General features: G+C 38.4%; 7 protein-coding genes across 8 annotated transcripts; 5 read left to right on the top strand and 2 right to left on the bottom strand.

The window, feature by feature from the left end:
• Window positions 1–4,669: 4,669 nt before the first annotated feature.
• On the bottom strand, window positions 4,670–11,446 carry LOC149820609 (uncharacterized). Its single transcript, XM_089981834.1, has 12 exons — window positions 11,165–11,446; window positions 8,936–9,064; window positions 8,642–8,739; window positions 8,429–8,537; window positions 8,033–8,369; window positions 7,698–7,843; window positions 6,599–7,287; window positions 5,485–5,569; window positions 5,358–5,409; window positions 5,223–5,272; window positions 5,082–5,129; window positions 4,670–4,705 (listed from the first exon to the last, which is right to left on the bottom strand). Exons 1-12 carry the CDS (start codon window positions 11,444–11,446, stop codon window positions 4,670–4,672), a joined length of 2,061 nt encoding a protein of 686 aa, XP_089837960.1.
• Window positions 11,447–32,909: 21,463 nt separating this feature from the next.
• LOC149820608 (thiamine pyrophosphokinase 1-like) lies at window positions 32,910–38,498 on the top strand. Its single transcript, XM_089981995.1, has 6 exons — window positions 32,910–33,075; window positions 33,470–33,566; window positions 36,823–36,895; window positions 37,143–37,244; window positions 37,454–37,703; window positions 38,210–38,498. Exons 1-6 carry the CDS (start codon window positions 32,943–32,945, stop codon window positions 38,329–38,331), a joined length of 777 nt encoding a protein of 258 aa, XP_089838121.1. The 5' UTR covers window positions 32,910–32,942; the 3' UTR covers window positions 38,332–38,498.
• A 3,602-nt stretch (window positions 38,499–42,100) lies between these two features.
• LOC149820607 (T-box protein) lies at window positions 42,101–46,843 on the top strand. Its single transcript, XM_089982630.1, has 7 exons — window positions 42,101–42,655; window positions 44,000–44,077; window positions 44,187–44,329; window positions 44,638–44,708; window positions 44,797–44,898; window positions 45,362–45,454; window positions 46,666–46,843. The coding sequence occupies exons 1-7, from the start codon at window positions 42,128–42,130 to the stop codon at window positions 46,746–46,748; spliced, it is 1,098 nt and encodes a 365-aa protein (XP_089838756.1). The 5' UTR covers window positions 42,101–42,127; the 3' UTR covers window positions 46,749–46,843.
• Window positions 46,844–50,110: 3,267 nt separating this feature from the next.
• LOC149820606 (F-actin-capping protein subunit alpha-like) lies at window positions 50,111–58,251 on the bottom strand. Its single transcript, XM_089982416.1, has 10 exons — window positions 58,066–58,251; window positions 57,810–57,925; window positions 56,829–56,918; window positions 54,599–54,663; window positions 53,103–53,264; window positions 52,433–52,511; window positions 51,328–51,405; window positions 51,128–51,202; window positions 51,008–51,043; window positions 50,111–50,445 (listed from the first exon to the last, which is right to left on the bottom strand). The coding sequence occupies exons 1-10, from the start codon at window positions 58,187–58,189 to the stop codon at window positions 50,338–50,340; spliced, it is 933 nt and encodes a 310-aa protein (XP_089838542.1). The 5' UTR covers window positions 58,190–58,251; the 3' UTR covers window positions 50,111–50,337.
• Window positions 58,252–61,208: 2,957 nt separating this feature from the next.
• Window positions 61,209–94,021, top strand: LOC149820605 (WD repeat-containing protein GTS1-like). 2 transcript variants are annotated; one of them, XM_089983701.1, is made up of 8 exons: window positions 61,209–61,345; window positions 64,009–64,216; window positions 64,885–64,980; window positions 65,873–65,947; window positions 66,452–66,562; window positions 67,347–67,438; window positions 92,617–92,701; window positions 93,446–94,021. In XM_089983701.1, the coding sequence occupies exons 1-8, from the start codon at window positions 61,227–61,229 to the stop codon at window positions 93,815–93,817; spliced, it is 1,158 nt and encodes a 385-aa protein (XP_089839827.1). In that variant the 5' UTR covers window positions 61,209–61,226; the 3' UTR covers window positions 93,818–94,021. The 2 variants fall into 2 exon arrangements, with proteins under 2 accessions (XP_089839827.1, XP_089839828.1); XM_089983702.1 differs by having other exon boundaries at window positions 61,222–61,345; window positions 64,071–64,216.
• Window positions 94,022–100,472: 6,451 nt separating this feature from the next.
• Window positions 100,473–104,976, top strand: LOC149820604 (uncharacterized protein OsI_027940-like). The gene is made up of 6 exons (XM_089983700.1): window positions 100,473–100,570; window positions 103,300–103,486; window positions 103,590–103,746; window positions 103,832–103,866; window positions 103,961–104,027; window positions 104,510–104,976. The coding sequence occupies exons 1-6, from the start codon at window positions 100,566–100,568 to the stop codon at window positions 104,599–104,601; spliced, it is 543 nt and encodes a 180-aa protein (XP_089839826.1). The 5' UTR covers window positions 100,473–100,565; the 3' UTR covers window positions 104,602–104,976.
• Window positions 104,977–111,830: 6,854 nt separating this feature from the next.
• LOC149820603 (BRCA1-associated RING domain protein 1-like) lies at window positions 111,831–122,459 on the top strand. The gene is made up of 12 exons (XM_089981833.1): window positions 111,831–111,919; window positions 113,685–113,738; window positions 113,863–113,933; window positions 116,770–116,877; window positions 116,967–117,841; window positions 118,454–118,554; window positions 118,865–119,051; window positions 119,150–119,229; window positions 120,436–120,559; window positions 121,115–121,280; window positions 121,383–121,501; window positions 122,095–122,459. Exons 1-12 carry the CDS (start codon window positions 111,831–111,833, stop codon window positions 122,446–122,448), a joined length of 2,328 nt encoding a protein of 775 aa, XP_089837959.1. The 3' UTR covers window positions 122,449–122,459.
• The last annotated feature ends 21,720 nt before the right edge of the window (window positions 122,460–144,179 follow it).

Here is a 144,179-nt window from a genome sequence, read left to right as displayed (position 1 = left end):
TAGAAACCACCCTACATCCTTGTCAATTTCTCATTATGACCGGGCTATGTCTGAAACAGGTTGCTTGTAGTGAACTCCCTGCACCCTTGCTTACTTCTCACTACAGTCAGGTTTAGAAAAGGTGCGTTACCTGCTGGAAACACCCTAGCATAAAACAGACTTCTCTTACAACTTATATTCATAGGATGTGGCTAGAGTTTTAAGGTGGTTTCTAGCTGATTCCAATCCTCCTCCTTTATCCAGGACTGACTAATGATTGGATTAATGAAGTCCAATATTGTTTTTGTCTCCTTACACAGATAATATTAACAAAAACTATAATAAAAAAAATCAACAATGGAAGTGAACGGTGAACACCACCACCTAAAACAAAAAAAAAACAGAGAAAGAAAGAAAGAAAGAAGAATGGTAGGAGCTAAGCACGTCAAAAAAACAGGAAGCAACCTTCCATTAAGAGCATCAATGCTGTTGCAAATTTGGGTGCTTCTTGGGCCCATGGTGGGGCACAAGAATGGGACTCAGCAGCTTCTTCACAGCCTTAGAGAAACCCCATCTTCTTGGTCGAGCTGCTTCTGGGAGGGATACTGAGTGCAGGCACGATGATGGCTGGGGTGGTGTGTCCAAGAACCGAGTTGGGTTCGGCATGGAGTAGCTCCTCCCCATTATGGCTTGGTTCAGTTGGACTTCGAAGGAGACTAGTTCGAACCGATCGAGCAGCGAGCTTTCACCCTCACTAAACCTCACCACAAAACGTTGGTTTGCTGCCTCTTCCATACCAAGAAGAGAAGCAAAGGAATTCTTTCTGGCATTTGGATGCATTCTCTCTCTCTCTCTGCACAAACAAGAAGCAAACAAATTCTTTCATCAAAAGTTTGAACTCTCTCCCTCTTGATGGTGATCAGATCCTAATTCGAGAAGCCTAACTCATTAAAGTTACCAAAACAGTCTTTCCTTTGTACAAGATCTCTCTCTCCACCAACAAGAGGAAGCAAACAAATTCTTTCATCAAAAGTTTGAACTCTCTCTCTCTCTCTCTCTCTCTCTCTCTCTCTCTCTCTCTCTCTCTCTCTCTCTTGATCGTGATCAGATCCTAATTCGAGTACCCCCAACTCATTAAAGTTACCAAAACAGCCTTTCCTTGTGCAAGGTCTCTCTCTCATATTATCATATATGGGATTCTGGGTCATATCAAGGGACAATTTTGCCATGATACTTTGGTAAAAGGCAATATAATAGATCTCATTTCTATATAAGACAATAACTACCAACAAAAGCAGCATCTCTTCCCTCTGCAGGACTCATTTTCGTCTGTGTTGTCTTCGTTTTGGGAAATGTTGAAATTAAAACTGGTTAATATTCAAACCGGATAGTTGGGGAAGTTTGGGAAGTTTGAAAAGTGTGGTGTGACCAATCCTTTGTTTGAATTTTAAGAGAGAATCGAGCCTTTGCTTCACCCGAGGGCTTTAGTTTTTAGCAGGGAATCAAGCCTTTGCTTCCCCAGGGTTAAGGTCAGGGGCGTAGCTAGGATTCATGTGTGTGTGTGGTGGTGGGGGGGGGGGGGTAACAGGTGTAGCAAAAAAAAAAATTGGTGTGATAGTCGGGGTTCGGAGGCAGCTCCAAAAAAAAAAAATTTTTTGAGATAAAATAAAAAATGGCTACAATTATTAATAAAAATCTATTTCATATGAACAAATCAAACTATCTGCTGCAGTCTTTCTCAACCTCAATCGAAAGTTCTTAAACATTATCTAATGGCAATATATACCAAGTGAGCTCAACTAGGGTCGGTAAACGAGCCAAACTAGCTAAGCTTAAAGTGTTCAAATTTGGCTCATTTTTGTGGAGTCTATTCAAGTTGGAGTTTATAACCAACATGAGCTAAATAGACCACGCTTGAACTAGCTTATTTATAGAAAAAAATACACCTGAAAATAATAGGTCCGCATAAAAAATGACATTGTTTCGTAGTTGAAAGCAATAAGATTTTATCTCTAAACCTATTGCTTATGGTTAGGCCAACCATAAGGAGTTTTGTGCAATGGGATGAGGCCTAGGCTACTAGGCAGGCAGGTTAAGATCTCATGGGTGTCACTCTTTGTGCAAGCTTAAGCAAGGCGACGAGGAGTAAGCCATAGAGTTTTACGCTATCAGGACAACACCATGTAATAATTTGAAAAAAAATATGGCTCGACACTTCAGGATTCAAAACATTTAAAGAAAATAATTCATATTTTTTCAAAAATAGAACAGAAGCTGCTTGTATTGCAATATTACCTGTTGGAACGACTCTCTATCTATTGTTCATGTTTTGGATTTAGATCTGGTCTAGCATGATCCAATCCGAATCTTACCCCTACTCGATAGGGATATCAATGGGTTGGGTTTACCCAGACCCAACCGGTACCAAACCCTATAGAGTTCAAGTATGGTGATAAATAAGAAGATCCGATTAAGACTCAGATCCGGACCCAAAAGTATGATTAGAACATGGATTCAGGTATAGTTTGTGAAATTTTATACCAAATCCAGTGCTGACACGAATTTCGATTAAGGCTTGCAATTTTTCAATGTGAAAATGATAAAAATAGTATTTTACCGAGTTTGGTTCATGTAGTTCTTATCAGGTCCAGGTATGGTTTCTCTTGTGGTGAATCTGATTAGACCCGAGTTCAAAGTCGGTACCATACCCCAAAATCAGAGTCAGGTCTGGTTCCACCGGTGTACAAATCAAACCCGACCCATTGACACACCGATAAAAGAAAAAAACATTAAGAGAGAAAAATGCAAATCCGAGTTCTCCCAACCCTTCACACACATCCACACACCGCTCAAATCTGAACCCTCATACGCACACCAACACACGGTGGCACCGATTCCCCCAATCATAGTGCGGGCATCGACCCGCACGGAAGTACAGACCCACATGTGTGCCAGACCAAAGCCAGAACAGGGCTGGTCTAGGACTGGGCTTTTAAAAATAAAATAAAATTTAACTGTGCCGGGAGGCAGGTGCCCCCCCCCCCCCCCCCAAGCTCTGCCTTTGGTTAAGGTATATGCTATTTTGGGCTTTGGGCTTCATCCGGTTTAATTATACTCTACTGCTGATAATTAAGCCTGAATTTAACAAGGATCAGTTGAACATAGTGTGGTTTTAGTAGCTGCACAATTGGCTGGTTTAGGAGGGTGGATCCCAGTTGCCTGAAGCAACCACATGGGATCAGTTTTACATCAAAGCAATGTTATCAGTATTGATATCGGCCATGTATCCTTTGGCCAACTGTTCAGGTGAATCGGCCGATACCGATACTCAAGTGAATTCTTCTGAATCGGCCAAAAATAATTAAAAAATATTACATGTCAATCAGAAGGTGGCATGTGTTAAAGCCATTAAAATAATATTACAAAATAATTTTAACTATTTTTTAAATTTATTAAAAAACAGCCGATTTGAGTGCCATGTATCAATTTTCTGCCTATACCGTATCGGCTGATACAGGCCGATACTGACAACACTGCTTGAAAGTGACATCCCAGTCCAGATTGAGCCAAGCGGTTCAATCAGGTATCTGGCTAAATAGTTTTGAATCCAATCCAAGTGAATTTGTGCATTATCATGAAATGACAGCTCTCAAGGCTTGGGTTCAAAACAGTGCAACTCTCATGCAAAGATGGTTCATTTGCCTACCACACCAGAGTCATCTTTCTAATCTTCTACTTTTCAAACTAGAAACCTTGCGAACTTGATGAAACAGGAAAAAAAATTTAATTTTACTTTGTACTTGATGCAGTGATCCAATCTGTCATTAATATCATTGAGTTTGCTGAAGTAGACATGCATTCAACTGGTGGAAGAAGAACTTGATCAGCCCTTCAAAATTTAAGATTGCTTTGACGGTAATAGCAATATGAATTTGCACTCTTAACCAGAAAACCTTTGAACAATGTTGTTAACATTGGTTCACTAGGTGAATCGGTTTCTTAAAAAAAAATGAATTGAATCGAGCTGAATCGATCAACTTTTTACCATCAGATGAAACATGTCATTAAACACACACACAGATATATATATATATATATAGTTTTTAACCCCCTAAAAATATTTAAAAAATGAATTGAATCGGCCTCTTCTGAATTGTCTTTGGGCCGATTCCTTCTGAATTGGTAGAGTCAGACCGAATTTAACAACATTGCCTTTGAACCATAGTAGCAAATATAGGTATTGGCTATATCTCAGCAATGCCATTTCTCGTGATATTATGTATTATATATATATATAATAAGTAAGAAAATATCATGTTTAGATAATAAAATACATATAATAAAAATAAGTAAAAATGCAAAATAAAGAAGAAAAACACATTTAAGATGTAGAAAATAAATAAATACAGTAATAATAATTGATAATATCATGATATTATCAAATTGGAAATATTTAAAAAATATCATGATATTTTACCTATAATATTGTTTGCTGAAAATACAACAATAATATCGCGATATTTTGAAAATATCGCCGATATCTGTGACTATGCTTTGAACAGGCTTCACATGTACAAGAATATAAAAAGGAAAGACAAATAAAATGAAAAATGAGTTGGATTCCAAAAAGAGAAACACGAAGGAAAACCAATTAGAATTCCTATTAAGAAAATACAACAGATAGAGAGAATCAAACCATAACTTCTCTTTTTGATGGACAAATCAGCTGGAAAGAAAAAGTGGTATACAAATAGCCAAAGTTAATGGTGTTATATTTCATTCATAAAAAAATGATGGAACATAACAACTGCATTTAAGGCGTTCAGCTTGTTTAAAATTACTAATAAAACCCTTAACTCATATCCCACTTTCAATTTGATCAAGTGGCAGGAAGAGATGCAACTTTCAAATCAGGTTACTCAGACCAATTTACGGACTCAATTGATTGAACTTGTCTCAATTTCAAGATCAACATGACTAAATCCATAAATGATACACAAAGTAGCCCGAGTATTTTCATAACTTGAGTAAATGTAAACTGTCCATCAAGACAGGTAATAGCAGGATACAAACCAGATCAACCCTCTCACAAATTATTTTACCTGATATCGAGCTGTAACCTTTTCCCTAGAATCCACATATAGATGGCCCTGCAAAATGGGGAATATAAAGTGAAAATGTTTAGAGAAACAGAAGCAGCAGCAGGAGCTAACTGGTTAGCTACCATAGAAATAAGTGCTAACCTTTCTGAAGGGATCTGATGTTTCTGCCTTGCGCCGATGAAGAAATAATCCTGAAATGCAGAAAGCCTGTTATTATAAAATTAATAACCCAAAAAAACAAAACAAAACTTGGACTTGAAGGAACTTGTTGCATACCAAGCGTACAGCGTCCTTGAGGCTCTTCATCACTAAATGCCTGACCACTAACCTGTTCCGAAAAACAAGGAGAAGAATTATATCTGTAAGGAAATCTCAGGATATGCAAATCCATTTTATATACTACCTTCCACAATGAACCAGCATAAAATACTTCAGGTGAGTGCTTCACTTGCCCATCAGCAAGTCTATGGACATCTTCAAATTCCACTCTACTGAAGATAGTCAACTTCTGATCAGAATGCAAGCACTGAAAATGCCTACTAAAAAAAAGAAATATGCACGAAAACTATGGACCCTATGTCAAACGAAATGGAAACAGGACAAGGTATATTGCTATTTATATAGTCCATTAAGAATTCTATGTATAGGGACATCATGTAGCTTAAGAATGGAGTATCCATGTGACAAGATCCTGCAATGTGATACCCAATAAAGCAAGTGAACTTTTTACTAGCATAGTAGCATATTCACAGATTGCCTCTGAATGTACTTGCCTAAAAAACAATAAGGTGCGTTGCCTGAGTCAGAATGAAAGAAATATAATTTACCCATAGCTGGCATGAACAGTGACATTAGTTCAGTAAGCACATGAAAAATTTTCAAGCCAAAATCAACCCAAGTTTTCTCAGTGTAAATTAATAAAAATGACAGAAGACATCCAGCCAGATCCACAATTAAAAGAGGAGACATGTAGAAGATATTTAAATATTCAAAAGATGAGATAATGATTTGAATCACATGGCTATTACAATTTGCAACTACAAAATTCATCAAAACAACACATTTTCACACAAAAAGAGAGATTATTTGTTTCATTTTCTCTTGTAATACAATGATTTCTGACAAGCATGCAGTACACTGAAGAATCAAATGGCCTGGGAACACTCTTGTTAGTAAAAGCTGAAGCATAGAGTAGACATGGCTGCAGCAAGAATATCAAGGACAAAGTTGGAGACCAATTGATTCCTCAGCAATTTATTATGATATACATACTTCCCAATCCCATGTCGCAGACCTAAAAAACTAAATCTATTAAATAAACTAAAGAATAAGAGTCACCAACAAATTGCCCTGTAACACTAAGGACTTCTGAGAAATTGCAGAACAAAAAAAGATCATAAGACGTATCATCAAACGAATGAATTTTCAACTTTCTAGTCACAGCCTATCTAAGACATGTAAAACTGCAAAGGAGGGAAAGTTCTGTATCACAAGCAACAAAATTTTATATAACCTACCCAAATCGAAAAGGAGGGAAATTTCGCAATGGGGTCTTCAGATCCAAAGACATAGAGCAACCATCAGAAGTTTCCCAATCGATTCCAGTTGTGTGCTCCTGTGGTTCTAGAATCTGCATAGGAATGCCTGCAGTACATGGCACAACAGCAGCCACTCCAGAAAATCTGCTTTGTAGATCTGGTTCATATACGTGGTCTAATTGTTCTGTGTGAATGGGCATGCCATTGCTCCCCTGGCTAAGCCCAACCAGAGTTGTCAGTCCATCCCCTGATAAATCTCCACCAGTTAGGTCAACTCTACCATCTTCATCAACAGCAAGTGACTGCTGGCAATTTCTATTACCCAAACCAAAGGGAACACGAGAAAATACAAAATGTGTTGCAGGCCAAGCTGGAGCAGAAAGAAAAGTTGTACCTCGTCCTATACCAGCAAGACCATCCATGGGACCTTGTACATGCACACGTACAGGCCTAAGTAGTCCATTTCCTTCACTTTGAGCATCAGCAAGATATACATCACCCATATTGTGATGTGTGCTATTTTGATCATGGTCCTGCCTGTAATATCGAGGGGAGCTAACACCCTGAGAGTACCTACATGACTGCTGACATGTGCAAGCCATGCTGCTAAAACTACATATTTTGCAAGTATCAATACCAATTTCTTGGACTCTTTGACTTGGAAGCACCTGCATGAAAAGCAAATGGATCTTAGCATTTGCATTTCTGTGTTTGATTCTAATTAGTAGCAATCTAGGAGAGCATCTAATGGCAATAATTTTGATGAAAGATGCTTCACTCAATTCAAACCTGGCAGGTTGATTAGTGATCAAGTGTCTCCACCCATTCAATATATAATACACTAATCAAATACAGATCACTTACAGTTGGAAGTCATCCCACCTGTATGTGGCCCAGCTAACTTAGCCAGCCACTCGCACACACACGTGCAAGTGAGCACACATGGTATCACTCTCTTGTCAAACCAATCCCCATTGTCTATCTTGTAGTCACAATCAAGGATGAGTATTTTGGGCAATAGATTCTCCAAGACTCCAAATAAGGATTTATGAGATGGAGATGGACGCAGACTGCACACCTGAAGCCAGAGACCATCACAAACATCCTTGCAAGGAAAACCCAGTTCCTCAAATTGTTTCCTCGCATTAAGCAGCCCCTCAAACGACATGTTACAGTACATAAGAGTCACCCCCTCGAAAATGCTCATAAATGCATCATAGTCTTCTTAACGTATGCCACAGAACTCATTGATAGAAGTTTTTATCTGCTGTCTCCCTACTATCGGACCACCCCATGAAGGGGCCTGAGATAGACTGCTTTTTCCCCACTCATTGGATATAACCCCATTGCAAGGTGACAATACAGAAGAATAGCTCTTTGATTGATCCCTGGAAAATCATACATTGTGATCACCAAGGAAAGCTGCATTATCTTGCTGAGAAGGCATTTCTGCAGCAGCAGCAGCATTTTTGCCTGTTCTATTTGGATTCATATTATTCTTGATGTCAATGTAAGCACCACAGCTAATGACTGGTTCTGTTCTTGGTGAGTTACTTGAAGAAGCAGGCTCTTCCATCTTGCAAGCATAAGTGGATGCTAGAATCGGTTGTGAACTCGACTCATATTGAAAGTTTACAAGTTTGGCATCAGTAGTAACAATGCAATAATCCACCACGCAATCAGCAAGCTCACAAATAATATTATCAGAAATTTTGTTTCCTTCAAGTTTTTTTCGCAAGCTGAGGCCGCCCTTTTCACCATTAGTTGCTTAGTAGTTTTGCTATCCATCAAGTTCTTTCCCTTCACTACCAATGGATCCATTGCAGAATTTGATCCCATCTGAGGACTTTCTTGCACAGGGTGTTCAACCTTTTGAAAAGCACCTTTGGCTACTAGGGCATAGAGTGCCAATTCAAACCTTCAGGATTCCCAAGAAAAAAAGTGAGTCCACTTGAACGGGACCCAGTCCAGAGTTATGAAATCAAAGTACTAAATTCTGACCTACAGAGCACAAAAACTCACATTGCACAGTGACCAAGCAAGTGGTGCTGACCTGGTAAGATAAAGTTTGCTGTCCACAATTCAGATATGATAAAGTCTGTGCAAATGGCACATAGGTCCTGCACATAGAAGTCAAGACAAAAGGTCAATATAAAAAGTACCTTCATGAACACAAATCTGTTATGTGATTGTTCAACACAAGTTCTAGCAGCAAAGTAAATACTAAAAAGGATTAATCCTGAGATCAACTTATAGGAAAAATAAATCCAAAAGGTCCACGTAAAGAACAGTAACAGCAAAATTTGATGAGTTCACCTGCAGGTCAAGAAATGATGCAGCTGCAAGAACACGAAAAGAATTACTATCATTAAGCTTTGGATTATGGCCATAGAGGTAAGCCAAGGACATGGCCACAGCTTCAGCATTGACATTGTTATCATTAATCTGCGGTATCACCACAGGTGCATTTGCCTATTTCCAGGGACCTTGAAGCATGTTCGTGCCACTCAAGTTTCTCAGCAATCAACATCACTATAACATTAACTAAATTAACCACTAACTAACCACCTTGAGTTAACCAAAAACATCCTCAAGCACAAATGCACAACTATAGATTCAGCACACAGGCAGAAGAACATTAATTTTCAGTAGCAAACAGTGTGATGTGAAGAGGCATATGTAGAAATGAAGGCGGAGATCTTAAGCAGTTAGGACCTAGGAAATGCATAGAGCAGAGTTATCATTCTTATTATGAGGATCATTAGACAAAGTTGCATCCCCAAGCAATTGAAAACACAAAGAAAAAAATAAAACAAGGGAACTTATAACTTTATAAGGCTGTAACCACTATATACAATGACACGAAATATGCGATAATTGATCAAGAATTGTACCATTTCCTCCTGCTATACCCATAAAGAAAGAAAAAGAATATCACTCGAATTTCTCAACTCAACGTGTTCTAAGCGTGAACCAACTTATGAAGTAATGAAGATATTTTCCATGACATTCTCCCCTAAAAATTGGAGACCAAAAAAAAAAAAAAAAATGGAGTGACACCCATGAAAAACGGCGATAAATATTTTTGTGGGTAACCCCTCAAACAAGAAAACCACAATAAAATTGCAATTCGCACCATAAACACATTGTGATTGAAAGAATTCTAAAAAAATGCATAGCAAAAGAAACTACATGAAAACAGAGCATACCACGTGAGTTCAAGAGCAAAGTGAATAAATCATTTCATTACAGCTATTTCTCTTTTATAGTTTTTACAGAGGAGATTAACCATTACACTCTTAACAAACAATTAAATGAGAACCATACAATAATAACCAATTCTGTTATTACAGATGGAATAGAGAGCTCTGAAAGTCTTCAGAAGGCTCTCGAGTTCACTAGAAGATCTCTCAAGCTTAACACTCCCCCTCAAACTGGTGCATGCAAGTCTTGTATGCCTAGTTTGGATTTTAGAAACAGAAACTGTTCTCTGCATATAGCTTTAGTAAACATGTCTACTATCTGATTCTTTGTTGAGACCTGAAATGTTTGAATCACTCCTGATTTAATGAGATCACAAACAAGATGGCAATCAATTTTTATGTGCCTCATGCGCTCATGGAAAACCAGATTTACAGGGATGTATAAGGCAGCTTCATTATCACAATACAACTCTGCCGGAGAGAGGTGATGAATCTGTAACTCCTTCAGCAGAGATTTCAACCAGACTATTTCACAAGTTGTATTCGCCATTGCACAATACTCAGCTTCAGCTGTAGATCTTGAGATTGTTTGTTGTTTCTTTGTTTTCAAAGGTACTAGATTTCGACCAATGAACACACAATAACCTGTCACTGATCTTCTGGTTTCTCGACATGCAGCCCAATCAGCATCACAGAACACTTTAATGTGTAGTATATTTTCTACATATAGCATGATGCCCTGCCCTGGATTTTGTTTCAAATATCTACACACTTTCATTACAGCTTCAAGATGACATGTGTGTGGATCCTGCATGAACCGACTAAGAACATTGATGGCAAACAGTATATCAGGCCGAGTTATGGTCAGGTAGATTAGCCGCCCAACAAGACGTCTATACACAGTTGGATCTTTAAGTGGTGTGCCACCTGTACTTGATAAAAATAATCCCTGCTCCATTGGAACGTCAGCTGGTTTAGCATTCAAGTATCCGACATCCTCAAGAATATCCAAAGAATATTTTCTTTGGGATAGAAAAATCCCATGCCTCGACCTGGTTAGTTCTATACCGAAAAAAATATTTCAGAGTTCCTAGGTCCTTCATATGAAACGTGTTATTGAGATAGATTTTAAACTTATCAATATGCTGCTCACTGTTTCCTGCAATGATCAAATCATCCACATATACTAGAACTCTGATGACAACTTGATTCTTATGTAGGATAAAGAAAGAATAATCTGATCTTGATTGTGTAAATCCATAGGAGATCAAGGCCTGTAAAAATTTAGAAAACCAGTTTCGTGGAGCCTGCTTAAGACCATATAAAGACTTGTTTAACAAACATACTCTTGTCTCCCCTTACTTCCATATCCATGTGGAAGTGTCATGTATGCCTCCTCATGAAGATCACCATGCAAGAATGCGTTATACACATCCATTTGCTGAAGTATCCAATTGAACTTTGCAACGATGGTTAGTAAGCATCTAACAGTAACCATCTTGGCAACGGGAGCAAATGTCTCGTGATAGTCGAGACCTTCCACTTGAGAATAACCCTTCACCACTAACCTCACTTTATGCCTTTCAATGGAGTCATCTGATCTATACTTATGTGATAAACCCATTTGCATCCAATGGGTGTAGCTCCATGAGGCAATGCAGTGAGAGTCCAGGTATTGTTAGCTTCCAATGCTTTGATTTCTGCTGACATAGCATGTTGCCAACAAGAAAATTGCACTGCTTGACCGAAGGAGGTGGGTTCTGATTCTTGAGAAATGGCTAAAAGAAATGATTTATGGGAGGTAGAAAAATTGTTGAAAGAGACAGTTAGTTAATGGATACCTTGTTGCAGACAGAGTCTTTGATGACGATTGCAAAGGTGATTGTTGAATGCAAGCTATTCCACAGTAGAAATCCTAAAGAAAAATAGATTGTTTCTTTTGTCTAACTGATCGACGAAGAGGTTGAGGTTCAACTTCAGATGGCTGAGTTGAGGGAATTGATTGATCAGTCCAGGTTTGAGATGGAAAAATAGAATTTGGATCATTTTGAAGCTGAACTGTATGATTTAATGGAGTAAAGAGAGACTTGTTTCCTGTATTCTGTGAAATGGAGTTGTTTTCAAGTACATGATCTGTAATAGGCAAAGGAATAACAGTTGTAGAGTTTTGATTTTGAAAGTTTTGAAAGGGAAACAATTTTTCATGAAATGTCACGTCTCTACTAGAGAAAATTTTATGATTTTCCAAATCATATGCCAAATAAGCTTTTTGACCAAAGGGGTAGCCTAAGAATATACATCGGCGTGCCAGTTGATCAAACTTAGATTTTGGTGTTAAGTTTGTAGCATAGCAGAGGCAACCAAAAACACACAGATGCAAATAGGGGGGCTTCTTATTTAGTAACACTTCATAAGGTGTTTTGCCATGAAGAACAGAAGTAGGAGTGTGATTAATTAAGTATGTTGCAGTAAGAATGCATTCTTCTCAGAATTTTAAGGGCAAGGTTGCTTGAAATCGTAAAGCTCTGGCCACATTCAAGATGTGCCTATGCTTTCTTTCCACAACATCATTTTGTTGTGGTGTGTGGGCACAACTATGTTCATGTTGCACACCTCTTTGTGAGAAAAAATCAATCATATCAACAGAAAAGAATTCAGCTCCATTGTCAATGCGAATTCTCATGACTAATACATTAAATTGATTTTGAACTAGTGAAAACAAATGTTGCAACAAATGTTTAGTTTCATGTTTGTGCCTCATTAGATAACACCAAGCAGCTCGAGAGTAGTCATCGACTATGCTCAGGAAGTAATGAGCTCCTGTGAAAGAAGCATGTGAATAGGGTCCCCAAATGTCACAGTGAATTAGCTCAAATATCCGTTTATTGGTGATTGAAGTTAAAGAAAACGAAAGTCTTGTTTGCTTAGAAATGAAACAGATATCACAAGTATAATTTGACAATTCAATACACGAATCATATACTGAAAACATCTTATTTCTAGAATTTGAAGGATGACCAAGTCTCCAATTCCAGATGTCAAATTCAGAACTGAACATAGCCATTGTTGTAGATGTAGTGGATAAGAGAGAATTTCTAAAGTAGTATAACCCATTCTTCAAGTCACCCACTCCAATTGTCATCTTAGATATCTGGTCCTGTAGAGTGCATTTATTAGAGTTAAACACAATAGAATTTGAAGATTTTATTAGATGACTAACAGACAAGAGATTAAACTTGAATTCAGGTATAAAAAAGACATGTTTGAGTGTCAATGAAGAAGAAATATAATTGACATCTCCTTGATGAGTGGCATAAACCACTTTGTTATCAGGTAAACGATTTGGAAAAGTCACTTTCAATTTTGTTAGTTCAGAAAAGAATGACAGAAATGAAGCCATGTGATCCCTAGCTCCGTTGTCTATGATCCATGCATTATTGTTAAACAGAGACATACTGCAAAATGAACCAGAGAAGAAGACGATTTGTCTTTAAGAAGAAGTATGAGCTGACGGTATTCCTCTATTGTCAATGCAAGAGCCATTTCCTTATTGGTTTCATTTGAATGTGCAGCAGAATTCACTTTAGCAAAATCATTATGATGACTTTCTTCAGAATTTGAAGAAGCACTTGCACGTGTTCGCTCCTGTTTGTATCTTTGTCCCTTGTAATTTTATGGATAACCATGCAATTTGTAGCATCTGTCACGAGTGTGACCATTGTCTTGACAGTAAGTACATACTAGTTGTTGTCTTTTTGTATTTTTACTTTGAGTATTTGACTTATAACATCTGATTTCTATATTGATTGCAGCAAGGCTTGAATGAGGAGCAGTGGATAAGAGACGAGCCTCCCTATGTTTCTCCTCTTGAAGAATCAGAGAGTACACCTTTTCGATTTACGGCAAAGGATCAATTAGAAGAATTTGTCCTCTAATAGTCTTGTAGGATTCGTTTAGACCCATAAGAAATTGGATAACATGTTCTTCTTGTTGTTTTTCAACCATTTTCCTCATTGCTCCAAAAGTACAGGTGGGCAATGGATCATATGATGCCAACTGATGAAGAAAATTGCAGTTTTGATCTGAAATTTCCTAGGTGTTGTGATTTGAGTGAATCGATCACTCAAGTCAATCCAGACTTCACGAGCAGTAGATACATAGATTACACTATCAACTTGATCACGGGACAAAGAGTTTATGATCCAGGAGAGTACCATGTTATTGCAGCGATGCCAGAACATATACTCTATAGAAGTTGCTTCAGACTGAGAAAGAGATTCATCAATAAATGACAATTTATTCTTTGCAGCCAACGCCATGAGCATAGATCGACTCCAGGTGACATAATTGTCGCCTGTAAGTTGCTGAGAAACAAGAATTGCTCCAGGATTATCCGAATGATGTAAGAAGTATGGATTTACAAATTCTGCATTTAGACTTGCAGAAGAATCTGATCCTGTGAAGCAGTATCTGAAGATTCATGCCCAGTTGAAGTCATAGAGCTAACCTAGCTCTGAAACCATGAAAGAATTCTAAAGAAATGCAGAGCAAAAGAAACTACATGAAAATAGAGCATAACACGTGAGTTCAAGAGCAAAGTGAATAAATCATTTCATTACATCTCTTTCTCTTTTATAGTTTTTATAGAGGAGATTAACCATTACACTCTTAACAAACAATTAAATGAACTCTGAAAGTCTTCAGAAGGCTCTCGAGTTCACTAGAAGATCTCTCAAGCTTAACAGTGATTTCGTGAAGAAATGGCTAGAAGAGCGAAGAATCAATGAAAACAATCACAAAGTTACAGAAAAATCCATGACGGGTATATTGCCTGAAGTAGGAGCTACGAGAGAGGATGAGGCGGTGAAGGCGGTATGTCGACCCCATGGCCTGAAGGACGATGTCCGAGAACTCTCCGGAGTTGAAATCCTCCACCTGGATGTGGTCACAGAAGAAGGTGAGGTTGCAGTCGAGGGCTCACAGCTCCCCGTTGCTTTGATCGTTATCGAGTGAGAGGGTAGAGTTGGTACTGGTCACCATCTTCATATTGTTGAAGGATCAGTGCTGGCTGAATTGCTTATCCATCCATCCTCTTGTTGGATTTGGGTCCCCTCCATGTGGAGGACCCGATCCAAGGAAGTGTAGAGACGCACTTCACCTTGCATCTTAAAGAAAGAAAAAGGAGAAAAGAGGGCACGATGGCTCATATGCTTGGTGGAGTCCTTTTGAGTTTTGCTCTTTAAAGAAAAGTGAGAAAGAAAGAGAGGGAAGAGGGTTTCTTCCTCATGTTTTGTGTGTAGCTTCCACAAGATTGTGAGAAAGAGAGGGGGAGAGAAGGAAGAAAAGCTTTGGTTGTTGGTGTTCTTCATCTTTTTTATTATCCCCTTTTTGTTTTATAAAGATTATGGCAAGAGAAAGAGGGTTTTTGTTGTGGAAAGGTCATCATTATTGATTAGGTGATATTCTTTCACTTTCATCTTTTTATTTGCTTTGTTGTTTCTCTATTGTGGGCTTATTGTGGGTAGGCATTGTGTATTCCCCTTTGTAGTCATTCTTTATATCACATAGTAGAGTGGTTGTTGGGTTGCTCTCAACCCCGTGGTTTTTACCTCTCATTTTGAGAGGATTTTTCACGTTAAAATTGGTGTGTGCCTCTTTCTTATTGTGTTTTTTATTTTCTTTATTATCCTTCGATCTTGTGAATCGAAGTATATATATATATATATATTGTAGTATCCCTTGGATGATAAGGGTTTTATTTTGAAGCTCGGGTGGAAGGAGTTATTCTATGTGTTATGTGCAAGGCATAGAAGTGTTCTTCTTCTAGGTACTTTGTTGTCATCACCTTCATTAAAGAAGTGATTGCATTTGGTTTGTGCTTCTTTTTTCCAACAATAGTGGTATTAGAGCCTCAGGTTCAAGAATGAATACAAGAACAAGTCGGATGATTAGTTTAAATGACACAAATTATAATTTATGGAAGAACAAGATGAAAGATATTTTGTTTGTTAAGGCTATGCATCTTTTGGTGTTTGCTACTCAAAAACTTGAATCTAAAAGTGATGAAGAATAGGAATTTGAGCATGAGAAAGTGTGTGGTTTTATTCAGCAATTTGTTGATGAGAATGTCTACAATCATATTCAACATGAGAATCATGCAAGGACATTGTAGACTAAGCTTAAAAATTTGTATGCTTCAAAGACCGGCAACAACAAATTGTATTTGCTTAGACGGGTGATGCAACTCAAGCATAAAGAAGGAAGCTCTATAGCCGACCACTTAAATAAGTTTCAAGGGCTTATTAATCAATTGTCTGGCATGGGTATTAAATTTGAAGATGAAGTTGTAGGGCTTGGATGCTTGCTACTCTACCGGATTCATGAGAGACATTTGAGGTCTCACTCACAACTTCGCTCCTAATGGTGTTGTTTTTATGAAGCTTGTTAAAGCCAGTGTCCTCAATGAAGAGATGAAAAGAAAATCTCAAGGCTATTCTCCACAGTTAGAGACATTTGTCACTGAGAATAGGGGGAGAAGTAAATTTAAGGGTGAGAAGGGTAGAGATAAAAGCTGAAGCAAATCAAGATCAAGATATAAGAATATGGAGTGTCATCATTGTGGGAAAAAGGGGCACATTAAGAAATATTGTCAGTTGAAGAGAGAGAACAAGAATTGAAAAGAGCAAGAAAAGAAGAATAATGAGAATGGTGATTGTATCACCATGACTACTTCGACTGAGTTAGTTGTTGTCTATGATGATGATATGGTGAACTTGACTAGTCATGATACTAGTTGGGTGATAAACAGTGGTACCTCTCTCCATGTTACTTCAAATAGGGAGTTCTTTGCTACTTATACTCCAGGTGACTTTGGAGTGTTGAGAATGAACAGTGATAGTTTGTCTAAAGTTGTTGGTATTGGTGATATAAATTTGCAAACCATCAATAGAACTATGTTGATGCTTAAAGATGTTAGGCATGTGCCAGATGTTCGCTTGAATTTAATTTCAGCGGGAAAGCTTGATGATGAAGGTTTTTGTAGTACATTGAATGATGGACAGTGGAAGCTCACTAGAGGCTCATTGGTTATGACTCGTGAAAAGAAGTGCAACCGTTTGTATATTTTGCAAGCATCAATTTCAAAGGATGTTGTGAATGTGACTGAAAATGAAAAGTCAGTTGAATTGTGGCACAAGAGGTTGAGTCATATGAGCGAAAATGGCATTGAATGTTTGATAAAGAAGAATCTACTTCTTAGAGTGAAGAAAGAGAAGTTGAAAATATGTACTCATTGCTTAGTTAAGAAGCAAATGAGATCAAGAGTCATCCTCCATCAAGAAAGAAGAAAGTTTTAGAATTGGTACACTCAAATGTATGTGGTCCTTTGAAAGAGAGTTCGCTTGGAGGTGCAATTTATTTTGTGACTTTCATTGATGATTATTCAAGAAAGTTGTGGGTATATACTTTGAAGAGAAAATATCAAGTGTTTGATGCTTTTAAGCAATTTCATGCTCTTGTTGAGAGACAGACAAAGAAGAAGTTGAAGTGCATTCGAACTGACAATGAAGGTGAATATTTGGAACCATTTGATGAGTATTGTAAGATGCATGGTATAAGGCATCAAAAGACTCCTCAGTTAAATGATGTAGTTGAGAGAATGAATAGAACTCTTGTTGAAGGAGTTAGATGTTTGTTGTCAAAGACAAAGTTGTCAAGACCTTTTTGAGGTGAAGCATTGTGCACAGTGGCTCATGTTATTAACTTGTCTCATCATGTTCCTTTAGATGGTGATGTTTTTGACAGAATTTGATTTAGAAAGAATGTTTTCTATGACCATTTGCATGTTTTTGGGTGCAAAGCTTTTGTGCATGTTCTTAAGGATGAAAGGACAAAGTTGGAAGCAAAGACACGACAATGTATATTCTTGGGATATGGTTAGGATGAGTTTAGGTACAGGTTGTATGATCCTATTAAGAAGAAGCTTGTCAGAAGCAAAGATGTTGTCTTTGTTAAAGACCAAACCATTGAAGACATTGATAAAATGGTAAATGAAAAATCTCAAAGCAATGACAACTTGGTTGATATGGATCATGTTCCTTTATCATCTTTCTCAAATTCAGTTGAAGATGACACACATAAAGATGCTGAAGATTCACAACAGAATGTTGACAGGTTAGATATGTCTGATGGTGATGATGTTGAGCAGCATGAGACAGGTTCCTCTTCAGCTGCAGAGCCACTTCCCAGATCTACTAGAGAGAGACAACCATTCACTAGATATCTTGCACATGAGTATGTCTTATTGACTGATGGTGGAGAACCTGAGAGCTATGATAAAGTTATGCAAGATGTGCAGAAAGAGAAGTGGATTGAAGTAATGAAAGATGAGATGTAATCTCTTTATGACAACCATACTTTTGAGCATGTACAGTTGCCTAAAGGCAAAATGACTTTAAAGAATCATTGGGTTTTTAGAGTAAAGCGAGATGAGAACTCGTCACACCCACGATATAAAGCTAGGTTGGTTGTAAAAGGTTTTAGTCAGAAGAAAGGTATTGACTTTGAAGAGATCTTCTCGCCAGTTGTTAAAATATCTTTTATCAGAGTTGTTTTGATCTTGGCAGCAAGTTTTGATTTGAAAGTTGAGCAAATGGATGTGAAAATAGCCTTTCTTCATGGTGATCATGATGAAGAGATATACATGGTGCAACCTGAAGGGTTTAATAGGAAAGGAAAAGAAGACTATGTCTGCAGATTGAGAAAAAACTTGTATGATTTGAAACAAGCTCCCAGACAGTGGTATAATAAGTTTTAGTCTTTTATTGGGGAGTATGGCTACAAGAAGACTACTTCAGACCATTGTATTTTTGTAAAGAAATTTTCAAATGATGATTTTGTCATTTTGTTGCTCTATGTTGATGACATGCTCATTGTGGGCAAAAACACTTCGAGAATTGCTAACTTGAAGAAAAAGTTGGGCAAATCATTTGCCATGAAGGACTTTGGAGCCGTAAGTCAGATTTTGGGCATTAAGATTGTTCGTCTTAGAAAGGTAAAGAAGTTATGGCTATCACAAGAGAAGTACATTGAAAAAGTACTTCAAAGATTCAACATGGACAAGGCAAAGGCAATAAACACCCCACTTGGAGCACAGTTCAAGTTAAGTGTGAAGCACAGTCCTTCTACAGATAAAGAGAAAGAGGATATGCAAAAGTTACCCTATGCTTCAGCAATTGACAGTTTGATGCATGCAATGGTGTGTACGAGGCCAGCTATAGTGCATGCAGTTGAGGTTGTTAGCAGATTTCTCTCAAATTTTGGTAGAGAGCATTGGAATGTTGTGAAATAGTTTTTAAGATATCTTCGAGGTACAAGCAATTTGTGTCTTTGTTTTGGTGAGCATAAACCTACTTTAGTAGGTTATACAGATTTAGATATGGCAGGTGATGTTGATTCTAGAAAGTCTATATCTTGATATTTGATTACTTCAGCAGGTGGTGCAGTGTCTTGGCAGTCGAGACTTTAGAAATGTGTGGCACTATCGACTACAGATGCAGAGTTCATTGCAGTGACAGAGGTCAGTAAAGAGTTATTGTGGATGAAGAAATTTATGCAAGAACTTGGTTTTACTCAAAAAAAGTATGTTTTGTATTGTGACAGTCAGAGTGTGATTCATCTTGGCAAAAAATCTACTTTTTATGTAAGGTCGAAGCACATTGATGTGAGGTATCATTGGATGCATGATGTGTTAGATGCAAAGCTACTTGAGCTTGAGAAGATTCATACAGATGATAATGGTGCAGATATGATGACCAAGGAGTTGCCTTGTGGTAAGCTTGAAGTATGTTGCTCTATCGTCGGATTGGCAAAGTCCTCCACATAGTCGGTGAGAGGGGGATGTGTTGGATTTGGGTCCCCTCCATGTGGAGGACCCGATCCAAGGAAGGTGAAGAGATGCACTTCACCTTGCATCTTTATTAAAGCTTGAAAATGAGCAAAATAACAAGAAGTGAGGGACTAAAATTAAAAAAAAGTGAAAAGAAAGAAAAAGGGAGAAAAGAGGGCACGATGGCCCGTATACTTGGTAGAGTCCTTTTTGGTTTTCCTCTTTGAAGAAAAGTAAGAAAGAAAGAGAGGGAAGAGGGTTTCTTCCTCTTGTTTTGTGTGGGACTTCCACAAGATTGTGAGAAAGAGAATGGGAGAGAAAGAGGAAGAAGGAAGAAAATCTTTGGTTGTTGGTGTTTTTCATCTTCTTTATTATCCCCTTCTTGTTTTGTAAAGATCAGGGCAAGAGAAAGAGGGCTTTTGTTATGAGAAGGTCATCATTATTGATTAGGTGATATTCTTTCACTTTCATATCTTTATTTTCTTTGTTGTTTCTCTATTATGGTGATTTGTGGGCTTATTGTGGGTAGACATTGTTAAAATATAGTTTATATTTGCGTATGGATCTGGATCCAGATCCATACACATGTTAATTGAAACGCATGCTCAATACAGCTTCATTAATGGCAGTCTTGTAATATCTCTGATATTACAAGACTCATTGTATATTTGTTTATTTTATAAACCTTAGGGTTTGGAGGTCGAGCCTGTGCTTGTCACCCCAGCCGATTGTGCATCTCCTCCTCTCTCTCTCTTTATTTTCCTGTGCACGTTGAACCACACATACATCCATACAAAATCTCATATGGTATCAGAGCTCAGGGTTGCGGAATCCTATTAAAGACATGTTCAACGAGATCTGAAGAAACAGGTTTTGGCTCGTCTTCCCCCTTTTTTATTCTCCTCTCTCTTTTCCTTCTATGCAACTCGTCTTTTCCCCCCTTTTCTGCTAGATCTGAAGAAACAGGTTTTGCAACTCGTCTTCCCCCTTTTTTCTGCTAGTTCTCGTTCATCATCTGTCCAGATTCTTAACGTGATACCAATCCCATCGTTCATCAACGACAGTCCCAGAACTAAACAGGTTCGTCTGCTACTTATTTCTTTTGATTCTCGTTCATCAACGACTGTCAGTCTTTCCTCAACATCAACGACTGCAGCCACATTGCTGCAGCCATCGACGACTGTCAGTCATCGTTTCTTGATTCATCCACTCTTAACGTCTGTCAGTTTTTCCTCAACTGTTCTCCTCTCTGATTAGAAGGAGAGTCACCATTTTTATTCATTCTTTAATTGCAAACAGTTTTTTTTTCTTTCTCTTTGATTCCAGAATTTTTTCCTTTCCTTTATTGATATCTTTGTGTTCCCTGTGCAATGCCTATAGGCAGATTATAACAGTTTACAATCTCGATTCTGAATCTGTGAAAAAAAAAGGAATATTTCAAGATATTGGTAGCACAGGTACATGTCTTGTTGAAGTTCTCCTGATTGATTAAGGGATCTCAAACCTGTTTGTTTCTTTCCATTCATTTTGTTTGCTTATTCATTATCCCATTGATATGGATTACTCATCGTCATCCGGTCCCTTTGCAAATTTCTTGAGTCAGCTCATTACAGAAAAACTTACTCATTCTAATTTTTTGACTTGGAAGAGGCAAATCCTTCCTTTTATACGGAGTCAGGATCTCGATGAACATCTGGATGTTTTAGTTCCTATACCACCATGGCTTATTTTGCAGAAAACCAAGGATGAGAAGGGTGACACAATTACCATTTCTATTAAGAATCCAGAGTATACAGCTTGGAGGAAGCGGGATCAGTCTTTGGTTGCTTATATTATGTCAACACTCTCTCAAAAAGTGTTGGTTACTCTTTCAGATGATTGCACTGCGGCGGATCTGTGGAGTAAGTTGTCTTATACATACTCTCAGATATCAGAAGCTCGAGTTATGTACTTAAAAAATGAATTTTAAAGTTTGAAAAAAGGCTCCATGACAGTCATGGAATACATAGGCCGCTTCAAGAGTATTACTGATCAATTTGCGGTTATTGGAAGTGCTATTGCAGATAAAGATAAAGTTCAAAAACTTCTCAATGGTTTGGGTCCTGATTTTGACATGTTTACCACAACTTTATCATGCCTTCCTCACTTGCCCACTTTTGACGACCTTCAAGCAAAACTTCTCCAGCATGAGATGATTATGAAACAAAGGGCAGAAGGAAATGAATCAGCTCGTCCTCATTCAGTTTTGGCCATGGACACTTCTGTAGGTTTTGGACGAGGGAATGGAGGGCATCAAGGAGGCAGAGGCCGCATACGTTTTGGGCAGGGAGGACGTGGTATCTTGCCTACACCTAATATTTCAGAGGCTTTTAATACAGGGAATCAGAGGAGAGTGCCCACTTGTTTCTTATGTAACAAAAGAGGACATGTGAAAGCTGATTGTTGGTTCAATCTACAGAATAGAGAAAAAATAAACAAAATTGAGAATAAATCAGCTACTACTATGGACACAAAAGTGTCATTCACAGATATGCAACAACTTTTGTTATCAGCATTGTCACAGATGACGATCAAGCAAAATGAACAAGGCAAATGCTATGTTGATTCAGGTGCCGCCACACATGTTACGGGTAATGCGGGTAAGTTATCTCACTTATTGCCTTATTTTGAAAAAGGTAGTATAGTTACGGGAGATAAAACTTATCACTCTATTAGTCATACTGGCAGTGCACGTATCCCTATGTCAAAGTCCTCACTTCACTTGTCCAATGTCCTTCTTGCTTCTAATATTAAAAAGAACATTGTTTCTGTAGCTTAACTTGTTGACGATATGAATTCTTTCATCGAATTTACTCCCTCTTCTGTTTATGTTAAGGATCTACGAACGAAGGAGACGTTCGCTAAAGGGGAACGACAAGGAAACATGTACGTCTTCAAGGAGATTCCTTCAGTGTCTTCGCCTTCAGTCCCAGTCCTCCAATTGAAGTCGTTCGAGCATTCTTCAATGTCTTCGCCTTCAGAGTCTTGGTTTTTCCCTTCATTGGAAGTTTTTGATTCATCTCATTGTAATAAGCCAGATATTTGGCATAGTCATTTGGGACATTGTAGTCGGGGTTTTGTTGAAAATCTTGTATCTAATGGTCTCCTTCCAGAGTCTAGTTTATGTTCATTTTTTTATAATAATAATAAATGTTCTTCATGCGAACTCTGTAAAAGTCATGTTCTTCCTTTTCATATTATAAATAAAAGAGCTTCAAAGCCATTTGAGATTATTTGTTCCGATGTTTGGGGACCCGCACCTATTCCTTCTCTTTCTGGCAGTTGTTACTATGTTGTCTTTATTGATTCTTATTTCCGTTATACTTGGATATATTTCTTAAAACACAAGCATAAAGTTTTTCAAATATTTTGGGAATTCCATTCGATGGTCAAAACAAAGTTTGCTTGTGATATTGTGCATTTACAATGTGATGGTGGAGGAGAGTATTCATCGAACGAGTTTATTGCCTTTCTTCGGGATAAAGGAATAAGTCGATAGGTTTCTTGCCCTCATACTCCTCAACAAAATGGGGTTGCGGAGAGGAAACACAGGCATATTGTCGAGAGCGCGATGAGCATGTCACATGATAGCAATGTACTTGTTAGTCTCTGGACAGAAGTTTTTCAACTATCTGTTCATATCATAAATCGTCTTCCTATGGTACTTTTGGATCGGAAATCTCCCTATTATATTTTATTTGGGCAACATCCTTCTTACGATGAGCTGCGTGTTTTTGGTTGTGTATGTTATGTACATATTGATTCATTTCTGCAAAATAAGTTTCAGGATAAGGCTGTCAAGTGCAGATTTGTTGGGTATGCAGATGAATACAAAGGTTATCAATGCTAAGACCCTACTACAAAACGTATTAGGACCTCCAGAAATGTTGTTTTTGACGAACGAAATTTTTAGGTCAATGACTCTGCAGCGTTGCCATCTCGAGAATTAGAAGTATATAATCCATGGATGAGCGCAGATCTTTTAGCTAATACAGGAGAAACATGTCAAACAAATTGTCCTTCCTTCGGCTTGAGTGGGGAGTTGAATGACTCATAGATGCATGTTGAATTATCTCCAGTTGAGTCTCCAGTTGAGCCACCCCCAGTAGAACGCTTCTCTGGACAGATATACACTAGACGGGACAAAAATACAGAGCCGAGGAATATGGAAAGCATCGCCAATGATCTAGCTCAAATGTCGTCACGCATTAAGCATCCTATTCAACGATGGGTGAGTTATGAGGCCTTCTCCCTTGATTTTCAGTTGTTTATGTCTCAGCTCACAAAACATGATGAACACACTTGTTTTAATCAAGCTCTTCAATCATGTCATTGGACTGAAGCTATGAATGAAGAAATGAAAGCTCTTCATGAATGTCAGACTTGGGAAATAGTCCCTTGGCCAGAAGGAAAGAATGTAGTTGGCTCAAAATGGGTTTATAAAACAAAGTATAAGCCAGAAAGAAGTATTGACAGATATAAGGCGCGACTTGTTGCTCGAGGATTCACACAACAATATGGTGAAGACTACGATGAAACTTTAAGTTCGGTAGTCAAAATGGGTACTATTCGTGTCATCATATCCCTAGCAGTCGATCGGGGTTGGAGCCTTAGCCAGATGGATGTTAAAAATGCATTTTTGCATGAAACTTTAAAGGAAGAAGTGTATATGAAGCAACCTCCTGGTTATGCTGAGAAGGATCCTACTGCCTGGGTGTGCAAACTAAGAAAATCTCTGTATGGGTTGAAACAGGTGTCCTGTTCCTGGTTTGAAAGTTTCTCTATGCAAATTTAGAGTTATGGTTTTAGAAGATGCTCTCTGAATCACTCACTCTATTTACCAAAAGGCAGACATTGTTATACTTCTTCTTATATATGTTGATGACATTGTGATCACTGGGAGCTCAGATAATCATGTGCAAGACGTGAAGCAGTTTTTAATGAAAACTTTCAAGATGAAATATTTAGGGGAGTTGTGGTACTTTCTTGGTGTGGAAGTTGACAGACAACAAGACACATTGACACTTATGCAACAAAAATACACTCTTGACCTTCTGGAAAGAGCCGGGATGACAAATTGCAAACCAGTCAGCACTCCTAGTGTATTACATCAAAGGCTGAGCTCTGAAGATGGTCATCTTTGTGTCAACCCTACAACATATAGAAGTCTCGTGGGGATGTTACAGTACTTGACCTTTACCATATCTGATATAGTTTATGTTGTCAATCAGGTATCCCAGTTTATGCATGCTCCAACGGAGGGTCATATGGAAGCTGTGAAGCACATTCTACGCTATTTAAAAGGAATTATAGGAGACGGACTTGTTTATCACAAGAACGATAATCTGCATAGAGGACATGAACTCATCACTTATACAGACGCAGATTGGGCAGGGGATCCAGATGAGAGACGATCTCTCTCTGGATATTGTGTATATATTGGACACAATTTAGTGTTCTGGAGCAGCAGAAAACAAAAGGCAGTGGCACGATCGAGTACAGAGGCTGAATACAGATCGATGGTTGCAGGCACGACAGAAGCCACATGGATTAGAAACTTATTAAGTGATCTTGGGGAGACAATTATTCGATCATTTTTTTTATGTGACAATCAAAGCGCAATAAACATTGCATGTAATCCTATCCAGCATAGCAGAACGAAGCACATTGAGATTGATCAACATTTTATACGGCAGAAAGTCGAGATGAAGGAGATAGAACTATGTCATGTTCAAACAGAAGATCAAGTGGCAGACTTGTTTACCAAAGGGTTAACAGGACGTCAATTTTGGCTATTGAAAAGCAAATTGTACATGCTCCAAAATCACGTACAACTTGAGGGAGGGTGTTAAAATATAGTTTATATTTGTGTATGGATCTGGATCCAGATCCATACGCATGTTAATTGAAACACATGCTCAATACAACTTCATTAATGGCAGTCTTGTAATATATCTGATATTACAAGGCTCATTGTATATTTGTTTATTTTATAAAACTTAGGATTTGGAGGTTGAGCCTGTGCTTGCCGCCCCAGCCAATTGTGCATCTCCTCCTCTCTCTCTCTCTACTTTCCTGTGCAAGCTGAACCACGCATACATCCATACGAAATCTCATCGGCATTGTGTATGCCCTTTTGTAGCCATTCTTTATATCACATAGTGGAGTTGTTGTTGGATTGCTCTCAACCCCATAGTTTTACCTCTCATTTTGAGAGGGTTTTCCACGTTAAAATTGGTGTGTGTCTCTTTCTTATTGTGTTCTTTATTTTCTTTAATATCCTTTGCTCTTGTGAATCAAAGTATATATATATTTTGTGGTATCCCTTGGATGATAAGGGTTTTATTTTGGAGCTCGGGTGAAAGGAGTTATTCTATGTGTTATGTGCAAGGCATAGAAGTATTCTTCTTCTAAGTACTTTGTTGCCATCACCTCCATTAAAAAAGTGGTTGCATTCGGTTTACGCTTTTTTTTTCAACACCTTTGCCATTCTTTCTCTCCCCAACTCCTCTCTTCTCCTTCTCACAGTGAATCACAGGGTACCCCAAGAGAGAGAGAGAGAGAGAGAGAGAGAGAGACTTAGAAATCACAGACCACAAGTTGGAAGACATCTATTAAAGGAAGGTGGGTGAAGAGTACCATATACCAGAAGAGAGAGAGAGGGAGAGTTGCTTGGTCTACTTGGCACCAAATTGCTTTGTAGGGACCACTGGTTCAGTTGGCTCATTGGTCATGAACAAAAAGGATAATCAGCCAAACTGCCATTCTATTCATGGGGCCCGCAGACCTATAATTAGGGCCCTGGGTCTGGCTGGGCTCCCTCATTGGGTCACCGCAGACCATGTTTTGTAAGAAGAGCCTTTGGAGCGTAGCTCATCCAATGGTGGCCTACTTCGAGGAAGGAGATTTTTCATAATTCATATCATGGACTTATTGGAGCATCCAAGGAACCACAAGCCTGGTTGTTCTTGGAATAGGGATGTCAATGAACCGGATTTTATCCGGTTCTTGCTAGGCTCCATTTGCGATCTGGTTCCTGCTAGGCTCCATTTGCGAGTCGGTGTGTGAAGGGATGCGAGAGGGGCGACATGCATCAACATTTGCAGATTCAACAACAACATCCTCGAGTGGACGTAATCGAAATCCACGGATTTTAATATAAATGCCCCTCCGATCTCTCTTTCCAAATCGACGACGCCAAGCGGCGGAGACCACCGGGATTTTGTTTGGGCTCCCAAACAGAGCCTTAGTTGCATTTGGTAAGCCAAAGTTAAATCAGATTATAATAGGATGAAGATATGGTTTTGATTTGTTGCTACCAAATCCATAAAAATTCTAATTTGAAGGATATCCAAATCTATTTACATGTAAAAAAGATGATCTGATATGAGCTTTTCGCCATCCAAATTCGAATCCATTTTAGCCAACATGAGATTAGTTGAATATGGTATTGGTCACATTCAACCGTTTGCATACATCCCTACCTTGAAAGTCTAGACTTTTTAAGTATCACTAGGAGTGTTGGGATTTGGGAGGGAGGGGGATACAAGGATAGAGTCTCTGGTTTTTGAATTTTATAATTTGTGGTAGAAACCATGGTGACAAACATATTAGGCCTTTTTTTAACAAGGGAAACCCAGTTCATGTGTTCATAAGGGCTCAACTCATCCAATATAGATGACTTGTGAACATCAACAAGGGTGAAGGGATGTCAAAAGTTTGAGACCTATGGTTGTGCATCTCTTGTTGTAAGTAGAGGTGTCAACCGGTCGGGACCTGACCAGACCAAACCCTATAAGGTCCGGGTATAGTGAAAAATAATAAGACCTGATTAAGACCCGGGTTCAAACCCGAAGGTCCGATTAATATATTGACCCGATTATAGTTAGTAAAATTTTATACTAGACCTGGGCCCAACCCGAGTTACGAATAAGACCCACAAATTTTCAATCTAAAAATGATAAAAAAATATTATTTTACCGGGTATGGTCTAAGTCTGGTTCATGTAGTTCTTATCTGGTCCGGGTATGGTTTCTCTTATAATAGATCCAATTAGACCTAAGTCCAAACCCGATACCATACACAAAAATTTGGTCCAAGTCTGATTCCACTGAGTCCAAACCGAACCCGACCCATTGACACCCCTAGTCGCAAGGCAAAAATCAAGGTGGGTGTACTTCCTGGTGGGGAAGAGGGGTCTAAAGTTTTTATACCAATAAGATGGTGAGTGAGTTAGATAGCTTTTCTTATTATTAAAGAAAGAAAAAAAAAACCTTGGTTTAGTAGAGCCTAAGAGAGAATGATGGCCCGTGGAATGGCCCAGTCCAAACAATTAAAAAGCCCCCAGCCACCCCTCACAGGCCCATTAGGGAGCCTGACAGTTTGGAACATTAGTACTATTTGAAAAATGCCAGCAAAATGGCTGCTTTCTTGGGGTTTAAAATTTAACAATTTATATCATTTTTCTTGTTCAGCTCCTTACTTTACATATTTTTTCAGAACATTTTAATTTTTAAAAGATTCTAACATTTTTTTGAGATTTTTATGAAAATGACTTTTTTTTATTTCCCTAGAAGAACTCTTATCAACATTTTTTGAGATCTACATGCTTATTGTACAATTTTGATAATTGAGAAGCAGCAATAAAGTTGATAAAAAAATGTTGTGATAATCATATGATAAATTTGCTTATCAGCAATATTACAAGAAAATTCCTTGCTTGATCCTTGCTTTACCTATTTTATGGTTCAATTCTTTTTAATATTCTTAATAAGTTCAGCTGTATTTGTTTGAGATTTTTCCCATGAAATCCAAGAAAGATGTAAAGATTGAAAATCTTGCAAAAGATTCATGGCCATGCATTTTTAACTTTTGTTGCCATGTTATTACAATGCTTGTTAGGGTAAGGGTTGAGACAATGAAACAATGGACCCAGGCCATTAAACGTAAGACACGGTACAGTTAAATAAAAAAAACCAAGAAGAGACAATGATCAAATCTCATGGGCGTGGCCTTGCCCAAGCCAAAGCATGGTGACTCCTTGGGGGCAAAGGGTAAGCACACAAAGTTTTACGCTGTCAGGACAATGACCGTAAGTACAACAGGCAGAGCCAGCGCTAGGGATGCACAATGAGCCGAGCTAGCTCGGGCTCAACCCGTTTAAGTTCAGCTCGAACTCTTTACAATAAATAAATAAACCAAGCTTAAACATAAAATCCAGCTGGAATAAGCTTGGTAAGCCAGATTAAGCTCAGCTTAAATAGTTATAAAAAGACAGATTTATATATGTATGTATTTTGTTCATAATGTTAACATAAAGAAAGATATTACCCTAATGGATAAGTCATTGGTCATCTTTGGAAATGGCATGGGATCATATCCCATGGTTTTCCTATTTTAAAAAAACATTTTACACAATTTTCAAAAAGTTTAAAAATATTTTTTAAATAAAGGTTTTCATCTCAAGCTGGAATCGAATCGATCCCGAGCCAACAACCAATTTTTATTCACGAGTCGAGCCATGCTAACCTTGGCTGGCTAGGTCTCTGATTAAAATCTGGATTGACCCGAAGGATCTGATTAGTATATAGAGTTGGGTATGGTTTATGAAATTTCATACCAGACTTAGCTTTGACTCAAGTTCTAATTAAGATCCATGATTTTTCAATCTAAAAACATTAAAATTTATTATTTTACCGTGTATTTCCATGTAATCCTTATATGACCCAGGTATTGTTTTTTCTTATGAATAGACCTGAGTGAACCCGGATTCGATCTGGTACTAGCACCTCAAAGTCAGATCCGGGTTTGAACCTACTAGAGTCGAAACCTGATCCGACTCGTTGACACCCCTAATTATAAGTTTAGGTGAGGTTTGAGCTTAGCATCCTGAGTTAACAAGGCACAATTGGGCTTGACATGTAGAGTTTATAGAATGGGCCTACGTTTAGTGTTTAGGGTGCATAGTTGATATGGTAGTTTGAACTTTGAATCACATGTTTGCTGGCTTGTTATTGAGACTCATAAATAGAATATATATATATTTTTTTGATAACTGGACGAAATCATCTCACTTGCTCGCAAGCTCATTGGTGTAAAAACCCCAAGTCCACATTGTCTACAAAGAAGTACACCTAGCTTTGGCCTTGAAGCAAGGAGCACCTGCCAGTGGGCTTCGAAGTTGTAACATCCTTTCAGCTTGATGACTTTCGCAAGTCGCCCCTACTAGATGAGCCAAGACCTGGTGGGCAGATAGATTATTATTTTGATTAAGAATGTAATCAGCAATATTTTGGGGGCATTTTGATTATGCAAGTAGTTATATTGTCGCTTTAAAATTGAAAAACAAGCTAACAAGTGATTGCCCCACATTACAAATTTGTTTTTTTTTTTACAGAGAAAGCTGGGGTTTAGGCAGACCCTACCAATTATGCAACCATACCATTGGGATTCGAACTTGCAACTCCCGGCACAAGGTGATGTGCACTAAGTACTGCTCTGCCACCACCACCACCACCCAGCGGTTTATTGTGTGAATAAAATAAACCTGCACTTGTGGTGGAAACCAATGAGTCATTTTAAAATGCAACAAATGTGGGCATTTGATCTTTTCTTGTACAAAATTATGATAAAAAATTTAGTCCAGGCTCTTAATTGCACTTTTATACTTTCTTAAGTTATTTTTTTTAATCATCGAAGGCTCAGCTTGTCTGGTAGGAGCAGTTAGTGCACTTCACCTTGTGTTGGGACATTACAAGTTCAAATCCCAATGGTATGGTTGTATAACTGGTAGGGGTTTGCCTAACCCCAGCCTTTCAAAGATTTTCTAAAGGCACAGTGATGCATTCCTACAAAATATAACCAAAGGATGATCCTCGGATCATTTCAAGGTGTCAGCCTCAATGTCTTTTGTGGCATAAAAGTTTAAAATACTAAAAAGATCTTAAATATTAACTCTTTTACCATAATCATGATAGAAATGCTAAGAATTTATATCCTTTCTACCAAACACTATTATTAGAATTTTCCTTTTTTTATTTACTTCCTCATAATAGTTAGTGCATTGTAGTTGTATGGCCTAATTTCCTACAAATGCGAGTTACCAATGCTTAGAAGAATTATCTATTTAAATATAGTGTAAACTTAATTTTTATTTTAACCTTAACTTCTAAATTTTATTTTTATCTTTTCAAATGTGTACTCACAATAAATCTCTAAAGTAAGAGTGCCAATGGGTCGAGTTTGACCCCATACTAAACCCTATATGGTCAGGGTTTTGTGGCAAATAAGAAGGCCAAATTAGAATACAGGTCATACCCTAAGGGTTCGACTAACATACGGAGCCGGGTATGGTTAGTGAAATTTCATACCTTACTTGTGTCTGACCCAAGTTTGGACTAAGATCTGCAATTTTTCAATGTAAACAAGATTAAAAAAAGTATTATTTTATTGGGTATGATCCAAGTCTGGTTCATATAATCCTTATAAGATCAGGGTATGATTTATCTTATGATGGGTCCGATTGGAACCGGGTCCAGACCCGATACCAGCATCACAAATCTGGTATGGGTCTGGTTCCACCTGGGTTCAAACCATACCCCACCCGTTGACACCCTACTCTAAAGCCTCAACCGTTGCGTCGAGACAAAGCTTAATTAAAATGACTCCAACTAATGTCCTAGCAAACTTAGATTTCTTCTTAGTACTTTGTTAACTCCACTTGTTTTCTTTAATAAATCACATAACATATTAGAAAACCTTGTCAACTAGCATTCAATGAAATGAAACCTACCTAATAGTCAAGGGAGGCATTTCAAAGGTTGGACAATCTCCAAAAGGAGGCACTAAATGCAAATACCTTCCTACGATCTTAAAAACCCTAAAAACCAGGGGCTTTTTTGTTATAAAATAAATAAATTAGTCATTTTGTAAGGTCAAGTCATTGAGAAAAAAAAAACTTTAAATGTGATTTAAAATCTCATGAAAATAAAAGATGAATCTCATTGGCACAACTAACCAAACATGTGATTTGGAATCTCATTGAATCTTATGCAAATGAGAGAATGAATCTCATTTGCTAAGATAACCAAACATGTGATTTGGAATCTCATTGAATCTTATGCAAATGAGAGAATGAATCTCATTTGCTAAGATAACCAAACATGTGATTTGAAATCTCATGCAAATAAGCAAAGGAATGTGATTTAGGGTGCGTGTGGTTGTATTTTTGAAAAGTGAAAATTAAAAGAGATTCATCATCAAAATCTCGTGATATTTCAAATTTTATGAAATCTCATGAGAAAGTGAATCTCTTACATTTCACTTTTTAAATCTCGGTTCTCTATCATTACAAGTTTTATGATTAGTTGCTTTTATGCTGTCGTTGAAATGCGATTCACTTTATAGATCTCAAACCACGCAACCAAACATACCTTTGAAATCCAACTCTCATGTGATTCCAAATAACATGGTAGAATACGTGATTTGAAATCATATGACCAAATCACATTTGATTTTATCTCACGCAATTCCAAATCACAAGCGATGCAACCAAACATACCCAAAATATATGATTCTTTTTCTATACCAAATGAGAAAACCAACCCAAGAATCAGAGACCTGATCACACTGGCTGCTTTGCCAACAAACACGAGAACTTGAACTTGGAATAAGGGATCCCTATCACGGAGCCTGAGATCAGTGTAACAAATATCGTGATATTTATGATAAATAATGAAAATATCACAAGAAATTACCTAAAATTTTAAACCGCAATTTCTTGTAATATTTTCAAAATATCATGTTTTTTTGTAAAAACATAATCTTTTAACACGATATTTATGTTTTCAACGACTATTTGTCATGAAAAAATAACCTTTTTTTAATATATTTTATTGTGTTTATTCATAAAAATATTTTTAAAATTTTTCTTTAGCATTGCCAATATTTTGCCGATAAAATGCAATTTTATTTTCTATTTCTCGCGAGTTGTCGGCTGCCGATATTTTGCCATTTAAAAATTTGTTGTCACCATGGTGAGGCCACGTCGGCAACCCCTTAGGTCCATGTGATCATCATCTTGACGTTGACAAAGGGAAAAAGGAAGGAACCGTTATTATCGTCGTCATTATTTATACTTAAACCAGAGATAAGAAGTAAGCTTGTTGCAGAAGAGAGAGAGAGAGAGAGAGAAAGAATGGGGACGGTAATGAAGCACGCCTCCACTTTCCTTCTCCCTTCTCTTCCCGACGATAACCCCAATACGAACTTCGCCCTCGTCGTTCTCAATCACCAACTTCCCGTCTTCACCCCTCTTCTTTGGAAGCACGGTAAAAAAACCACCTTCTCTTTTGCTTTTTCCTGCTATTTCTTCCGTTTTCTTTGAATTCTGGCTTATGGGTATCCCTCCTTTTGTGTTCTCGGATTGTGTTTCTTCTTGGGAGTTTGAGAATTGAGTGTTGAATCAATCGTATCATTGATTCTATGGTCGTCTTTTCCTTTTTTCTCTATTTGTTTTCTCTTCTTGGTTACGGAGTTTTGGTTCTGAATTTGCTACTGTTCCTTGGGAATTGAGTTTTACCTCCGAATGATGAGAACTGGGTGCCAAACTGCAAAATTAGAACCTTTTGCTATGTTTTTAGGTGGAACCATGTTTTAGTTTCCTTGATTTTTGGTTGAATTTTGCGCTTGCATAACGTGAGGGGTGTTGGGGTTGTAGAGCAGCACAGTTGAGAGTGTGCGCGGATGGAGGAGCTAATCGTGTCTACGATGAGTTGCCTAAACTATTGTCTCACGAGGATCCCTTGGATGTGCGTACAAGGTAAAGAAACTGCCCAGTAGCTCAATCTCTTATTTTCAATGTAGAATATATATATATATATATATATATATATATATATATATATATATATATATATATATATATATATATATATATATATATATATATATATATATATATATATATATATATTTGCTGCTAGTGAAGGTAAGGAACTAATGAGTAGAAATCACTTTTTTCTTCAAAAATTTCCAATTTTTGTAGATCAAATGTTACTATGTGATCTACATGGTTTGTTTAGTAGGGAACTTGTTTTGAATCATGTGATTATGACAAGTAATTAGGTTTTTAAAGGGGTAAAAGAACCAACGACCCACAATGTGCCAAAATTTCATAACTTAAAAGATCACATTTTTACATCAGAAAAGCACGATAAAAAACTTTATCCTTTGCAAAAAAAACATGCTGAACACATCTATGTGGTTAGATTGAGTCGACACAACTTGCACCTATTATTTCTAACACATTAGTTCCTTACCTTCATTAGTAGTGAATATTTTCCCTATATTATATATAAAGGAATTTGTTTGTTATGACCCTACAAGAAAACCACACTTGCATGTATTTTCACTTAATCTAAATCTATGGATGTGTTTTTCATCATAGTTTAGTCAACAGAAAACATGTATTAGATTAAGTATTTTTTTCATCCCATTCATATTGAACCAAAATTTGTTGGTAAAAGATTCAAATTTTTTCATTAAACCAATTCAATCTAAACCATGTAAAATAAGCAACAACAAACACCTCTACAGGTGTTCAGATTTAGCAAAAAAATACCTGCAACTTTGTGATTGCAACGTATAAGCAATCTTGTCAAGAGCTTCAAAAATCAACAGCTTACAATTTATTAAATTTTCATTACTTAAAAATCATATTTTTATGTGAGAAAAACATGGTCCAAGGTGCAACCCCTAACCGGAAACAGAAAAGTGCTGAACACATCTATGAGGACAGATTGAGTTGATACAACTATGATTTCCCAACTAGATTGTGCATAAAAAAAATTCAAATGCATAATGTTTCAAAAAAAAAATGTTACTAATTAGTAAACACCAAGCAAAGAAGGTCAAAAGTCTTTCATTTGCTCCAATTGAACTCGGGCAGATTTCATTTTCAATTACACATAGGAGAGTTGCCACTTGGTGTGGTTCAGCCATCGGGGCCTTGATTTGTGAAGAATGCACCAATGACTAAAAAAATAATGGAGTGAAATTCCCCCATAAAACTCACACACAATAGATACCCATACATTCAAAGGAGAAGAATCCTAGAGAGAGAGAGAGATGTGAGCCATGGAGAATGCATCAATGACAAAAAAACAAAAAGAAGAAGAAGAAGTCCTGCCATGTAACAAACAAAATAGATAACCATACATGCAAAAGTGAAATTTTTCTGATGATGGAGAAAGAGACAGTATAAACAAGAAAAAAAAACACTACATATGAAAAATACATACAAGCCACAAAAATTTGGTAAATGACAATAAAACCTAAACAACCACCCAGTCATTTTGTAAAAAGTTGCATCCGGGATATTTTTATAAAAATGAAAATGATAGACAATTTCATTAATGATATTCAACCCTCAATGATTCCTTTGTCAATACTAAAATGTTAGAATGGGAGAATTTTTTTGCTCCACCGATGGCCCTAATCGCTACTTTATAAGTATACACATATACATATACATATGTATATATATAAGAGAGAGAGAGAGAGACGAAATACTCTGGAACATCATTTGACATCTTTACCATTTATGTACACAATGAACATGTGCTCTTCTTTCTTTAATTTAGTTATTTGAATAGGACATTTGTGAACTATAAAAAAAATCATGGTTTTTTAAGAGTTGTTATTTTACATGAAGTTTAAAAAAGTGAATGGAGCTCTTTTATTTCATCTGCTTGCTTAGTTGTCAAGGAAAGGAGGAGTTCACATCTTATGTGAGCTTGTTGAATGTCTTTCTACTATTGGTTTGACCATAGTTACCAAAAGCTTCTTGCTAGACAGGGGTGCTCGCTTCGGAAGTGGGAAACTCCTCGCTTCCCTGAAAGGAGCGGAAGCCTTGAGAAATCCGCTTCCAAAATATGGGAAGCCCTCTTTCTCCTCATTTCCCAAATCGATTCCCTTTCTCTTTCTTAATGTTTCTCACTTCTTGTCACTTCTTTCTCACTTTCTATGTTTTTGTATTAGAAAAATAAATATTTTTTTAACAAGCTTGCATGTTGGTTTTATATCTATTTATTATTTGTTTACGTCATTTATTTTTTGCTTCTACCCCCACTTCATACTACTTATGTGTTTCCTTTTCACTTTTCATGCACTTCCATAATCGCTTCACAATTGTATCTCGCTTCCCGCATCATACTACTTTTTAGCACTCGCTTCCCTGCTTCTGCTTCACGCATCGCTGCATTGATGTTAGTTCCTTTTCTTCTATTTTGCAAAGGAGGATATGGAATATTTGTTGTTGGTTTGGATTGGTGAAATTAGGGTCCTATTATATAAGCACAGGATTGTTCCACATATATGTGTGCAGCATAACAATATGGGTGGATTGAGATTACAAAGAACTTTCAATGTCTAGCTTATATATCATGAATAATATGTTTGTCAATGACAATATGAACACGACCATCATGATAACACAGGATCAATTTTCTGGAAGGTGCATTTGTATGGAGCACCTCAAAAGATAACTTGAGGATGGAAGTTGGAACTGTATTTTATAGTAGTATACTGATGATGAAAAGATAAATCTTTAACCATAAGAGATCCCCTTCATATAACATGGAATATGTACAATGAGGTATTATATGCTAATTGCAACTAATGGTCCCCTTTGAGGTTCCCTATAGGAAAACAGCTAACCTGCTTCAAACATATCGTGATAAATCAATTGATTTATTAGAAAGTATAATAACAAAAATATCAGAGAAGCTAATATGATAATATGAACTTGACAATGTTCAACTATCTCCTGTTATCCTTGATTTCTTCAGTATCACCAAAAGTTATTCAGTTGCGCAGTTAGCAGATCCATTTTCTTCTGTGTATTGGAGAACCGAGTTCTTCAATTTTTGGTTTCATTTTTCTTGCGACGTTGTGAAGTTATGTCAAGCCCCTCTCTTGTGATATAATTTCAACAATAGAATGCTTTTGTGCTGAATTTCCTTGTTTATTTTCTTAGCTGCAGATGAATATCCATTTTTTTTGTTTTTTCTTATCAGATACAAGCCAGATATGATAAAGGGTGACATGGACTCAATTAGGGCAGAAGTACAAAAGTTTTATTCTGATTTGGTACTTCATCCCAATCCTGTTAAAGGTCTTCCTTTTCATTATTTCTGCACCAACTAAAAACATCCTTCAGAATTGTCAAGTTAGAAAAAATTTAGCATTTCGTTGTTTAGGAAATTATGCTGTGGACAATTCTAGAAGAACAAAATCATTAATGTATAGAGCAATGAAGCATGAAAAACTGAACTGGGTTTATCAACTCTTTTGCTGCATACATTTTCATACCAGCTAACTTGAATGCGGATTACAGGGGGCAGAAATAGTGGATGAGTCATATGATCAGGATACCACGGATTTGCACAAATGTGTATCATTTATCAAAGGTTTCACAACAAACCTGGAGAAGTCAAACGTAAGTGATATCTAGAATTTTTGATTAATTGTAGATCACAACCTACTTTTTGCAAAAGACTGGTCACTGGAGATTTCTAACACGAAAAATGTGGTTTAAAGACTTTTGTAATTACTTTGATAGAGTTTGAAATCTTTTCCAATGTTTTTTAACGTTTTTATTTTTATTTTGAATTCCTATATCTCTGTGTTTTCTCCATGCAAATGCAGTTGAGCATTCTTGTTGCTGGAGCTCTGGGAGGCAGATTTGACCATGAGGTTGGAAACATCAATGTCCTCCATAGATTTTCAGACACCCGGATAATTCTTTTATCCGATGATAGCATAGTGTATCTTCTTCCAAAGACACACCAGCATGAGATCCATATTCAGTCTTCTGTTGAGGGCCCACATTGTGGTCTCTTTCCCATTGGCACACCATCCACAAGCACCACCACCACTGGCCTACAGTGGGATATCAGTAAGTACATCTTTCCTTTTCCCTGCATTCATCTTCTGTAGCTTTTATCTTCCTCAAAAAAAAAAATCTTCTGTAGATTTCATCCACACTGATGATTATCAAATATATACACGCACCCCATTGACATTATCTGAATTTCAAAATGTAGCACAAGTTCCCTATTTTTAGGCTGCATTTATTATTTCTAGGATTATGAAGGGTGAAAGTTGGCACGAGATGTGCTGCTGATTTCAACATAATGGAATCACACGCTCAAGTTGTCTCCCATAATGCCATAAAAGTTGATGAAAGCTAAAAGCTATTGATTGCTTGCTTAAAATTGTCAATAAATTGTTTACCTTGTTTAAAATAAGCGGTTACTTCTTTAAGATATTAAAACCCCCACCATGCACGCGTTGCATACTTAAAGCGAGAAACAGTTTTCATTAAAGATTACATGAGACATAAATTTATTTCTGTGCACAATGTGAAACATTGATGTTTTATCTTGTGATGGTGTGTTTTAGTTGAGTCAGAAATGAGATTTGGTGGTCTCATAAGCACTTCAAATATAGTTCGAGAAGAGAAGATCACGGTGCGCTCTGATTCGGATCTGTTATGGACTATATCCATTCGGAAGCAAAATTGAAACCATTTCTGTCTTGCATTATTTTTGTTGGAGAAGAATATAAAGTTTAAGCTGTTTTCTTGATCGTTCTGCAATTGTTTTTCTCTACATATCAAGTTGTGATTGTCCTCTTATGTAGCAACTGGTCAAAACTGGTTGGATTTAAATAATTGATTGTTTTTCCTTATGTCTATAATTGTGATCGTTTTTTCCTTCAAGAATAATTGTGATCCTTTTCATATATAAATAACAGCTCATTGACCATCCAAGCTTACAGAAGTTCCATTATTGCAATCATCAATAATGCTATTAACAGGCCAGTCATGGATAATTGCATTATTGGCATCATCAATAATATGACTATACGGGGAGTGGAAGCAAGAAGCGAGACATTTTAAAATTTATATGAAACGAAAAAAGCGAGAAATCAATTTGAAAGTGAAACTAGAATTAAAAAAGAAGTGATATGGAAAATTAAATGATAAACAAATAAAAACCAAAATAAAATTAGGTATTCTTAAATATTATAACTTTTTATATTAAAATTTATTTTTTGTCAAAATCTAAAAATGATGGTTACTAATTTGAAAAAAGCACATTAGATGTGAGTGAGAAGTGTAAGAGGAGAAGCACATAGAAAACATGAAAAAAAGCTTGAAAGAAGCATAGGGAAAACATGGGAGAATCTAAATTCTTATCAAATTTTAGGAGAGGGAAATATCGTGTTTTTGAAATGAGTTTTTAGGAAGTGCACTTTTCACCTATCTAATAAGCTTCCGATAATTCTGCTATCAACAGGGTAGACATGGAGAAAAAGATAATAATGATATCATTTCTATATTTATAGTAGAAATTACATTTTTTTTTTGTATTGGATAAATATGGGCTAGACTTTTCAGGCAGTTGGACCTTTGCAAATGTTTCCTGTGTGTATGTTGTTGAAATCTTTCAACTTATTCAAAGGAAGTTTATGAATTTGGAAAAGTGAAAGCTGTCGATACCTGGACTTGGCAGCAACCACCTGTAGGATGTGGTAGTTATCAATTCCAGTTTTCAATGCGACAAAGAGTTATCAATTTCAGTTCTCAATGCAAATGCAAAGAAGTAATTGTGTTTTCTACTACAAGTAATTCCAGTATTCAAGTTACTGATTCTTGCCCCAAGGGGGTTGGCATAGTGGGGCGAGGCCTTGGCTGCTAGATGGGCAGTTAAGGTTGGATTCTCGTGGGTGTTGCTCCTCTATACAAGCCAATGCATAGCATAGGCCCTGAGGGCAGGGGTCTTAGTCTCGGAGTTTTATGAAGTTGACACAATGACTAGGTATGGCAGGCTGAGCCAGGGTAACCAGGTTTTTGTGCCAGGTGCGGTTTCTTCAGGTTATAAATCCAAAAAAAAAAAAAAAGTTACCGATTCTTCCTTTTTCACTATTTTGTTTGGAAGAATAGGAAGGAAATGGGCAATTCATTTAATTATAGTGAAATGTATAGATGAAAATAGTTAGATCTCTACAAGAGAAACAAAATCTTTAATTGGAAATAGAATTTGCAATCGTCTCCTCCATGTGAAGGAATCCACAAAAAGACAAATTAAAAAAAAAATCAATGAATGCGAATTTCATGCCCTTTTTATCTTTTAATTTCTCTGTGCCAAATAACCAAAAATGATTGAAAAAAAAAAATCAATCCTAGAAATCATTTGAACTCCCTTCGGATTATTTGCAATGTTTGCTTTCAAACAGATTAAGGGTGGTATTCGCCAATTGGAACAATTCTGCTTTTGAATACACATGTAAAGAAGAAAGGTTGTCTAACTACCTCCCTCACCCTTCAATTGTTGATTGATCCCAAACAGGGTAAGAGATATGAAACATTTTTTTTGAAAAGCAAGCTGGGGTAAGGCAGACCCCTACAAGTTATACAACGATGCCATTGGGATTTGAACTTGCAACGTCCCAATACAAGGTGAAGTGCACTAGCTGCTCCGAGTGAAGCCCACTCGAACTCAATAAAAGCTTTTGCCTACTTCCAATGAACCCGTACCTCTGCATTTAAGATGGTTTTTGTTTTTTTGGATGAGAGACCTTGGTCGAAAACTGGGTTACTTAATGGGCCCACCCCTGTAAGGTAAACTCCAGATAGGGTCACCAACACCCAAGCCTTTACCGAGTCCACCAGTTAAAAGCAGGTGCACACTCGGTCGTAGTTGAACCTAGGAAGAAGGGGTCAGCACTTTCTTCCCAAATGACTTGTTTTTTTAATCCCATTGGCTCAAACTCAAGACCTCTGAGTTCCCGTAACGTGACTTAAATTTCTAACTGTCTTAGTCGACGTGAACTTGAGTGATCTATCCATGATTATGAGATGAAGCTCAGTGGAAGTCCAAACCAACTAATGTTGAAAAATCAGTGGATGAGTTGTGGTAAATGTCACTTTAAGGTCGATGATCCTAAAACTCAACAATTGATTGGACATCTAAGGGTAAAGGCTAAAAGCAATCATTTTATTCTTATAAAACATGGCACTAATGGCAACGTCATTTTTATGTTGGACGTTGCAAGTTCTAATCCGTATGGTATAGTTGTATAACTGGTAGGGGTCTACCTAACCCCAACTCTCTGTCTAAAAAAACCATACCACTAGCTGTTCCTATTGGATTTTTAATAAATGCTTGAAAAATAGTAAAAAAAAAAGTTATAAAATTTGAATATTCATATCATATAGATAAGCATGGGATGTACTAGGGGTGGCAAAATCTGACCCGACCCACCAACCCGCTTCTTAGCCGGGTTAGAGTTTGGCTTAAACGGGTTCTTATCGTAAACGGGTTGACCCGCCTAACCCGTTTATTAAATGGGTCATGTTCGTGTTAGGGGTATGCCAACCCGCCAACCTGTTTGACCCGTTTAATAAATGGGTTAGGCAGGCAGGTCAACTCGTTTACATGAACCCATCAACACGCAACCCGTTTATATATATATTAACTTATCTAACCCTAACTCCTGCTTGACCAATAGTCCAAACCAAAGCAAATCGTAAACAAAAATGTCTATGTTATCGGGTCGACCCATTTAATAAACGGGTCGCTGTGTCATGTAATCGTGTTGTGTCAACCCGATCCATTTATTAAACGGGTTAACCATGTCATGTCAGGTTACCCGTTTAATAAATAGGGTGTGTTCGTGTTTGTCACACTCGACCCGTTTAATAAACAGGTCGTGTTCATGTTGAGGTATTCTGACCCGCCAATCAGCCGACCCGACCCGATTGCCACCCCTAGGGTGTACCTTATATGGCAAATTTTATCATTATTTTCCCACCTCCTTAGGTAGAGAAATTTTTTCATATGTACGACTGTGAATCATACATTATTATTAATTTTTTCTCCCAATTGGGAAGTACATGTTTTTCACATTTTCTCCATTTTATCCAATACTTTTTTTCTTGCACCTTGTCAACTAGATGCAAACAATAGACCCAAATCTGAATCTGGGTTGGATTTTTATTTGGATCAATTTTAGATCTGACTTAAAATACTAAGCCAAATCCGACCTTGAATCTGAAAGTAATTTGATCCGAATGCACCTTCGGATCTTGTTTGAAGGATCCAAATCCGAATATAACATGTTGGGCTGGAATCGGATATCCGATCATATTCGATCCATTTGCAGCCCTATTCTCAACAGACTGACAGAGAGGGCCGAAAAGAGATCAACATTACTTAAAAATGAAACTAACAAAGCGTTGAGTCCCACAAGCACAAATACAACAGCACTACATGAAAACACCATTTACACACTAACAGAGAGAGAGAGAGAGAGATGGGATCCTTCCCTCTCCTGAGAGTAGCGTTTGCAATTTCCCTCTCGCTCTCCCTCTCTCAATCCCTCTTCGTCATCCCCTCGTCTTTCCTCCCTCCCCACCACCCAAACCACCATCCTTCGTGGAGAAACCGAGGCCTCTTCCTCTCACTCGCAGCACCCAAGCGCCCCAACCCTGCGGCCGTCGCCGCCGACCTCATCTCCGTTCTGGGCAGCAAGGAGGAGGCCTCCAGAGTGGACGCAGGGGTCCGCAGAGAGCTCAGGTCGTGCCTCATATTCCTCGCACCAATTTCCGCAAAAACCCATCTTTCCGAATTCCCCCATCTCGATGGTTTCCCCTTCCGGTGGAGGAGGAGATGCGAGGAAGATGAACCATGGTGGCGGCGGGACCGTTACCGAATGAACGAGGCCATCGACGAGCTCGTCCGGTGGCCGCCGTCTCCGGTGATGGAGCTTGCCCGCCTTGCCGTTGATTCCGGCGGGGACCCAGCGGCGATTCAGGGGTGCCTGGACCCAACCATGCATCCGGTGAGTTTTTGATCTTCAACCCATTGGCAATCGTCAAAGTGTCTTCTTTCTTTTGTTGCGGATTCGATGTTTTGATTCATGCTTTCGTATTTTTAGATATGGATGATCAACATTCTCCAAAATTATGAGTTTTGATTTTCTCCCATCGATTTATTTCAAGAAATTTGATAGATTTTAGGCATTGAAGCAAATCCTATAGGATTTTTGGAAGCTCCATTTCATGTTTTTTTGCAATTTCTTTTTCCGTGAAAAGATTTGTTTATGTATTTACAAACCATGATATGTGAACTAAACCGGTAGAGAAATCCTTAATCGGATTTCTTAAGCAATTTCTCTTTACTTTCTTGTTAAATGTCAACAATATTTGCAAAGATACGATAGTTGGCTAGATAAATAAACATGCTCAAGAGGTCACTACCAAGGAATAATTTCTTAGCATGATATCCTAAAAATGCAAGATAAATCAATGGAAACTTAGAAGAAAAGGAGTCAATACACAAATTTTGATAAATGCAAACCAGCGGTTTGGCACTCTAAGAAAGTTCATAAGGATGCATTTGAAGATCCGTCTAGCTTTGATAAGTGGATACATTGATAATAAATAGACCTTATAAATCAAAAGATTGATTTGTAACTACGTTTCTTTAAAATGTTTTTTAAAGTTTAATCTTTTTAGATATGCCCACTTTCTATGTCACACGGACACTCCATTTTTTCCTTAGTACCGGTGTCGACACGCCAGTCCCCGTGTCTACACATGGACACTCCATTTTTACCCTCCGTACATACAAGTTTGTATTCAATTTATAATTGTATTTTTCAGTTTTAACTTTACATTTTCAGTATATAATATATAGTTTAGATATAACATATATATTTAGATTATATTCATTTTATTTTGAATTTATTTTCTATTTATGTGATATTATATATATAGTCGTGTCCCCTTACCCGCTTGTAACCCTCACCCGCACCCATGTGACATAGCCACTTGGTTATAGAAGATTAATTGGAAATTTCTGCATTCCTCCTAAATGAATAGTATCTCTAATGAAATTATTATTAGGATATCCATCATATCCTGTCGCCCTATGTACACCAACAGGGGATATTTGGAGTAGCAGAAAATCTGGACATTTTCAGGAGAAAACATACAGGTTGTCAAAATATCATTTTGCTTGTTATTACTACCATGATCATCATGCTATTATCATCATAGTCATAATCGCCACTACCGCTGCTGCTATTACTCATACCGCTATTATTAATCAATGCAATGGCTTTTCTAGTTTCAGTTTCATAGGACATGCCTATAATTTCACTGAAATTTTTCTGTAGTAACAGGTCCCAAATGTTGAAGAATGCAAGGAAGACAGATGCCAGCTCACGAGGACTACTTATGGAAGACGGTTTATAAACAAGGTTGTTTTGGATGAATAACCCCATTAGACGGATTCTTTTGTTCCACAATAATCACATCTTTTCCCTTGAGGATTCATCTACTCATATTTCAACTTGGGATTATAAACAGGAATTGAACCTGTATATTGCTTTCTTATTTGAGGTAATCATTGCTCGCAGTCCATCAATTGGCTTTAATGTATCATTGAGTAGATACGACTTGTTCCATGGACATCTTTTTCTTGCAACCAATTCTGGAAGACTTGGTATACTGTGAGTGTAACAAATTCTTTTCTTGTGCCTATTACATTCCATTTGGTATTTTGCATGAATTTTCTCTTGTTTCTGTAATTTCTTGATCCAGATGAGTGTACTGTTTGTTTGAGATATTTGCTTCTATCTTTGATGTTTCCAGCTCATTCAACCCCATTGCCCAAAAACTATTTAATTTTGGACATTACTTTTTTCTTTACATCATAGTGGTTATCGATGTAACCTTCATATTATAGAATATTGCAATAGTCACTTAATAGGATTTGTTCTACGTTATTGATTTTCGTTAATTTTGGTGAATGCTGTAGGTTCCATGCTAGGGAATATCCTGCATATGAGAAGAAAATGTTCCCTTATCATATGGGGTATTGCCAAAAAGGTGGCAATTTATACATGCCATGATTTTGTTTGGTCATCTATATCTACTTTCTTTATTTTTTTCATCTCCTTTCTTATCTCTTTTTCAGGATCCAATGTGAGATATGATGACTCAATGAACTTCCGAAACATTCTTTGGTTGGCACCACTGCCTGGTGAAAGCAAATCTTCTTCTCCATGGGTTGCCCCAGGTACTGCGTGACTTCAGATAATTGCATTGAAACCTGTTTGCATATGGAGAAACTATATGTTTCTCTTGGTATATTACTTTGTTCCTTGTCAATTATTTCAAAGGAGATCAGCAGAAAAAAAGGGAAAAAAAATCAAAGTAGGAAAATCTGTTTAAATGGCTATTAGTGTATGTTTAGAAAGTTTCAACATTAATACCAACTTAGCTGACGCTGCATTGCTGCCATTTCCTGATTGATCAGCAGAGCAGAAATTTTTTTCTGTTTGTTTTCTTTCTGTTTCTCGGGTTTCCAACATTAAATGATGGTGCTAATGGTATCCTGGCATTGACTAATCTGAGTCGGTTGTTCATTGGCATTGTTTGAAATGAAAAATTGCTCTTTGCAGTTCTAAATCTTACTGACTTTATTTTCTGCACATCTTATTGTATGTTTGAATATGACTGTAGCTCTACTCTGTGTATAGGAGTCCTGGTGGTCCTTGATGCTCGCCCTGGAGGCATTGTTTATAGAGAGCTTGTACCAGACTATGTTGATTATGTCAGGACCATCTATGAAGGTTAGGACGTTTATTTCTTTTGGCTGTTCTTCTGGCATTTGAACTTCTTAAATCACATTCCTGCATGAAGTAGACTAGGGATTGAGTGTTCGCCAAGCCATGTGAAAATATCCAGTCCATCGTGGTCTACTTAAAACAGTCTTAGATCAACTGAAGACTCGAGACCTGGTATGTGAGATGAGTGAATCATCCATATCTATGCTGCCTCATCCAAGTCATCTGAGTCTATGTTGCCTTGGGCAAATCCAAGGTTGCTAGACTAGGAAGCGAAAGCGGAAAATATAACAGAAATCCCTCACTCGATATGAGAAGCAGAAGCGAGAAGTAAGGTATCAATCTGAAAGTGAAACGGGTATAAAAAAGGAAAAACGTGGGAACTGAATAGGAATTGGACAAGAAACAAATAAAAACTAAACTAAAACTGAGTATTCTTATATTTCAGGATTTTTTAGTGTAAGAATTTATCTTTTTGTTAAAATCTAACAATGATGGTTGCCAATTTAAAGAAAGCACATAAGAAGTGCGAAAGCGTGAAAGGAAAAACATGAAAAAGAAGCTATGAAAAACATATAGGAAGTATGTAGGAAAGCATGAACAATGCTTGTTGGAGCATAGGAGAAGCGTGGGAGAATCGAGATTCCCATGAAGTTTTGGAAGCGAGTATCGTACTTCCCAAGCGAGTTTCTGGGAACCACGCTTCCCACCTACCTAAGAAGCTTCTGGTAACTCTGGGCAAATCTACGTGAGATGGTTTCTTGACCAACTCTCTATGACTCCGTAAGTCCTTATGAGTTGAGTAAAAATTTTCCTAGATACAGAACTTGGCTGACTAGCAACTTTGTTGTCAACACTGGATAAGTCTATACAAGGTCCAACTGAGACACCTGAGTCTTGATGATCAACTTCCGAGTCCTAAACCTCAGATATTAGCCCAGCTGAAGAGATAAAGAAACATGTTGACCAGTGTGTCTTCACTGGGTCTCGTAATTAAGACTGCACAAGTTGATGATAATACTCGGTGGAGATGGCTGTGCCAGTTCCCAACATCAGAAAGAAAATCACGAATTGTACTTATAACATGGTTGAACTCGCCATTTTTGCCAAGTTCCAAGTTGTGAGAACTCCTAGTCTTGGCATTGTATCTTAAGTACTTGAATGATTTAGACAATTGGAAGGACTGATCACTAATCTAAGATCCCTTTGTCCCACAGGTGACTTTGGGGATGTTGTGGTTGATGTCAACTACCTGAATGTGGAAAATGCAGTGGCAGAAGCCAAAATATTCATTTGCTGATAATGCTGGTGTTGCCACTTTGGTTACACCTCTCTCTCACACACACACATATTTTGGTAGAGTTATTGTTAAAATTATTATTTCTGTTCTGTAAATGGTAAGCTCTGTTCTTCCAAATTAAGTCCTAATTTCATCTTCACAAACCAAGGGAATAGTGCATATCTTGTTTTTCTCTATTACAATGACCGGTGGGTTAATGCTAGGGTTTTTTTCAAATTGATCCCCGCCTTATAACCGATTTGCAGAATAGTCCCTGCCTTATCAGGTTTTGCAAATTCGTCCTTCTGTCAACGGACATTAGTTTAATTGTTGTCAAACACTAACCATGGTTAACTGGTGACCAGAACATCTCTCTCTCTCTCTCTCTCTCTCTCTCTCTCTCTCTCTCTCTCTCTCTCTCTCTCTCTCACACACACACACACACACAGTTGATGGGTCACCCCTGGTAAACAACTCCCGGCGACTGTCCAACCCATGACAAATTGAGGGACAGGACCCCTGGAGAAATGGGTATATGGCTGACAGGTTTGTTCGGTTATTATGTTTCAGATTATCTTCTGCTATTTGTTGGTGTTGGAAGATTAAGGATGCTGTCTCATGGATTTGATAAAGCTACACATGTAGGGCTTTGTGGGCATGTGTTGACACATAGATGGTATTTATTCTTTTAGAGTCCAAAAAATCTAGGCCGCTTTCTACCTTCTGATAAAATTCTAATGGAGAAGCAGCTGCAGCAAAACTAAGTCGAATTTCTGCTTAGGGGAGGCAACAGCTTTGAATTGACCAAAAAAAAGAAGGGGATCTGGTTATTTGGTGTGATGTGTTCTCTTTTTGCTATAATCTCTCTAGATGGATGTTCCAATTGGTAACAAGGGGTTAAATGAAGGAGAGAAGAAAAACAAAGTATAAGGGTGTTGTTTTGAGTTTTGTTGGCTCATTTCCATGTTAGGACCATAGTGCGATATGGTCCTAACAAGGTAATTCGGATAAGGCTGGAACTAATTTGCAAATTGGTTATAAGTCGGGGACCAATTTTCAGAAAACCCTTAATGCTATATTGACACCTTTGAATTTCATGAATTGCTTAATTTGAGGAAAGAAGAAGAATGAATAGTTCTCCTCTCCATGTGTTCATGAAATTCAGAACTTCATGCTGTTGCACATAAGCATCTCTTTGGGTTGGATTTTGTTTATTTATTTCCATAGTGTTCGCACATGAATTTCATGCTTCGGTGATTCACAAGAAGCATATTGAAACAAACAGGATGGTCCAAGAACAAGCAAAACTTTTGTGGTAGCTCTGCCCTTCAACTTTTAATAATGTCCCAAGGTTGAGCCAGCTTGGCTAGGTGTCTGCGCCTGGAGCGGTTTCTCCAATTAAAAAAAAAAGAATTAATGTCTCAAGGTTGTTAAACGAGAAAATTTAGTTTAATTTTAATGCTTTGCAAAAAGCCTGATGGTTTTGGGCCTTGCTTGGCTCTTATTCATTGTTTATTCTAAATGAAAATAGAAAAATTTACAAAAACTTGCCTACTTTTGGCCTATTTACAAGCACCCGCTTGACTTTTGAGACATTACCAATACATGCTTGTTACCAAAGCAATTCTTAAAAATTAGGCGTGTATTTGTAATATTTTAAAAGTTAGGCATGTTTTTGTAAATTTTTCATGAAAATGTTTATGGAATTGTCTCTTTAATTGGTATTATTGTTGCTTCTGTGAAATGGTTTTTTGACCCAGTGCTTATTACAAAATAACTTCTTGGCCACTGTCTGTTGCCACATGGTAAGACAGGGAAAGTGTTCCCCTAAAAAAATCCTTTACTCTTTTAAGGTAAATTCCATTTGGGTGTCAACCTTTTGCCTCTAATTCCAAAAAATGGGCCTCATGTTTCTGAGTTGCTGATGCTGGCCTTTTGATTTCTTGGAAACTGCCAAACAAAGGCCTACGTTTGTTATTATCTATTAATTCATGTTAAATTATGTCAAATTATAATAATGACTTTCATAACCAAATGTTAAAAATATTTATCTTTTTCTTTCTTACGAAGAGGAATACTTTTTTAAATTCCAAAGGACAATAGCAAGAACAAAAAAAATCATATTTCTCCAGATGATGGATGCTAACCTGAGGTCCCTATTTGATAGTTTTTCTGAAACCGGTAACTCATCAGGAATTTCAGAAAAGTGAGGCCCATTTTTTAGAGGGGGGCGCAAAAAGGTTGGACCCCAAATGAAAAATTCCCTTTTTTTTCAACTCCAATGCATACCCTGATTCAACCAGCAGCATTATAAATGAGAATTTGCTTTCTGAGCTCCATGATTCTCCATCCTGTGACATATGATGCACAATGTACAAGAATGTGGACGGCCAGGATGCATTCTCTCACGCTTGCAGTGTTGTAGGTGTTGTATCTCAGTGTTTTCCAACACAATCATCCTAGGCTCTATATCACACAGACACTTCATTTTGGCCTGCGTATCATTTTTTCTTTGTATACTAGTCATATTGAAAACTTCATAAAATGGGCGTATTCTAGTGTCCATGTGACATAACTCAGGCTTCAAGTTTGTGCATCCCATGATATTAACCAAAGAAGACACACAACCCCCTATCAAGTCCAACTGCATTATAGGATGCTTTCTGAATATTCAGCAATCCATGAACTTTACACCTTTAGGGTGCGTTTGATGACCTTGGACCTAAGATCCGAGGATTACTAGTTAGAAACGCTGTCCTGGCAGCATTGTCTCTGTCTGCCATACTTACAATCACTGTCCTGGCAGCGTAAAACTCTGTGTGCTTACCCCCTTGGCCTCAGGGAGTCACCACGCTTGAAAACTATGTGAAATCCATGGTTTTGGGGGGGAAAGGGGTGTGGGAGTTTGGCCTAAAACGAGGTTTTGAGATCCTCAATTTGCATGGAGGTGGGATCAAAGCGTGAGCTCCAGACCTCGATCCACGAAACCTTGGTTCTCTTCTTAGAGATCCAAGGTAATCAAGTCTCTGTCCTGGCAGCGTAAAACTCCGTGGGCTTCCCCTTGCCATAAGGAGTCGCCATGCTTTGGCTTGTGCAAGGGGTGACGCCCATGGGATTTGAACCTAGACCACTTGCCTAGCAGCCTAGGTCCCATCCCACTACGCCAAACCCCTTTGGGGCATTTCACATTACTCTTTGCAAACAGTATTCCTGTAAAAACTGTACGAGGAAAACAGGAATTCCCGTCCTCAAATTTTCCATCTCCTAATGGCTCTAAAAGAATCATAAGGTGTGCAAGCTCCCAATCACGCGCCACATTTAATGAAGAACCACGGTCCACGGATTTTGCCTCTATACACAAGGAAAACAGTGAAAGTACAATATTCAACCGGAGAACATCCAGTGAAGCAATGAATCAAGATCAAGAGCTCTCAAACTTCAAATAAATACAACAAGGTAACAATGTTGGGATGGGTTTGGTGAAAGGAAGGGGAGAGGTTTGTGGGGAAGAAAATAATGAAAGGCAACTGATTTAACCAACCAAAAAAAGAGAACGTAAAACAGTGAACATGCACCTTGTTTACTGTCATGGATCACCAGTTAACTATGCTTATTTTCCAATGCTGAGCTCCTTTGTGAGGTCTTTAGTCAGGTTAAATTGCAAGGTGTTGTGCCATGGAAACAAGGTGCGTGTCACTGGCAATTTCCTTCGGAGATCCTGGAAACAACAACTTGAAGTCAGCATCTGCATAAGAGCTCTCTCTCTCTCTCTCTCTCTCTCTCTCTCTGCATTAGAAAATTTGCAAATTACTAGTATTTGGTACTTTAAATTTCAAGAAATTATCACATCCCTAAAACAGAATAATCAAGGCCTATGAAGAGATTGTTCCATTCCGTGAGCAAGGAGCACTGATCAGCATGGAACACTAGATGGGTGCGGGTTGTGCTTCAATGGGAAAGGTCCTTCATCAGCGAATCAGTCGGGTTCTTCAGTGTATTGTCCACATTGTATGCCAACCAAACTCCCCCACAAAAACTTACATATTTTTCTGGCATGTGAATATACAACATAATCTATTCTTCTTTGGGCGATACTAGGATTCCTAGGAAGGGAGTTTAAGTAGCTACTGCTTTGGTAGTTTCACATGGAAAAGACTTTTATGACAGTTTTCACAGGTTCAAAGCTATTCTGGTTAAAATCCAAGACTGCTATTATCATTTTTATAAACTTGGACAGGTACCAAGCATGTACGTATTAACCAGTTGCATCAGAAATATACCTTAAATGTGCTGTCCGGCAGATTTGAGTATGAACCCTGCAAAATAATTCAACATTAGAATACAGCAATGTTTTACTATTATGCACACTGTGGACCATGGTTAACACTAACAGTAACTACCTCAAGAGATGCCAAGTATTCAGATTCATGGTGCCGAACCATACTTATCAATTGTAACGCACATTCATCAGGAGACTGGAAAATAAATAGCATTAGCAAGTAAACTGAAGAACAGCATAGGGAGGTTTCCTGTGGAAACAATGAAGAGAGAGAGAGAGACCCAATATGTAAGACAATGAATGGTTAGTATTTGAAGCAACCTGCATCATCATTGAGTCCTTGCATTCATGATTAGAATCCATCTGCACATTTCCTTCTTCAAAATAGTGAGACGCAACCTGAGAATTTACAAAATAAAACAAATGCTTGGCAGAAATTCCATATTGATTGGGAATGCATCGGCATCAAGATTCAAGTAATGTAATGGAATTATATCTATTAAGAAAGCAACACTTTGGATGCAAAAAGCACAAACATACAAAATAATTAGGAAAAGGTCAGAGTGGAATCGGAAAGCAATTGAAAGAAAAAATGAAGAGTAAAAACTTCAAAATGTTTTAGTAGAAAATTGAATAATATAGGAAATCACTTTTTAATGCCACAGATGATTGTAACAGAAAAGAACTTATGGATTTTAATGCAAATGAAAGATTAATCAGAGTATATACGACACAACATCCAAGAAACAAGATTTTGACACACCGAAAAAGTTTTCATTTTTTCTAGAGCAAAAAGATACTTGTAGAAACATGTAAGAACAAAGTACACTTCAGAGAGAGGGCACTTAATTGATAGCACTTCAGCTATGAAGTTTCCCTCTGATGCAATTACATGAAGTTTAAAAACAAGAACAGTAAGTCAGCACAAAAGGATAAGGTTTATGTTGAAACTGCTTGGGATAATTCCTGCATAAAATAACAAAACAATGCTTACACGAAATAAAATCTCTCTTCAGACAGTGAGAAAAGTCCAAATTGTTTTAAGAACGAGTTCAAAAGGTTTCAAGATTTCTATCGACAAGATTAAGGCTTATGAGTATTGCCAACTTGCAATCTCATGTGAGGTCATGGCATGCAAGAGTACTAAAGAACCTGTCAAAAATGACTAACATAAGACTTGCATTATTCAAATTATCCAAAGATAGCATGTGCAAGTAAAAGAATAAACAAAAGGTGTCCAATTACCATCCAAATACACTATAAGACAAGCAAAGAATAGCCAACACAAAAACAAATTCAAGTAACTCAAATGTCAATTACTAGGAGATGGGAACAAAATTACTCCAAACAGTATCTGAAGGAGTTTCTATCTTTTTAACTTTTCCATTTTTTCATCATGCACAAGGCAATCAACATAAAAGCAAACCTCAATCCTGCCTGATAATTCCACTACTTGCTGCTCATCCCTGAACTTGATATTCCATATCGAGCGCCAACTTCCATTGCTAGAAAGATCAATACAAAAAATAGTTAAGAGTGCTTCAATCTAGAGTAAAATAGTGTAGTATTTCGCTAAACAAATAAGTATTTTATCGTCATTATATCAACTTAAATATGGCAGGGAAATCCCTCGAACACATATTATGTAGGTATGCCAACATTAACAAAAACAGAACACTGGAAGCTTGCATTCATTTAGATCAATCACAACAAGTACAGATGATACTGCATGCAGAAAAAATAGAAATAAATTCGGAAGCTACATACGGAACAATAACTCCATATTCACAAATTACATTTTCCACCGCTCTGTAACAGAACTACAGCAGATGTGTGCCAAAATCTTGTCTAAGATATAATATCCACAAGGAAACTTTCTGTATATAAAATAGCATTAAAAAAATTCTACATTTTCCATAATAGGCCAAACACATCCATAAAACAAGATGAAATGAAGTTGCACATAGTAAGTTATACTTCTCTAGAAGTATGCAGGACATGACAAATGGATGTCTGCTTGATGAAATTTCAAATGCATTCCTTAAGATGAACAAAGCAAAATTTCCAGAGACTTGTATCCTCCAAACTGCACACACCAGAAGTTTTGTGGACTGAATCTTGCAGCAGATATAACAGCTGCAAGTTCAAAGTCAGAACCCTCCCCTTCAACATCTTTCCCACTGATGCAATAAACTGAACAGCTTCCTTTTGGATACGCGTCGCTAACATATTTGACAAGTTCAGCATCAAGCGAACTTCTGTAAGAAGTAAGAATCATAGAAGTAGTTTAAAACTTTAAATAAAACAAATGCAGGCGTCCAAATTTGTAAGATCAACTAAAGCATAGTTTATGTCCAATATAAATAGTTGTAACGATAAAACCTTAACAATGTAGCAAAGATAAAACATGAATAGCACATAAACTGTGGAACCATTCCCAAGTTCATGTTGAGATCAAGCAATTTGCCAATGAAAAGTAGAACTAGTGTCTTTGTAAATAAAGTAAGTAACGTGAAGATTTGGGAATGTATTAAAGGCCATACAACATGGTATTTATGTGAAACTAAGAATGTATAGCCCATGCTTCTCCCAAAGAAAAATATTCTTGCTTGCATTAGAGAAACAAAAGAAGAAGATGAATTCATATTACATTCAATAGAGACCAGATACAAGTACAGGCACACATAATGATGATTATATCTTTAACAAATAAAGACCGGAGGCATAGTGCAATAAGCATAAATTGATTGAGCAGCAGCAAATGTTTAAGTATATACGTTTTAAAAAGCAAATAATTCGCTATCTATGACTTTAAAAAGAAAAAAATAGCTATAAGTTAAAGTGAATGAACACGTCCTTAAATGACAACGCAAACATCCAACTTCATAAATTTTACTGTACCATCCTTTTATACCCATGACATAGTAGAACCAGGTACAGCTTAGACCACCTAAAACAAACAACAAAGACACATTGTCCCATGATTACAAGTCCATTATCTGTCATTTTTGCCTTCTTTGAGTATAAACTATGGCAGAAAGAAGCTTCCTTTCAAACGTGAAAGAACAGTACCCTGGTAAGTTGTTCCCCTGAAGCTTACCCTTCTTGATCTTGAACTGCTGTGTTCCCAAAAGTATGAGGTTTAGCCACTATGAAAGCTTTTCCTTATCAAAGTTTCATGTTGCACCACTTCTCCAATTGTAATAAAAACAAGTTATGTGTTATTCTTTTATTTTTCCATGTAAAGAATGGTTTTATTACATTAGCCAAAGTGCCAACATGATTTATATGGCAAAACATTTGCAGAAGTATGCATATTTTAACTGTATACAGAAGGAAGATGAAGTTTATTATCAAAAAAATATTGCACCTTAAATACAGGGATTCTGTCCTCGGCTCTGAGAAAAAAACTAAAGAAAAGTTTGCAATTATGCACAACTTAATGACATACAGAAGGATGATGGAGAAGCTAATTCTAAAAAAGAAAAAGGAAACTCAACTTCAATTCAGGGGACTCTGTTCTCAGCAACAAAATCTATGAAAAGTTTTTTTTTTATGTAAACATGGAGAAATTAAGAACGCATCATCTTACCGAAAGTCTTCAACATATGCTGATGGAAGCTCGTCATCATCAGCAGGCCTCACCTTTGTACATACCTGAAGACATATGAAACAGAAAACATGCACATGAAAGAGCGCAGAGAAGCGATGGAAATATGTGTTCTTTAACAGTTATCTTTAGGCTTTATCACAAGAAATAGCAAGGCTCATTCATGACCATAGATAAAATATAAAATTGAAGATAACAAAAAACCAAAGAATTAAAAAGAGAATAAACAAACTTCCTTTGTCAAAAGCAATATAAAAAATGTTGTATATGCAACACTGATTCCTAATCTACTTCAGCAAGAACAGACAAATCATAATGGAAAATTTGAAATTTTATGCTAACCTCCAATAAGCTAACAAGAACAGAAAATGTATCTACTGTCAAATGCACTATACTCCTACAAAACAAATTTTTCAAAATCATATGAATAAAAAAAGCAGAAAATTGACAAGAATAACCATGATATATCACTATCCAATCACTTTGTTTCTAGGTTAGGTTGACATGAAAATGATTGTGAAACTGTTAGATCATAGGATTCTTTGAAACAGTAGAAGAACCTCAAGATTAACAATTATTGGAAATTTCCTAATAAGTATAGAAATAGAGAAATTAATTTTCATAATATCGATATTAGAAAGGAGGAGAGCGTAAAAGAGGGAGTCATGGAAGGGAAAAAGAAACTATAGATGTTGGTACACCGACATGCACCGAAATGGCATTCTACAGTTGATCAATACAGCCAGTGAATAGTGCCTATCATTTTAAAAGCCATAATGACCTCTTTGCTGAAGAGATATGTGGCAGCTCCCTGGTAGAAATGTTTAAAGAGGATAACTGAGAGCGGTCACATGGTCACTGACATCGCTACTTTATGTATCCCAGGTTTCAATAATTAAGGAGGGTCTGAGAGAAATCAAGCACTGCCATTACTGACTTGCATCAATGAGGCCTCAAAAAACTGGTCTTAGAAGTTTTGAAGTTTCTTAAATATGCCAATCATAGGGCTGATATTGAAATATTTAAAAATGGCGTAGGCATGCAAGATGCTGCTTCACAAGCACATTGATGAAATAACTCTAAGAACAAACAGGTTCAGATGAACAAGCAAGCACATTGAGTGGCAAGTGGCAACCAAAATCCCATGACTGAACGCCATTACTTTGATGAGACCACACCATTTTTCCCTATGGCATCCACATTCTGTATGAATGTTATGGGATTTAGATGCCATTCATCATGAGATGGTATTACAACAGGGGCAACCCTGACCGTGTCCAGTCTCTTCTTCTTACAAGCAACTAGATTTTCCATGATAAGAATTAACCATAACCAAGAACTCTTTCAGAATTATGTCTCTGCTGATGAAACAATCAGTACTGACCTTGACATTGGACTAAAATAATCATCACAGCGTCATGGATTTGTCCAATGGAGGTTTCAGAAAATTAAAACCTTTTAGAGCATTTTCTATGTCCAAGTTTCTTTTGGTTTTACATGGTTCCCTTTTTTCATTGTTCGGATTGCTTTTAAGGCCTTTGTGGTCCAATTTTTTCAACCATACCTACTTATATTATTCAATTTCACCAAAATCGTCTATCTTTTCTTACATAAGTTATGGTTTACTTATCTCCCAACTCCACTCTTTTGGTTTAACTGTCTTTTTTACACATTGCTCTCCCCTGTTTTTCCTTACATTTATGCATCTCTTCTTATCTTTATGCATTACTATTTATAGGTATCTGGTGGGTAGAAGGGATTCCCTTGCAGTCCTGATTGCAGGCCACAGTCTGTTGAAGACACTACCATCACAGACGCAGTCTAGATACATGTAGAAGATGCATCTCACAATTATACTGTGGTCAAACATTAAAAGCATGAACAGGGCCTCATACTACCATGCACCCTGAATCTGAAAGGATAAAGGCTCCAACGAGAAACTGATACCATTCCCAGTTACATAATCCATGTTTTGAATGTTGTTGTGAATACGTGGCTGAGGTTAAAGCAAAAATTTCCAACATCTCAAACTAAAGGCCTAGAATTTCAGACCGCATCACTGTAATGGCCTCTGTGCAACTAATGCACCACTAAGTACCACAAAACGAACAGATAAATAAAGGCAAAGTAGTTCTATAGTTGCACATGGAATCACTGAAATCCTGAATTGAGAATAAAGCCTTTACAGCACAAAAATATTTGAGAACTGTACTTGTTTCACATGATCTACAGTCACCACTTGAGCTGTTCTGGGATCAAGATAGTGATGCTCATCGAGTTCCCCAAATTTCGTAATGAGGACCTGAAATACAATTGAAGATGCAAACATATCAGTGGAGTAGTGGTTCTTCATATTTTTGTTAGGTTGTTCTTATGATAACAATCAGTTATAAAATCTGCATGTACATTTAGGATTTCATAAAGAGTAAGGCTTCATAAGTTCCAGGACACATTATTCTTTTGACAGCATAAATCCAGCATACGCATCCAAGACCAGATGAAACTGAACTGATATTTTATGATGCAAATGACAGAAACAATTCTCTGGATAAAAACATAGTGCACATACTAAAAAACATAGAGCTCGCTTCGGAAGCAGGAAACTTTTTGCCTCCCCTAAAGGAGAGAAAGCATTGCGAAACCCGTTTCTAAATATGAAAAACTAGGTTCCCTTCAGTGGGAAGCTTGCTTACTCCTCATTTCCCAAGTTGATTCCCTTAAAAATAATATTTTTTTATAACAAGCTTGCGTGTTGGTTTATATCGTTTATACTTGTGTTCATGTCATTTCTTAATTTGCTTTCACCTGCGCTTTATATTGTTTTCTATGCGTTTCCTTTTTATTTTTCGTGTGCTTGTATAACCGCTTCACAACCATATCTCGCTTCTCGATTCATACTACTTTTTAACACTCGTTTCCCCGCTTCCCATTTTGCTTCCTGGTAACTATGCTAAAAGCACATCATAACTGAGGATATTCAGTCATTTTCTAGATTCTGCTTACTGCATAGCATACCATTGGAAGAAACTATAAGTACATTGAATAATCTTCCAAGACATAAAAAGATCAGATTATTAGAGAAAGATACAACATTGGCTCACGGTTGGATCGACTATCTACCGAACAAATAACCAAATTGCATGAATGAATGGGATACAAAACCAGACGCAATCCTCAAGAAACAGTGATTCACCTCACCGCTTCTGTTGGGGATCTCGAGCGAGATCATATGGGTCTTGTTGTACAAAGGAAACGCCTCCGAAACCGCCGTCTGGTAAGCGCTTTCGTCCATGAGCACCGATCGAACGTCTGGAAAAACGAATACCCGATTCGGAATTGGTGGTTATAACAAAGATGGTGGCGATAAAATTGGACTAAAAAGAATAATAAAAATAAACAGAAAGGAGAGGAAGATTGAGACAAAAGGAAGGGAGCTGATGCAAAGGTACCTTTTGCAACGTATTGAATCTCTCCGGGCGGTGAGTTTAGGAGGAACCATTTGGCGAGCTCCGTCTTCTCATTCTCGTCGAGCTCTTCCCCCTCTTCCCCTTCTTCCAAATGCGCATCCGCCATCTCTCTCTCTCTCTCTCTAGTTGATTGCTAGAGACAAAAACTTTTGGGCATTTTTTTCTACCGTGATAAATACATCCTGAATTTTTTATCAGTGGCCAAACAATCTTGTGTTTTGTTGCTGCTGGAAAAATATGGATGAACTTTTATCATGTGTTTGTTATGAAAATTAGGGTGGAGATAGGGGTGTCAACGGGTCGGCTTTACCCGGATCCGAACAGAACCAAACCCTATAGTATCCGGGTATGGTGATAAATAATATGACCCGATTAAGACTCGGGTCCAGACCAGAAGGTCTGGTTAATACATGAACCCGGGTATAGTTTGTGAAGTTTTACACCAGACCCGAACCCGACCTGAATTCCGTATAAGGCCCACAAACTTTTGTTCACTGAAAATATTTTTGTTTTTTTTTATGAAAGGCAAGTTGGGGTTAGGCAGACCTCTACCATATATCTCTTAAGCGGAATTTGGCAGAGGGATTTGAACCTGGGCCTTCAGCTTGGCACAGAACCCCGTTTACCACATGGGATACCACCTCGGTGGTTGGAAACGTTTTTTTATCTTTACAATCAAACGCCCTCCCTAACTTGATCTCTTTTCTTGATGACTTTGCCAACTCTGAGGACAAGATGGAAAACATAAATCTATGGGCCAACCGGCTCACCCATGGACCGGTGGACCGGGCTTAGGCTACCCGTTGGCTACCAAGTCAAAACCCAGTCTGTTATATAAATGGGTTAGGACCGAGTCAGCTTGCTGGTTACGAGCTTAAGTTACCTAAATAATTGTTTTAATAATGTTAAAATTAAAAGTAATAGTTGAATAGCCTCAAGGGATTTGGTGCAATGGAAGGGAGCCTTGGCCACTAGATAGGTGGTTTGGGTTTGGGTTTGGGTTTGGGTTTGGGTTTGGGTTTTTTCTCCAAGCCATCTAACACTTTCCATATGAAAAGGGACAAGGACATTATGTTTCTGCTGGTGCCGAAGCAAGGCAACTCTATTGGGGGCAAGAGGTGAGTCATGGGTATACACTAGGGTTGCAAATAGATAGGATCTTGAATCTCAAAATGCATTAGAAAGTCCGATGAGTTCGGATATTGGACAGCCAAATTTTGCAAAATTGGCTTCTTGGACCGGACCTGTTTTACAACCCTAGTTTATACTGCAGGCATAGACAACGTGATTATGCAGGGATGGTAGTGGACCGGGGCGAGGGTAGGGTATAAGATCTCCACCCCTGCCCTGTCTCAAAATTCTGCCCTCCATCCCTGCCTCCATTTCTGCAAAGGTTTTAATTTTGACCTCCATCCTAGTTTCATATCCTTCATTCCTGGTCCAAATAGGGTAAGGCAGAGGGGACCGCCATCCCTAAAGAGTATTTTAGTATTTTACTAACGAGGATCGCGGGCGGGGCAGGAGAAAGAGTGAGTCCATCCCCGCATCAATCTCCATTTTATGTCCTCCATCCTCGGTCCAAACGGGACAAGGCAGGGCGGGGCCGTTCCCGTGGGTCCACTGCCATCCTTATGACTATGTCTCTGGTTCTGGTTAGGGGGGTGGTTTTCCCGTTCTTCATAGAAAACAAATAATAGTTTGCATTAATTGTATTGGAACGATGCTGAGTGTCCATTGCGCAGCACTTTGGATGCTCAACGTCATTTCTATGCCAAAATACCTTTAGCAGTGTGACCTTTGTCACTGCTAAAGATATCAGCAGGACTTTTAGCAGCAACAAAAGTCGCCGTTAAAGATTTTTTGGTGAAAAAAACATGTTGAATGTCCATCACGTCACGCGATGAACGCTCAGCGTCATCTCGCTTTTTGTTGTGCTTGTAATGGTTGCGCAGCTACCACCTACTCCTACTTTAATCACTGAAATATGATAACTAGAAATATCTACATTTACAATGTTTTTTTTGCAAATCCAACCATGTGGATGTGCTTGACATAGTGAATTTGCTTGGAATCAACCATTGGATGGTTTATTTTTTGATGAAAATATGTGATTTTGAATGCATGAATATCTATGAAGGTTACGAGACATTGATCTTAAAGCCTTAAAAAATATAGTTTATAATATCAAAATCAGAGCGGGCGGGTCCTTATAAAACCAAACATGTATATCACATTTGCATGGTTAGATTCAAGAGAAAAGAAAAAAAAATCCATGAAAATGGCTATTCACACATTAGTTATTATATTCTAGTGCTGAAAACATGAGAACTAATGTGTGAACAGAGATTTTCATGGATTTTGTTTTTTTGTTTTTTCTTGAATCTAACTGTACGGATGTAATCTGTAAGCTTGGTTTTATAACAACCTGACAAGATTTTTTTGAGGCTTTAAAATCATTGGCTAACAATCTTCATGAATATTCAAGCATTCAAAAATCACATTTTCATCAACAATATACTATCCAATGATTGTTTCCTAGCAAATTCACCATGCTAAGCACATCCACATAGTTGGATTTGCCAAAAAAGTACTGAAAATGCCCATATTTCTAATTCTCATATTCTAACAATTACCCGTTCTTAAAACCAACATTTTTAGAACAAAACAAAAGAGGCATCAGAAAAAAGAAAACACCCCGTTCTTAGTATATATATATATCAAAATCTAGAGATGAAAATAAAATTACACGACACGGTTTGGATAAGATACAAAATTGGTTTATTTACAAATCTAATTCAGTTTCAATTCAGTTTGGGTACAAAATGCATAAAACCATTACCATTTCTAAGTCGGGCCTAGATTTTAGACTATGCCCAAATCCACAAATCCATAAAGATCGGGTTTGGTAGGACTCCTTGAGACATTGGTTCGGGTTGTGTAATACCCGGCCTAGTTACACTTGCACCCATCCTCTGACTCAACCGCGCAAGAGTCAAAGACTGCAAGACCATCCACACCCATATTGAATCCAAATCGAACTTATCGGACCCATTTTATTAAACTGAACCCGATCCAATTTCAGCCCTACAAACAGTCCGACAGAGAGCACGCTGTGAGTCAAGTCTTCTTTCACCGAGCAAGCAATGGCGGGAGAGGATGAAGAGATGGAGGTCCAGGACGGGACTCCCCTCAGGAAACTTGGAATCCGGAACACCATCCAGACCAATTTCGGAGATGACTACGTCTTCCAGATCGCTTCAAGGTATTCCGATTCTGTTTTCCTCTTGTTGGGATTCTTCTCTTTTTTACCTCCAGTGTTGTTCTAGAAATTATTTAGGCGGTCATGTTTACTTGGCTATATTGTATCGGTTTTTGCATTACCCTATCGGAATTCTTACGTGGGTAGTCTCCAGAAACGTTTTTCTAGGCATGATTTTGCTTGTTTCTTGTGGATTTTGGAATCCTTCGGGAATACGTGCTGGGATATCCCTTACCCACGTGATTAATCTTCACAAAACTGCGTTGTTAAACCTTATTGATTCTTGGTTTTGTTTGGAGATTGTAGCACGATGGTCGCTTGGTTTCTCCGGTGATTGTCGGAAGACCATTTTCTCGAACCGATTCATGCAAAATTATTTGGGGTAGGATGCAATATGTAATTCTGCAAGGGTGGAGTATTTCATATGCAGGATGAAGATGCCTTCTCTTTCTTTTCTTTTCTTTTTTTTTGTGGCTAACTGTTTGATTTCATCTATTTCTTTTGTATGAAATTGATTGTTTTGTTTTGCTATATTTGTTTTATCTTCTTTTAAAACCTGTTGTTGTTTATATTACTTCAATGTTTATATATCATGATGTTGTGGAGTTGGTGTTATGCTATGTTAATTTAAGTTAAGAATATTGGCTATATATATATATATATATATATATATATATATATATATATATATATATATATATAGGAAAATGGGTCCTTGCTAAACCAGTGTTGCCAGTCGAGGAAGCCAAAGCAGAAAGCGTGACACTTTCAAAATTTTAGAAAGCGGGAAGCATGAGACGACTTAGAAGTGAACCAAGAGTCGTCTCGGAACTGACCTAGGAAGCAAATCAGAAGCAACCTAGGAAGCGAACCGGAAACGAGGGAGAAGCAAAAAAAGAAAAATAATAATAATAATAATAAATGAAAAAAATGAAAAAGAGGGAAGCGAGCTTCCCGTTTTTTGGGTGCGCTTCCCAGCACGTTTCAGAAGCGCAACGTTTCACGCTTCTCACTACTGAGGGTGCTTCCGGTAACCTTGTGCTAACACTCCTGCTAAATGGGTTTTTTGGTCTTCTCCAATGCTTTTTATGCGGTTCTGGCTCCATAAATGTGTTGGGCATGGTCGATTTACTAAGAATCTACACCTGGATCATGTGTTTTTGATGAAAAGAATGATGTTTGGAGCCTCAAAAATTTACAAAGATTTTGGACCGTTGATTTTTTGAACTTTATAAAAACCCACCCATGTGTTGAAATCAAACGCTTCAAGAGCTGATCCCTATAAAATCAAGTACATAGATCACTTCTGTATTGTCAAAATTTAAAAATAAAATGAAAAAAAAACCCGAAAAACCCATTTAGCATGTTGTTTAGCACCAAATGGGTTTAGCACGGACCCATTACTCTCTCTCTCTCTCTCTCTCTCTATATATATATATATATATATATATATATATAGAGAGAGAGAGAGAGAGAGAGAGTTAATCTATTATCAAACCAGTTAGGATGGATTCGACCTTATGAAAATTGACTAAAACACACTAAAAAAATGACATTTTTGAAAAATGCAAAGTTACTTTTTGAGGTAAAAAAAGGTAACTTTGATAGTTTCATAAAGTTAATTTTTTGAAAAAGGTGTTTGACTTTCCAATTCCCTCCAAGTTCAAAAGACCTATAATGCCAAAAATGTAACCTTTCATTTTAAAAAATGTCATTATTTTAAGGGTGTTTTAGTCATTTTCATAAGATTGAATTCATTTAATGTTATACCTAACCGGTTTAAAGGTAGATTAACCTATATATATATATATATATAGGGAAATGAAAACCTACAAAATGGGAGAGCTAAATGAAACATCTTATTGGATTTTCAGTGTTTTTTTAAAATTCTGACAGTGCATATATATGATCTATATGCTTGTTTTTATAGGAATCACTTCTTGGAACATTTGATTCAGATGCATGGATAGGTTTTTATAAGGTTTCAAAAATCAATGGCCTACAATTTTCATAAATTTTCGAGGCTACAAATACCATTTTTTCTGTCCAAAATGCATGATCCAAGTGTCAATTTTTAGTTAATCAATCATGCCGAACACATCTATGGGGTCAGAACTTTGTAAAAAAACATAGGAAATCCAATATCATGTTTCATTTAGCATGGTGCCCATTTTGTAGGTTTTCATTTCCATATATATATAGGGAGACTGTGTCCTTGTTTTTGCAAAACTCATATCGAACTATGGGTACCCACATCATGTGTGCACATTTCATTAAGACATGTGATGAAAGGTGTATTTCAGTTATTTTACTCTGATATATTCATGAGTGATAAAAATAAAGGAAACAAGGTTATATAGAAAGAATTTGATTTCTTTCTAGTTAAAGAGTGTTGGTGTTTCAGTCTCAATTGTGTGAAAGAAGTTTATAGAAAACATGGGTTACGAAAACAGAGAGAAGTCATTAGTAACCAAACATGTAGTTCTCCATAGAAAGATGGGCTTCCTGTCAATCTTTGTCTGTTTAAAAGCCCATAGACATCTTGTCAAAGTTGAGATGAGACCTTGATTCACTTTTTTTTTTCTTTATTTCTTTCCTTTTTTTGGTCATGCTTTGACACTGATCACACTGCCATGTGCATAATTTGGATTTCATTTGCTTGTAAGCCAGGAGATTCCAGCCATGGCAGTTTCATTGTCAACGAATATAATCAAATTATACTCCCCAGGAACAGGACAGTATCTTGGAGAATTCAAGGGACACTCTAAGTCCATCCATGAGGTTTCATTCTCTGTTCCATCTTCACCGTATGTTCTACAGTCTTGCTCTTCTGATGGAACTATCAGAGCGTGGGATACAAGGATCTTCAAGCAGGTCTGGATGTGCTCTTAGCATTAACTTCGTTTTTGCTTTTTTCTGCATTTCTGTCAATGTTTGCTGCTTTGTTTTTGACGAAGACATGAAGTCTTTTTGCTGTTTTGGGTTTACATGGCCCAATTTTCTGATGGCACCATAGTTTTTACTAATTTAATTTCATGTAGTATGAAGAAGCCAACTTTATATCTAAATATTTGAGATTTTACAATTTTATAACTGATTTATAGTCTTATTGTATTGGAAACTGGAACATGGACTCCTGTGCTCACAAAAATCTGCAAATTGATCTTAATGGGATAACTAAAATGTGCTTATGTCTAAGCTACAGGAGATTGTTTGTTTATGCCAGCATAAGCTAATATTTCATGATGTCATGTGGTGTTTCATTACTCCAGTCATCAAAGTATAAGCTAATGAATCCAATAATTGTTATGGCTTTGGTTTAATTGGTCCATCATGCATTCATTTCAATGTTGTATAAGCATAATCTCTAAGCAGGCTTGTGTATTAGCTATGACCATCCACCTATATATTATCTTATGGAATACAGGGCTTATTGAATTAATTTGTATTTTTATTTGATGCATGACTCCCATCCATTGCTGATTTCATTCTTTAATGTGTGCAAAGCACACCTTTTTAAATACGGGAACTTTGTGTTTCAGGTTTCATTATTAAGCGCCACCGCCCCACAAGAAATATTCAGCTTTAGCTTTGAGCAATCTGGTGGAAATCTCCTTGCTGCCGGTTGTAATTCGCAGGTAGAATTTTGATCTTTCTGCATTTCTGTCTTAAATATCTGCACTTTTTTCTTGTTTTATGTTTTGTTTGAGTTAAACTCCTCATGGGCAAGGAATGCAGATCATCATTTTGGATGTGTAATCAAAGGTTGGAACCTAACTTGTTAGCTTTAACTAGATCAAACCAAGCAATACCTATGTAGGAAAGGTAGTATGGCTCCTAATGGATCAGATGAGGTCAGATCATGTCAAGCCTGAACCTACTATATCTCAGGTGGGACCAAAATTAGTCAGGTCAGCAACACGTCAACTTGGGGGCAGATCATGTTGTTCTTTTGATCAGTTGGGTTGAGCTACCAGGTCTTTTGCTTGGGGAGCATGTAGTTTTTCTAATTTAATGTAATTTACATTACGCAATGTTGATTGCGATTGTTATTATTGTGATAATAGAAATGGAAGTATAATAACGATACACAGAGACAAGTTCATTTCAGGTCGACTGAGAAAGTGGGTTAAAGGGGTCAGCTGTTGTGTTTGTTTCCTAGATGCTATGAGGGATGATCCTGCAATTCATTTTAAAGTGGCTCCATGGGTTCACTTTCCCTTTCATTAAGGGCATTTGCAAAAGACTGTTTTCCTCTTGCAACTGAAATTTGGAGAGAATTCTACTAGTTGATACTTTACTTGGCTAATAGTAAAAACAGTAATCTGATATTTTTATCACATATGATTTCATGTGCCTCTATTGTTTGCATCTATTATGTGGATCAGATGAGGACCTCATGTTATGATATGCCTTTTGCCTTTCGGCAACTCTGTCCTTTCCTTTTAATTAAAATGGGCTATTTTCATCTCTGTGGCATTTTGAACTGATGTAATTCAACTGTTTATTTGGTATCTGGTTCATAAGCAGATACTCTTCTGGGATTGGAGGAATCAAAAGGTTTTGGCATGTTTGGAAGATTCGCATGTGGAAGATGTTACGCAGGTTGGATTACCGTCTGGCTGTTTTGCATGGTTTGGATGAATCACTGCACAGGACTCTGATCTTTTTTGTGTGTTATGAATCATGCCTTCATCTTTCTGAGCATCTGCTATACAAATTGAGAAAATTAATTGATTGGTTGCAGCTTCCTTATATAAGCATGTTTGTTGCCATCGCCATCCTATGATTACATGGGCAGAGACATCTATATAAATACATAAATAAAATTCTGGATGTATGTACTTATGCTTGCAACATTACAAACACTCATTCATATTCATGTACACAAACAGATACATATAAACTAATGTTAACATATAGGTGAGAATATTGCAACTCTTTGATGCATGCAGTTATTGTCCCCATAATGTTTGGCATTTTTTATGTATCCATAAGTGAATGAGCTTGTTCTAGCACATGTTTTGGTCTGTGTCACGTTCTCATTTCATACAATCTCTTTTTCACTGCCACGTGATGTTTTAAAGGTATTTTTTATGAGATTTGCAGGTCAGATTTGTTCCAGACCGCCAAAATAGGCTTATATCTGCATCTGTTGATGGACTTATATGTAACTTTAACACTGAGGGTGACATCAATGATGAGAATCAGTTGGATTCTGTAAGTAGAAGTTGGTAAGCATTGTTTCGTCTGATTCCAGGTGTCAAATACTGAATATCTTCAGGTGAAAATACAACCTTTGTTTGCTTGGATTGTGCATGTTTTGTTTCATTGTTGCTATAACTGTTTCTTTCTCGGTAATGCCAAAGCAAATTGCTAATATATACCAAGGAGAAATGTCACTCTGAGGCACAGAAATTAATTGTACACTGCTGTGAGTGTAGAATCCTCTAGGCCATAATTATGTGTGCAGTGACCAACATTCCATACTATGATAGAGGATGGTTTTGTCACTCTCTTGGAAGGTTATGGTTTTTCTTGTTGGTTTATTTACTTATGCTTCTAAGAAAACCAAGAGGATGATAACCCCCTGAGATTACAGCAGACTTCTATGGCAAATAATATAAGCAAATATTGCCTTCCATGTGAACAGAAATAATGAGGAATAAAAGGAAAAAACTGAGAGTGGCATCCATCCAGCATTCAATTAAAAGCTTGTATTCTTTTACGTCCACTGTATAGAAAACCTGATGGAGAAAGGGATGAGGATAGCAATTGAAAGTTTAATAACATTCTGTGGAAATTTTGGATCATAAAACTAGTGTCTCGAAGTTCTATATCCATTGATGCTCCTTTTCTGTGTTGAACAACATTGTGAAAATGAAAGAATTGAAAGTGAAAGACTCGCTATGTTTTTTTAGCAGTGACACAATAATAGCTTTATAGTTTTACAGAATTGAGGTTCATGAATATTTGATGTGCACCTGTACCATCTTTTCCTTAGGTTATGAATGCGGGAACTTCGATTGCAAAAATTGGCTTGTTTGGAGAGAGGAACCAAAAGCTTTGGTGTTTGACACACATTGAGACCTTAAGGTTCTATTCTAAGACACATATTTATTGATTTAACCTGTAAATTGTGCCTTTGGGTCTTATATCTGCACTAAAAATGTGTCCATGCCATTGGAGCATTTTTTTTATTGGATATCAAATCCTTTTTTAAAAGTTTAATGTACACCAACTTATACAGCAACTAAATTACCATTATCTATTGTTTATTTTGGCTGATGCCTTTCTCAAGGAGTTAATTTAACATGCAATTTTTGCAGACTTTGCTATGCGTTATGTTATTAACAGATTTGCTTGAAGGTCATTACTGATCTTTTAAATGGAAAATGATCGTATTGTCTTTGTAAAATAGCGCATTTTCGAAAATGCCTCACAATTTGCCAAAATCCTTTCCATGTCCAAAATTTTGATTCTCAACTTTTTTGAACATTTTTTTCCTTCCGCAAATATGGCTCGACCTTCTCAAATCATGTTTGCTAATGTCCCTAAAATGTGCAAACCTCCTTTTATTAAAATTGCATAAGGGGCACAAGTAAGAGGACATTTGCCAATGTGTGAGGACATTTGCATGCGAAAGTCAAGACATTCGCAATTGTTAGAGTATTTAGTTAAAAGAGGTTCACACATTTGGGGGCATTCATAAACATGATTTGTGAAGGTTTTACTATATTTGAGGACCTCCTTTAACTAAATACTCACACATTTGTGAATGTCTTGACCTTTACATGTGAATGTCCTCACACATTTGCAAACGTTCTCCTGTATGTGCCCTTTAGTAAAGGGGCTTTGCATATTTTGAGGACATTCTCAAACATGATTTGCGAAAGTCGTACTATATTTATGGGCCTCTTTTAACTAAATACTCTTACATTTGCGAATGTCTTGACCTTCGCATGTGAATGTCCTCACATGTTTGCGAACGTCCTCTTGCGTGTGCCCCTTATGCGATTTTAGTAAAAGGTGGTTCACACATTTGCGGACATTCACAAACATGATTTGCGAATGCCATACCATATTTGTGGACTTATTTTAACTAAACATTTGCTAATGTCTTGACCTTTTCATGCAAATGTTCTCACACATTTGTGAACGTCTTCCTGCCTGTGCCCCTTATGCGATTTTTGTAAAAGGAGCTTCACACATTTTGATGACATTCACAAACATGATTTGCGAAGGTCGTACTATATTTGCAGACATCCTTTAACTAAGTACTCTCACATTTGCGAATGTCCTTGCATATTCGTGAACGTCATCCTGCTTGTCTCTTATGTGATTTTAGTAAAAGGAGGTTTGCACTTTGAGGACATTCACAAACATGATTGTGAAAGTCGTACTATATTTGCAGACCTCCTTTAACTAAATACTCTTATATTTGCAAATGTCCTCACACATTTGCTAACATCCTCCAATCTGTGCTCCTTATGTGATTTTAGTGAAAAAAGGTTCGTACATTTTGGGGACATTCACAAACATTATTTTTGAAGGTCGTGCTATATTTGTGAAAGGGCAAAAATGTCTTAAAAAAGTCAAAAATCAAAATTTTGGACATGGGAAGGATTTTAGCAAATTGTGAGGCATTTTAAAAAATGCGCTATTTTACAAGGACATTACTGTCATTTTCTGTCTTTTAAACCCCTAACATTCTGTTGGTGGTGGTTTTTCTTGTTTAGTAGAGCCACATTGTGTTCAGGAAAATGTTCAAAAAAATTGAAATATGTCTGCATGCTATGCAAGCATCAAGTTCTTTTGTAGTTCTTCATTTAGAAGCAACACATATTTTCATGGAGATTCATGCTTAGAAGTGACCTTGCTTATTTTATAAAAGTTACTGATATATGCAAATATAGAAAGTGAATATGCTTCTCCTTTTCATTATAGAATAGGAAGCATCTCTTTTGTTTAAAGAGGATAATAAAATGTTTTTTATTTTTGTTCATTGCATGTATTTTTATTTGATGAGACAATAGTGTAGATACTATTACTTGTAAAGTAGTAATACCTTGATTCAGTTTTAACCAAATGCTGCTTCTCCATCATTATCATCAGTTGGCACAAAATTCTACTCGGTACTTGTTTTTTCTTTTTGTTTCAAACTGATATGCATAGAGAACATGATACAAGATGGATTTAATTTGGAGTGGTTGAGGTCTGACATGAAATGAAATAGGGATCTTCGAAACACGAGCTTAGATTCACAAGGGAAAGTGTCACGAATGACACTAAAGCATAACCCTTAAAAAGGGTATATCTGAAAACAAAATAAAAATAAAACGATATTCTTTATTGATATGAAAAACCAATTGCTTAAGAAGCATTGGAATGGAATACAAGAGGGGCTGCACCCCTTTATATACACAACTGAAATAGGACTCAATAGAGCTGTTGGACTGTGTCCAACAGCTCTATTGCTAGTAAAGTCTGGACAATACTTGACTAGCAACAGTCATTATAGTTCAAACTGAACTAGATGACATAAAGACAAAAAAAAATAAAAATAAAGGAAAAAAGTTACAGAAAAGAAAGAAATGAAAAATATATAAGAGAAAGTGAAATCGAGGAGCAGCAAGAGGCTTTGTAAAGAAGTCTGCTAACTGATATTCTAAAGTTACATATAGCAGATCAATTATCTCGTGTAGATATTCCTTTCTGACGTAGTGACAATCCATTTCGATGTGTTTGGTGCGTTCGTGGAATGTTCTGTTACTGGCAATGTAGATCGCACTTTTGTTGTCACAAAACATTTATGAAGCCTTTGTTGCTTCAACTCCCATGTCAGCAAGCAGTCGTCGGAGCCAAACTACTTCCATGGTCGTGGTTGTCATTGCTCTGTATTCAGATTCGGTGGATGAGAGAGATACCTTCTGTTGTTTTTTACACCTCCACGAGATCAATGATTCCCCTAAAAAAACACAAAAACCAGTGGTTGAGTGTCTGTTATTGGGATCACCTCCCCAATCAGCATCAGTATATGCAATTAAATCAAGAGAAGAAGAGGAAGATAAGAAAAGTCCTCATGAAAGAGAGGACTTGATGTATCTGATAATACGCATGACTGCTCCCATATGAACAAAAGTAGGAGCATGTTGAAATTGACTTGCTGTATGAACAACATGTGCTATATCTGGTCTAGTAATAGATAGATAGGAAAGTGCCCCGACAAGTTGTCTGTAAGTGTAGGGTCTGCAAGAAGTTCTCCATCATCAATCTTCATTCTAACATTAACAACTTCTGGAGTGTCGACTTTCTTATCATCAGTAATACCATACCTGAAAACAATATCAAAACCAAATTTAGTCTGTGATAATAAATATCCTCTAGGAGAATAAGCAACTTCAATGCCTAAAAAATATCTCAACAAGCCTAAATCAATCATTTCAAAATGAGATTTAAGAAGTGTTTTGATCATTTTTACTCCCTGTTTATCGCTTCCGGTGATGATCATATCATCCACATAGAGAAACAGCACAATGATCCCTGCATCAGAATTTTTAATAAGCAAAGCAACGTCAGTTAAACAGAATTGAAAACCAATATCAATCATAACACGACTAAACCTATCATACAAAACTTTCGGTGTTTGTTTAAGTCCATAAAGAGTTTTTTCTAAGCGAAGGACTTTACCCTTAGGAATACTTAGATCAGGAGGGGGTTTCATGTATACTTCTTCAACTAGCTTTCCATTTAAAAAGGCATTTTTGACATTCATTTGAAAAATAGACCATTTTTTATAGAAGCTAAGGCAATTAAGGTTCGGACAGTTGTCATACGAGCCACCGAAGCAAAGGTTTCTTCATAATCAATCCCATATTCTTGGGCATAACCTTTGGCTACTAATCGGGCTTTATATTTTTCAAGAGTACCATCACTGTTGGTTTTAATTTTATAAACCCATCGACATCCTATAGTTTTCTTCCCTAGAGGAAGATCTTGAATAGTCCATGTAGAAGTCTTTTCAAGTGCATCTAATTCAGCTTTCATGGCTTCTATCCATTTGATATCATTTTTTGCTGGAAAATATGTGGATGGTTCTTCATATGAGTGAATTAATGCAATAATTGTCCTGTATGTGAGTGAGAAGGACTTGTATGATACAAACTTTTCTGGAGGCCTCGAGACTCGGGATGATTCTCTAGTTGGAATGTTAGAATATTTTTCAAGTGCACATTGGAAGATTAGAGTTTTGTCTCCTGGAATATTGAATACTAGTATCCCTATGAACTTCTTCATTTTCAACATTATGATTAAGATCAATAATTCTTTGATCATCATCAAAGTTACAGTCAAGGTCATATTTATCAGATGTTGATGTTAGATCTAGCAAAAAGGAGTACTCAGTGGCGTCTTTTAATTTTCTAAAATCAAAGAAACTCTCCTTTTCAAGAAAGGAAACATTTTTAGACACATATAGTCTATTATTTTTGAAGTCAAAACATTTATAACATTTCTGATTTTCAGCATATCCTAAAAAGGCACAGGGAATCGCACGAGGGGAAAGTTTATCATTTTTGTTAGTAAATATGAAACATTTGCACCCAAATATTCTTAGTCTAGAGTAGTCTGGAGAAATATTCATAAGTTTTTCAATGAGAGTAATATTTTGTAACGAAGAAGATGACATCTTATTAATGAGATAGGTGGCAGTTAAGACAGTTTCTGCTCAAAAGTCTTTCGGGACTTGATTTGCTATTAATAAAGTCCTAGTGGTTTCTATAATATGACGATGTTTTCATTCCGCCAGTCCATTTTGTTGAGGTGTATAAGGACAAGATTTTTGATGTGTGATGCCATGCAATTTAAAATAATTTTGAAAATCTGTGGATAACAACTCTCCCCTTGAATCTGTGCGAAAAATAGCAATATCATTTTGAAACTTGTTTTTAACCATATTATAAAAAGTTTGAAAGTATGAAAATACTTCAGACTTATGTTTGAGAAAGTAAATCCATGTATGTCGGGATAAATCACCGACAAAAATAACATAGTAAACAAATCCTCCTTTAGAAATTACTAGTGCAGGACCCCAAACATCCGAGTGTATTAATTCAAGTGGTCTTGAAGAGAAAAAAGTTTTGTTCTGAAATGGTAATCTTTTCATTTTGCCGAGAATACAATATTTACAATCAAATGATTCAGAGTTACAAAATTTCTTTAGATTTGGAAAATGTTGGATTTTGGCTATATGTTGGTGACCAAGTCTCTTATGCCACAGTCCCAACTCTATTTTCTGAATATTATAACAAAAAGCTTTCTTCGACAACAACAACAACAACTACGCCTTCATCCCAAAACAATTGGGGTCGGCGATATGAACCAACAAAGAAAATCATTATGGGTCTTCCACATGAATCCTTCTCCTCCATCCATTTCTATCCAATGCCATGTCCTCGGTGAGGTTCAAAGCATTCATATCCTTTCTTATCACCTCCATCCATGTCTTCCTAGGCCTACCCCGACCTCTTTTAACTAATATATTTCCCATTTCTCCATCCTTCTAACTGGAGCATCTTTAGGCCTTCGTCGAATATGTCCAAACCACCGTAAACGATTCTCTCTCATCTTATTTTCAATGGGTGCAACGCCTACCTTCTTACGTATCTCCTCGTTCCGAATCTTATCTTTTATTGTATTTCCACACATCCATCTCAGCATACGCATCTCTGCTACACTCATTTTTTGAATATGATGTCTCTTGGCAGCCCAACATTCCGTACTATATAGTAAAGCGGGCCTAATAGTCGTCCTATAAAACTTTCCCTTCAACCGCAATGGCATTCTACGATTGCACAACACTCCAGTTGCATTCTTCCATTTCATCCACCCAACCTTTATCCTATGATTTACATCTCCATCAATTTCTCCATACTTTTGAATGATAGATCCCAAATATTTGAAAGAATCATCCACCGGTATTTCGTGTTCACCAAGCTTCACTACACTCCCATCACTACTTTGTTGCTTACTAAATCGACATTCCATGTATTATGTCTTACTCTTACTCAACTTAAAACCTCTTGCTTCCAATGTCTGTCTCCATAATTCTAACTTAGCATTAACCCCAGCTCTAGACTCATCAATCAAAACAATATCATCAACAAACAACATACACCACGGCACATTTTCTTGAATTGATCTCGTAAGCTCATCCATCACTATAACAAATAGTAAAGGGCTTAAAGCAGATCCTTGATGTAACCCAACCGTTATAGGAAAATTGGTTGTCACCCCTCCACAAGTGCGGACATTGGTTACTACTCCTTCATACATATCTTTAATTATACTAATGTACTTGAGAGAAACACCTTTCTTCATCATTGTCCACCAGAGAACGTCCCTAGGTACTCTATCGTAAGCCTTCTCCAAATCAATAAAAACCATATGCAAATCTTTGTTCCTCTCTCTATTTCTCTCAATAAGTTGTCTAAGAAGATGTATAGCTTCCATAGTTGATCTTCCAGGCTTAAAACCAAATTGATTCTCCGATATCATGACAATCTTCCTCAACCTAGACTCACTCACCCTCTCTTAAAGTTTCATAGTATGACTCATGAGTTTTATACCACGATAGTTTGTGCAATCTTGTATATCACCCTTATTCTTATATAAAGGCACCAAAGTACTCTTCTTCCACTCATTAGGTATCTTATTTGTCCGCCAAATCTTGTTAAAAAAATTTGTCAACCATTCTAAACCTTTCTCTCCCAAGTATTTTCAAGCCTCGATAGGTATACCATCTGGGCCAACTGCCCTTCTTGATTTCATTTTCTTCAAAGCCTCTGCAATTTCTTTCTTTTGAATCTTGCGCATGAAGTCACGATTCATCTCATGAAAAGGAATTGAAAAGTCTACAAGATCCTAAGCATGACTTTCATTAAATAACTTATCAAAATAATCTTTCCATCTCTCCTTAATCTCCTCATCTTTGACTAAAACCCTTTGCGTTTCATCTTTGATACATCTAACCATACCCAGATCCCTCGATTTCCTATCTCTCATCTTTGCAAGCCTATAAATATCCTTCCCACCCTCTTTGGTATCCAACTTGTCATAAACCTCCTTATATACCTTATCCTTCGCGTTCCGAACTACTTTTTTAACTTCCTTCTTTGCTATCATATACTTCTCCAAATTCTCATTATCACGATTTTTACTTAGATTTCTATAACACTCTCTTTGGCCTTCCCCAATCAGCTTTCTTCGACATTTCCAAAAAATTCATGTAATAGAGTCCTCCTTCTCTATGGCCTTCCCCAATCAGCTTGCCTAACTGGCGATCTTGTACCCAACAACCATGAGAAGAAAATGAAATATTACACCCATAATCAGAAATTTGAGATACAGATAAAAGACTTACATTTAATTTGGGAACATGTCTAATTTCTGGAATAGAAAAATTATTTGTTTTATAAATTTTTTCAAAATTTCATATTCCTTCTATTTCAAGAGAAGTCCCATCAGCAGTAAAGACCTTTGACACTTGTTTTATTTTTAACACATTTGGATAGACTTTAATTATTTGGGGTCATATGAAAAGATGCATCAGAGTCAAGGAGCCAAGAAATTTTACCTTGATCAGAAAAAGATGAGGTTGTTGTGCCAGTTGAAGCTTCAAACGAGGAAGAGACACCTTTGATAAGAGGCTGAAGAATCTTCATTAGTTGGGCCAGAGAAACTGGTGCATCCTGATCTTTAGGCTCTGATCCCGCAATTGCAGCTCTTTTTTCTCTCCGCTCCTTAAGTTTGGGACATTGTTGTCAGAAATATCCACCTGCAAGGGTTAGAGATGAGGTAAAGAGAGAAGAGAGGGGTCGGCGGCAATAGGGTTTTCCCTCTTTTACTTAATATTTATAAGTGTTGTACATAGTATAACATTACACAAGAAGTAAAAACTAATTACAAACATGCCACCGCCCACGCATCCCAAGATGGATCCTTAGAATGTGATGCGAGTCGGATCCATAATCCAAAACTAACAACCTCCCTCAAGTTGAGTATGGTCTTTGATCATGCTCAACTTGCCTTTGAGTGCCCAAAACTGATGAGTGGATAATCCCTTGGTAAAGATGTCAGCAACTTGCATATCTAACCGAACATATGCAGGTTCAATTTCTTTTTCTTCCACCTTTTGCCTAACAAAATGTTGATCGATCTCGATATGCTTCGTGCGACAATGAAGGATGGGATTGAAGGCAATATTAATAGCACTCTGATTATCGCAAAGAAGCATAGAGGACGAGATTGGTTCTTGTAATTCTTGCAGTAGATGTCTCACCCATGTAACATCGGTTGTTTCTGCTGCCATTGCACGATATTCTGCTTCAGTACTAGATCGCGCCACTGCCTTTTGCTTATTGCTACTCCATGTTACAATATTATTGCCGATAAGAATGCAATACCCCGAAACTGATCTTCGCTCGTCAGGATCACCCGCCCAGTCCACGTCTGTGTAGGTGAATAGTCGATGCCCTGACATATAAGTTGTGTCCTTGGTGTACATCAAGCCATCTCCAATCGTACCCTTTAAAAACCGAAGGATCCTTTTTACTCCTTCCATATGTACATCTTCAAGAGCATGCATAAACTGTGAAGCCTGATTGACAGAGTATGCTATGTCAGGCCTAGTGAATGTTAAGTATTGTAACATCCCTACAACTCGACGATACAAAGTAGGATCATGATAAGTAGTGCCTTCTTTTGCACTTAGCTTATGATTTAGAAGGCAAGGTGTGCTAATTGGTTTACAATTCTCCATCCTTGTAGCAAGTAAAATATCAATGGTGTACTTATGTTGGCTCAATGTAATAGTCTCATGTCGACTATCAACTTCCACACCCAAAAAATATCGCAAGGGACCCAAGTCTTTCATCTTGAATTTAGCCATCAGCATAGACTTAACCCAAGATATGTGAACCTCATCACTCCCGGTAATAATGATGTCATCAACATATATAAGCACCCAAACAATAGCTGAATCACTTTTGAATATGAACAATGAATGATCTAGAACACTTTTAGTGAACCCATGATGCTGGTGTTAAAATATATGTAATATATATTTATATATATATATATATATAAATATATTCACTACCCGATAAGGGGTAGTTCTGTAATCTCGCTCAATAGGGGCATTTTAGTCTTTTTCCTTTTTCTGTTTTTTTTCCTTTTTCTTTTTCTATTTTTTCTTTTTTCTTTTTGTCTTTTTTTTTGTTTCTTTTTGTGCATTTAATGCACAACCATTGGGGGGCCCAACAAAGAGTCGTTGGGCCCCCAACGGTCACAATTGTGACCGTTGGGAGCCCAACGACTCCTTGTTGGGACTCCCAATGGTCCCTCTCTCTTGCTTTTCTCGAACTCTCCCTCACTCCTCTCTTGCCTATAAATAAGTGGGGTCTCCCCCTTTGTAATGTGTGGCTTCTTCAAGCCCTTTAGTGCATTTATAAGATTTTATGCTTTCTAGCCATTATTGGCTTTTGTGTATGTCCTCTTTTGGACTTGTTCTTTGATTTCTATGTGTGAATGTCCATTGTAGGACATACTTTTCTTTTCCGCATATTTCATTACATGGTATCAGAGCCTTGATTGTGCTCTTGATTCTTTTTGCTAGTTGTCTAGCTTTATCTCTCTTCTTGTTTGTCCTCCGTTCTTGATTATATAATGGAAGGAGAACAAAAGATTGATCTCTCCTTCAAGCTCAATGGTACTAACTACATGATGTGGGCCGCCGCCATGGAGAACAACCTCAAAGGTAAAAAGCTTTGGGGATATGTTATGGCCACCATTAGGGAACCTCAACTTCAACTTACAAAAATTGATGGTGATCAAGAAAAAGCTTTAAAAGGAAATGCTCGCTTGAAGGCTATTGAAGATCACCAATCCAAGGTAGAAGATTGGGAAAGTAAGCATGCAAAAATTCTTGCATGGTTTATGAACAACGTGGAGCTAAAGATTTGCGCCAACATTGCCAAATTCCGCCTAGCCAATGAAGCATGGTTCTTTATGAAAAGTATGTATACCCAAAATGACCTTGCTCGTCAATTCTTTATCCAAGAAAAAATCCGTACCATTAAGCAAGGTGAAATGAGTGTAAGAGACTACTATAGCACTCTTGGACCTTTGTGGGATGAGCTATCCCTTCTTGAACCCAAATGGGTATCAAGTGAAGATGTGGAAATGCGAAGAGCGCAAATGGAGAAAGAACACTTTTTCCAATTTTTACATGGGCTTAGGCTCGAATATGAACAAGTTAGATCCTCCCTCCTTCATAAATCCAAACCACTTCCATTGGAAGATGCCATAGCCGAAATATGCCAAGAAGAAACGTGTCTTGGCATGATTAAAGGAGGAGATGAAGTTCTTGCCGTGTCTAAACCCGACAATCATATGAAAGCATATAAGCCTCCACATTTTGGGAGGCAAAATAACTATAATGGCAATTATAGGAAAGCCATTTGCCATCATTGTCAAGAACCGGGTCATATAAGACCTAATTGTCCAAAGATAAATGAACCTCCAAAAGGGAAAGTTGCTATTATTGAAGAAATCCCACAAAAGAAGGAGGAGCCAATGAAAGGAAAAGAGTCCTTTTCTCTTGCTCAACTATCCGAAGCACTTCAAATTCTACTCAAATCGCCATCAACTTCGGGAGCCGCCATTGCCTCTTCTTCTCCTCCAGGTACGCCCTCTTGGATTCTTGATTCTGGAGCATCTTTTCATATGACCCCTATTGAAAATGGACTATCCAATATATGTAGCAACTCCAAAAATTCTTTTGTTTCAACCGCCGATGGTACCTCTTTACAAGTTAAAAGTTTTGGAACCTTAGACCTTTCAAAAGATTTTTTTGTGCCAAATGTAAGAGTAGTACCTCAACTTAATTTAAATCTTTTATCCATCTCTCAAATATGTGATCATGGATGTGAAATCTCCTTCTCAACCAAGGGTTGCTCTATACAGGATCTCCAGTCCGGGAAGCGGATTGGGCAAGGCCATGGAGGGGAGATCTCTACTACATGAACCATTTGAAACTTCCCATCAACTCATTTTGTAATCATGTCCAAGATAAAAATATAGAAACTTGGCATCAAAGACTTGGACATCCAAGCTTCTAAAAAATGTACTCCTTTCCTTTTGGAAAGAAATTTTGTAATGAGAAACATTTTGTTTGCAAGAGTTGTATTTTTGGAAAAATGAAATCCACCCCTTTTCCAAAGAGAACATTTGTGTCCAAAAGACCCTTTGAATTAGTTCATTCGGATGTTTGGGGTCCTTCTCCGGTCATATCAAAAGGAGGATACTCATATTATGTTACTTTCATTGATGATTTCACTCGGTATGTGTGGATCTATTTTCTCAATCTAAAATCCGAAGTTTTTAATTTCTTTAAAAAATTTCATATGATTGTCAAGAATCAATTTTCAACTAATATCTCTATTCTTCGATCCGATTCCGGTGGAGAATATATGTCAAATGAATTTCAAGAATATTTGGAAACCAATGGAATTTGTCATCAAAGGTCATGTCCTAGGACTCCCCAACAAAACGGTCTAGCCGAGAGAAAGCATAGACACATCTTGGAAACCACTAGGACTCTCCTTATTTCCAAAGAAATTCCAAAATGCTATTGGGCCGAAGCCGCCTTAACCTCCACTTATTTGATAAATAGAATGATATCCTCATCCCTACAAAATATATCTCCATATGAAAAACTTTTTGAAAGGACACCCGATTTTAATAGATTAAGATTTTTTGGGTGTAAGTGTTTTGTCCTTACACATAAAAGAGATAAGTTATCTCCCAAAGCTATCGAATGTGTGTCCTTAGGATACGGAGAAAATCAAAAAGGCTTTAGATGCTTCGATCCCAAAAGCAACAAACTATATGTATCCAAAGATGTTACCTTTTTAGAAAATGAGAACGGTTTTGAGAAAAATAAAGATATTGATGAAAGCGAATATGCTTTCTTATTTGATCTTCTCTCTCAAGAAGATGTGTCTCCTCACGAAGAGGATGTTCCTAATGATTTAGAGGATACTCCTCTTAGTAATGTTGAAAATGGAAGTAATGATAGGTCAATTCAAACCTATGCTAGGCGTGGTCAAGAAATTCCCATAAGTGCTTTAGAAAAATACTCTCAGAGTTCCAACATAGAAGAAACCTCTTTAAGGAGATCTAACAGAATCTCTAATCCTCCTAATAGGTTTGTTTCCTATGAGTCCCTAACACCCAAATATAGGGCATGCCTAATTGCATTACACTCTTATCATGAACCATCACACTATAATGAAGCAAAAAATATTCCTCAATGGGTTGAGGACATGAAACTAGAACTTAGTGCCCTTGAAAAAGCTAAAACTTGGGAAATTACTTCATTACCCAATGGAAAGAAGTCTATTGGATGTAGATGGGTCTTCAAAATTAAAACTAAAAGTGATGGGTCATTAGAACGTTATAAAGCTAGGTTGGTAGCCAAAGGATATGCTCAAGAGTACGGAATAGACTATGAAGAAACCTTCGCTCCTGTAGCTAGAATGACTAGTGTTAGGACTCTTATTGCGGTTGCATCCGTTAAAAAATGGCCTATCTATCAATTGGATGTTAAGAACGCATTTCTTAATGGTGAACTAAGTGAAGAGGTCTATATGGATCCTCCACCAGGAGTATCTATTGGTGAAAACAAAATTCTTAAACTAAAAAAGGCATTATATGGGTTAAAACAAGCTCCGAAAGCTTGGCATGACAGATTCAGCAATGTAATGACTAGCTTAAATTTTCGTTCATGTTATACTGACACTGCGTTGTTTGTGAAGAATGCAGGGTCTTCGGTAGTTATTCTACTACTATATGTTGATGATATGATCATCACTGGAAGTGATGAGCAAGGAATCCATGAGATTAAGAAAATTTTAAAAGAAAATTTTGACATGTCTGACCTTGATTTTTTAAGATATTTTCTAGGTATTGAAGTTGCATATTCTCCCCGGGGGTATATTCTCTCTCAAATGAAACTTGCTGCTGACATTTGTGCCAAGTCTGGAATTTCGGATGATAAGAAGACAGAAACCCCTGAGGTTATCAATGCAAAGCTCAGGCTGGAAGATGGGACACTTCTCGAGAATCCTACTCCCTACCGTCAACTCGTTGGGTCTCTGACATACTTATCCATCACTCGGCCAGACATAGCTCATGCCGTTCACTCCGTCAGTCAGTTTCAACATGCTCCTACAACTGTGCACATGAGTGCAGTCTTAAGGATTGTCAGATATATTAAAAACACCATAACTAAGAGAGTTTTTCTTTCCTCCTCATCATCGCTTGATTTAATTGCTTATACTGATGCTGATTGGGGAGGAAATCCCAATGATAGAGTCTCAACCACTGGTTTTTGTGTTTTCTTAGGTGACTCTATGATTTCTTGGAGAAGCAAGAAGCAACATAAAGTATCATTGTCCTCAACTGAAGCGGAATATCGTGCAATGGCCACTACAACCATGGAGCTTGTGTGGCTTAGAAGTCTCCTTTGTGATATGGGCATCGTCATCTCAATTCCTTCGAAGATGTGTTGCGATAACAAGAGTGCTATCTATATTGCAAACAACCACACCTTCCATGAGCGTACTAAACACATTGAGATGGATTGCCACTATGTTCGAGATGAATACCTAAAAGGAACCATAGCACTGCCCTACGTCACATCCGAGTACCAGTTGGCGGACTTCTTCACCAAAGCTCTTGCTGCTCCTCGTTTCATGTTTCTTCTCAACAAGCTTTCTGTTGTATCCCCGTAAAGCTTGAGGGAGGGTGTTAAAATATATGTAATATATATATATATATTCACTACCCGATAAGGGGTAGTTCTATGATCTCGCCCAATAGGGGCATTTTAGTCTTTTTCCTTTTTCTGTTTTTTTTCCTTTTTCCTTTTCTATTTTTTCCTTTTTCTTTTTTGTCTTTTTTTTGTTCCTTTTTGTGCATTTAATGCACAGCCATTGGGGGCCCCAACAAAGAGTCGTTGGGCCCCCAACGGTCACAATTGTGACCGTTGGGAGCCCAACGACTCCTTGTTGGGACTCCCAATGGTCCCTCTCTCTTGCTTTTCTCTAACTCTCCCTCACTCCTCTCTTGCCTATAAATAAGTGGGGTCTCCCCCTTTGTAATGTGTGGCTTCTTCAAGCCCTTTAGTGCATTTATAAGATTTTATGCTTTCTAGCCATTATTGGCTTTTGTGTATGTTCTCTTTTGGACTTGTTCTTTGATTTCTATGTGTGAATGTCCATTGTAGGACATATTTTTCTTTTCCACATATTTCATTACAGCTGGATCTCCGTGGAAAAACTCTCAAACCAAGATCGAGAAGCTTGTTTCAAGCCATAAAGAGAGCGTCGAAGTTTACATACCCAATTGGATGAATCATGCATACTATAAACAGGTGGTTGCTCCATGTAAACTTCTTCCTTTAGTTCACCATGCAAAAAGGCATTTTTAACATCAAGTTGACTGAGTGACCATCCATGTTGTAATGCCAATGCAATGATAATCCTGACGGTGCCCAATTTTACGACTGGGTTGAACGTTTTATCATAGTCCTACCCATACTGCTGTGTGAAGCCTCGTGCGACCAGACGAGCTTTATAGCGCTCAACACTGCCATCCGGTTTGTGCTTGATCTTGTACACCCATTTGGACCCTACAACATTCTTGTTATCTGGCCTTGTACAATTTCCCATGTATTGCATTCATGCAATGCTTCCATCTCCTCATTCATCGCCTCTACCCAGGCACGGGAATGTACAGCATCATGAAAAGAGGAAGGTTCTGTTTCTTGGGACACTCTGGTTAGAAATGTTTGAAAATCTAAAGAGAAATTGTTATAACTTACTCAGCGATCTATAGGATGTCTAATCCGAGTGGAACGTCGTAGAGGAGTCTCATCATTGACTGGAAGACCAGAAAACGTGGGGATGTTGGTGTAGGAGGAATGTCTTCCATATGCGGTTCCACATCGAAAGCATATGGTTCATTGTCTGTCAATAAAGATGAATCCTCATAAGGCAACGAGTCATATAAAAGTGAGTCACTGAGCCAAGGATCATAACTGTCCTGTGTATCTTTGGAAGACGAACCCAGAGTGTCAAAATTTTCATCATAAAAAACAACATTTTTAGATACCCGAATTTTGCCTGTATGAGGATCATAACACCTGTATCCCTTATAGTCATCTGCATACCCAAGAAACTTGCACTGTACAGCTCTGTCTTGAAACTTATTTCTCAATCAATGATCAATGTGAACATAAGATACACAACCAAAAGGATGTAGTTCTTCATATGATGGATGACAATTATAAAGAACAAAGTATGGAGAATTATCTTCAAGGATGGTCATGGGCAACCTGTTGATAACGTAAACAACTGTATGGAAAGCCTCGGTCCAAAGAGAGAAAGGAATACCCACAGTGTGCATCATGCTCAAGGTTGTCTCAACAATATGCCTGTGTTTTCTCTCAGCTACTCCATTTTGTTGAGGGGTATGAGGGCAAGAAATGTTACGTGTAATGCCATGCTCCTTCAAATATTCACTAAAGTCATGGGATATGTATTCTCCCCCCATCACACTGGAAATATACAACATTGGTATTGAATTGGTTTTGGACTAATGCATGAAACTGTTTGAACAACTTGAAAACTTCATGTTTGTTTTTCATGAAGTAAATCCAACTAAAACGAGTGTAAGAATCAAGAAAGAGTACATAGTATCGAGATCCAGAAAGAGAGGCAGTGGGCGCAGGACCCCAAACATCTGAGCATATAATCTCAAAAGGCTTTGTTGCTCTTTTATTGATACTATGAAAAGGAAGTACATGACTTTTGCATAAATGACAACTTGGACATTTTGACTCTAAACTGACTGCGGGTATTAGACCTTTAGCAGACAACTTGTCAAGAAAAACTTGACTACAATGACCCAAACGAAGATGCCATAAGTCTGGCTTATTAAGTTTCAAGACTCTAGATGAAGAACTATGATCTGTGGATCGACTCAAAAATGTTGGAAAAGAAGGAGCTGAAGAAGCCACGGCTACAGAAGACGACGTCTTCAAAGGCACATGAGATTCTTCAAAGACGTACATGTTCCCGCGCCGTTCACCTTTAGCGAGCGTCTTCTTGGTGTGGAGATCCTTAAGATAAACAGAAGGAGTAAATTCAATGGAAGAATTTGTTTCATCAACTAATTTAGACACAAATAGAATATTCTTTTAAATAGCAGGTGTGAGTAAGACATTTGACAAGGGTAATTGAGATTCAGGCAAAGAAAGAGAGACATTTCCAGTGTGAGAGATGGGGTGGTGAGATCCATCTCCTATGACTATAGTGCCATTTCCAGTGTAAGGAGTCAAGTGAGAAAATTTACCTGCATCAGAAGTAACATGTGTTGTTGCCCCTGAATCAATATACCATATACCATCATCATTTTGACGCAAGTTCATCTAATTGAAAGTAGTCATAAGGATATTTTGTACGTCCTGTGGAAGAACCTGTCCCTGAGGAGTGCGTGCAAACGTCTGAGTTTCCCCCCTCGTGGTACACTGCCTGAGCCAAGGCCTCCTCCAGCTGGTGTAGGTAGTAATCCTCCTTTGTTTATAGTTGTTCCATTTGGACGAGGAGGAGTAAATAAGGCTCCTGTTTGAATAGGCGTATGTGCCATCATCACAGGATGAGTATCATCTGACGCGTGTTCCTGATTTAAACTGACCTTATATTGCAAAAGCTTAGATTGAAGATCATCAAAACATGGAAGAACTGAGACAACCTGGAGTGTTGTGCAAAACATGTGATATTCAGGTCCAAGGCTACCTAATACCTGTTGTACCATGTCCTTATCTGATACAGGACTTCCAATGGCAGCTAACTGATCTGTAATAACCCTGACATCCCCCATGAACTCTGTAATAGATTTGTTTCCTTTTCGCATGGATTGGAATTGCCACTTGAGTTGCAAAGCCCAAGATTCAGAAACCTGAGAAAAGGAATGAGCTAGTCCATTCCATAACTCGGCAGCAGATTGATCATCAGAAATAGTTTGTAAAACACGATCAGAAAGTGTGGAAGTTATGTAAGCAACTAATGTCTGATCCCGTTGTACCCATATGTCATAAGCAGGATTGGTGGTTTGAAGTTGACTCACCTTCCCATCTTCACCTGTTATTTCTTGCATGATATGTGTAGGTGGGGCGGATGATCGCCCATCTAGATGCCCATAAAGACCATGACTGCGAATAAAAGGCACAATCTGACGTTTCCAAAGTAAGTAGTTATCATGAGATAACTTGTGGGTCATGAGATGAGTAAGAAAACTAGGGTTCAACTTGGAATCCATGGATTATATGAAGAATGAGAAGCCAAAAATTGTTCTAACAGTGTATTGAAGAGGAGACAGCAATGCTGTGTACTGAAAATAATATCAGCACACACACGTTGTTAAAATGTACCCATCAATTGTTGTAATTAGACATATTTTATATATATAAAAGATGATACATATACATATATGGTATATATGTATATGTATCCTCCTATTTATATATATAAAATATATATTTTCCTTTTGTTTAGCCATAGGGGTATTTTAGTCTTTTCCTCTGTTTTACGCACATTCACTTTATGAATGTGATTGTAATTTATTTTATTTTTATTTTTCTTTTTCTTTTTCTTTTATTTTTTATTTCTTTTTTCTCGAGTACCAAAAGGTACCTTGGGGGGCCGACTCAAATAGACGTTGGGCCCCTTCCAACGGTCACATTTGTGACCGTTGGAGGGGCTCCAACGGCTATGAGTGGAGCCCCTCCAAGGCTCCTTTTTGTTGTTATAAATAGGGGCACTCCCCTTTGTATTTCTTACTTCTTGAGGGAGCTTATGCTCCATTGTAATGGGGTTTTTACCCCTTCTCCATTATTCTTCAATGATATGCAACTTATGACTTTATGTCATATTTTTCCCTTTTTATGGGTTTTATGTGTTAACACATTATGTGCTTATGTTGTTTCCCTTTAATGGGTATATTTGCACTTCACGTGCATAGATATGGGTTCATTATTGAACCCAATGTATTTCAAGTCACTTTCTAACATGGTATCAGAGCGAGGTCACGATGGGGTTGTCCTTTGGTGCAACGGAAAGCGTGTCGCTCAAGAAATGGTGAAGTATTCATTGCTCTTCCTAAAGTATTATGCTTTTGAAGTTATTCGGTATGTATCCCTTTTCTTAAAAGTATTATGCATTTGAAAATATGTTTCTTGCATATAGTTTGTTCATTTAATGGTCATGATAGTTGAATTATTTCTTTTCACATTTCGTGTGCTCATATATTTTGAAAATATCTCCTTTTAAATTTGGTGAAATCGTTTGTTGTCCAAATATAAAATTCGTGTTTTTCGAACTACTCATCGCATATAATAGTAATTTATGTTTTTAAAAATTACCTTCAATTATGTGAGATTTATAGTTCTTATATAAATATTTCATGATTGACCTATAAGTTAACTTTTAAAAATTATATATATGATTTCTTGCTAAAATAATGATCTTTGCTTAAAATTTTTTAACTCTCATATGAACCCTAATTTGATTCGAGTTCCCCTCTTGATTATGGATTTTAGTGCATTTTTGAAAAATTTGATATAATCATTATATGAGAATCTCTCACATCTAAAATCTTTGTTGAATCCTAAAGTAGTTCTTGTTAATGATGACTTATAAGAACTCCTAAAAAGTTTTTCAATGTTTCTTTTTTTGAAAAATTATCTATTATAAACCATTAGGAAAGATTGTTTTAAAAGGAATTTCCCACATAGAGTGCATAGTTCATCTATTACATCCTTTTTGGTATAAATGATTTCATTTTTCATCCTTATAAACTTGTTGGTTTGTATTTTTCATAAGGTTTCGAAACCTCTTAATAATATCTTTAAAGATGCCTACATTGGCCATAATATGGTTTTCTTTGTCCTCAATTGCACTTATCAAGCATGTAATTACATAATTAAAATTTGAGAATTTCAAGCATTGCTCTTTTTATAAAGTGCATACTTGCTCACTTTTGTGTATTTTTGTATTTTGTGCACATTTGCTTCTCAAATATTTTGCGCTTGTATGCATTCCCTCTTTTTTATGATATACATGCCTTAGTGCATGTTTGTTTACACCTTGGTGTGTATTTGTTCAAGTATTGTATGAGTGCCTTCGTGCACATCTTTTATAAGGCCTTGTGTGCTTACATGTGTATTGTCTCTTCGTAGACATTTTTTGCATTATGGAGCCTTTATGCACATTTCTTTTGTGAAAAATATAATGAATTTAGATATTGAGTTCTTGTTAAATCATTGTAAGTGCTTATAGCACTTTGTATGTGTTCGCATATCTCATCACAATCAAAGAATATTTTAAAATTGTTGTATGGGATTTAATTCCAAATCTATAAATTTTCAAGTGTTTTTTTAATATTCTTTCCTTGAGTATTGTGTTAAAGCCTTCTTTGTGAACCATTACGGTTCTTATGATTTCTTTGATTAAAAGCTTGATTGTCTTGATGAATTCTTTATGTTGTTGTGTTTGTTGCTTAATAAGTCTTTTTTGGTACAAGACTTCTTTTGAAGATTAAGCATAATTCGTGTTTATGCAAAATTGTTTTGATGGATTATATTGGACCTTTGATTCAATTTGTTAATCGGTCCTCTTGGTAAAAACTTTTATTTGGAAAATGATTCCTTATGTGGTTACTGCCCTTTTGTGGCACTTATATTTGTCCATCACATGTTATTTAATGCATCATTTATTTGGCCTTATTTTTGTTATATTAGAGATGTTTGTCGAGGTGAGTTATGGGCACCTCGTGTTGTATCATTTTAGATTGTCCACCTTCCATATTATAGATGGTTGTTGAGGTGAGTTATGGGCCATTTGGGACTCTAAAATGATTTGTTATTTGATCTCTAATTATGAGTGTGTCACTCATTTTTTCTCTTGTGGCCATTGATATTATGGATGCCTCTATGTAAATGTGATGGACATATGGTGTTTGAAACCTTAAATGTTTTAAGGTATATTTAAAATCAAGGTGTTTTGGGATTATAGCCCAACCTTTTATTTGTTTAAGAATCTTATGAGTGCACTTGCACATTTGTGATTCCGTATGTTGTGCTTGTTGTGCACATGTGTTCTTGTGTTTTTTCACAAGTGTTCTTGGTGTGTGTATGTTCACACATTTGTTCTCAAGAATATTATTTTATCGATTTTAGTATCTTGTTGAAGATACTTTTTACATGCATTTATTCCAAAATGTTATTGTTATGAGTATTCTTTTTTAAAAGGAATATTGTTTCATTCGAGGTTTTATTTATATGTTGTCATTACAAGCTTTATTGCCTCAAAAGTCCTTTCCTTTTATGCCCATCATCTAAGTGTCATCATATGTAGACAAGAATTTTATTACACCTTCGTGTGTTTTTAGCCCTTTGTTGGCTTTTGCTCTCTTGGTCTAGTAGCTGAACACACTTGTCTTGAGTGATCTTATATGTAGACAAGACACGTTGATTCACACCATCGTGTGTGATCTTAGTCCATGTTGGCGTTTGTGTTCTTGTTCTAGTCGCTTAGATGTATGCCCATGGTTGGCTTATTTCACTCATTTCAAGTGTCATCTTATGTAGACAAGAGATGTATTATGTTTTAGCCCATGGTTGGCTTATTACTCTTGTTCTAGCAGCTGAACATACTTGGTTTTAAGTGCATTTTTACGTAGACAAGAGATACTTTTTAGTCCATGTTGGCATGTATTCTCTTGCTCTTGTCGTAGATGCACTTATTTCAAGTATTATTATATGTAGACAAGAGGTTCGTTTACATACCTTTGTGTGTGTCTTTTGCCTTTAATGGTTTTATATTCTTGATCTAGTAGCTTATACACTTGATTTATGGGTTTTGGAGGACTAATGAGGAAGTTGTTTGTAATGAATAAACTATTATTGAAATTTGCAAAATTCCATTCATGACTTGTGTTTTTCAAGTAAATCATCTTTTTGATATGCATATCAAGTTGATTTCTTAGCATTTAATCTATATATTAAGTGCTTATGGTTTTTGCCACCCTTATATGTAAAATATTTTTTTCATTAAGTGTGACTTTCATAAATGTTTTTAAAAAAAAACCTTGTGAACTCTTGGGTTTATTTTGCCTAAAGTATGCTTGGAGACTTCGTTTCTCTTTTTTGGAACTTCATTACATGTTTGAAGCATGTTTTAGTTCTTTGAGTATCAATTCATATTATGATTCGTATATGCATATGCTCTTTATGGCCTTTTTTGGGCTCTCATTCAATAAAGCATATGTATGTTATGCCTCTTCGTAGGCTTCTTGTGGTATCCCTTAGTGGATCATTTTGTTATTCCCCATTATGGGGTTATATTTGTCCAATGGTGGACCTTATGAATGCATTATGCATTCTTGCAATTTTTGCATAATTTGCTTCCGCTCATTTTGTTTTAACATAATGTATGATTTAGAAACTTTGGTTTTCTAAATTTTTCGTTTCATACTAAAGTAACTATCATATTATGCATAAATTTTGCACTTTGTTAGGAATGTTCCTTTTTGAGTAAAGTGCAAAGATATTGTTTACTTGTTCTTTGTTGTTTTCTTTTCTCGGGATCTTGGAGATAGGACAAAGGGAAGTACCCTGGATGGTTCGGGAAATGGGTTCATCATTTGAAGACAATTGGAGGAAGGCTATTTCAAGTTTCATTGCATCCTTGCCGAAGCCTGTTGGAGTCGCCGAAGCCTCGTGGAGTTTTGCCCTTTTTTCAATCTTTTTGTTTCCCTGCAAAGCTTGAGGGGGGGTGTTAAAATGTACCCATCAATTGTTGTAATTAGACATATTTTATATCTATAAAAGATGATACATATACATATATGGTATATATGTATATGTATCCTCCTATTTATATATATAAAATATATATTTTCCTTTTGTTTAGCCATAGGGGTATTTTAGTCTTTTCCTCTGTTTTACGCACATTCACTTTATGAATGTGATTGTAATTTATTTTATTTTTCTTTTTCTTTTTCTTTTTCTTTTATTTTTTATTTCTTTTTTCTCGAGTACCAAAAGGTACCTTGGGGGGCCCACTCAAATAGACGTTGGGCCCCTTCCAATGGTCACATTTGTGACCGTTGGAGGGGCTCCAACGTCTATGAGTGGAGCCCCTCCAAGGCTCCTTTTTGTTGTTATAAATAGGGGCACTCCCCTTTGTATTTCTTACTTCTTGAGGGAGCTTATGCTCCATTGTAATGGGGTTTTTACCCCTTCTCAATTATTCTTCAATGATATGCAACTTATGACTTTATGTCATATTTTTCCCTTTTTATGGGTTTTATGTGTTAGCACATTATGTGCTTATGTTATTTCCCTTTAATGGGTATATTTGCACTTCACGTGCATAGATATGGGTTCATTATTGAACCCAATGTATTTCAAGTCACTTTCTAACATACGTTATTCAGAGAAAGAGGAAAACAACAATGTTGCTGTGTGCTGAAAAAGATATCAGCACACACGTTACATAGAGAATAGTAACGTGCGAACCAGAAAAAAGGGAAAGAATCAGAAATATTTTGGGGAGAAAACAAAATGTGTGTTGCAAAAGATATCAGCACACACGTTACACAGAGAATAGTAACGTGCGAACCAGAAAAAGGGAAAGAATCAGAAATATTTTGGGGAGAAAACAAAAACTCGGCAGACTGAAACAGTATGTTATTTCAGTGAACCAGAAAAAGGTAACGTGCGTACCAGAAATATTGAGAATGAGAACAACCAAAAGAAAAACTGAAATGACGTGAAAGATTTATAAGAAAAAGGAGGAAAGAAGCAAAACTAATTAATGGAAGAAGGGACAAAAATAAACCTACGTTCTTTAGCAGCACGTGTTGGTCTTTAGAGGCCTTCTAGATGATTGATTTCCGCGCCTGTGCTCTGATACCATGTCAGAAATATCCACCTGCAAGGGTTAGAGATGAGGTAAAGAGAGGAGAGAGAAGAGAGGGGTCGGCGGCAATAGGGTTTTCCCTCTTTTACTTAATATTTATAAGTGTTGTACATAGTATAACACTACACAAGAAGTAAAAACTAATTACAAACATGCCACCGCCCACGCATCCCAAGATGGATCCATGATCCAAAACTAACAATTGTGGTCTCTAGTGTTCTGGTTCATGACAGTGATGACAAATAACTTTCTTCTTATCATAGTCACCATTTTGTCGATTAAAGTGAGGAGGCCTATATGATCAAACATGATTCCCTGGGTCTAGATACGGCTAAAACGGAATCATCTTCAATTTTTGAAGAACCTTTTCGGAGTTGATTTTCTTCCATTGTTAACTCTTCAATAGTTTCAACAATAGGAGGAATTTTTTCTCGGTGAAGGAGGGTTGATTTAGTGGTTTCAAATTTCGGGCTTAATCCAGTGATAAACTGGTAAAAATGTTCAACATCGAGTTGTTTCTGACGAAGCTCGATGTCTTCGGCACAATGCCACTTTGGTTCTAAAAGGAAAAGTTCTTCCCAAAGTTCGGACAACCCATTGTAATATTCATGAATAGTTTTGTCTCCTTGTGTTATCATTCGAACTTTTTCATGGAGGTTGCACACGTGTGCAATATTTTTAAGGAAATATATATTCTTAAAGTATTCCCATGCCTTATCGGCATGATCAAATTTGGCAAGACTTGAGCATTTTTTAATGTCAACGCTATTGATAAGCCATGACATTATCTTCGCATGAGATATTCTCCATTCTTTCCATTTCTTCTCATATGAGGCAAGAGCCTTGATTTTCTCTTCTTCCGATAGAGGAACCTCTTTATCTCCCTCATTTTTAGCAAGAGATAGCTTAGGTTCCGAATCAGAACCATCCACAATCCCCCATAGGCCTTTTTCCCATATATGGTGCTTCATGATTGAAGCCCATGTTTACATAGTTCGTATCGCTTATTTTCATAGGCATGATGGTGACTTTATCGTTGTCATCCATTGATTACAAGGAGAGAAGGAATAGGGATAGAAGAGAAACGAGAAGAGAAATGAAAAAGAAAGAAGAAAATACAATACAACAAGATGTGAAATCTTCCCCAATGAAGTGATAAAACACTTCTCTTCAAGTGGCGAACACTTTTGCAAACGGGCACAAAAATCGAGGCAGCTTTTCCTCAAGATCTAGTACTTCCGCGGCTCTGATACCATGAAATGAAATAGGGATCTTCGAAACACGAGCTTAGATTCACAAGGGAAAGTGTCGCAAATGACACTAAAGCATAACCCTTAAAAAGGGTATAACTGGAAACAAAATAAAAATAAAAAGATATTCTTTATTGATATGAAAAAACAATTGCTTAAGAAGCATTGGAATGGAATACAAGAGGGGCTGCACCCCTTTATATACACAGCTGAAAGAGGAGGACTCAATCGAGCTGTTGGATCCAACGGCTCTAAATAGAGCTGTTGGACTGTGTCCAACAGCTCTATTGCTAGTCAAGTCTGGACAGGACTTGACTAGCAACAGTCATTCTAGTTCAAACTGAACTAGATGACATAAAGACAAAAAAATAAAGGAAAAAAGTTACAGAAAAGAAAGAAATGAAATATATATATATATAATAGTATAATAATATTATTATATATATGTACAGTTTTACATTTTAACATGACATACATCTTTACGTCTAATGTAGGAGTAAAGTAGCCCTAGAATAGTCTCTGATGTGTTAGCTAAGAGCAGTAGTTATACAATGAAGTTGGACAGGCTGGTGAAGAGGATGATCGTAGTACTAATTTCTTTGCATAATCTTTCATCTCTTATAAGATACACTGTATGCAAGGAATGTTTGCCTTAGAGAGTCTTTAAATCATCATTAAACTAGCAAAACCTTCCAGTTAGTTAACAACTTAAAAAGACTATGTAGATAATGTACTTTGCTGTTCAGAATCGCAAAATCAGCAGTAAACTAGAAATATATTGGTTTGTTCATGAGAGGAACCAAGTTGTCATCTTTTTCATTTTTTATTCTTTGTCCAGTTCTTCTTGATCAGTGTTTGCATTGTTAAACTTTTTATTTTTTGCTGTTTGAGCTGCTAAGAAATTTGGTGTGTCTTACAGTGTCTGGGACTGGGAAGATTCACGGAATGAAGTAGATTTTCAAGATGCTCGCTCCTTTGCTTCTGATAGCTGGAATGTTGATCATGTATGGTTGAATCTTAGAAGGATGACTTTTTTTCTTCCCACTCCCCTCCACCCTGCCTCCCCAGTACATCGTTGTTTTTTTCATTCATATCTTTCACCTACTGCAACCTTGTTGTTCACAGTGATTGTTTCCTCCTATTTTTAGTGTGTTCATTGACTTCATTCTGTTATTTTGAGCATGTGTTGAAGTGTTGAATTCTCTTCCAGAACTTCAGTTTAGTAGGAAAATTTATGATCTGTAGTGACAAAGATGATCGTTTTGGAGTGTGACGGTTCCATCTTAGTGGAAAACACATATCACAAACCATACATGGTCAAATATTGGACCATTGGTGTTATGCTTATTGTCATTTATTTGTACTTTGTAGTTATAGCTCATTCCCAGTTATTTCACTTATATTCTACAGTTTAAAAAAATATGAATTGTAAATGATGTCTTCCAAACTGCTAATTCTTGGAACCAAAGTTCCGAAGGGAGGTTGGAGACAGGGGTGTTGAGGTTTGGGACTCTCAAAGTTTACGATTGTTGGTATTGAACAGATATATAAGGTCTGGCTGCAAGTTTGACAAGCGTGTTTGAGTTCAATATCACGCTATCCTATCCCCTCCCCCCCCCCCCCCCCCCACCGCCCCGCAAAAAAGAAAAATGCCGTGTGGAATTAGGAAGATGTTTTGAAGTTCAATTCTCTCATTGTTCATTGTTTGAGGCTAACTGCTTTTGTTTGTGTCCCCTCTTTTTGCTTAGGTTGACTACTTTGTGGATTGCCACTATTGTGGAGCTGATGATAAGCTGTGGGTGATTGGGGGTACAAATAGTGGAACTTTGGGCTACTTCCCAGTTAACTACAAGAACCCTCAAGCTATATGCTCCCCTGATGCAATTCTTGAGGGTGGCCATTCAGGGGTGGTGAGAACAGTTGTACCATCTTCGGCTGTGCACATGGGATTTGCTGGAAACTACGGAACCATTTTTTGTTGGACAGGTGGTGAAGACAGCCGACTGTGCTGTTGGTTGTCAGATGAATCAGCTCAAACAAACTGTTCTTGGATATCAAACACCATGGTGATGAAGTCATTCAGAAATCAGAGGAAATATCGGCATCACCCTTATCACTGAGTGTGCACTTTCAAAGCATTTGTAGCTTATTGTAAGTTAGTATTGTATTAAATCTTTCTATTTGCTTCATGGTGCTTCCGGGAGATGAGCAGACAAAATCAGATGTGGAATGGTGAAAGCTGTTAGGAATCGATTGACGCTTTTCTGAAACAAAGTATGAGGATTTTCGCTTTCTATAGATGAGAACATCAGTTTTCTTGAGAAGCGGTATGTTTATCTAATTGAATGTATACTCTCTCTCTCTCTCTCTCTCTCTCTCTCTATATATATATATATATATATATATATATATATATATATATATATATATATATATATATATATATATATATATATATATATGGGGAGAGAGTAATGTGCATCTTCCAGACCATTTATCACCCAGACTTTTTATAAAACATACTTGCATGTGTTTTTTGTTTAATCTAAACTGATAGATGTGATCTCTAAACTTTATTTAGTAGAAAACATGTATTAATTTTAACATTTTTTATGTTTAGATGTATTTTTAGCTCAATGAAAAAATTAACGGTATATATTGCACTAAAAACTTGATTAACTAAAAAACAATCCATTAATTAATTTGATCCAAAGCATGGTTTTTAGAAAATAAACAATGATAAACACATCCACATCCACATATTTAGATTAAGCAAAAAACTTGCACAAATATGTTTTTTAAAGTGGTTTGGGATGGTCGGCTGATAAATGGTCTGGAAGATACACCTCTCTCTCTCTCTCTCTCTCTCTCTCTCTATATATATATATATATATATATATATATATATATATATATGTGTGTGTGTGTGTGTGTGTGTGTGTGTGTGTGTGAATATTTGGTTCTAATGTAAGTCACAGAACTATCGAGTAGAAATCACTTCTTTTTCATGTTCTTTTAGCTGTTTTTTTGGTGTATCAGACACTGGGATGTGATCTACAAGTCTTTTTCTTTTGCCAGGAATCAAACTTGGGTTGGACTCCTACTGGTGTGCTAATGGGTAAAATCAAAATGTACAGATTTACAAATTTACACTAGTCGTAGGGTGCCAGTCTGTTGACTGATCAAACCAAATTAAGTAGCTAAATGTGTGAAGTTACATACCAGTTCAATGCTAAATCTGTTGATAAAGTGTGATCTACAATATTAGTAGTAAATAAGTTTTGAGTTATGTAGGGTGGGGCCTTGACTGCTAGACAGGTAGGTGGTCAAGGTTCGATTTTCATGGGTGTCGTCGCTCTGCCCAGGCTGATGCCCAGCATAAGCCCTGGCTAACCTCAGAGACGCCGCCAGCATGACAACTGTAGGTATGGCTGGCTCAGCCAGCACAAACATGTCTTTGTGTCGGGTGTGGTTTTCTCGGGTTATATATCGAAAAAGAAATTTTGAGTTATGTGATTGTGACATGTAAGCAGGTTTTTAATGGCTTTAAAGATCAACTGTCCAAATCTACCAAAATTTCAAGACTCCAAGAAAAAAAGTCATCCTTTTATATCAAAAAACATGATTCAAGATTTGATCCTTAGCAAACAAATCGTGTTGAATGCATCTGTAGTCAGATGAAGTCTATATAACTTTTTTTTTTCGATAAGCCGAGTTGATATAACTTGAACTTGTTATTTTATTAGGTGCCTTATGTAAATTACCTGACAGAAAAAAAGGGACCCCATACATGCACTCATAACGGTTAATTTCTATAATCACGCACTGAGCCTCACAGTTTAATGTAAAACCACAAATTTTCAATCGTGAAATTCAGTACATTGTGAATTGTTGATTGCTAATGATATTTAAAACCCTGCTTATCTAACACATATAAGTGTTTGACAAATGATAAATTTATGTTCAGCTATCACAAATTTCAATTTTTTTTTTGACAGCAAAAGCTGGGATTAGTCTGACCCCTACCAGTTATACAATCATACCCTTGGGATTCGAACTTGCAACGTTCCAACACAAGGTGACGTGCATTAACTGCTCCTGCTAGACAAGCGGAGCCTCTGTTGGTACAAATTTCAAATATTTAAGATGACAATTTCTTTTTAAGAAATTGCTCAGACGATAGCTATTATATTTAGCCGAGGAAATTACTTATTTGTCCTTAATTGTAGCTTAAAACATGGAGCTAATACAGTGGCATTCAACCATTAAAATGGGAAAAAGTTAAAGTGCCATTTTGGGGGTTACTAGCATAGTGACAAAAGTAAAAGAAAAAAAAAACAGCAAAATCTAGTCCGCCAAAAACTCACAAAAAATATAGCTTTTTGTAAATCTTACATTTTTTGGCAAAATCTTGGCAATAGAAAATAAATAAATAATATACAAAAATATTTTTTTTTAAATAAAAAAAATAAGAAAACGTAAAGATAAAAAACACATGATTTTTCTATGATAAATAGTCGATAAAAACATAAATACCATGTTTAAAATGCAATATTTATAATTCTTACAAAAAATAATGAGAAATCTCTTTTTAACTTTCAGGTAAGTTCTCGTGATATTTTCGCGAGATTTTTATAAATCTCGCAATATTTGTCAGTATGGTTATTAGAGCATGTGACACAAAGAAATAAAGTGATTAATCTGGCAAATTTACCTTAAGCACAAATTTGCCATACCGGGTTCGTATGATAAAAGTCGTTTTAACTTAATCCCACATCACATAATACATGTGTTCAGCTTTGTCAATTTATTAAGAATAGGCCCTTGGATTGTTTTTTTTTTTAATATATGTTTTTATTGGTCAATAAATTTTTGCAGCAGCCCACAAGGGCTACACTCATCTGGTATGATTGACTTGCCAAAGTCACCAAGTTGACGGGATGTCATGAATTCGAAACCAACAAGGGCATCAAATTTAAAAAAGTCGAAGCTAAATGTACTCTTCTGTGGATAAGAGGGACCTTAAGGATTTTACCAACCGGAGGTCTACCAATGTGTGGTCAGTGATAGGAGGGTAATGGGTAGGGGTGTCAACGGGTCAGGTTTGGTTCTGACCCAGGTAGAATCAGACCCGATTTGTGGGTATGGTATCAGGTTTGGACCCAGGTCTAATTAAGTCCACTATAAGAGAAACCATACTCGGACCTGATAAGAACTACATGAACCAACCTAGACCATACCCGGTAAAATAATATTTTTTTATCATTTTTACATTGAAAATTTGTGAGTTTTAATTGGAACTTGGGTTAGGCCCAGGTATGGTATAAAATTTCACAAAGTATACCCGGATCCATGTATTAATTGGACCTTCGTGTCTGGACCTGAGTATTAATAGGGTCTTATTATTTATCACCATACCCGGACCCTATAGGGTTTGATCCTGGTAAACCAGACCAGTTGACACCCCTAGTAACGGTTCCTTTATATTAGCTCAAAAAAAAAAAGACAGTTATGATTGTTGATTTTGGATCACCAAGGAAACCCAAATTAGATGATCTAGATGTCAGTCTTCACTAAACAGATCATGTAAATCATATCTATAATATCAGATTTACTAAAAGAAAAAGAATGGCCAATTCATTGGTACATATAAACAATTATAACAAATATTTTTCTATATATAAATTATCCATGGGCAAAAGAAACAAAACATCAAAAAATAGGTTTTACTAATGAGGTAGTGTTTGTTACCCTCAGCCCCAAGAGGTTTGACGCAGTGGGATGGGGCCTAAGCCCCTAGCATAGTGACAGAAGTTTTTGTCGGTAATTTCTCATTTTTCAAAAACTCGTGAGAAATTGAAAAAATTCCATAAATCTCGCATTTTTTTCCGCAAAGTCTCGGCAATAAAAAATTAATAAAAAAATAAAAAATTTATTTTTTATAAGAAAATATTTATAAAATAAAAATATAAGATTTTTTCATGATAAATAGTCGTTTAAAACATACATTGTTTAAATCGCGATATTTGTATTTTTTCAAAATTCTCGCTATATTTTGAAAATCTTGCGAGAAATTGAAGGATGGAGAAATGGGAAAATATATTAGTTAAAAGAGGTCGGGTAGGCCTAGGAAGACATGGATGGAGGTGATAAGAAAGGATATGAATGCTTTGAACCTCACCGAGGACATGGCATTGGATAAAAATGAATGGAAGAGAAGGATTCATGTGGAAGACTCATAATAATTTTCTTTGTTGGTTCATATCGCCGACCCCAATTGTTTTGGGATGAAGGCGTAGTTGTTGTTGTTGTTGTTGTTTGTATTTTGAAAATCTTGCGAGAAATTGTTGTTTTGAACTTTCAGGCAATTTCTTGCGATATTTGTCACACTGGCCCCTAGACGGATGGTTTAGGTCTAAAATCTCACTGGCTTCAACCCCCTGTGCAAGCTGAAGCAAGGTGACTCCCTGAGTGTGAGTAGGGATGGCAGTGGACCGGGGGAAAGCGGGGCCCCGCCCCACCTCGCCCCGTTTGGACCGGGGATGAAGGGTATGAAACGGGGATGGAGGCGGGGACGAAGGTTAAAATCCATCCCCGTCCGGGGGTGGAGGCGGGGATGGACTGGCACGTTCCCCCGCCCCGCCCCGCCCCGCCCCATCCCCGCCCTGGTCCATCCCCGCTCCGGCCCCGGCCCATCCCCGTCCCGGCCCCGCCCCGCCCCATCCCCGTCCCGGCCCCGCCCCATCCCCGCCCCCAACCCTTTATATTTTTACTGTTTACTAACCCTAATTTCCTAACCCTGGAGCCGCCGAGCCGGGCCGTCGCCTCTTCCCCTTCCCCATCCGCATTATCATTGTAGCCGGGCCGTCGCCGACCACCGTTGGCCATCGCAGGGAGAGGCCTCCACCGTTGGCCGTCGCAGGACCGTCACCGATCTCCGACTCGTCCTCGGCGACGCTTGGGTGCGAATGCACACCAAGAAGCTTCGGCAGTACGTCGCTAACTACGAGCGCATGGCATGGAGTGAGGTCGTGGCGGCCATGGCGGAGATGCCGGTGGTGATCGATGCCGAAAGCGCGAGGCGGGCTTTCAGGCGGTTCAACTCCGCCTTCCCGGAGGCATACCGGGCGCAGACTGTGTCGATCGTGGTGGAGGACATGAAACGGGGATGAAGGTGGAAATGGGGACGGGGCGGGGACGGGGATGGGGACGGGGACGGGGCGGGGGTGGAGGACATGAAACGGGGATGAAGGCGGGGGTGGAGGATAAAATCCATCCCCGCCGCGGAGGCGGGGCGGGGGTGGAGGATAAAATTTTGAGGCGGGGCGAGGGTGGAAACCTTGTCCCCCGCCCCGCCCCACTGCCATCCCTAGGTGTGAGGGGTAAGTCGCAGGAGAAGTGACCCTAGTTTAGGCGACTTAGTCCAGCACGGCCAGATCTCTTACTCTGGGGTTGTTTCTTTGTCATGAAAAAAAATGTTTGCTACCCTCATGGGTAAGGAACCCTCTAGTGAAAAAATTATGTAGTTTCTTTGCATATCTGACCCTTCAAATGTGATCACATATCAAATTTAGTGGAAAACTGACGTTTGGATCATGTTTTTTGGGGTATATGTCAAATTTTATAAGAATTCAAAAATTAACGTCTTACAATATTAAAAAAAATTGAAACCTTAAAAAAACATATTTTTACGTCAAAAAAAACTATGATCCAAGGGCTGATTCCTACTATTTTGACCATGCTGAACACATCCATGAGGTAACTTTGATGAAAACAGCCTCACAATGCAATACTACATTGTCTTTTGATGCATTGGGAGGTCTCTAGTTGGTGAAACTTTTGAGGTCACTCTCTCCTTGGGAGAGAACTAGGGATTCTAAGAGAACAGGTTTGAGTCAGGTACCCCCAATCAAACCAAATCCGTTTACTCCAGTTTGGCAGGAAATCTACAAACCAATTAATAATCAGATGTGAGTTTGGTTTTGAGTTTTGCATTCAAACCCGAATCCAAATCCTACAAAACCCAGAGCCCCCGGCCCTATTAAGTGTAAATGTCTGGTTTTAAGCTAGTCAGTTCTGCATTTGGTTTCATCTAGTTCCATCTCAACCTGAATTGGAAACCGAACCAGGGTAATGCCTAAACCGGACCCGAGTCAGACCCGTTTACATCCCGAGAGAACACCCAGCATTGACCTTGACCCAACAACAAAAGAAGGACACCCTCCATGTGTTTCCAACTCTTGATGCACCCACCAGCTTGGAAAGTATGGCAGCCAATCTTTCCCGTACACAAAAAAAATCCGAGTCCAATATAATGATCGAATCAAATCAGAACTAACCGGTTAAGAGTCTTCACCACCGTTCTTTATATACCCTCCCTTAGCTTTAGGGGTGTCAAAGTGTCTGGTTTACCTGGACCCGACCCGAACCAAACCTTATAGAGTTTGGGTATAGTGATAAATAAGAAGACCGAGTCTCGGATACATGAATCTGGGTATATTTTATGAAATTTATACCAGACTTAGGCCCTACCCGAGTTTCGATTAAGACCCGAAAATTTTCAATGTAAAAATGCTAAAAAAAAATATTTACCGGGTATATCCCCGGTCTGGTTATCGGGTCTGTGTATGTTTTTCTTATAGTAGGTCCGATTAGAATCGGGTCCGAATTCGATACCATACCTGAAAGTCGGGGTCAGGTCTGGTTCTACCTGGGTCCGAACGAAACCCGACCCGTAGTTCGCTCCCTATTAGGTCACAGTATCGTAACCCAAAACCCTCCTGAGCAGAGAGAGAGAAAGAGGGGGAAGAGCGCGGCTTTTTTCTAGGGTTTTTGGCTTCTCATTTTGCTGGGCTTCTCGTCCCGAATATGAGGTGAGTTTTGCGATCGATTTCTCCCCATTACGTATAATTTCTTCGTTTTTCGCCAAAAAAACTGTGATTTTTCTTTCTCAAATATTGCTCGTTTTCACTATGTCTCGTTCTTCTAACGCCTCTCCGTAACCATCTCCTTTTAACGAGATGATGTTGAAGTTCCGTCGCGGGGATGGCCAAAAATCGGGTCATTTCTGGTCCCTCCGTTGTTGCTGTTTGATTTGCTACCGAGTCTCGATCGAGCTCGATGCGTGTTTGGTTGGAAATGAATGGTTGTGGTTTACGGGATCGCTTCGATAGCGTGCGTTTACCAGGGCTGATCTATGTACATTTAAAACTTGAAAATGTATGAGAAAACACAATAAAAACATTAAAATATAAAAATGTAGATATCATGTTAATGATATTGCAACAAAAACCATGATATGTTCAAAATGTCTCATTTTTTGTGGGGGGATTGTATTTATTTCTGAAGATCTTCCGCTAAAATAGCGCGGCTTAAAAAATCCCGAGATATTTTTGTGAGTATGGTTAATAGATATGAAGTGCATTAGGGATTTGGAGGGTTACTAGTTAATTGGGCGACCCCACACTATTGTGTGTACTCAGTTGAGCTAAGATTGGGCTTGCTTACGTGCAGTGTTTTTCACTCTTCGTTATCTTGTTGGGTCTGCAGTGTCACTTGCGATCTTGCTTTGATCAATTAACTAGGAGAAATATCTAACTAGGAAATAATGTAGCCTAATGACAGCATCGATTCACTTGCTCTTGCTTATTGAAGATCGTTCTTAAAAAGGAATCAAGATTGTGCATATTGATGGATGGATAGTCGGCTTAGTTTGATAATCACTAGCACTGCAGGAGTGAATTTTATTTGAGTGGGCATTGCATTGTATCATGTGCAGGGCTGGGATAAAAGATGAGCAGCTCATGTCTCAGTTCATGGGCTTTGCCAAAGTGCGTTTGAGTTCATTGAATTGGCTTGGTGGCACGAGCTGCTTGTGAATGATTATCAGGCTGACCCAAACAAGAGGTGCCTAGCTCAGCTTGGTTCATGTAGGCTTGTTAAATAAGATATGTACTTTGTCACATTGATACGGATGCGGGGGAGATACAAGATGCAGATATGCTTGGTATGATATGATAATGCTAAAAAATTAGAACATTTGGACAAAACTGTACACACATATAGATGTATATATGTGCGTCTATGTGTGTGTAAAATAGCAATTTTTAAATCACTAAGGAACATCAAACGATGAAACTGAGCTGACATTGAAATATAATGTAATTGATAACAATTTTTAAAAGAAAACCAGAAGTGAATATAAATTATGTGAATAAGATCATAAAAATAAATAGATAAAGTTAATGACACAATGCTGACTGCGTGCAAAGCTGGTTTAACTGTGCCCATGAAGTGTCTAGGTGTTGTGTCGTGTTGACACAGAATACACATCAAGTCAAGTGTTCACGTGACATAGGATATATGAGGTATATATTATGTATTTATCTTACTTTACATGCTATGGCATAGGACATTTGGTCAGGTTATTTGCCTTGGACATGAGTGGTCAAGTTTTCCAATTCGCCATATTTGCCATGCAAAAAGTAAAAAGGAGAGCCTGTTCTAAAGAAGCTCAATTCAAGCCTAAGCTTGAGCTGGTGTTTGGCCTAGATGAGCCAAGTTTGAACAGGTCATACTCAGCTTGTTTAGCTCGTTTACCTGATCATGTCCTTGTGACAGTTCAGAAAATATATTTTCCTGTATGAATAACGGTTGCTTTTGGTATATTTTCTGTCCTGTTTCTCACTCTTAGTGGGTCGCTTCTGCATTAAACTAAGATTTTGAAAGTATTCTGCATCACTACAAGAGTCAGTTAATCTTCGTGCAAGAAGGTAATGCTGAAACTGATACCAACGCTACAGTTATAGCATAAAACGGTGGACGTAGAGGCATAACTGTAAGTTCAACATATTAAATACGTAAAGAGTAATTTATAATCTATTTATATTGTTATTTATTGCAACTAAAAAATACACACATAATCTGATTTTTGAAAAGACGGCATTGATGCCATTCTATGTGGTTGGATAAGATGGTCATCCTTGGGTTGAGTTTAAGATTTCATTGCTCCACCTAATGCCTTTGTGAAAGTATTGTATGCCTGAGCATTTAAGTTCACAGTATTTGATATTGTCATGTTTCATCTTTTCTTTTTCGAGACAAGTAACTTCCCAGAGAGAGGCCCTAAACTTTTGTCATCAAGCATCTATAGGAGTGTTTTTGTGGAGGTTCGCTCCTCTAGGGTAGGCACAGATGGTGCCTTCTGTTCCTTGTTAAACTTAAAATCTTTTCTCTTCTTGTTCAACTTTCCCAGAGCACAACATCTTGAATCCTAGAAGAACATACGTTCTGTTTCTGAAGAATGGACAATTGTCAAATGTTGGTTGCATGAGTTTAGTCACGTAATTTCCTTACCAGGGGTCAGATTCAGGATCCCTTTGCCAGGTGTTATTTAGATCTTATTTTCAGAAAGTAATAAGTTGCTTTACTTGCTTTTTTTCGTGCTCGGAAAATTGTTTATTTTCTCTGAATGCTAGGTTTCATGAACTACTAAATCTTGTATCTTTCTTGCAGTCACTACTTCTGTTCTGTAGCTCATCATCCTTCTTTTCCTGTGCTTGTTATCCCTTAACCAACCCATTTTACCATTGAAACTCTGTAGCCGCCATCCTGAGGTAAAGTGGGCACAAAGGGTGGACAAGGTTTACATCACAGTACTATTATCTGATGCGAAAAGCGTGAAGGTCAATCTTGAACCTGATGGTGTTTTAAGTTTTTCTGCAACTGCTGGATCAGACAACAATCTATATGAATTGAAGTTGGATCTTCATGATAAAGTGAATGTGGAGGTATACACTTGGATTGTGGTTAATGGGTGCTAGTAATTTTGTTTAGTTTGTTACTCATCATATTATTTTTCCTCATTCATCTTTCATTTGGTCTCTGTTTCAGGAGAGCAAGATAAATATTGGTGTTCGGAGCATCTTTGGTGTGGTACAGAAAGCAGAAGAAGGATGGTGGAAGAAACTGTTGCGAGGTGATGATAAGACACCTCACTACCTAAAGGTGGATTGGGACAAATGGGTTGATGAAGATGATGATGGAATTGGTCTGTATTTCTTAACCTTTTTCTCCCTTTATGATTATCAGTGTGTGTGTGTGAATAGTTACTGAGGTCTGTTGTCTTTGACCAGGAAATGACATGGACTTAGGAGGAATGGATTTCTCGGTATGAATTTTATAAACATTTAAGGAACTGTTGGCAGTTTTTGATAATTGTATTTTGGGTCTTTCTGAATCTTTTGCTTGCTATTCTTATGCAGAAATTTGGTGATGGCATGGGCATGGGCATGGGCATGGGTGATGATATCGAGGATAGTGAGGATGAAGGTATTTTAGTTTAGTTTTTTTTTTTCTGGTGTTGCAATCATATTTTGCCAGTGTGCTGTTGGAGGATTTTGTAGAAGTTGCTCATGCAATTTTAGAGAGCAAGTACTCATGAACTTTTATCTGACAGCAACATGAATTCGGCACATTCTTGTGCATACCAACACACCTGGTGCAAATTGCCTCAATATCTAAATCGTCTGCTTTTCTGAGTGGAAATATTTCCACGATGGCATTGAACCATGCTTTATATATTGGAAAATTGGTTGTCGAGCTTTCATCTTCCTATACTTCGGGGAAACTCTGGGATATGAACTACGTTATTGGGTGTGTCCATGCATTTGCGCGTGCAATGTCTGGTCATCTAGATAGCTAGCTGTGCCTTTTTGTTTTCTTGCTTGTCACAGTTGAAACGAAAGTTGTGGAAGTTTTGTGGTTGTGAAACTGCTGACGTGTTACTGCCTCTCTTTTTTTCCTCTCTTCAGAAGAAGTTGAAAAGCCAGAGACTGCTGCTGATAAAGAAGTTGGAAAAATAGAACCAGCTGCTGCCGAAAAAGAACAAGCTCCAAGTGCTTGAAGACCGAATTGTCAGCGCTCCAAAGGTTTGTTAGGATTACAACATCGGGGGCATTGCTATACAGGAAATACTGAGATGTGGTATTTGTTTTGGTTTGTAACGTGTCCACACGAACAGCGCATAGTTCTGATGCTTGTTTTTTCTAAAGTATTTGTCAGCTTCTAGTTATTTTCGCCTGAGCTCTACTCTCATGCTCCACTCCTTTTTTTCTCTGCCTTGTCTAGAAGGTTTTCCTGGCTAGTTTCTGCTTTGCTTATATGGGCCTAGTGCTTGTGAGGTACTTAAGCTTTAGCTTTTTGCTTTTGTCTTTTTATCTCTGAAGGATTTTGAATTTGAAGATCATTGGTACCATGCAAGTTTTGCCAGCTTATTAAATTTGAATTGCCCTATATAATTGCATCAAGTCATGTTTCTGTTGCATAAAAGGAGGGTTTCAACTTTCTCATGATGCAAATACTTTTGCTTAACGGCATTACATAACTTGTTAGCTGTGCCTAGGTTTAGAGGATGACTGTTATCAATAACCGTTATTGCATGAAAACCCCCACCGTGGTGTCCTGTTCATGTAACAGTTGATAAAATTGAAGAGAAGCCCCATCTTTTTGTAAGTGCCCGTCAGGGTTTGTACTTGGCAGACAGACCCTATTTTGTTTTTGTTTGGGGTGTGGCCAAATCCCGGTGGGTCTATGTTTATTGGGCTTCGACCCTATTTTGAAACGCTCCAGAGGAAAAAATAAATAAATTTAGGTACCTTTAAGTCCCTGCCCAGGGTGGGTTTGAATTAGGGTTCTAACTGGTTCGATCTTGTCAGATCTAAACTCCAATCCAAAATATAAACAGTAGACCCCATTATGGATCTGGATCTGAATCACAAGGGCTAAGGTCGAATCCAAATCTGAAATAAATGTGGTAATGCTGGATCCAGAAAAAAATAGAACAAAGTTAAACTATGTGTAAAAAATGCAATTGGGTATGGTTTTGGTTCAGATCAACTCTAAACCTGACTTGAAATTATGCGTGTTAGGTCAGGGCCAGGACAGGGTTGACCTGGATATGCCCGCTTAACTAATAAGCGGGTTCAGTTTTGGGTTGAGGTTTTCTTGGGTTATGAAAATAGAATCCCAAACCCAGGCTTGCATAATTTTAGAAATTTACTTTCATATATATAGTTAGTCTAGCCGGATACCTGGCAAAAAAATGGGTTGGGTACCCAAAAAAAAATCATGACCCAAACCAGGCTCATAAATTGCTCAGGTCAGGTAACCAACACAAACTGAGCTTTTGACGGCCCTACTAAAAGTATTCTGATTAAACGGATCTGATCCAAAATCAAATGTAGATTTTACTTAAAGGATCCATGTATGGAAATAACATGTCAGGCTTGGATCGGGTGTTGGATCATGTCTGATCCATTTGCATTTATCCAACTTTTCATTCCCTGCTGAGATTTTCTCAACTGACTTCTCTTTGCACCTTTTTTTTTCCTTTTTTGGGGTTGATGGGTTGGGTGACAAATCAAGAACACCCTGTGTTTTTACCATAGTGTCAAATATCATGACAAATTATCTGAAATTTTAAAACAAAAAATTCTCACAATATTTTCAGCAAAAACATAAATATTAAATGGGATATTTGTGTTTTTATTGGCTATTTATCATTAAAATGTGTCTTTTATTTTTATTTCTTTATGAGAATATATTTTCTATTTCTGATATTTTGCCCAAAAAATACGATATTTGCAAAAAAAATTATTTTTCACGAGTTTTGAGCCGCTGAGATTTTGCAGTTTTTTTTTATTTTTGTCACTGTGGTTTTTACTATGTTTCCATCAACTCTTGGGTTTGGAGTAAATAAAAACTAGATCAGACTCATAAATAACCGAGCCCCTTGCCAGTGTAATCTTGAAGAAGGAGCAGGTTTCTTTGGACCAGCAGTTTGGAGTTTATGCATTTAGAAAACCAAATCGTTGGATTTTGCAGCTACCACCTTGCGAGATTTATGAAAAATCTTGTAAAAATATGGTGAGAAATTACCCACAAATAAAAAAACTGCAATTTCTCTCGTTATTTTAAATTTCTCACGAGTTTTTCATAAAAAACGTAACTATCTTGATTTCATCATGATATTTATCTTTTTATTAGCTATTTATTGTGAAACAACCCTTATGGTTTTTACTTATTTTTCTTTATAAAATTAATTTTATATTTTAAACTTATTTTTTAATGCAGAGATTTTTCCAAAAATGCAAGATTTGCAAATTTTTGCAAGATATTTTTGCGTTTTTTAACTTGTCCCTATGGTGATAGTTACCAAGGGGACTTTAGGCAGTTCCTTCTTTTTATTTTTTACTTGGAGAAACCACCCCAGATGCAGAGACCTAGCCGCGCTGGCTCAGCCTGTCATACTATGGTCTCTGTCCATGTCGACGTAAAACTCAGCGGGCTTATCCCTCGACCGCAGGGAACATCAGGCGGTTCCTTTCCACATGCATAAAGTACCTCCTGAAAGTCATTCCCCCAAACAGCTACCACCAGCGCAGTTCATCCAAAATTTTGCAAAACGCATATAAATTCCCATATTAGCTACTTGTTCCCATACAGATCCTTGATTTATCTTCAGTTTATGTGGTTCTATCCCAAGGTCATTGTGAGAGCATTGTCAGTATCGGTATCGGACCTGAATCGTTTGGCCATGGATTCAGCTGTATGGGCCGATACCGATACTCAAGTGAATCAGCAGACAAAAATAATAAAGTGTTGAACCATTAAAATATAAATTTTAGTATTTTATATTTATTAAAAGTAGCCGTTTTTGTGGTGAAGCGTATCGATTTTCTGCCGATATGATGCGTATCGGCTGATACAGGCCGATACGCACCATACGGATAACATTGATATAGACCATCAGATTTTGGTAACGGAGTTAAATTAGACTTGACTAGGACGTCTTAATCTGACTTGCCTTGGATATATTTACGTCCATCTAAGTCAATAATGTTGCATCTGGTGACGATAAATTTTATAGATAAAAAGAAAAAATTTTAAGACCTGTATTTTAGGTTGTTCAAAATGATCTCCTAAAGTTTAGGCTGATCTTTTAATATTGCCCCAAAAGATTCGTTGACACTAGGATACGTGACACTGGTTCGACTCACAAGTTCGAAAATTTTCCGGTACAAAACAGGAACAAACTAATGTTGTTGGTATCTGTATCGGCCCTACTGATACTCAACTGAATTGTTCTGAATCTGCCAAAAAGAACTATTTGTGTCAATCAGAACAAGATGCATGTTAAAGCCATTGAAATAGAATTTGAAAATAATTTTAAGTATTTTTTACATTTATTAAAAAATAGCCAATTCAAAGGTGAAGCGATTCGATTTTTCTATCCATACGATACGTACATACAACATTGGAACAAACATCTCCAAATTGACGGAATGTTACGAGCTTAGCTCACGGGTTGCACACCCTTTGCCACGAGGCCATTGTTGGGTGTGCTGATAAGAGTAACGAAGAATGACTGTATTCACATGCAATTTCCTAAATATATATGGTTTTTCTTTGAAAAATGTGATTTTTTTTGCCAAACTGTCTCTGTTCTCATATATGTATTTTTCTAATCCGACATAAAAAACTTATGTTTTTATAGCAGTTAGAAAGCTGAGACTTATGCTTGTAACTTTCTTGTTTTAAGTCATAATCGAAAACCTTTTAGGGTTTCAGTTATTGCATTCCAAAACCAGAATACAAACATGCTCTGCAGATTGGAACATGTGAGGTGCACCTTTTCTGTTTGTTTTATACTATTTTTCAGCAACATGCATTGAAACACGAGAAAAATAGAAAAACAAACAAAGATAGATCAGAACCTTAGTTTTTCAATGCCAATAAGATCACCTTGATTCGATAAACAATTAAAAAAAAAACTTCTAGACTATTCGATTGTTCAAGTATGCTTCTATTTCAATTTTAGAGCTAAGAAATAAGAACTCTATAAGGGTTTTATGCTACAACTCAAAACAAAAAAGTTATAGACCTATATCTCGGCTTTCCAACAACTATAAAAACATAGGTATTCAATATCAAAGCGGAGAGATAAAAACTTGAGGCTAAAGATTGTTCTTCATATATGTGATTTTTGCATATATTTGTTGCGATTTTCTCTTAAATATATGCAATATTTTCTCTTAAATATATGCAATTTCTTCCTAGATATTTGAGATTTCTTCTTATATGTACAATTTTCTTTTAAACATGCAAAATTCTTCTAAAAATATGTGATTTTTTCTTATATATAAGTTTTTTTCTTAAATATATATAAATTTTCTCTTAAATATATATGTTTTTTATTCACAAAAAAATACATATATTAAAGAATTTCCATGTATATTCGAGAGAAAAACTCATATATAGGAGGAACTCCGCATATATTTTAAAAAAACAATACAAAAAATATATGTCAAAATCGCATGTTTAGGAAAAAAATTACATATATTTATGAGAAAACCATATATATGTAGGAGAAAAATTGCATATATTTAAGAAAAATCGCATGTTTTGGAGAAAATTCGCATATATAAGAGGAAATTACATATTTAAGAGAAAATTTTATATATTTAAGAGAAGATCACAAAAAATTTATGCAAAACCCGCATATATTTTTTGCAAAACAATATTTGTTCTCAAATATTTATCTTTTTTGTATAATATCGAAAACTTACATTTTTATAGTTGTTAGAAAGTTGAGACACAAGCTTATAGCTTTCTTATTTTGAGTTACAACCAAAAATCTCTCTAGGGTTCTCATTTTTTAGTCATAAAATTAAAATAGCAGCATGCTCTACAAACTGGAACAATCGAACAATGTATCTTTCAAATGACGTTTCTCCCTAACAACTTATTCGATTAAGGTGATCTTAATGGTGTTATAAAACTAATTCCTTGATATATCTCTATTGTTTTTTTTTCTCAAGTTTTAGTACATATAGCTGAAAAATAACATAGAACAAATAGAAAAGGCATAACTGCGTTTGTAAGTCTGCATAGAATGTTTCTATTATGGCTTTACAATACATAAATGAGAATCATAGATGAGTTTCCAGTTCTAACTCAAAACATCAAAGTTATAAGCGTATGTCTTAGTTTTTCAACTTCTAAAAAAATGTAAGCTTTTAGCGTCGAATCAGAGAGATACGAATATGAGAATAGATACTATTATGCAAAAAACAATTAGATATTTGAGAGAAAATTCATATATATCTAAGAAATTACACGTGCTAAAGTTAAAAAAAGTCTTCAAATATAGATATTTGTATTTTTTGAACATGAAAAGAATATAAAAAATTATACAATATTTTGATAAAACATGTCAAAAAGTTCTTTTTAAAGCTAAATATTTGTGTTTTTGAACATGAAAAAAATAACAAAATTTGTGAGGCATTCTTGAAAAATGCATCATATTTGCCATACAATAAAGGGTAACATGCACATTGGAGTTTGAATATATTTTTGCCTGATATTCCACCCGATCCATCTTACTCAAGCATTTGAGATGCAATATTAGTATAAATATGCAATCTAAATGCCTTATAAATTACATGGACTGGGTTTGGCCATTTGGGTTTCATTTTATTGTTCCCATATAATCAGGGTCGGGAAGGTTGCCATAAAGGCAAACGGAAATGGAAATAGGAACGAAGTTTTTCAGGCACATGTAAAATTAGAAATGACTGCAAAGCACATGAGAAACGTTTAATAAAAAAAGAAGAGAGCAGTTACTTCACATCACTTTGTGTTGGGACGGTGCAAGTTCAAACCCCAAATGGTATGGTTGTATAACTGGTAGGAGTCAGACTAACCCCAACATTTCTATATTAAAAAAAGAAAAAAGCATCAATAACATATTAATTAATGAAAAATATGTTAAAACACATGGAAAATGTGTTTCCCAGAATATGAGGAACACATTTCTCATAATGTGGGAAACATGTTTTTCAAAGTTTTGGAATGCAGTGTTAGTTTTTGAAAATAGCTTCCTGGGAAACACTTTTCCCACCCTCTTATAGCTATACCTGGACAATGGGCTAGAATCGATGGCCCACCGGTGGCTCATGATGGCCCAGCCCATTTGGCGACCTGAACCGAGCTTAAACCTAACATAACAAATTATCATGGGTCAGGTGGGGTCGGGTCGTGTCTGCTAACAAGCTACCCATGGTATATATATACATACAGAGAGAGAGAGAGCCGAAAGTAATTCAACATTACCACTCAGGAAGATCAACAAAATGTTGAACCCATGAACTGAACAAGAACAAAAGCCAAAACAAAAGAAAGCACAAGAGAAAAGAACATTAGACAGATAAAATGGGCTCACGCCAGAGCCGCTTGCCCAGATTGCGACAAAGGATAGGTAGCATCAGCATGAGAGAGAGAGAGAGAGTATATGATTAAAAAATGAATATCTTGGATCCCATATATTCTTTTGCATTTTTTATTTTTATTTTTGTTTAAAAAACTTGTAAATTAAAGGAAAAGGACGAGAAATATTATGAATATAGGATGACCTGGAACCTCTCCCGACCCGATTTGAATTAGGCCCATGGGCCTAACGGGCGGGTTGTGGATTTTGTATTAAAGTCAGGCCCGACCTAATTGGTCAATGCATCCGGCTTGACCAAGCCCAGCCTGTCAACGGCTCGATCAAGCCCGTCCACTAAACAGGATGGGCTGGAATTTTGTATTAAACTCAGGCCCGAACTAGTTGGTCAACGTGTCAGGCTTGACCAGGCCTAGCCTGTCAACGGCTAGATCAAGCACGTCCACTAAACGGGCTGGGCTGGGCTGGGCTGGCCCGCTCATTGTCCGGCCCTAACTTATAACGTTTCCGTTAATCTTGTCCCAAACCCAAACTGATTGTTATTTTGGTGGATTCGTGTAAAACCATAACCCGACACAAATCCGATTCGTTCACAACCAGCCAATGGCAAAAGTGTAAGATTTTCGAAACACGGGTGTATATATATGACGTTGCAGCGTCTTCTTGGCGGGGGCGAAAAAACAGAAATGGCGGGAATTCAGAAAAAAATAGCGCAAAAGAAATGGCGGGATTCTCTTCCATGTCTCTCTCTCTATCCGATCGAGGCTCCCTCAAGGAAGAACAGCGCCATCGCTTATTCCGTGAACCCTAATCTCGTCTGAGAGCGGAGTACTTATTCTTCGGTATCGATGTCGGAGTCGGGGTGTCTGAGGGAGTCTCTCAACCCTTGCATATTCCACCTCCAGAAGATGGAGATCGAGCTAAAATGCCCGATCTGGTAAGTAATTTCCCTCGTTTTTTCGCCTCTCAACGGATTCCGCGTTTCAGATCCAAAAAGCCCTGCTTTATAGGACGAGGATTTCTTACGAAGTTTCAAGAAATCAGGAGATATTTGATCAAAATACTGTTTCTTAAATCTTAACATGAAGTTAGGGTGAGTCCTTTGTTTGAGTCTGTAGACATTTGCTCAAAATAATCTGTCTTACTTTACAACGTGAAATTAGAGCGGATTCTAGGCGCCCTTTATTCGAGTTTGGTGGTATCTGCGATTTTTCTGCGTCTTCTTTCTCAAATATATGTTGATCCCTATGCCTTCTATTTGATTATGTTGGTTGATATTCCGATAGATCTAGTGGAGTGAATTTCATTGTTTTAGCCGTAGAAAGATTGCTAATATAGGTTATTGCAACGATTGATATGCTTGTTTGTATTTTCCAGGTTTCCCGATCATGTTATTTATGTCATTTAGTTACATAGATTGGTTCCTTCCAAAACGACTAATGTAGTTTGTTGTTCTTCCAAAATGCAGTAGGTTCGTTGTTTTTGTTGAAGCATTATTCGTTTTTTTCACTTTTTTGTTCACAACAGCTATCTGTATTTTAATCTTCGATAAAATATGCTTCGATGTGTGATATGCTAGAATTCACGATCTGGTAATATTTTTCTTCTGTTATGTTCACCTTTGGACGAAACCTTTGCTTCGACTCTGGTGATCTATTTTATCGGGTAGAATAATGATAGAAAACCCTAGTTTCAGTTTAGATCTGGAAGCTTCCCGATATTTAAAAAATTTGGGTGGATTGGCCAAAGGACTTTATAATACCTTTATAATGAGAGATAAGAACGAATTTCAGGCTGTTTTTTATTTAACTCCTATATTTATACAAATTTCCTGTTAATTGATTAGCGACTTTGTGGATTGCTGCTCTTTGTTTAGATCGGCTGGTTAATGTTCTGGGGCATCATAGATTTAGGTTGCCTTTTTAAAAAATATTGTGAAAGTGAAGACCTCAACGTAAAGTATTTGATGTATATTGACTTTTACTGTGGAATGTTACAATATATATATCCCAAGATTTGTGGGATTCAAAAAATACAAGAGAAAAAAATGTTACATACGTTACATGTTTTGTGGGATTCAAGATTTGATCCTCACGAGTTTAGGAAACTGCATTACGTTAGTTTTGATATTTTCAAATGTTACCATTTCCAAAAGGTAACATTCTTAATATCTTTGATTTTCAAAACCATGGCAGCTCTCAAACAACCATATTGACAATAAAGATGGGAGACCTTCTTTATGGTTAACAAATATGATATTTGGTGCATTATCCTTGAATTTTGGTTGTTTCTTTTTTCTTTTTCTTTTTGGGTGGATTCAAACCTGCTATCTATCCTGATTTTGACAAACATTTTCGAGTTTAGGTACTTGGCCATCTTTTAGTTTTATCTTTTGGTTTCTTAACTGTTAGAATGGCCTAATTGATCTCGTTCTTCCTCAGAAATGCATGAGCTTTTTTTTTTTTAATTTATCACATTTGTTTATGCTAGCAATTTGCACGTTTACTCCATTCCAAAATTTTTAGTTACTTTTAATTTATCCAACTATATTTCGCAAATTGCAAGAGTGGGCTTATTCTTTTGCTCTTGTTGTTGTTGTGTGTGTATACACGTGTGTGCATGCATAATGTTACGTTCAGGGGATTGCAGAAGTCTTCAACAAACTGATATAATTTGGTATCTTGTTATGTTTCTTCCTGCAGCTTGAACTTGTTGAGTCAGCCTGCATCTCTTCCTTGTAGCCATATATTTTGCAGGTAAAAAGTAGCTCCATTGATATGTGGTCCAAGCAAAAGTGCACAACCTTATGGGTGCATTCATTTTCTATATTACGTGCTCTTGTTGATTTATTAATTATAGCTTATTTCTTGTATGTTTCAGTTCTTGTATTATAAGGCCAATGAAATATCAATCTGATTGCCCTGTTTGTAAACTGCCATATTCTTGGCAAGGTAAATAGCTGAGCTCTGATTCCATTTCTCTTATCTAATTTTTTTACCATTTCTCCAAATTACTCTAGAGAACAACTATGAAAATTCACTTTACAATATATCATCAATTGGTTGAATAAGGATTTATGGTCTATCTCCCTCAATGTATCATGTACATTTTTGGGATTTTTTTGTTGTGGAATCTCCTCATTGTGTTCTGGTATATACAAACTGATCTAGGGTTGTGCAATTTTTTATTCTTTTCTTAATCAACGTTGAGACCTGAAAGTGTCTTTTGCCATCTGTGTTGTTTGGTATATGGATGGAAGCTTTTGATAGTTTCAAATTAGTGATGTTTGGAATCTTACCTTAAAAGTCTTTTTGGTTGGAAGGAGAAATGGCAGGAACGGTTGTGATTGCTTTAGGCAGATTATGTAAAACCCAGGGGGTGGGGGGCGAAGGGTCAATGAATGCTTGGAAGTGCATGCAACACATGGATCTGAATTTATAGTTAAGATCAAGGTTACCAGAAGCGTCTGTTAAATAATGTAACATAATATGTAATCTTATAGTTTTTAGCTATGCCACATGGGTGCGGGTGCGGGGATTCGGCACTTCCAAAAAACCCGGGTGCGGGGGTGCGGCAGGGGCAAAAATGTAAAAAAAAATTATATATATATATATATCATGTATAGTCTATATGTATGAATGTATGGTAGCTGTTAAGGTCCATGACATTTATGCCCAACTTACTTTTTACCATTTTTTTATCTTATATGGTTGTCCCCAAAGATGAAAGTGATGAGTTGTGGAGCCTGATTAATTGTTTTTGCCCTTGCAGGAAGGGGAGGTCCGGGCAGCCCCCCTCCCCCAAGATTTTTTTTTAAATTCCACAGCCCATTTCATAGGGCAAAATTTTTTAAAAAAAAAATCCAAAAAAGGACAAAAATGACCTTGGGTGCGGTCAACGCACCCAGGGTCGGGTTGATTGCACCTGGTGCCGCACCCGCGTCGACGCGGGTGCGGCACTCTGCTAGCCGAATCCCTGTGACATAGGTTTTTAGTATACTTTTATAGTTTAGTTAGGATTGGGTTAGTTTCTTAGTGTAGTTAGGTTTTCTTTAGTTTTTAGTTCATTTTTTGGACTTTTGTAGACTTTATGTTTTTTTGACTTAAGTCAAAAAACACAAAGAAGAGAGTCGTTGGACTCCCAATGGATCTATTTAGAGTCGCTGGGAGCCCAATTTCTCCCTCATTCCTCCTATTCCATGCATTATAAATATGGGGTGTTACCCCCTTGTCTTTTAAGCTTTTGTAGGGTGTGTTGCCCATTCAATAAATACAAATTTTTTCTTCTCTCTTGTGTATACCCTTTTTTGGGTATTGTTGTATGAACCCTTGTGGTTATTGTGTGTGATCCATTTTGGTATTTTGGTTGAAGCTATTTGAAACTTCGTTTGGTGAAGATTCAAGAACTCATCTTCTTACAACGCCCTTAGTAGTGGGGAAGCGCGAAACATCACGGTTCCAAAATGCGCTGGGAAGTGCACCCAAAAAATTGGAAGCTCTCTTCCTCATTTTTTTTATTTTTTATTTTTAGTTTTTTTTTTCTTTTTTTTTTGCTTCCCCCTTGCTTCCGGTTCGCTTCCTAGGTCGCTTTCGAGACTACTCTTGGTTCACTTCTAAGTCATCCCACGCATCCCACTTCCTAAAATTTTGAAAGTGCCTCGCTTCCCGCTCCCGCTTTCTCGACTGGCAACTCTGGTTAAGATCACTTGGTTGCAAATTTGTAATTTTCCATGGATATTTACATTTAATGTTGTATGTTACACATATATGTATATGGGATAATGTTTTGTCATTGGTACTGTGCTATGTAGGGGAGATCACTGACACTATCTCTATTTGCTTGATTTTTTTTCCGCTAGATGCATTTGTCATGAGTTTTAGCAGGAAACTCACTTTGGGTTAAGTTGTTTCCATATAAAACCATTTTTCTTGATTGCGAAATTTCAATGTATTGTGTGGACCCATTGATCTTTGGAGCTATTGAAATTCTATTTACAGGTGATTATGCAATCCAAAACATGTTTCTCACTAAAGATATTATTTAGATCATATATGCGGTAATTGACCCACAAAACATGCAAGAAAAAATGTTAAATCCGTTAAGATTAATGTACCCTTTGTGTGTGTGTGTCTCTCTCTCTCTCTCTCTCTCTCTATATATATATATATATATATATATATATATAGTAAGTCAACTAAAGTTGACTTACTTCTAGTCGTTAGGAACCAAGCACAACGACTAGCATTTCTATCTGTTGGACTAGGTCCAATGACTAGTCAAACTAGACGTAGGACCTTAGAGAGGACTCTCTTTCCTCTATTTTTTCCTCTTCTTTTCTCTATAAATTGGGATGGGTGTGTGCTTTGTAATGTGTGAGAGCGATGGGTAGTATTAGGTATTTTTTTTTTTGCATTTTTAGAGTTATGTATTGCGGAATTTATGTAATTTCTTTTTGTATTTTATTTGTGCTTTATTAATGAAGATATTCTTTCATATTCAATATGCTTGACCTTTGTTGTTATGGTCTTGTCCAAATGCATTATGTTTCAACTCTTGGAGCTCTTTTTGGAGTGCATCGGGATCCATGCTATTTCGTGATAAAAAACTTGGTGGGGTTTTCTAGATAGTACATATTGACAGCCTGATGATATGTGTGCATATGTATATATCTGTGCATTATTATTATCAGTGAACTCTTTATAGGTAAGACTATGTTTTGCTCTTATTTTAAGATAATCAAAATCTATGATACATATTTTGCTCTCTAATTTGTGTCTTTTGTTGCAGAGTTGCGTCCTGCTCCATATATGGAGCAATTGGTAAACATATACAGAGGCATGTATGCTGCATTTGGTGCTGCCATTTTGCACTCAAACCTGAGGTGTAATCCTTCTGGTATGCTAAAATGCATGTTATCTATACAAATCGGATAAAAGCTTTTGCTCATTTCTGGTACTTGATCCATGAATGCAATGTCTATACAGATGTGCAGGTAGCTGATGGTGGTAGTGGTGCCATATTCAAGGAAAAAGCTGATAAAACATCAAAATATGATTCAAGACAATCTCAACACGATAATGAATCTGTTACAAAATCTGCAAGTCATTTATTCCCAGGAAAGAAAAGAATTCAGGTTTCCCCTTCTGACATTGAGAGTGAGATCGGTGCATATGATGAGTGTAAGAAAATGCCTTTATTGGATTATGAAGTGAAAAGCTATCAATTTGCAAGAATGAACTGCATGGACATTGAAAGAAGCATTGATCTTGGATTGCATATGGATAAGCTGGTTGAAGGTGAAGAAGTCACAAAGTTGAAAGAGAAAGGTGGTTCTGATGCTGATGCTACCTTGCATTTACACTACTCAGATTTCAAAGTTAGTGGAAATTATGCAGTGGGGAAGGAGAGTTATAAGAGGCTTGTGGAGAATGTGGGAACTGATAGAGTATCAAAGAAGCAGAATATATCAAACACTGGGCTTGACAACATGGTGACTAAAATTGGACTGGAGGATCATTTCAAAGAAGCCAACTGTGAGTTTTCAGTAAATGATGCAAAAGAAGCAATCACAGAATCAAACTCTTATGGCCTTGCTCCTTGTAACACTGTTTCATTCAATGCTTCCATTCATTTACATGCAAGTCCAGATGTTAATCTTGATGGTACCCAGATTGAAACAAATAGTACAATTTCATGCGATGAACGTCTGGATAGTGAACTGACTGCTGCTGATGTGCATATGGAAATGGATCAGTCTAAAGGCATGTTCCAGCCAGGTGCTGCACCAAGTTCTGACGAGGCTCTTTCAGAATCCAACAATGTGATATGTGCATTTTGTCAGTCTTCTAGGAACTCAGAGGTAACATTGTTCCATGCTGCATGATTTCTTTGATGCTGCCACTGTGCTAGAATACTGTGTTACTGTCATTTTGGTTATCTGTACAGCTGAAAGAAGGTTCTAGTTATTCACTCAATGGCAAAAAATATGATGCCTGAATTTTCTTTGATTTGGTGAGGTTGTATTGTCTGGTTCCTTTCATTTGGTGTTGCTTAATGTCTTCCAGCAACATGTTCTCCACTGATGTGGCTTCAGAAGAGATGGTTAGTCTTTTGACTAGGAGAGATCAGAAGTTTGTAGGCATCCTACTTTTTGTGTGATGGGGAATTGTCCCTCATACTTGTGGATGCTGCAACAACTTACTGTTCTATTTTGAAAAAGTTCTGAAACTAAAATGCACATGTTGGAGAGATTTTTCTTTTTTGATATTTTGTCCGTTGCATTGGCTGTGGAAGTCTCAGAATTTTACAATATTCTTTCACTAACTTGATGGATAAAGTGCTAATAAAAAATGATGGCTGAAATTCTCTGTTGGGTATGAATTTTCTCCTTTTTTACTTTTAACATTTTGGTTAAATGGAAAATTTCTGCAACATGTAAATTCCCTTCCATTTGATTAAATTCTTATTTTAGGCTTCAGGGCCACTGTTGCATTATTTAAAAGGGAAAGCTGTAGCTGTATGGCAAAGGAACCAACTTGGAATTGTGCATGCTCACGAGAAGTGTGTTGAGTGGTATGCCCATGTTCCTATAATGTTTAGTTAATTTGCAATAGCTTCTACTGGTATTTTGATGATTCAACTTGCAAATGCTTAAGTTGGCATGACTGCTTGAAAATCATTTAATCCCTCTTGTTACAGTTCTATAATTAATATTTTCTTTGATTAACTGTACAAGGGAAAAATTAGCTATTATCTCTTACATAGTTAATGGTGTGCACAATTATGCAAAAACCATTCTTTCTTTTCAAAATTTTCTGTATTGTATTATTTATTTTTTATCTAAAAATGCTTTGCAAGCAGAAGTTAATAAATAATAACGCAGGGCACCTAATGTATATTATGAGGATGAGACTGTCAAAAATTTGGAATCTGAAATTGCAAGGAGTGTAAAGATAAAATGCAGCAAGTGTGGACAAAAGGGCGCAGCTCTTGGATGCTATGCCAAGAGTTGTCGCCGGAGCTTTCATGTTCCATGTGGAGCGGATGCCCCTGATTGTCGGTGGGACTATGTAAGCAATCCCTATATACCAATTACACTTTTTTCAGTTAATGTAACCCTTCCCTCTATGCTTTTAGAAATGTTTAATATGGTATTTTGCTTCTGTAGGAGGAATATTTAATGTTTTGTCCTGTTCATTCTTCACTAAAATTTCCAAGTGAAAAGTCCAAGTCTGGAAAGCAAAGCAGGTGAAGCCCTTTGTTGTTGCCTTTTTGCCAATGTTGCTTGCTTGCATATATTATTGTTTCAGATTACTTCTTAGTTTTGGATGACTGCAAATGATTTCTTGTTAGATTTACATAACTTCAGTTTTTTTTTTGGAAGTTATAAGATCCGCTCTTTATTGTTTTCAAGAAAACTTTTGCATTCCTTTGTCATATTGTGCTTGTTTTCAAACAAACTATTTTGCATTCCTTCATCATATGGTGCCAAGCCACACTTTGGATTTTGTCAGGCCCTGAATTGGTCGAAGCTTGGTTGGGTACTACTACTTTAAAGAGTAAATTGTGACTTGGTTGGCTCAGAGGAGTCATCCAAGTCTCCTATAGTCTTTCACAAGTTTTTCAGGACGTCTTCCTGCCTTGTTCATCATGCGTATTGTGGAAAGAGTAAGGAACTCGACCAACTTGTATTGGGTAAGACTGGTTTGTCTTGCCTAGTGCATGGATTCATTGTTAATCCAACAGCAAAAGCAAGCACAAAGGAAGATGACATCCGATGTAACGTGGTTCGGTTCAGATAATGAACCTATGACCACGATAGAGTGTGCTCAGTCACTTGATGATAATATTAGGAGCCATGGGGAGACATATATACAGCTTGCAACAATAATGAGGGAGAGTTGAGAGGCGTGAGAAAAGACCCAGAGATAAGAGTTCCAAAAAAATAAAAAGGAAAAGATCATTTGCAACAATCATCTTGATCTTTCCTTGTCTTCGTGAATCCTTCCTTTCTTCGTACTGATGGACTTTCCTTCTTCATGATAATTTTCCTTCTCATTTGTCTTTCCCTCTTGATAATTTAACTTTCCATCTTCATAATAGTTTTCCCTCCTCTTTGTCTTTCCTTCTTCATAATGTTTTTCTTTCTTGGTGTCTTCAGCCTGACCAATCTCTCTTTCTGTCTTCACAGCAATGACCTGGCTGAATTCCTTCCTCATAATGTTTTTCATTCCTCGTGTCTTCACGCTGACCATTCTTTCCTTTTCTATCTTCACAGCAATGAACTGGTTGAGTTATCATCTTTCTATCCCCATCTTCATGTTGATGACCTGGCACTGTCACATTTAGTTTAATAAATCCATTGTTAATCAAGTTGGCCTGTCCATGCTTTTAACAAATAGTAATAGTTTGTCTATGAAGGTTTTATGCTGAAAATTTCTTGTGCTTTGATAGAATATCGCTTGAACCATCAAGTATTTATCATAAAGCAAGCCAGGTCAACAGAAAATGGATGGCTACGTCAGGCACATCAGACAAATGGGTTCTCTGTGGTTCTGCCCTGACGACTTCAGAGAAGGTAATTTATCTTTATTAAGAGGCATTTCACCTTATTTCTCTTTTATTCTCATAATCTTTCCACCCAAAGGTGAACAAATGGTTTTAAAACTTTCTCTAATCCTACCCGTATAGTTAATCCACTAGGGTAATAGTTAAACTTTTTTGTCATTAAAAAGAATTTACGTTACTTGCATGATATGGTTTCTCCTCATATCGATGGGCGGGCAGGTTATATGTTCCCCCAGGAACACGCACTGTAGCTACATTGCGTGTTCCGGGGGTGCACATGCAACACCCTCCCTATCGATGGGCATCATGCTCCACAGATTCCTATAGACATTGTGCCGCATACACATTTACATGTGCTCTCTCTCTCTCTCTCTCTCACACACACACACACACACACACGTGTGCGCATACACATGCATGGACGCATAATGCGCACTCGCGTGCAGGTGCCTGCATGCTTCTGCCGATCCTTTTCTCCTGTCTTCCTAGCTGGTGCCTAATGGATACATTTCTTACCTTCTCCTTTCAATACTCTGTTGTGTAATGTTCTCTTGTCACTTGATAGGACATTGTTGCAGAGTTTGCAAGTTTGACAGGCGCAATTATCTCCAAGTCATGGGATCCAAATGTTACCCATGTCATTGCATCTATTGATGAGAAGGGTTCCTGTAGGAGAACCCTGAAAGTATTGATGGCAATATTGGCTGGGAGATGGATATTGAACGTCAACTGTAAGCTCATATTTTGACTTACACAGTTTCAAATGCATAGCTTTTATTTTTGGACTACACTAGACAAGTTTGCCTCCATCTCATTCAAGCTTTTGGGAGCAGGGATCAAGGCGTGCATGGAAGCTACACATCCAGTGAGCGAAGAGCCTTATGAGGTATGCCGTGACATCCATGGATGTTCTAAAGGTCCAAGAAACGGAAGGCTTAGAGCAATGGCTAAGGTCACTCTCTCTCTCTCTCTCATTTTTTAACCCATGTCCCTGCCGTCCCTGTTCCCAGCATAACAGGGGTGGGGGTGGAACTGTGAAACACTGTTCCATGGATGCGGCCACTGTTTGTTTCCAACGCCGTTCCACGCATGCAAGCGTTCCATGCTATGTGTGGAATGCGCTATCAAACACAATTGAACATTCATCAGCAGTCAATGCAAACCACCATGATAATGGGCACTGACTGTCAATCTGGGTTGCAGTTGGAGTTTCTGTTCAGTCAAAATCTTCCTTTTCTCTTGTCTTTTTTTATATGCTCAAGTTGTTTTATCACTTGAGGCTGGGTGGTCGTGTCCTCAACCTGAAGTTTTACATCGCAGGGAGGTGGGCCCATTAAGTGACCTGGTTCTCGGTGTGGGTTTTCTTTAGTCACATTTTTTTTGAAGTGTATCATTTCCATGTATTTTGGGTATGCTTAATGGCACCAATCTGCTTGGTCACCATGCTCTTGGGTATCATAATGGTCCGGTCGAGTTAGTGCTGCTGTTTTATGAAGCCCTGAAGTTATAATCTGTGCTATTGATCCTTTGGCTTTACTTGTGTAGGCGTCTCCACTTTTCCATGGCCTAAGTTTCTACTTCATTGGCGAGATTACGGCCTCATACAGGGGATACCTGCAAGACCTTGTGCTAGCAGCAGGTGGTAGCATCATACAAACTCTTCCTGATTCATCTGCAAGCGAAAATCAATTGTGTAGTCCATCAATCATCATAATGTACTATGTCGATCTTGCCGAAGGAGTCACATCTCCAGAAGGTGGTTCAGTTGGGGAGCACACAATCAGAGAAGCCACTTTCATTGCTGCAAAAATCGGTGCAAAAGTTACTGGCCACGAATGGGTCTTGGACTCCATAGCTGGCTGCAGTTTGCAGCCGCTTGCCAGCCCAAGTTCTACATAGATGTAAGCTATTGTGAACCTCACTGGGCGGTCCTTGAGTGCTAACTCGTGTAATCTTTTTACATAACTAACGCTAGAGAACCATACCAGAAACGTTCTACCCTACTAATTTATATTAAAATCTCATTCATAAGATGCGATTGTAGTGGGGTATAATTTTCTTAATTATTATAAATCATATTGTGTATCACAAGTTGTAGGTGAACTATGATAAACAAGGCACCCTTAAGTCCAACTCGGCTGCCGTTCATGCTAGTTTTGTGCTGGTTTTTTTTTTCTTCCGAGAACCAAGTAAATCTGAACTGAAATACTGAAACTTTGATCCCCATATCTAGGGGACTTAGTAGTATTTTTTTTTTTAAGTTTAATTTCATGCACCGAGCTGAGCTAGCCTAGCTCTAGCTTGGTTGAAGTTAGGTTTTGTGCATTCAAATGGTGTATTTTAGGTTTTGTTTGTAGTTTGACAGCGGTTGGCAAAGAACCGGTTGAGTGTTTGTAAACTTCATAACAAGTTAGATCCATGCTTCCCAATTTATCGGCTTTTAAGTTTCAAACGGTTCTCATGCTTTAAACCTTAGAACTCAAACAAAATATACGTCAGATCCAAGTCTTTCAATGCCTGGCAAAGTGCATTTTTAGTCATCAAGGACTCTTTAAATCTATAGGGCGTGTTAGTTTTAGTTGTGGGGAAGGGAATTGATCAGTTTCTTGTGACTTGTGTGAAGTTCCCCAAGGAGAGTTCGATTGTGTCTTCATGCCGAAGACTTCTCTTCCTATGAAAATGTGGATCTTTTAAAATGACATGTTGAATGATCAGGTGATCTGTCAAATTACTTTAAGTGATTTGACATCTTCACCGTCCATTGCTTCATCCCACAAGGACCCTCATGGTGCTTATACATTGTCGACGGTTTGGATGCCAAATCACTTTTCTAAAAGTGATTTGCTCTTGATAGGTGGGTAAGTTTTTGGTGACTGGATAAGGTAAAACGTTTCGTGAAATCTCAAGTCAGAAGTGACATCTGTACTTCGTAGTGGGCTCAATATCTACTTTTGGATGGCAAGCAAGACGGGTCTCACGATTTGCGCTGGCAGTTTGCATTAAACCTACTTTTGGATGACAAGCAAGGCGGGTGATTCATCTAGTTTTCACTGCCTCGTATCATGTGCCAAAATCAGATTCATTACTTGTCATGTTGAATTTGGGTACGGGCTTTTTGAAGTGAGATTGATTTGGACATTGGAGCGATTCAAAACCAGCATAATTTTGAAATAATGTAAATTCTAGAAATTAGTTATAATTAGATTAGGTTACTTATGTTTTAATTAAGTACTTGTTTTAAATAAAGTTAGGTTTCAAAATAAAAAAAACATTAGATGTTAGTTGAGTAGGGTAAATAGATGGGATAGGGTTTAAATGCTTATATTTGGGTAACCTTAGGTAGGTTAGACGTTGGAAGCTTTCTGAAGTAGGTAGTTGGGAGCGTCTTCGCTAGGGTAGATGTTGGGAAGTAGGTAGGTATTTTTTGTAATCCCCTTTCTGTTTCAGTATGTTTCTTTCCTGTAAGAGACATTCTAAGAGAGAGAGAGAGAGAGAGAGAGAGAGAGAGAGAGAGAGAGAGAGAGAGAGTTGATAAATTGTGTGCTACGAGTTAGCGCGCATTTTGGGCGACCCATGTTTGAGCCAAGTTGTTGTTCAGCCCTTCTCTAGTCCCCATCTAGCTGAGTGCTAACAATGTGATCACTTGTTTGATGAAGGAGCTTTGAGTGTTGATTGAGTTATGACCAGCATAGTTTCACTGCACGTTTTAACTCTGTCAAAGAGCCCCTAAATCTAAATCTTAGGGGAGTGCACCCAGCTTCGATCTTGCGGCAAAGGATGCTCTTTGTGGGTTTAGAATTTGTGGATGCATGCATGATGGGTATTCTACTTGCAAGGTTGATTTAAAAAAAAAATAGGATACGAGGATACAAAAGTTTTTTAATTTTTTATTCTATAAAAAACCTGTTTTTTGACATTTAATATTAAAAAATAAAATAATACTTAAAACCATAAAAATATTAAAATATTGCTTGTACATGTTAGTGTCCGTGTCTATGTGTCCGCTTGTGTCATGGGAGACACAACACCAAAATGGGGTTTCTATGTACCATAGCTTGTGGGTGGAGATGCATAACGAGTTGAGACAAGTCGAGCTAACTTGGGCTTGACTCTTTTAATCCCGACTTGAACTCATTCAAAAAAATAAATGAGCTGAGCTTGAACAATGGTTCAAACTTTGTACACATAAACTGTAAAAACCCCTCTGACAATTTTGTCGGAGGGGATAAGATTCGTAAAAAAAAGGGAGAGAAAGATGGTTTCCACAAAATCGGGAAACCACCTTCCCTAATCTTCATAAAAAAAGAGGAAAGTAGGGGGATGAGGATAAACCTCACCTCTCAAGGGGGGGGGGGGGGTTATCCTCACCCCACAGAGCCCTCACGGTGCCTCTCCCCCCATAGTCGAGAAAGAGGGAGAGAGTGCTAGAGATTGAGGAAGAAAGACCAAAAAGAAAAAAAAAGGTGCAAAGGGACTTATCGGAGTTTCAACAACCAACGATGTAGGTAAAACCCCCTCCTTTTTTTTGGGCAATTTGAGAGCTAGCAACCACTGTTGTCGGTGAGTTGCAAAGGAGAGAGAGAGAGAGAGAGAGAGAGAGAGAGAGAGAGAGAGAGAGCTTCCTTTCGCTTTTATTTTGTTGAGGCACCATATTGTAAAAAAAAGAAAGGGTCAGATTGGGTAGGTTTGGGTCACATCCAGACCAAACCAGATGAGTTTAAAAAAAAGGGGGTTTCAGGTCAAATCGGTTCAAACCAAACTGGTTTAGACTGAACCATTCAAAGCAAGTCAATTCAAACCAAACCAGTTTTGGTTGAACCGGTCCAAACCGAATCAGTTTAGATCGAACCAGTCTGATCGAGTCAGGTTTGACTAACTCTTGGATCTAAATTGATTTGATTTGGACTAAACCGAATCTGGATCCAACCCAATTGGCCTGGACAGATCTAAATATAATTGCATCCATAGAGATATGGGTATGGATCTTGATTGATAGTTTGGATTCAGAACAAAATTGGATTTGGTTTGGATTAGTTCAGGATCCAGATCAGAACTGGGTCTTGGGTCTGGATCCAGATTAGTAATGGGTTTTGATTTAGTCAGATAGTTTTAGATCAAGATAAAAAATGGACTTATATTGTGTAACGCCCCAAAATTTTGACTTGTGATTTCGAAAACCTCATCGAAAAACCTTTCAAAGATTTAAAGTTTGAACTTTTAAAAACGACAGCGGAAGACATTTAGAAAGGAACACAAGTCAATAATCTTGGGTACGTAAGCTGAGAAACCATCATTCACATGTACAACAACTTAAAGGAATTTAAGAAATAAGGCAATAGATTAAAATCTGCAGTTTATTACAAAATGAGCATTTTATTCCAAAGTTCAATAAATCTAAGAAAACTCCAAAAAGTCTCAGAGCCAAGCCGCCAACAGAAAGAAGACAAATCTTGATCCATGTTGCACCACGTCATCGGCTGCCAGTAAAGTCCTACTCCTCACCTGCCCATGAAATGAGTCAGTTTCATAACAAACCAGTAGGTGCACGAAACAGATAAGTAGAATAAAACAAAACAGGGCATTCATGAGATAAGCAGTTATGATATTTAAGCAATTAAAACAATTATAGTCTATTCTAACAAATGTAATAAGTGCAAAGAGATGTTAGTTGAAGCAGTGTAAGTCTTAGCCATCTACAACTATTCATGAATATATTCTTTAAGTTCTGATACTAACTGACCTGTGGGTACGCACAGACGCGAAACGTAGAAACAGCCGAGACCGATCCGGGGGTTTATTATGTCAGATGTTTTCATTAACCCGGATGGCTGACTGAGTTCGCTCCTAAGGGGACGGTCAGTGACCAAGAGAGTAAATCCCCAAAGGCATTCGTGGCCCATGGATGCATCCAACTTCTGCAGAAGTGCCTGGGAGTTACCACCTAGGATAATTTATGGTAATCCCAATTCCCCTAACTCCGATGACTGGAGAAAACTGAGTCTTTTGCTCATGGGGTGGTTGTTAACAACCTGTCCATCAGAGTCTTTGTACCATCCATCCTCTCCCTTGATGAACCATGAAGATCGGATGGGTACGACGGGGGTTTCTTAACCGTCGCCCCATCCTACATGCTCTGGTCCATTAGACCCACTCAAGCATCTTGCCTGTGAAGGCGAAATGGTCACCATTTATGTGATCTCAGCAATGTGCTAATTGCACTCATCGAGGTTGCTACAACTTCATCAACCCACCATCGTAACCCACGTGGGACGTACTTGTCCAGAAGTACGATCATACCTTCCTAGAGGTACAAGCACGATAATGTTTTATGATTTCTTTGGTTCCTACATGACATGTTTTGCTTTTCTGAGCAATTGGCCTGTGGAGGCCGATATTATCACATCAAAATCAATAAAGTGTAAATTTCACACTTCAATACACTCCATGATCTTACATAAAATTCATACCGTATCTGCCTTAAGGTTCGATTACAATAGCAATTGCAGTGCATTCTGAGTCTATTCACAAAGTCTACCTTAAGTATGCAGTTTCAAAGGAGTAATCATGCAAAATAGACAATTATCAGTTAAGTAATCTTACACATAAACAAGCATGCCAATTAAACTACTTGATGAGTCTACCCAAAGAATTTATATTATGCAATTTCAAAAGAATCACAAAGAGTAAATTTTGACCAGTCAATATTTCTTCAGATACAAAAGTATGCAAAATAACTATTCTATCTCAGAAGTCTTATTTTATTTTGTTCATACATAATATTCGTGCGACTTTCCCCTACCTCGGGATGTCGTGCAGCTGCGTGCGTCTACGCGTGTAGATGATACGAGGCTCGGGATGCGGAGCCAGAGCGGGGGTCCGATACGAGGTCTGCAACAGTGCTATGTTAATAATAATGTGGAGAAAAAGAAAGACAAACCTGCCTATAGGAAAAAGAGAGGCAGCAGGGGTGTGCCCCTGCTGGCCAAAAACAGACAAGCGGCGGGGGGACAAGCCCCTGCCTCCGACAATAGCGGGGCGACAGGGGATGAGCCCCAGCCAAAACATAGCGTGGCGGCAGGGGGCCAACCCCTGCCGACACCCACCAAGTGGCAGGGGCTGAGCCCTTGCCGACAGCACACAGTGGCAGGGGCTGAGCCCCTGCCGACAGCAAGAAGATGGCAGGAAGCCAACCCCTGCCAAAAGCACAGGTCGGCAGGGGCCAACCCCTGCCGACAGCAAGAAGATGGCAGGGGGCCAACCCCTGCCAAAAGCACAGGTCGGCAGGGGCCAACCCCTGTCGACAGCAAGAAGATGGCAAGGGGGGGCAACCCCTGCCAAAAGCACAGGTCGACAGGGGCCAACCCCTGCCGACAGCAAGAAGTGGCAGGGGCTGAGCCCCTGCCAACAACACACAGTGGCAGGGGCTGAGCCCCTGCCAACAACACACAATGGCAGGGGCTGAGCCCCTGCCGACAGCAAGAAGATGGCAGGGGCCAGCCCCTGCCAACAACACACAGTGGCAGGGGCTGAGCCCCTGCCGACAACAAGAAGATGGCAGGGGCCAGCCCCTGCCAAAAGCACAGGTCGGCAGGGGCCAACCCCTGCCAACAGCAAGAAGATGGCAGGGGGGGCCAACCCCTGCCAACAACACACAGTGGCAGGGGCTGAGCCCCTGCCGACAGCAAGAAGATGGCAGGGGCCAGCCCCTGCCAAAAGCACAGGTCGGCAGGGGCCAACCCCTACCGACAGCAAGAAGATGGTAGGGGGGGGGGGGCAGCCTTTGCCAATAGCACAGGTCGGCAGGGGCCAACCCCTGCCGACAGCAAGAAGATGGCAGGGGGGGCCAGCCCCTGCCAAAAGCACAGGTCGGCAGGTGCCAACCCCTGTCGACAGCAAGAAGATGGCAGGGGGGCCAGCCCCTGCCAAAAGCACAGGTCGGCAGGGTCCAACCCTTGCCGACAGCAAGAAGATGGCAGGGGGGGCCAGCCCCTGCCAAAAGCACAGATCGGCAGGGGCCAACCCCTGCCGACAGCAAGAAGATGGCAGGGGGGCCAGTCCCTGCCAAATGCGACAAGGTGGCAGCAAAGGAAAAAGGGGGGGGGGGGGGGGGGTCGCAGGGGCCTCAGGTCCCTTGTCGGCACTCCGGCGATCCCCAGCGAGAGAAGGGGACGACAGGAGCTGCGTAAGCCACCTATCGGGGCCTCGATGGCACAGGGAGGCGGTGGGAGGCCGCGGCAGCGGCTGTGAGCCTGCCGGCCTCCCGGCGAGGTGACAGGGAGGGGGGTGAGGAAGAGAAGAGGGAGTACTAACCTGGGAGGCGGTGGCCGGCGTCGACGACATGCGCAGCAGGGAGGAGACCGGCGTGGAGGGGGGGGGGGGCGAGGGCTGCGAGAGGGAGGAGAAGAGAAGAGGGAGGCATGACCCCCCCCCCCCCCTCGCCCTCTATCCTCTCTCTTAAAGGCGCAGGGGGCACCCGAATGGGGAAACCCTCGATGGGGTTCCCTATCCAGCCCAGAAACAAAGGGGGAGAAGGGGGGTTGAGGCGCCCGACTGCTCGGGTTTTGTTGAAAACCCTAAAATAAAAAAGGGGCCCGGGTCGGGTCCGGACCCGACCCGGCCCGGGTCCAAACTGATTTTTTTTTTAAATGGGTTTTTTACATCCTATCCCTCTTAAAAGAATTTCGTTTGCGAAATATTTATTAGCTTGAAGAATCAAAATACAGGTCTGGATATTTTTCCCTAATATCGTTCTCAGATTCCCAAGTACATTCGTCAATTCCATGATGTTGCCACCGAACCTTTACAAAGGAAATGGTTTTTGATCTTAGCACTTGGTCACGACGGTCGACGATCTCCACTGGTCTTTCTTCGAATGTCAAGTCCCTTCTAATGTCCACATCATCATAATGAATGATATGCGATGGATCATGAACATACTTCCTCAACATGGATACGTGAAAAACATTATGGATCTGAGCATACTGCGGAGGTAACGCCACGCGATAAGCTGCTTCTCCAATCCGCTCCAGGATTTCGAACGGTTCAACGTATCTAGGACTTAGCTTTCCCTTCTTCCCGAACCGAAATATGCTCTTCGTCGGAGATACCTTAACAAAAACCATCTCGCCAATATCGAAGGTAAGCTCTCGTCGACGTCTATCTGCATAGCTTTTCTGCCGACTCTGAGCGATACGGAGTCGTTCTCGAATCATCTGCACTTGTTGAGTATAGTGTTGCAAAACTATAGGTGCCTCCAAACTTCGTTCGCCAACCTCGTCCCAGTAAACAGGTGATCGACATGGCCTCCCATATAAAGCTTCGTATGGGGCCATCCCGATGCTCGCATGATAGCTGTTGTTATACGCGAACTCCGCCAAACTGATGTGGGAATCCCACTCTCCCTTCCAGTCCATCATACAGGCTCGAAGCATGTCTTCTAAGGTCTGAATCGTACGTTCCGACTGCCCGTCAGTCTGAGGGTGAAACGTAGTGCTGAACTTCAACTTTGTGCCCAACGCCAACTGAAGTTGTCCCCAAAACCTTGAAGTGAATCTAGGATCACAATCGGAGATAATCGAGACTAGAATACCGTGCAATCTCACAATCTCTCTAACATAGAGATCAGCGAGACTATCTAACGATTGGTTGAGACAGATAGGTAGGAAGTGAGCTGACTTGGTTAGTCTATCGACGATCACCCAAATCGCATCATGCTTCCTCCGCGTCCTCGGAAGACCGACTATAAAGTCCATGGTAACATCTTCCCACTTCCAAAGAGGGATTTCTATCTGCTGCATGACCCCACCGGGTCTCTGGTGCTCGATCTTGATTTGCTGACACGTTAAACACTTCGAGACATACTCAGCCACGTCTCGCTTCATACCGTTCCACCAATAACTGCGTTGTAGGTCCTTGAACATCTTCGTGCTTCGAGGGTGAATTGTGTACCTAGACTTGTGGGCTTCCGCAAGAATTTCATCTCGAAGGATCGGGTCGTCAGGAACCCACAGGCGCTCCCTCAACCATATACTTTCATCCTCCTTCAGACGAAAAGGTGTATCTGCCAATACCGCTTGAGCCTTCAACTTCTCGTAGCGCGCATCAGTCTTCTGCCCATTAATGATTCTCGCTAGTAGCTCAGATTGAGCAACAAGGTGAGATAAACCGATTGAACCTTGAGTGATCGCGAAAGGTTCCCATGAGGCTAGGTCTTCGACCAACCTCCATCCAGCAAATAAAGCATTTATCAAAATTTCTGGTGCTTTGCGGCTGAGAGCGTCAGCCACGACGTTCGCCTTTCCTGGGTGGTAGGAGAGGGTGAAGTCGTAATCCTTGAGGAATTCAAGCCAACGTCGTTGTCTCATGTTCAATTCTTTCTGCGAAAATAGGTACTTAAGGCTCTTATGATCGGTGAATGCTTCAAACTGCTCCCCATACAAGTAATGTCTCCATATCTTCAGTGCGAACACCACTGCCGCTAACTCTAAATCGTGAGTTGGGTAGTTCTTCTCGTGAATTTTAAGTTGCCGAGAAGCGTAAGCGATCACTTTCCCATTCTGCATCAGCACAGCCCCTAGGCCTGACCCAGAGGCATCAGTATAAATCACGAATCCGCCTTTACCAGAAGGTAAGGTCAAAATAGGAGCACTGGTAAGTCGCTCCTTCAATAATTGAAAACTCGCCTCGCACTTCTCGTCCCATAAGAATTTAGCCTCTTTCTTCAGTAACTTTGTCAGGGGTAACGCAATTTTAGAAAAATCCTGAATGAATCTTCTGTAGTAACCCGCTAGTCCAAGGAAACTTCTGATATCACGCGCGTTCTTTGGTTGCTGCCAACCAAGTACAACCTCCACCTTTGCAGGGTCCACGGACACTCCTTCCTTAGAAATAACGTGTCCCAAAAACATGACTTCCTCGAGCCAGAATTCACATTTAGAGAACTTGGCATACAAACGTTCCTTTCGCAAGGTCTCCAACACAACTGTTAGGTGATCTCGATGTTGCTCTCGACTTTCTGAGTACACCAAGATGTCATCGATGAATACGATCACAAAGGTATCCAAAAATGGCTTGAACACCCTATTCATCAAGTTCATGAAAGCTGCGGGGGCATTTGTCAGTCCGAACGGCATGACTGTGAACTCGTAATGTCTGTATCTCGTCCGAAAGGCCGTCTTAGGAATATCCTTATTCCTAATTCTGAGTTGATGGTATCCGGACCTAAGATCGATTTTCTAGAAAACCTTGGCCTTCTGCAATTGATCGAACAAGTCTTCGATACGCGGCAATGGGTACTTGTTTTTTATTGTGGCCTGGTTGAGCATTCGATAGTCGATGCACAAACGCAAAGTCCCGTCCTTCTTCTTTACGAAGAGCACAGGAGCTCCCCAAGGAGAAACGCTGGGGCGAATTAATTCCTGATCCAACAACTCCTGCAACTGCTTCTTCAGCTCCTCAAGCTCAGCTGGTGCCATTCTGTAGGGTGCTTTGGAGATTGTTGTCGTACCTGGTAGCAATTCAATACTGAATTCTACCTCACGAGACGGTGGAAGTCCCGACAGCTCTTTAGGAAAAACGTCGGGGTAATCGCGAACAATATCAAGCTCACTGATGGGAATGGGCATTGGATCTGACTGGATAACACTAACCAAAAAGGCAGTGCATCCCTTCTGCAAGAAGTTCTGTGCCTTAAGCGCCGAGATCATCCGGCTTGCTCGAACAGGTCTGGGGATTCTGAATTCTACTCTCGAAGAGCCTGGAGATGATAAAACGATCTTGCCATCACGGCAAAAGATCTTGGCATGATACTTGTGCAACCAATCCATGCCTAGGATGACGTCAAATTCAGTCATCTCCAGCAAGATAGCACAAGCAGGCAAGTGCCGCTCTGCCACAACTACGTCCAATTCTGGTATATAAGTGGTGCAAACTGTGTTCTTCCCAACGGGGTTATACACGTCTAAAGCATTATCAAGTGTTTTTACCGTTATATGCAATTGTTTTACGAATTTTTCTGACACAAACGAGTGCGTAGCACCACAATCAAAGAGTGCAAAAGCTGCTTGATCAGCAACAAGAATGGTACCTTGAACGAGATCCCCTTTGGTCAATTGATCGACCGTGGCTGCATAAACTCGACCCGGCTCTCTGCCACTGCTTGGTTGTGCTCGCTGTTGCTGCTGATGAGGTGGTCGAGGAGGCTGAGATACGTTGCCGGTTCGCTTGAGGTCATCTGCTGCTTTCTTCCAGCAGTCGCGTATGAAATGGCCCATCTTGCCACAGTACAGGCATCCGCCAGTGTCCCGCGGACAAGATTGTCCCACATGAGGCCTCTTGCACTTGGGGCAGTTATCACTCGACGGTTGCCTGGGCGGTGGAGGGCTCTGTTGTCGCTGGCGTTTTGCTAGAGGAAACTGTTTCTTCTCTGCTTCAGTCTTCACTGGAAAAGGTGGCCGTTGCCCTGGGCCGCCGGAAAATGTCTTCTTCTGCTCACCACCTGACGCGGTTGACTTCTTGGCTTGCACACTTTTTGAACGCTCCCAATCCTCGTTCAGTAGGGTGGCTGCTGCTACTGCCGCAGAAAAAGTCGTGGGCATGCTGGTGAGAACCCTATGCCTGAGTCCTTCCTTCAGTCCGCGAATAAACTTCCCGGCCCGCTCATGATCATCCTCGAATAGGTGAGGACAATAGCGCTCCAACCGTTGAAATTTGGCGATATATTCGTTCAAACTTAAGCTTCCTTTGCACAGCTCCAGAAATTCCACCTTCTTATTTTCCCTCGCATGAGGAGGGAAATAGTTTCCGAGAAAAACCCTTCAGAAGACCTCCCACGGAATCACCTCAGCACCCGGAAACTGCACCTCCCGCGTAGTGTCCCACCATTCGCGAGCGTCGTCCTTCAAACGAAAGGACCCAAACATCGTCTTCTTATCATCAGGAACGAACAACACTTGGAACACCCGTTCCACCTCTTTAACCCAACTCTCCGCCAAGTCAGGATCAACCTTGCCAGAGAAAGTAGGAGGGTCCAGCTTTAAAAAATTTTCATATGTGGCGGTTGGTGCATTCCCAACAAGGGAACCTGGATCCTGATGGGGGCGACCCTGGTTACGAATCGCCTCAGCTAAGAAGTTGAGGGTATCCATCATGAATCCCCTCTGTTCACGCAACTCATCGGCCATGCTGTGGCTTGAGTTTCCCGCCATCCTTAAAAAGCAACCAAGATTAAAGTCAAAAATACTGAAGACGTACAAGTAGGCATAAGTATAGAAGCAAAGGCAAAAACATAAATCTTTATTACGAGAGTCAAATATTTAAAATCCAGCTATGCTGGTACATAAGCAAAAGTTATATTCCGCAATTATAAATGAGTTCACAGACTCCAACAAAACTGGGTGCGTGCTACCTCCCCTTAGGGACGGTTAGAGTACTTCCTAAGATATTCCCTTCTATTGCCTGTGCGCCTGAATCTGCGCTTAGGGGTGAAGGGGAGTGGCTCCTCGTAGGAGGGCTCCTGCCCGTAAAGGGGCGTCGCCGGAGTATATTCCGGTGAGCCAAGACTATAATCTGAAGAATCCATCGCAGGTGTATATGTGGGTGATACACCGCCAACTGGGTCAGCCGGAGGTGGTGGTTGCTCGCCTGCAGTCGAAAATGCGATCTTGTCGTCATGCTTGGCCTTGTTGAGGCAAGCATCCACGGTGTGCCCAGTTTCTCTGCAGAAACCGCACTCCTCTGCTAACTCAGGGGGAACAAAATCTCCCGATGACTCCTGTGGTGTCTGATGGTACACCCGAATGTGTGAAGGCACGAAACCACCTTCTCGAGCATGCACTTCAGCCCACGCTGCTGCCAAGGGTATCTGATAGACGATCGGTAGTGAGAAGCCTTGCTCATCCGTAAAAATGGGTAGAGGAGGGCGGTTAGCCCAGTAACCAGCCCCGAACATCTCACGTCCGCCCCTCTCCCTTACGGAACGACCACGTACACTACGCGTGCTCCTACCGCGACTACCATTAGAACCAGTAACCGGATCCATATATCCAACGGTACTACGAATAAAACAAGAATATAATTTAGTCTAAACATGCTATGAAATATCAAAGACTTACTTACAGCGCGATGGGATGCTCAATAGTCAAGATTCACTTCTTTCTGATCTGGCTCTGATACCAAGTTGTAACGCCCCAAAATTTCGACTTGTGATTTCGAAAACCTCATCGAAAAACCTTTCAAAGATTTAAAGTTTGAACTTTTAAAAACGACAACGGAAGACATTTAGAAAGGAACACAAGTCAATAATCTTGGGTACGTTAGCTGAGAAACCATCATTCACATGTACAACAACTTAAAGGAATTTAAGAAATAAGGCAATAGATTAAAATCTGCAGTTTATTACAAAATGAGCATTTTATTCCAAACTTCAATAAATCTAAGAAAACTCCAAAAAGTCTCAGAGCCAAGCCGCCAACAGAAAGAAGACAAATCTTGATCCATGTTGCACCACGCCATCGGCTGCCAGTAAAGTCCTACTCCTCACCTGCCCATGAAATGGGTCAGTTTCATAACAAACTAGTAGGTGCACGAAACAGATAAGTAGAATAAAACAAAACAGGGCATTCATGAGATAAGCAGTTATGATATTTAAGCAATTAAAACAATTATAGTTTATTCTAACAAATGTAATAAGTGCAAAGAGATGTTAGTTGAAGCAGTGTAAGTCTTAGCCATCTACAACTATTCATGAAAATATTCTTTAAGTTCTGATACTAACTGGCCTGTGGGTACGCACATACGCAAAACGTAGAAACAGCCGAGACCGATCCGGGGGTTTATTATGTCAGGTGTTTTCATTAACCCAGATGGCTGACTGAGTCCGCTCCTAAGGGGACGGTCAGTGACCAAGAGAGTAAATCCCCAAAGGCATTTGTGGCCCATTGATGCATCCAACTTCTGCAGAAGTGCCTGGGAGTTACCACCAAGGATAATTTATGGTAATCCCAATTCCCCTAACTCCGATGACTGGGGAAAACCGAGTCTTTTGCTCGTGGGGTGGTTGTTAACAACCTGTCCATCGAAGTCTTTGTACCATCCATCCTCTCCCTTGATGAACCGTGAAGATCGGATGGGTACGACGGGAGTTTCTTAACCGCCGCCCCATCCTACATGCTCTGGTCCATTAGACCCACTCGAGCATCTTGCCTGTGAAGGCGAAATGGTCACCATTTATGTGATCTCAGCAATGTGCTAATTGCACTTATCGAGGTTGCTACAACCTCATCAACCCACCATCGTAACCCACGTGGGACGTACTTGTCCAGAAGTACGATCATACCTTCCTAGAGGTACAACCACGATAATGTTTTATGATTTCTTTGGTTCCTACATGACATGTTTTGCTTTTCTAAGCAATTGGCCTGTGGAGGCCGATATTATCACATCAAAATCAATAAAGTGTAAATTTCACACTTCAATACACTCCATGATCTTACATAAAATTCATACCGTACCTGCCTTAAGATTCGATTACAATAGCAATTGCAGTGCATTCTGAGTCTATTCACAAAGTCTACCTTAAGTATGCAGTTTCAAAGGAGTAATCATGCAAAATAGACAATTATCAGTTAAGTAATCTTACATGTAAACAAGCATGCCAATTAAACTACTTGATGAGTCTACCCAAAGAATTTACATTATGCAATTTCAAAAGAATCACAAAGAGTAAATTTTGACCAGTCAATATTTCTTCAGATACACAAGTATGCAAAATAACTATTCTATCTCAGAAGTCTTATTTTATTTTGTTCATAATAATATTCGTGCGACTTTCCCCTACCTCGGGATGTCGTGCAACTGCGTGCGTCTACGCGTGTAGATGATACGAGGCTCGGGCCGCGGAGCTAGAGCGGGGGTCTGATGCGAGGTCTGCAACAGTGCTATGTTAATAATAATGCGGAGAAAAAGAAAGACAAACCTGCCTATAGGAAAAAGAGAGGCAGCAGAGGTGTGCCCCTGCTGACCGAAAACAGACAAGCGGCAGGGGGACAAGCCCCTGCCTCCGACAATAGCGAGGCGACAGGGGATGAGCCCTAGCCAAAACATAGCGTGGCGGCAGGGGGCCAACCCCTGCCGACAGCCACCAAGTGGCAGGGGCTGAGTCCCAGCCAACAACATGAAATGGCAGGGGCTGAGCCCCTGCCGACAGCACACAGTGGCAGGGGTTGAGCCCCTGCCGACAGCAAGAAGATGGCAGGGGGACAACCCCTGCCAAAAGCACAGGTCGGCAGGGGCCAACCCCTGCCGACAGCAAGAAGATGGCAGGGGGCCAACACCTGCCAAAAGCACAGGTCGGCAGGGGCCAACCCCTCCCGACAGCAAGAAGTGGCAGAGGCTGAGCCCCTTCCAACAGCACACAGTGGCAGGGGCTGAGCCCCTGCCGACAGCAAGAAGATGGCAGGGGTTGTCCCCCTGCCAACAGCACAGGTCGGCAAGGGCCAACCCCTGCCGACAACAAGAAGTGGCAGGGGCTGAGCCCCTGCCAACAGCACACAGTGGCAGGGGCTGAGCCCCTGCCGACAGCAAGAAGATGGCAGGGGCCAGCCCCTGCCAAAAGCACAGGTCGGCAGGGGCCAACCCCTGCCGACAGCAAGAAGATGGCAGGGGGGGCCAGCCCTTGCCAAAAGCACAGGTCGGCAGGGGCCAACCCTTGCCGATAGCAAGAAGATGGCAGAGGGGCCAGTCCCTGTCAAATGCCACAAGGTGGCAGCAAAGGAAAAAAGGGGGGGGGGATCGCAGGGGCCTCAGGTCCCCTGCCGGCACTCCGGCGATCCCCAGCGAGAGAAGGGGACGACATGGGCTGCGTAAGCCACCTATCGGGGCCCCGATGGCACAGGGAGGCGGTTGGAGGCCGCGGCAGCGACTGTGAGCCTGCCGGCCTCCCGGCGAGGTGACAGGGAGGGGGGTGAGGAAGAGAAGAGGGGGTACTAACCTGGGAGGCGGTGGCCGGCGTCGGCGACGTGCGCAGTAGGGAGGAGACCGGCGTGGAGGGGGGGCGAGGGCTGCGAGAGGGAGAAGAAGAGAAGAGGGAGGCGTGACCCCCCCCCCCCTCACCCTCCATCCTCTCTCTTAAAGGCGCAGGGGGCACCCGAATGGGGAAACCCTCGATGGGTTTCCCTATTCAGCCCAGAAACAAAGGGGGAGAAGGGGGGTTGCGGCGCCCGACTGCTCGGGTTTTGTTGAAAACCCTAAAATAAAAAAGGGGCCCGGGTCGGGTCCGGACCCGACCCAGCCCGGGTCCAAACCGATTTTTTTTTAAATGGGGTTTTTACATATTGAGTGCATATAATTGAGAATATCGAAAATAATGATTGAAATGACCAAAATGCTCTTGTGTGTGTCCAAGATCCATTTTTGGTAAAATGAAGATAACTTTACACTCCTAAGTCGGAATTGAGTGACGTTTGATGCATTAGACTCGTGTTGTAGAGGAGAATCTACTTGTTTTATTGTTTTGGTCAAATTAGGAGCACAAAAATTGAGGTTTGACAAGTCAATTCGGTGAATAATTTTGTTAAAATATATGAGGTGATGTGTATTAATACGAATATGCTTGTGTAATGACCATATCCTACTGTTAGAGTATCATGAAACTCGATTGTGACTAAAGATCATTATTCATATTCAAGGTAAGAGATATTATAAGAAAAATTTAGATGTAAATAAAGATTTTTATGTTGCATGTTATTGTAATATTGTGAATTAGTATAATAGCTTATGAGTGTGATCCTGATGTGCATAAAATGATTATGCATGATATTATGAGATAATTGCATACACATGTTAGTTGTGATATGTCATGCATATTAGAAAGAAGTATTTTGTGATAATATATTTGTGTAATACATTGCTAATAACATGCATGATGATGACATTGTTATTAGATTTGAGTTCCTTTATGCTATTCATGTTGTGAATAAATATATTGAAATTTACATGCATAATACTTTAAATCCTGGAAGTGGCGACCTATAGTAAGGGTTACCTGATTCACGGTCAGAGTGCAACCACCATGAAGAGTGGGTTACCAGTGATTTAACGTTGTGGAGACCCTACATTGTTGTGTGCTTATTATAAGATAAGTGTGAGTCCTAATGTCATCCGAAGATTAAAGAATGAGATCTGTCGTGATCATTTCACGATATCACTCCTGAGAGAATGAGTGAAATACAAGTTTGAGAATGTGGTTCAATGTGTTGAACTTAGTTTATGACTTAGGGTTACACTCACACAGTGTTTGGGGACTCTAAACGATCATGGATAGGTAAGAACCATCATTGTTAGGATGTAACATGAACCATACCAAGATTGAGCTTGAGCCTGATCTTCTGAGATTGTATGATTTATTGTCTAGCCAACATATAGAATTGAGGTATTCTACGTTAGTTGTTACACTTATAGACGACTATAACCGATATAGCCGACTTAAGATTAGTTTGATTTGGTAGAGGTTTTAAAAGAGTAACGTGAGGATAATGAAAATACACAAACTTGTATGGTCTGTCGAAAACTAAAATCACATTAGAGGCTTAGAGCCCACTACAATTGTAAGTTTAAGTGTTTATTTGCTTATAATTATTTCTTACTGGATTATAGACTCATCATCTTGTATAATTACAACTGTAGGTTACAAACACACTAGCAGAGGCCAAACGTGACCAACTTCTTCTTCGATAGAGTACTTGGTAGTTTTATCGTTCTTGTCATTGAACATTCTTGTATTTGTTATATTCTTATGTTATGAATGGTGAACATTGTGGAAGAAAGTGAGCTATTGAAAAAAAAAATTAGCCATGCTTTCTCTATATGAAATATGTATGCTTTCCTTCTAAAAAGTAATACCAACCAAACCCAGACTCCCAAGGTCCTAGATTGGGGTTTTTACTTAAACAAGTTGAGTTTGAACAAGTAGTCAATAAGCTCGATAGGGTTGATTAACTAGGTTGGGTTCATATTGTTATATAAAAAATTAGATTTATATATGTATGAATTTTGTTCACAATATTAACACAAAAAAGGTCTTACCTTAGTGGACAACTCATTGGTCATCTTTGGAGGGGGCATGAGTTCAAATCCCAATACATGTTCTTCAAAAAATGATTTTACACAATTTAACGACATTTTTAAATTAAAGATTTTCAACCGAACCATTCTCGAGCTCTACGAGTCGATCCCGAGCAAGGGTTGTTGAAGCTCGGCTTGAGCCTGAACAATTTGTTTTCCTTCATGAACCGAGTCAGCCCAAGCTAGGATCGAACCCGGCTCATGTGCATCCCTACTTGTGGGCCATTGACATAGTATATTACGTCATCACATGTGATAAGGTAGAATCATTTCTCAATCTTTGTGGGTGTTTGGGAAATAAACGATTTTGCTGAATATATTAGTTGATAATACTAAATGTTTATTGAGACTTAGCAGACATGCATGAGAACCATTAAAGATTTGAAACACATGCAGAAGATAAGCAGTAAAACAAATTAACGGAAAAAATCTGCCAAAACCATAAATAAATAAACAAACAAACAAATAAATAAATAAATAAATAAAATATATATATGGCATTGATTGAAAGCAATCAAGTGTATACAAGTATCGTAGGAATAGGAGATTATAGATACACATGGAAGCAGAGGCATGCAATGTCTAGAGGAATGGCATAAAGGGAGGAAGAAGATGCTGGAGGGAACAGGCTTCTTCGTGACCAACACCAAGATGATGAAGATGGTTTTGAAAAAGAGAGAGAATTGAGGATTTAATCGATGTCGATGCCGACTACAAAGAGGGTTTGTATGTGGTGTTCTTCTTCTTCACCTCCTGAGTCCTGTCTGCACCATGTTTCTTTTTTTTACTAAAGAAAATTCTCACCAAGGGCTTGCCTCTCTGTGAGGTAAAACTCCGGGTTGAGGACACGATCACCTAGCCTTATGTACCCAACCATGACAAAGCAATGACAACTATGTCAGCTTGACACAGGACCCTGCTGAACACATGGGCAATGTTTCTTTCTTAGGGTCAGTTAGAATCAAGATCAAGATCAAAATCAAGATCATCAAAAGAGAGCCACAACTGATAGGTTTAGGTCGGTCTGTTAAACGAACAAACTGAATATTCTCAAGGTTGCAAAACTTGCCACTAAGAGTATGATGAGTCCTTTATCTACTTAACAGAACCTCATGCCCCAAACTTGCCACCGGACTTTCAACATAGGTTTAAGAGGGATTTAGGGGTGTCAATGTGTTTGTTTTGACCTGGACCTGACTTATACCAAACCCTATAGGGTTAGGGTTTGGTGATAAAAAAAAGGAGGTCCAATTAGAATACAGGTCGGACCCACGGGTCTGATTAGTATATGGAGCTGGGTATGCTTTGTAAAATTTCATACTAGACCCGGGTCCTACCTGAGTCCTGATTAAAAAGATGAAGTATTATTTTTACCATGGCTGGTTCATATAATCCTTATAGTGTCTAGGTATGTTTTTTTTTATAGCAGACTCCATAGGATTTGGATCTGGATTTAGATCTGGTACTAGCACCTCAAAACAAATCCTGATTCAACCTCATCTGGTCCAAACTATATATGACCCTTTGACAAGTACCCTAATGGGATTAGGAGTATAACCAGCCAGACCCTGATTTTAGATATGTATAGATAGAAAGATATATGTGAGACTGAGCCATATAACTGCAACATGAGGAAGAAGAAGATCAACATCACCAAAACAGTCGATGACGAGACCTTCAAACCACCACCACAAGATTGCAAGAAGATCCTCCCCCCTTACAACTGGTAAAAATTTCATGTTTCCTTCTCTCTTTTATAGGAATCCATGATTGTGCATCCTGAACTTTATTATTTCACACCATGTTAATCATGTGTGGTTTGATGGGTCGTGGAGTATTCTGGTAAACTGGATCATCTTTGGCTCCAGAACATGAAAAATTTGGATTGTATATGTTGAAGAATACAAAGATTTAGACGATGACAGATCAGGTGATAGGTCAAAACATAATTTTTTGTGTTTCCAAATCACCACCACCATTGGCCTTCATCACTCACATTCATTGTACAAACAGTGGGACCCACTAAAAGTACTGATGTCATGCTTACAGAAAGATGGCGACTATGGATGGTGGTGATTTCAAAACACACAAGTTATTGTGTTTTGACATATCACTTGACCTCAAATTTAGCCCAACTCTTTAGTGTTGAGCTTAGGATGAAAAGGGTTCAAATTTTGGAGAGACTGGATCAGGTTCAATGTGATTGCACACTTTTAGTGTGCTGCTGCACCTAATCACCAACCATCTTTAGGGTACAATACAATCAGTGAGTTGTGAGGCCCAACAACAAATTGTGGATGATCAGGTCACATTGCACCTGATCTCAATTTGATTTTGGTACTGCAGATCATGTGCAATGTGACTGCATGAATTAATGTGCAACACCACCTAGTTGCATGACACATGTCATTGGGCTCCACACAAAAAATGTCGAGAACTGGCTGGCAATGTTAACCTTACAGGTATTGGGTGGCCAGGTGAAGCAGCAATTCAGTTCCCCTCATCCCCTATATCATCCCTGTAGCCATATCTCCTCTAAGATCTCATTGATGTAGGTTGTTTTAATCAAATCTGACCTTATGGATGGATTCAACATAGTCATTTTGATAAGAATTGACCCTTTAACTATACATTTTTGACAAAAAAGTAAATTTAAAATTAAGAAAATTTTGGTATTTTTATAACCGCTGATTTTGAATCGCCAGAAAAACCTATATGCAGGCTGGATTCTAAGAATTTCAAATGCTGATATCCAGAAAATAGACCATGTACATATATAGTATCAAATTTTATAAAAAAAACTTGCAACAATAAGATCCCAAGATTGGATATAATGATAGGGATGACATAGGGGATGAGTATGACCCAATTAGGTGAAACGATGCAGCTTTTTTGTGCAATCACATTGCCCACGATCCACCATAGGGGCCTAGAGCAGCTACCATTATATATAATCGATCATTCGTTATATTCAATCCAACTACTGGTAATGAGATATAACACCATATGCAATATGACAGTAACTACTCTCAATCCACCCTCGGGTTTCAGTCCCAAGGTAATTAAACCTTGGTACTGTTGCTTGTGGATAGGGCTGGGAAACAGGCTGAGCCGCTTGTGGCTTGGCTCATGTTCAACTCGTAAAGAGCTCATTCAAACTCATAAAATAGGCTCCACAAGCTGAATATGAACAAGAGGTACTTGGCTCAACTTGACTTGTATAAGCTTGTTAGGTAGTAAGACATATATTTTACATGTATTTTTTTTTGTAATTCCTTTTCTTTCAGCTCTAAAAAAATGTATTTTCCTATAAGTAACCCAGCTCAATCTTGACTCGTTTAACTCGAATTGATAATGGGTTTGAACCCAGCTTGGCTCACCACAAGAATGAGTCGAGCTTGAACACTTCAAGCTCTTCTCATTCAAACACATTTACCATCCCTACTTGTGGACCCGGCTCACTTGCGGCTCTTTTTTGGGGTTCATACATGACCTTGCACTGGGGTCTTCCCATATTGTTTAGGGTCAAATGCAACTCATATATGGCTTGATTGATGCTGAATCTCACACATATCCTCTTGAAATGGTGCAAGCCGTTTCTCGGTGTATAGGGGGGGGGGATGAGGCCCCACCTCTCCCTTAATGAAACCAGGATGGAGATTAAAATCAAAACTCATGTGGGAATGAAGACTGGGATGGACTTATGTTTTTCCATGCCTCGCCCCATCCCCACCTCCAATCCCTGCCTTGCTCCTCCCCGATCCTTCTTTAGGGATGACAGTGGACTGAGAGGAAACGGGGTTCTGCTTCGCCTCGCCTCGTTTGGACCAAGGATAGAGGACATGAAACGGGGATGAAGGTTAAAATCAAAACCCATGCAGAGATGGAAGAGGGGATAGAGGGAAGGATTTTAATATGGGGTGGGAGTGGATACCTTGCCCCCCCCATTGCGGTCCACTGCTATTCGTGTATTGGAGGTGCAATCTAACTATTTTAAATCCAAAGTCTTTTATTTACACAAAATTTTAGATGGTTGACAAATCTTTTTAACAAGATTTGACAGACAAATAAGATGCCTAATGAGTGAAGAAAGAGTACTTTGGTGCCTCTATATAAGAATAAGGGTGATATACAAGATTGCACAAACTATCATGGTATAAAACTCATGAGTCATACTATGAAACTTTGGGAGAGGGTGATTGAGTATAGGTTGAAAAAGATTGTCATGATATCGGAGAATCAATTTGATTTTATGCCTGGAAGATCAACTATGGAAGCTATACATCTTCTTAGACAACTTATTGAGAGATATAGAGAGAGGAACAAAGATTTGCATATGGTTTTTATTGATTTGGAGAAGGCATACGATAGAGTACCTAGGGATGTTCTCTAGTGGACAATGATGAAGAAATGTATTTCTCTCAAGTATATTAGTATAATTAAAGATATGTACGAAGGAGTAGTAACCAATGTTCGCACTTGTGGAGGGGTGACAACCAATTTTCCTATAA

Source organism: Nuphar pumila, chromosome 12, assembly GCF_984573655.1.
Source record: "Nuphar pumila chromosome 12, dmNupPumi1.hap1.1, whole genome shotgun sequence".
Taxonomy (NCBI): Eukaryota; Viridiplantae; Streptophyta; class Magnoliopsida; order Nymphaeales; family Nymphaeaceae; genus Nuphar; species Nuphar pumila.
This window is presented reverse-complemented; position numbering and strand designations above follow the sequence as displayed.

Coding starts and splice junctions, on each gene's coding strand:
- LOC149820603 (XM_089981833.1), top strand. CDS start 111,831: ATGTCGGAGTCGGGGTGTCTGAGGGAGTCTCTCAACCCTTGCATATTC. Junction 111,920..113,684: donor GAGCTAAAATGCCCGATCTG/GTAAGTAATTTC, acceptor TTCTTCCTGCAG/CTTGAACTTGTTGAGTCAGC. Junction 119,230..120,435: donor AAGTCTGGAAAGCAAAGCAG/GTGAAGCCCTTT, acceptor GTGCTTTGATAG/AATATCGCTTGAACCATCAA.
- LOC149820606 (XM_089982416.1), bottom strand. CDS start 58,189: ATGGCGGATGCGCATTTGGAAGAAGGGGAAGAGGGGGAAGAGCTCGAC. Junction 54,664..56,828: donor CTGTAGATCATGTGAAACAA/GTACAGTTCTCA, acceptor ATATGTCTTCAG/GTATGTACAAAGGTGAGGCC. Junction 51,044..51,127: donor AATACTTGGCATCTCTTGAG/GTAGTTACTGTT, acceptor ATTATTTTGCAG/GGTTCATACTCAAATCTGCC.
- LOC149820607 (XM_089982630.1), top strand. CDS start 42,128: ATGGGATCCTTCCCTCTCCTGAGAGTAGCGTTTGCAATTTCCCTCTCG. Junction 44,709..44,796: donor TATGGGGTATTGCCAAAAAG/GTGGCAATTTAT, acceptor TCTCTTTTTCAG/GATCCAATGTGAGATATGAT. Junction 44,899..45,361: donor TTCTCCATGGGTTGCCCCAG/GTACTGCGTGAC, acceptor CTCTGTGTATAG/GAGTCCTGGTGGTCCTTGAT.
- LOC149820605 (XM_089983701.1), top strand. CDS start 61,227: ATGGCGGGAGAGGATGAAGAGATGGAGGTCCAGGACGGGACTCCCCTC. Junction 64,217..64,884: donor ATACAAGGATCTTCAAGCAG/GTCTGGATGTGC, acceptor TTTGTGTTTCAG/GTTTCATTATTAAGCGCCAC. Junction 65,948..66,451: donor ATGTGGAAGATGTTACGCAG/GTTGGATTACCG, acceptor TGAGATTTGCAG/GTCAGATTTGTTCCAGACCG.
- LOC149820604 (XM_089983700.1), top strand. Junction 103,747..103,831: donor TGAAGATGATGATGGAATTG/GTCTGTATTTCT, acceptor GTCTTTGACCAG/GAAATGACATGGACTTAGGA. Junction 104,028..104,509: donor CGAGGATAGTGAGGATGAAG/GTATTTTAGTTT, acceptor TCCTCTCTTCAG/AAGAAGTTGAAAAGCCAGAG.
- LOC149820609 (XM_089981834.1), bottom strand. CDS start 11,446: ATGGGTTTATCACATAAGTATAGATCAGATGACTCCATTGAAAGGCAT. Junction 8,370..8,428: donor ATTCTGCAATGGATCCATTG/GTAGTGAAGGGA, acceptor AATGGTGAAAAG/GGCGGCCTCAGCTTGCGAAA. Junction 7,288..7,697: donor GTGATGGTCTCTGGCTTCAG/GTGTGCAGTCTG, acceptor CTTTTCATGCAG/GTGCTTCCAAGTCAAAGAGT.
- LOC149820608 (XM_089981995.1), top strand. CDS start 32,943: ATGGGGACGGTAATGAAGCACGCCTCCACTTTCCTTCTCCCTTCTCTT. Junction 33,076..33,469: donor CCCTCTTCTTTGGAAGCACG/GTAAAAAAACCA, acceptor GTTGTAGAGCAG/CACAGTTGAGAGTGTGCGCG. Junction 37,704..38,209: donor TGGCCTACAGTGGGATATCA/GTAAGTACATCT, acceptor GGTGTGTTTTAG/TTGAGTCAGAAATGAGATTT.